Raw genomic sequence first — 107,813 nt, forward strand, 5'->3', positions numbered from 1 at the left:
TGCGATTGAATGAGAAATCAAGCAAACAGCTGAATACCAAGCATCTGAGAGAAAGGCAGCTGGCAGGTCTGCGGTGCGGATCGAACCTTCGAAACGGATGCGTTCAGAACCGGCAACCCAAAAGAACACCGCGCAAGAAAGCGAACTGGAACTGTCGGGGTATTTCTTAGTTGTTTTTTTTTTGCATCCATTGCAATCTTCATCTTCTGGTGGTGGTGCCGCTGCTGCTGCTGCTGCTGCCACCTGCGATCTTTGTCGTCTGCTCTTGCGCTCTGTTATATTCGCCGGTATTATTCAGCCGGTTGCTTTTTCTTTGTTACCAAAGTTACCGGAAAAATGCACGCACACCAGCGAAAGAGCCGCGCCGAAACGGGAAGGACCGCGCGAACAAAGGGTACCCCCGAGATAATTAGTCGCGATGGGAAGCAGCGTGTGGTTGTGTGCCGGGTGGATAGTGGGCTCGGGCTCGGGAGACACAATGAATGAAATGTCAAGAAAACGGCTGGCTGGCCCCGCGACCAGCCAAGATGTTTGCAATACTACTGGAAGAACTTCTTAAAACCGTGTGCTGAAAAACCCAAACCGAACCCCTTCCAGAATAAGACGATTATGGTTGCCACGAGACGGCTCACTGTGCAGCGGTGCACACACGCAAAGGGATGATCCGTGGACGGCAAAAGATGCATTTCGTCCCTCACTAGGTCCTCTTCGAACGTGTTACTTGGGTGTGCATGTATTGTTGCACACGGTTAACAGTATTTTTCACGCCAATGTCCAGCCAGAAAACATTGTTTCGTTAAGTTAAAACTTCATAAAAGTAAAGTAGTTATGTGTGTTTTTGGTACTTGTTCTAAAACAAACCCTTCCACATTTCATTATTTCATTGACGCTCCCAGGTTCTATAACATAAGGGAAAAAATGTGTGTGGTGGACTATAACTTTAGAGTTTAGATTAAATGAAGATAATTTATATCATCATTTATATAATGTATTAACCACATGTTTCCACCTGTGGTTTTATAACTTTAAAATATGTTATGGTCATATACAGACTGCCCTAGGTCGAAGGAACAAGAGAGCTCGAATCTTCGGTTGCCAAAAGTTGCTTTCTAGTCTGTATTTTACTTTTGCAAACGCAATGGCAAAATAAATTTGCTTAATACACTAAAAAGGTACTGATCTAGCTGTAGCAACTTATTCTATTTAAGCGTTTTAACACGTTGACTGTCATGGCTATCATTTTTAATAGCCAGCTGTCATCAGTTCTAAAAAGTTTTTGCGCCATAAGTAGATGAAAATGCAACATAAAAAATACAGTAATATTAAACACAAATTATTTGACCAGTTAAGTTTTTGCTTAGCCTTAGAAAACTGTCGGTTTTAAACATTATATAAACAAATTTAATAAAAAAAAAAGTAAACAAACTTCGGCAGTGTCATATGTAGTCGATAAATGTAAATGGATCAATTTGCTGAACACGACAAGATCGCGCTGTTACACATTGCTCAAGCAGAGGAATAAATCTGCCAGACGAGGCGGAGCGTACAAAAAAACCCTGTGTCAGCGTTCCTTCGAGAATTTGCAGAAACTCGCTTTGAAGGTCGTGGCTGGGAGCAGATATTTCCGAGATACCTGATCGTTGACCTGACGGAACAGATGAGCGGCGGAGCAGTGGAAGTCGCTCCCAGGTAAAACTAACACAAACCGCGGAGGCCGCGGGAACCCAACGCGCTCGGCTTAGTCGGGCGAAACTTTGCCTCAATGTTCGTGGAAGACGCAGTTGTCCCTTTGCGCCACGGACGGGGGAGCATCGTGCTGTGGCGGAAATGCCTGGCATCCGATGCGGTGGTGTGTGGGACTGTTGTCACCTTTGTGAACGTGTAAGATCGGCACCAATATGGCAGCTGTACGATCGTGGATGATCTTCCACCTCTAACTGAAACCTGAAGGACCCCGGAGTGGGTCCTCCGAGGACAGGATCTTCGCTCCGTTCCGAGCACACCCACCCAAGCACACCGACGGCTGGTTCACCAATTATCCGTCCTTGGAATCCCCTCCAGTCCTTCTCGTTCGTCGATCATCTGGACTATTATTGCGCCACGCAATGGACGCAGATGTAGATCGATCGCCTTCCCGCTTCCTGCTCGTGTTGCTATCCCTCTCTCTTTCTCTCTCTCGCTCTCTCTCCCAATCGTTCGAACCGACCGTATGTCGAAACAACTTCACTTTCCAAATCCATTCATTACAAGGATCACGGCAATTGCAGGCGCACTTTCTTCCTTTCGGAGCCGGCAACGCGGGCACCTCGTGAACAACTCCCAGCGCAGGTACGAGCTGCTGCCGCCTGTGGGAATACACCGAAGGCGGTACGTCGGTAAAACGAATGCAAAGAAACGGAGCGAGCAGCTGTTATCCCCCTTTTTTTTTTTTTTTTTGAATGCATCGAAACCGACCGAACCTCCGAGGGCAACTGCTTCTGTTACTGTCAAAGGTTTTCACGTGGCCTTTCGAGTCCTGCTGCCAGGCCGCCGCTACCTTTTCGCCTCCTGAGGAAGTCCGATTCGGTCTCCCTCTAGCACGACCGGAGACCCGGGGCCGGTCGACAGCTGATTCCGCGGTGCCAATGGCCCTCCAGTCCCCTTTTTTTTTTAGTTCGTTCGCCTGCCGTTCGTCCTTTTCAGGTTCGGCGGCCGGCTGCCGAGGAAAGCAGGGGAACAACGAGGCGCCGCGGCAACTGGTCTGAATGTCGTCACGTCAGCCGCTCGGCAGCGAACGACACGAGGTACTGGAAACGGCGATTCGATGGATTTGAAGACCCATGACATCTAATAGAAGAGATTTAATGGCGGGAAAACCGTAATCGATACCTGGACCCCATCCAGGTATTAGGATTCGTTCGTACGATTAAGAAGTATCGTCATCGCTTGATAGCTGCAGAACTTGATGTAGGAGAACGTATTCTTCGCAGAATCCCGAGATATAGAGCGTACCGTAGACTGGGTACAATGTCGGCTTAGAACGGTCTCGTTTGGACCCAACTCCACAGGATGCTCCTATCACCATCCGGTCGTAAAACGGTACCGCGCCAGATGAATATAGTTTGACGCACCACACATTTCGTGTTCCCCCTCCTTCCCCGAAAAGGTGCATGGCACATCTCCCAGCGCATCCGTGCGTCGCCTCGCCAGCAGCATACGGCGCAGAGCCCGGTACGCCTTGAAATAGTTCCGCAAATGCCGAAAAGTAAATTTAACAACGCAATCGCACTGAAAATGGCCAATGCCAACGCGAACGCCGAGTGATTGCCAGCCGCACATGTTGGCCCGCGCTCTCACGGCGACCATCCCAAACACCCTTGTCTGGCGCACATGTTGCTGATCCCTTTTTGCGTGGTGCGTATTGCCGCACGGCTTGCCTGCCGTTTTCACCGCCACCGCCACCTCGCCCCCCCCAGGCTACGACTGTTTGCTGTTGCGTTCTCACACTCATCGAGCCAGCAATTCATCCAAATAAGCGCAAACCTTGCCCGACTATCTCCCGGTCATTCGCAATGGAGAGGCGGACGCGATATCTCGAGATGCCACTAAGGGAGATGATTTTTCCTGTTCGTTTTGCGCGCTAAAAATAAACGGCAAATGTCACACGCATGCAGTGAGGCAGTTGCAGTTGCCTGGTGGCGTGTTCTACCGCCGGCGATGCCCGGTGCATCGCCAGGACGCCCTCACACACTATCGTATGTGTCCGACGCACGTGAGCGAATGATCGTCGCGGGGGTCGGTGGGTACAAAACCCATCCGCTCCATCTTGCAATCCCATGGAGGCGCATCATCAATGTCAAATTCGTACATCAGGCGGTTCTTCAAAACCCCACTTCATGCGTTGCGATCTCTGAAGGAGGTGTTTTGTTTGGAAAAACTATACCAAATTCTCATCAGAAGCAGAAACCACACGCAAACAAGCGACATCAGGCATTTGGAACTCACGCACGAATAAAAACAGGGTGAAAAATCTAGACTATCGGATCAACTTACCCGTGGACAATCCTTCCGGTTGCTTGTGCGGTTGTTCGGTTCGGCCTAGACGAGTCCGTTACATCGCCGATCGTGAGACGGAAACGGGTGGGAAGTGTTTTCTAGAGTTTAATATCCGGAGCGTGAAGTACCGGAGCCTGCTAGTCACGCCTGCTCGACACACTTGGGTTTATTCGTTCACTTCCCGGCGCTATCCTGATGTGGGTGGCCGTTTGCACTGGTGCCAGCGAAAAAGACGTGTACGCTAAATTCTGGCCAGAATGAACACTCGTCCGACCGGCAGACCGAACCGTTCCGGTGCTGCACGCGAATGTGGTGCCGTTGTTTTGACTATATTTCAACCGAACAGTGGAAGTCGAGGGATATGTTTGGAACAGTGTTGCAGGTGCGTTCCTTTTGCCTTGCCTTCACTGGGTAACTCGCGATCGCGCTGGTTTCACATTCAAACAGTCGTCTGCGGTAGTCTCTGCCTCGGTTCTTGCCTCTGGTCCGATTTGCTTTCAAACAGAACACATGCAATTTCCAAATCTAGTCGAAACTGCCTGCCGGATCGTCTCCGTAACGCTGGTGGATGCTTTCTTCACAACAGTTCGTGTGCATCCCACACAAACAGATTGCGCGCACGACGTCCTTTCTCTACCTTGTTCAGCAAAAAAGGCCACGTTAGTTTTCTCCGCTACTACTTTGATTCTACACTCTCGTCTCCCTCAGGGTGGCGTCGTTCGTCCTTCAAGTTTGGAGCCGTAGTCCTAAGGTGGCCGGTGACTGTCGCTGTTGGCTTCCCGCGAGGGGTTGGCAAGGATAATGCCGGTGATCGGAGCCTCCTGATCGGTGCCCCCCCTTTTCCACAACCCGTGTGTATCGCTCAAGGTATAAATATATTGCTCGTCGGTTATCGTAGTATGAGTGTTTCCGTTCTCTTCGCGCACTCAGGTGTGCGATGTAACTGAACTGACACTGGAGGACCCGCACTGCCACTGGAATAACGTGCCGTTATTGCTTTCCTGTTTCTCGCAGGTTCGTTTCTTTCGGCTTTTTCGTTTGTATTTCTCCTGTATTAGACTAGTTACCACTGCAGCTAAACTCGTATCACCTGCGTCTCTGCTGTTGCTGAGCCTGAATATCGCCGCTGGCGTCCACCATACCATGCAGGATCTCGCTCTCGACCACTCGTTGTTCCTCTTGATGAGCTTGAGATATATTTTTCACTTTCCGTACTTGGTTCTTTTCTGGTTTGTTTACAACTCTTGCGCCATCGTCTTCATTTTTAACATCAACCCAAAAGACGCCTACCAGGATCTAGGGCTTCGGTGAAGTTCCAGAGGATTCGGCTGTGTCATAAATTACTTCTCCGTTCAGATCAGCCCCGTCGTCGTATTGCTGTGATCTAGAACCACGCTCATGTACACTGCGTCGTACAGTCGGTTAACATGCACTACTGGTTTGCAGCAGCCCGGTGCAGATTGTAGGGTTATAAATAGATAATCTTTCTTATTCCTGTTCTGCCGCTCCGGACTACTTTGTTTTACCTATTGTTTGTTTGTTTGTTTTTCGTCAGCATTTGCTTGTTTCGGTTTTGTTTACGCTTGTTTACGTTTTGTTTTCTTTGACGTTCGTTACTTAGCTACAATACTTCGCTAGTATTTCGCTGCGATAATTTATATTGCTCAGCGGTTTGGGTTTTAAAATTTTTCTATACAGTTTTTTGTTTGGCTTCAGACTTTCAGTTCTTCAGTGTTTGATGGGTGAATATGAGTGTTGCTGCACGTCGTGTGTTTAGGCGGCTTTCCTGTGCGGTGTAACTGGTGTCGCCGGCAAGCACCCAAGAATCGCCAACGATACGGAAAAGTTTTAGGGAGCAGCTTAGGTTCCGTGTCTATGTATTCCTTTTCCCACCCCCGTATTATTGTCCTTGTTTTACTTACTTTGTGTTGATGGATCAGTTTGTTGGTCGTAATACTTCTTGCCGGGTAGCTTCGCGGCCAAAGTGGGTGCTCCGCAAAGGTTAATGGTAGCGGCACACTATTCGGACAAACAGGGGTCGTTGGCTTTTAAAAAAGCTGTACTAAATCATTTCCGCCTTCCTCACGCCCGCTCGCACATCCGCAGGACACAACGGTTTGATGGGAATGGTGTCACAATTGCGCGATAACGCGTATGCCTTCCGTTTTTTCGTGTGTGTGTTGCCACGGGTTCTGTTATTGCTTTCGGTTGAATACTACGCCTAGTTTTACGATGTTGTCGATGCGACCTGAAGGAAATGCGATCCACTGGCCAGGATCACAGTGGGAGACTGACTGGACGACTGGCGAGATCGACAGATTGCTTTCTTTTCGCGAGTGAGGTCGCTGTTTTCGAAGCTCGGATTGTGATGTGTTGGATTGTTTTTTTTCTGGTTTTTGGTTTCCTGTTCCGCTGCAGGCGTTAACTGCTTCATGCATGTGGACCTATTATAACAACGATCCCTCGGCCGTCGATGGCGGGCTGCTGCAGGGGTCCTGAATGAATCTGGTCTGGATTCAAACGCTACACAATCCTTCACACTCTCGTAGCTGTCCTCCTGCGCCGCTGGAGTGCAATTTGCTTTCGCTGATTTCTGGTCTGGTAATTCAAAGATAAAAGAAAAATATATGAATAAAAAAACCCTCGGATATGTCAATTCAACAAACAGATGTTTTAAAAATGTGTCAGTTAACGAGTTGAACATGTGAACTAAGTTCAGCCAAGGAGGTTTTCGAACGCATTTGACTCCGAAACACAGGATAAAGGAAATTAAAACAGCCGGATGGAAGTGCAAACATATTCTATTGCGACTGTCCAGCAACTATGGAAAAAATATCATACTGATTGTGATAATCTGAAGAGCTCTATGGAAGACTCCTGTCTATCCACCCGAATATTCAAAAAGAGGTTTGGCAAACACGTGTTCGCTTAGTTTTTTATTTGTTTGGATATCATTGAACGAAATTGCCAAGATAATCAGAAGAGTGGCTTTTCGATGTGCGAAATATAGATAAAATTCCTGCAGGATACAATGAACTTCAACTCAGACGATGCGAGGCGTGAACGCCACGTTTCCTCCAAAGCAGTAACGCTCCATCAAAAGCAAGGAAGGCATGTCTGCGTGTAGTTGTGTTCGTGCGCCGGTGCGGCGCATTCGAGGTTGATAGCTTCCGGCAACACCCCGATCGGACGCTGCTGAAACAGCCGATCCTGGCACTGGGTCGACGTCTGCAGGGATCAAAACTCATTGTAGCTTTGCGTGCGTGTTAGTGTATATTACAATATAGCCATTCTGCACTTGTGTGCGCCAGTTTTGGTAATGGACTACAACCACAAAATTGCGTGATGATGAAATGGGGAACAAAAAATTATTATCCGGGCACTATGGGCTCCACGTTGGACAAAGAAATTCATGCAATGTATGTTTAATTTCCAATAGAAACTATGGCTACCCTGAATGATTGTTCAACTATAAGTGCCATCCATGTTTGAATTCTTGAGTTTGACACTACAGCTATTTTATCAACTTAGCCAAGATCAATTTTCTACAAGCGATCTGATTTTCTGTATGTGCAATAAAGTATGTTGCTTAAGAATCATACAACAAACCATTGCATATCGAAATATAGGAATATTTAGAGGATAAATTGATTGATGAACTTGTCAAATATAATTGTTTGAATAGATTTCTCGTTTTGGTCCCCACCGGGTAGCAGAACTGACTCGATTCATATAGACAGGCCAAGTGTTATGGCGACTTTGTTCGCCCCGCAAAAGTTCAGATTAGCTGACTAGCAGAAAAAAAATAACAGGAAAACGTAGCGAAACAGGCTACTTCCAATTCATCCCGGTCAGCGGTTGTATGTGTGTCTGGCGAGTGCACGGCTAAGGAGTATATGATGGTGTATATACGCGAGTGCACATAAAGTGTGCCAGCAGCGCTCCATCGTTCCCGGCTTTTGCGCCCGGCTCAGTGCTCCATCCACATTTTCAGGACTCTATCAGGACTCAGGAGGGGATGGTTGCCGGTGGTTTGGCAAGCATCCTTGTCATTTTTTTTTGGTTTTTCTCTGTGGCAGACAACAAAGCGGTCCGGAATGCACCAGTAATGCAAGGCCCGGGGACACGCAGTTGCAGTCGCAGCAGTAGAATATGGTGGTTTTCGTTCTCTTTCACGCCCGGACATGAAACCATTCTCAGACCGTCTGATCGGGTAGTTGGAAGCGTTGTACCTCGCTCCTTGCTCTCATTTTTCCCACCTGAATTTCCATCCCATTTCCTGGACCTGTGTAAAGCGACCGTGGCATGGTGCTTGCCTTACCTTGGCCGTCAGCTAATTGAAGGCGACGGACTAATGGTAATGGTCAGGCTTGCCGTGACAGTGTATTCTTTCTTGTGCCGGGTGCCGTGTGGACGCTTTCTCATCAACTTCTTGTGGTAGTACACTGTTTACTGCAAACCCAGATACTGCAATGCAATGTTCAAATACATCCCAAATACGTAACAAATTGGGGAAATTTCCTAGAATAGTTCTGATGTGAGATGTCCTTATTGAAGGAGCTCTAAACAGCTTCCAACACGTTTACGATAAATTTCTTTACCGACTAAATCTGTCCCAGAGCAAGCTGGCTGAACGCGGCACGGCGGCTCTATCCCCGCTGTGCGCCAGGTTTGTAGCAGGCCCGGTTGGTAGGCAGATAAAATAAATAAATAAAGAACATTAGCACACCAACAATGAGCAAGCACCGGGCCGGGACGCACACAGGCACACGCGGATACACAATGTCGGCAATCCGTGCCTCCGTGACCCTCTTCCTGACCGGAGTGCGAGAAGGAAGTAGCGGGTGGGGAGGGGAGAGGAAATCTAAGGTTTGTTGTTGGCGCACACGCCTGACGACGCGATAAAGGTACACAGTTGCCCAATTTTTCATACCAAAAATGCAAAAACCAATGGGAGAAAGTAAGAAAACGCACCCCACACTAACGCAAGCACACACACACCCACACACGCAAACACCCAGCCAACCATGGATCCTGGGGGGTGGGCTGCCGCTCCCTTTGGGTTGGGAAATTTGTGGAAAATCGATATGCTCGGAGAGTGGCGCGTACGGCATATTTTCGTTTGGGGTTGTGTTTCTTTTTCCTCTTACGCTAGCGTTTTGCTTATTTTGCTCACTGCCCGGTTGGGCACGCCCGGTTCAAGTAGTACACATTGGGCGACTACAAACACACACACATATACATGCCAGCGCACATTGGAGTTATACCATCGTAAGGAGTAGTGTACCGGTATACCGGCATAGATTTACTCGGAATTTTCTTTTGAAGAGTAGTAACTCAGGCTCTTGCTAATCGGTAGAGATTGGTGTTTTTCTTTGCTAAAAGTATGCAGTTCGTCCTTTTTGAAAGCGGGGGGATGATGAATCTATGGAACTAGCAAGATACCTCCGCACATACACACGCACACACATATAGCCACAGGACACGTCGGACAATCTACTTACGGAGCTCCAAGCAAAGAACCTAAATACAGGATATTCCTAGCTGGAATGATGTCCTTTGTATCGAAACACCAGCAAATAGTAGTTGATAGAGATCGTAGTCCACCCTTGGCTTTCTTTTTTTGCACTCGTTGCCGAACCGTAAACGCCGGACGTTTTCCCAGCGTGCCTTTTGCGGCGAACAATTTGGTTGATTGCAGTTGGCGGTGGCGGAGGCGGTTTCCCGGTAAGTTCCTACAAATTCCGACGCACACGGCGGTGCTTGCTTGGAAAATATTCAACACACAAGCACGCACACACACTCACACTGAGGGTATTACTGAGCCGGGATGGAGCTGGCCCGCAGTGCGAGCGTTCCGAGCCAGTATCCGTGGACGATCACCGTTCCGGGATTCGTTTTTTCTTTTCCTTTTTGGGGGGGGGGATTTCACTCGCTGAAATACAAACTGGCAGGCGAAGGTACCCGCGCGCGTCGTGTTACGTGTCGTTGCGGGGGCCCCGGGGAGAAAAAAAAACAAAAGCAAACAGCGACGTTCGCCTTTTGCCAAGACACGGGGTGTGAAACTCGCGTGCCACTAGCGATATATCCTTCGCGGTTCGACGGAAGCCGGCGTTCTGGCGTAGGCACCCTAGCAAAAGCTCCAACCGTGCGGTTGCTACAGTCGGTGTTCTACACCTGCACCAGGACACGGCACCCTTACCACTACGATTCGTACCAGCCCTGACACTGGTGGCCAGGCCGTGTCGATACCAACACAGACGCCCGACGCCCGCGTGCGCACACGTCACCAGCAAGGAATCGCTTAGCCTCGCTCCTCTGCTGCCTTCGCTCCGACGGGCTTGTCTGCGAATTTCGATGGTAGTTCCGACTGCGGCCGGGTTTATTATTGCTTCCGGTTTTTGGGGCGATGAGTCTGGGCAGGTGGGCAAACCTAACTTCCTCAAAGCCGGTGAAGCACCACCAAAGGATCGGAAAATCCGGAACTCACCGAAATATGAAACATACTACACACAAAACAATCGTTTGCCGGGAAATGATTATTTAGCTGTGTGCAAGCTACAGAATCGTGTGTGGCTCCACTTCTGTATAGGTCCGTATAGGTCCTGAGTAAACCTATCGAGCTCTTCCTCGAGCTAGAACGGAAGAGACTTTTCCAAACTCCCAAACCTTTGGGACGTCGGCTATGGTGGATCCTCTGGAGGTTGGCGATCACAGGATCAATAGGAACTAGCAGGAACTGCAACCTCTCCGAAACTAGCCTTACTACGCCCAACTCAAAACTTACACTTCCGGTTTGGTGTCCGTCGATATCCGGCACACGTGGTGATGCACGTCCCCCGTGGCTCCAAGGTATTTCCGGACCGGTGCCCAGCAGTACAGAGCGAGGGCTGTTAGGATTGTCGTCGGTTGGCCGTGGTCCGTCTGACGTCGTCCTTCGCCTAGGCTACTCCGCGCGAGAAGAAACACACACGCTGCAGGTGATCTCAGCACCGCCAGCGAAGCGAACGAAACCAAAATGCAAACCACCGTCACCGGGACCGGGAACACATGCGCACACGAGCACAACACATCCATACAACCCGGGGGTGGGGTGGGGTGGTGGGGTGGGGGGTGGGGGATGTCGCGCGTACAACGGTATTGGTAGCTGGCGCGAGATGCTGTGGTGTCCTGCGGCTCCCAAAGTTAGTCCCAACCCAAACATCACACACACACACACCCACCAACGAGGGGGCGCTTTGTGGGGATGTCTGTTGGTCTCTGGGTGGTTCGGCGAAACTTTCGGAAGACCTCTGTCGAGCGTCCACGCATACAGCGAGCCCCACACCACCCTGTGTGTTTATGCCTAAAAACAATTGAACTTAAAGCACAACACGGGCCGGCCGACCGAGGTTTTTCGCGGTCAAATTGTCAATTATCAAACTTCTACTAACGTGACGTCGACCCGATCCCCGTACGGGGGTCTACAGCCAGCTTTCCGGGGGATTGTTGTAGGTTCTAGAATGAAAAAGTACACCCGCGGCTCCGACTCCACTTTATACCAGAAATCTGGTCATATATAGCCATCAGGTCTTCGGACCTTAAATGAGCCTGTTGGACGGTCCACATCTTCAGACATCGCTTCGTCATGCTAGAACTACTTCAACAGAACTGCTCTAAGCAGGAATCAGTTCTAATTATCGAAACGGTTTAGGTAAGAGAAGTCCATTGAAATTCACCAAAATCTTAGGACTATCGTAGGCTACCTAAGCTCAGGAAGCTGTGTATATGGCCTGCTCGGCAAACCCCGTTTTTTTGCGCGATACGATGCTGCATCATTTTGATTTCCCACTTCTATGACCCGGCTTCCTGCGCACGCCGGAAAATACACACACACATACCCAGAAGCAGTCGCGTTTCGAAATTCTGGTACACATTTGGAGGCGCGACACAGATCCTCCCATGCCATGTGGTGAGCAGCATTGTGCCCTGCTTACTTTGCTAATTTTCCTATAATCATTTCAGCATCGAATTGATACAATAAATTGTGATCCTCATATCGAACTGCGAAATTTTTCAATTTTTCTTCTCCTAATAAGTTCCTTAAATAATTGTTGATTCGTTTTGACATGTAGTCGTTCTTTCTCAAAATCGATTAGAGTTGAGAATATTTAAGTATATATGTTATTAGTTGTTATTTCCGATACTCAACATTCATTTGGAGAAACGTTTCAAACACGTGAGTAATTAATTTTCAATAAGTTAACTCCTTCCCTTTTTCATGTCTTTGGAAATCTAGGTGGGTAAGGTTGATAAAATTCTTTACAACATTCTTTATTCCTTTTCCCGATAAAAGAATTGTGTTGATTGCTATTGGGGTATTTTGCAACCCTTATTTCGTTGAGTACACTGAAACATAGAAAGTTACACATGTTAAAGTGATATAATGTTAAGACACATCGTGTTCTTGATATTAAAATACGTTCATACTTTAAAAACTTGCACACTTCAAACAAGGCGTAACCTACTAGAAATGGACAAAGAGGCGAAAGGTGACTAGTTGTACGAAAAAATGTGTTTCCTGAGTCGCTGGACTACCGAAGACATAGTAGAAATAATTTAATAACTCGCATTGATCGGAAGGGGAGAGTAAAAACTAAATTGTATAAAATTCCTTACATTTTCATTTTTACCTAAGCTTATTATGTAAATTATCGAAGTGACAACAAATTTGAAAATACATTTCTACATTTGTAAAAGCTTGAACGATAGTTCTCATTTAAGTGGTCGATTTGAGCAATACTGTTAACCATTGTGTTCAATTTAGTTTAAAACCTATGTGGTTTCATATAAAATGGGTACAAGTACACCCAAAACTCCTTGTTAATGTTTTCCTTACAGGGATCAATGTAAGCCTTTGCTTAAATGGCATTCTCGGATAACATGACGTGTTACGTAAAGCAGTCTCATTGTGACCAGATACCATTATTTTTTGTTTATAGAAATGTAAAAGTAAAATGTTCTCAGTTTTGTTTCTTCTTACAGATATAGATGGGAAGAAAATTTCAGATTCAAATATGCTCTTCATATTTCAAGCATATTTTCGATATTCCGGAGGTAAAAGTTTGTTTTCCGGCAAATTAATTTGCTTTAGATGCTCTTTTAAAAGGGATTGAAATACAAAACACAAAAAGAGTTTTAAATGATTGTATTTTTATACGGTAATGAAAAATATCTTAATTGCCGACGTCGATCGTGTGTCTGACGGAGTCTGGGCCGGTCGCACAATTCTCAGGAAATCTCTATCGCACCCCGTCTGGAGTCTGGTTGCATGAGCTGATGCAAACGGTGCATATATGCAGCGCGGGGAAGGGAGGGGCGAATGTTGCACCCGACCGTTGGCACTATATCCTACTATAGGTAGTGGGCGAACAGTCCAGAAAAAAGTGTCTGCCACCGTGTGGTGTGGCATAACGCACGTCCAACCTGCGCCTGTGTGCACTTCTGTTCGGCGTCCAAAAACCCGATGGTGGGCGATGTGCTTGCTGTCGGTGTGCGAGCTGGGAAAACATAGCCGAGCGGGAGGGAGGGAGGGAGGAAAAACCCCCAGTCCCAGACGGACACACCACTAGCCCAGACATAAACAAAAGCATCCGAAGGCGTTTCCGTGCGGGTTTTATGCGAACACTGGCACACATATGGCGGCGGCGCGTCGATGTCCTATCCTGGTGTGGAGCTCCAGCCTCTCTGATAAGACCACTCGGGAAGAAACGGGAAACGATCCACTAACACCAGTACCGAAGCTCGAGCTAGAGTGTTTATTATTCCGTGATTTGTTTTTTCATTGGCATTTACTAAATTATCTCTTTCATTTGACACCAAACATCGAGTCAAAACAACACAAAATGACCAAACATTGCTGTTTGTGTTTAAAGTTTAAATCCTGCAAGGATTCACTTCCAGGATTGGGCCTATAAGGTATGCAATGGACAATTCACAATAGGGAGAAATTCACCTGCCTGGGGCAGGAGAAACGGACGGGGAATCTCCATACACTCGGACGGTGCCCAGGTTGGCGGATTTCCTCAAGGAGTCGAGTTTGCGCACAGCCACACGAGCTTGATCGGGCTCGAGAGCGAACAACAACACCCGGCTCGATGCCAACTCCCGGAGGTGTTTTTTTTCCCCGGTCCGCTGGAACGTGGCACCGCGCACGTTCCACTTCCTTCGTTCGCTGGTTCGCTCGGTTCGCTCCGGAACGTCGAGGCACCGCTGGGTCATTGAACATATAGCACATAGGACGTTCTTACCCAAACACACACACACACAGAATCACAGTAAGCCGACTGCAAGGAGCACGATTTTCAAAATGTCGTCCTTTGCCAATCGAAGCGAAACGCACACTCCGGTACGAGCCGGGCAAACCCCCCCCCCCCCCCATTCCTCGACACCAGCTAGTATTTATTTATTTTTGGTTTACTCTACTACGTGCAGCTAGTGCGTAGTAGTAGTCTGTTCTTGATGACGTCTAGCGGCGGCCCCACAAACGAGAGCTTCCGGGGTGATGCATCCACTTCGAATGCAATGATGCCACTGGAAATTAATTTGATTGATAAATAACATTAACATTTCCTCAATGCTTTTAAATTACCTTTTTTTTTTATTAATGTAACATTATTTAAATTAACGTACGAATAGCCTAGTAACGTTAGTGTAGTAATAAATTAAAAGAATCGTCTTCCCAACGCATCCCATTAATACCTTGAGGTCAGTATTTCTGCGGTTGAACTGTACTATGACTTTTGTAATGCGTTCAATCGGTTTGGTTAATTTAGTTTTCTTTTTTGAAATCAGAAAAAACATCCAACGAAATTTTCTTCCTACATCCAGGAAAGAAAGCAAAGTACTACAGAATCCATTTCAACAACTGCAGCACGAGAGCGCAACAATTTTACGTGCTTTCAAACAGCGTCCACACGACTACAGTGTTACAAACACGCTCTTATATTCGTGTTATTTAAAAAATAAATCAAAATTCATTTAAATCATCGTAGTCGTTATGAGTTAGTCGTCTTAAAGCATTTCTTAACGGGTTTCACACAATTATGTCTATGGAGCGTATTCTTGTTTGCTACCGAACCCAACACGTACTCCGTTTTATTAGCTCCACTTAACATTCTTCGATTTTCTTACTAGCCGTCTAAGAGATTATTGCTTGGTCCCATTTGTTTTTTTTTTATTTCGGGAACTGTGGACGATGTGTTTCAATCAGCAGGTCGCAAGTGTGGCCGTCGGATTCGCATCGAAATGCGTGCAGTTTCAACCCTTCGCTACCGGGAGCACAGAGTGAGCTGTTCTTGTGCCTTCTTCTTTGGTTATGTTAGAGCTGCTAGTCTTGTTAGTTATGTACTTGTGTGCATTTGCTTGTTGCATTGCTAGACGTTCGACAATCTAGATGACGTTGTATGCTAGTCGCCATTCAATCTACCGAAATGTAACGAGATGAAGTGTTCGTGAGTAGCTATTGAGTAGTTGATACGAATTGTGTATTAAGAAATTAACATCTGCATATTCGCGTTTCTTATTTTAATGATCGCCTCTCCTCTTGTACATATAATTTTAACAGCATACAACAAATTGTTTTAGAGATTAAGGATACGGTAAACGAAACGTAATCAATAGTGTAATAATGCATTACGGTTGTGTACATAAATGAATTTCGAAAGGAGAAATTAGACAGTATCTAAAGACATTGCATATAAAAGTATAAAAAAAAGTTTTTCATCAATATCTGACTAAGCGTTATTTTTTATAATCGTAGAAAAAATCAAATTTGTTTCACTATAAACATTACAGATACGATAAATGTATATGTAATGTATTCGCCATGTTTTTAACACATTGAGCAGCGGAATTACACGAACTAGCGATTACGCTTCCTTTCCCGTACCCTGTAGGGTTGCCTTTTTCTAACTGCCAGTTTTGCTTACTCTCTTTCCTGACTGCCATTCGCTGAAGAATGTTTCCGTTTCGGTTTATGTGTTCGACAGTCTTGTGCGGCCCTAATACTTGTAATTGCCGACAAGAAACTGCTTCAACAGGAACAGCACCAGCACGCGGAAGAGTATCTTCGACAGGTTCGACCAATATCAGTCACCCTTGCTGGTAGTCGGTAGGACTTCCAGCACCAGATCACTGCCGTACGACCAGACGAGCGGCTCGTTGAACTTGCTCTCGTGGACGAGGTTCTTGTACGGATGCAGCGCCGGATGGTCAATGTAGGCGTCGCACCCGTAGCACCAGACGGAGAGATCGGCGAAGCTTAGGGTAAGCGGATGGTTCTCCGTTTCGGTGCCGTGGCGCAACATATGCTCCTGCACGTACCGGCCGCAGTAGACGCCGAAGCAGATGAGACAGACCCAGTTCTCACCCTCGGCTGAGCAGTCGCTGCAAGGCGCGCGGTAATCGATCGCTGTGAAAAAAAGAATGTCAGTAGCAGGTTAACTTGTGCTCGAGACACTTAAGTACGCGTCGTGTTTTGGTACCTACCGGACGGGGCCGTTTCCGGTTGCAACAGCTTCAGGTGTGGACAGTTTCGCCGCGGGACGACGGCAAACATTTCCTCATTTTGAAGAGCCTGTGGGTGAGGAAAAAGAATCAGCAAAAGAAATTGAAAGCTAATTAATAAATAATACTGTGGTTGTGTACATACATAAATTAAGAAAGGGGAAATTAGACACAGCATCTAAAGACATTGCATTTCATTGTTTCTAAAGACATTGCATTTTCACATGATTTGAAAGATGTTGGGAAGTTTACAGAAACAACTGTTTTAATAATAACATCACAACCCAATTGATGACTACAGAGTACATATGATACGAACTCTATCTCTGTATTATCGTATACAGTGTAAACAATGTTGTTCATCAATATCTGATTGAGCGTTTTTTACAAAGTAGAAACAAAATTTTCATTTCAAATATGACAGATACGATAAATTTATATTATCCGAAAATGTCAGTGTCCATTTATTCAAACATACGAATCACGACAGGAAACGGGAATATTTTCAATAAAAAATGTTAATCAGCATTGGTTGACTGGAAGATCGCAGGATTGTTTTAAGTTTTAAACCATCTGCTGGTAGAATGAAACCCCAATATCACATCAACAAGCTTAAATAAAGGTGCATATGCAGCGCAAATAGCACAACAACTCTGTAAGATGTATTGGGAACCCGTATAGTCTAAGAAACGAGTTCTCTTACGTTTCCACTTAGGAAAACTATAGTTACAAATTATACAAATCAGTTTAGTGCTAGCAGTGTTAAGATAGGAGAATGACAGTTTGTAGATTTTATACATATAAATTTCTTTTTTTCCATTCAAGGTGGTTTTTCTCGAACACATTTTTTCCGTTTTTATTAAAATTCATCGTAAGGATACGAGGATAAAAAGATAAAGATTGCAAAGCTTGCATAAAATTCAGAAGCAATGAGGAGAAGGAATACCATACCCATGAATGGCTAAATATAACATTTTAATTGTACAAATGTGCATTCTAAATATAAAATAAAAATATACAACACAATAAGCACTGTATAAGTAGTTCTCAACTTCAACAATCGCACTGGTTGAAAGTAATAGAACATTGAATCCAATTTTGAAGAGAAAAGTACTACTAAATCGATTTTAAAGAAAACTTAAAAACGACAAAGTAAGATGCGTGTGTGTTTTTGTGCGTGTGTGTATATTCTGCTGAATACCGTAAGAACAAGGACTTTTTTTTATTCCGAAAAATTCAATTGTTGGGAATTCTTTCATATATGTTTTGTTTTTCAAACAAACTATCGGATGTTCTTTCTTGTCAATGGCATTTCAATTATGCGCCGTGGTATAGTGTTGGCCAATAGAAATATAATCATTTGTTGCCGCTTACCTCAAGATTCGCTTTCAAGTAATCATTTAGTGTCTGTGCCGGGTTTTGGCTTGACGATCCGGATGAACCCGCTGCTGCGTTGGTACTCGATTCTCCGGCTTCGGAAAGTGGGCTTAGGCCAGCAGACGTCGAGGTTGATGGAAGGGTTGCTTCGTCCAGGCCCGGTAGTTTTGATTCACCAATGTTGAGCCCTTCGAGAGCGTCCACCAAAGAGGCCGAGCTCAGTACCTGCTGCTGGTTGCTCGGGAGCTTCTTGTTCGAGCAGAGCGATTGCCAGTACTTGCGCTGCACCTCAAGCACACTCCGGATCGTCTCCATGCAGGAGGCATTTGGAGCATTCGAACTGCGAGCATTAACCGGTTGGAGTACCGGTAGGGGATCGCCTAGAAGCGCCTTGCCGCACATGGCCATGGCGTGCGAGATCGAGTTCACGTTGTAGCCGCCCTCGAGGCAGACGATCAAGCGGCCGCATGCCAGCGCCGACAGCCAGTGTGTGAAGTGCCCGTACGCTTCGGGCGTCACGCGACAACCGCCCAGCGGGTCGCCGATGGCCGCGTCGAACCCGGCCGACACCAGCACCAGTTCCGGCTCGAACTCGTACGCTATCGGCAGCACGATGGAGTGGAAGGCGGCCACGTACTCGGCGTCACCCATGCCCTTGCGGTTCCACGGAATGTTGACGTTGAAACCCTCGCCCTCACCACTTCCGACGGCGTCGAAGTTGGCGTCAGTACTCTTCGGGAAGAACGAGCCATTGTCGTAGCGATGTACGGAGATGTACAGGACGCGCGGATCGTTTTCAAAGATGTGCTGGGTTCCATTGCCGTGGTGCACATCCCAGTCGACGATCAGGACGCGCTTGAGCCCGTGGTGCTCGATGGCGGCCCGTGCCGCCACGGCTATGTTGTTGAAGATGCAAAATCCGTGCGGCGCATCCGACTCGGCGTGGTGGCCTGGTGGACGCACAATGCACAGCCCGGACCGGGCGCTCCCGCTCAGCACTTCGTCCACCACCTGGAGCACCGATCCGGCCGCCATTCGGGCGCTAGCTTCCGTGCGAGGGTGGAAGTAGACCGAGTTGAACTGATCGGCATCTTGCTTCAGCGTGGTCGATGCTCCCACCTGCGCGATCTGCTTGACGTGCTTCGGGTCGTGCACCAGGCACAGTTCCTCCGTAGTGGCGGGCCGTCCGGACAGGCGCTTCATGCGCTTCACCAGTTGGTAGTCCGCCGAAAGACGCTGATGTATCTTCGCGATGCGCTCCGGCTGCTCCGGGTGCCACTGCTCGTGCTCGTTGCGGTGCTCGAGCATCACCTCGTCGTACACGTAGCAGACGCGCGTCGCCGGGACGGTGAGATCCGTCAGCAGCTGCAGGCGCTGCAAGCGCTCGAGGATGCGTGCACGTTCGTCCGCCGACTGGACCGGGTAGCAGTTGCGAGTTGCATATCGCACCGGACCCGGTCCGGGTGGCTCGGGCGCCACGTAACACTGCACCACCTTGTGGAAGTTATTGGGTGGGTTGATGTTGTTGTAGTCCTCCAGACTAAAGCGTATAAGGAAATTGCAAATAACAGGGTTACTGGCGTACGTTACAAACAACATGCATTCAGTCACACACGGAAGATACCTACTCATACAGTTCGTGGCGCTGCAGACATTTCCAATAGCTCCGGTGGCTGCTGATACAGTTGAGGATGGAGCTACGCATGCTTTTTGTAGGCGGTTGTAGCTTCTCCACCAGCGCCGGGCACGGGTCGCCCAGCAGAGTTCGCAACGTTAGGGCACAACCTTCTGCAAGCGACTCCAGGCAGTAACCACCTTCCAAGACAACCGCAACTCGTCCCTGAGCCAGCGACAGTAACGGACTCAGCAGGTGCGCATAGAACGCTGGCGTGATCTCCATCATGCCCTGCAATCATTAGCATTTGGTTCAAATGTTTTCTTAATAAAAGCCAAAACCTATTAAGAAGTAAATGATGAAGATTGATGTTTCATGACGTGAGAGAAAATGAAATTAATTGTTTATGTTTATTGCCGTTAGTGTATTACTATGTATTATTGCCGTTAGTGAGCTTTTGATTTGATTCGTAATATTCTTTGGTTAGCCCAAAACACGTAACAAATTGTTTTTGTGAAATAAATATTCTCCTTTTCCGAAGAATTATGGTTTATGAATGAAGTTTAAGGAAAGACGTTTTTGTTTTAATGTCAATAAAACACCAATCTTATCACTTTAGCTAATGAGTGAACTTTTGATAGCGTGCGAACAATAAAACAATGTCCGGATAGTTGTTAAAGGATGGGTTAAAGATGAAGGAATTAGGAGTATTCATTCATAATGTCGACCAGCATATGGCATATGAACCCGTGTTCGAGTGGGCCCTAAACGCATGAAAATGCTGACAATAAACGACTTGCACGAAAGAAGAAGCTCCGAATCGTTATCGGCCACCACTCCAACTCTACCTTTTCGTCGCCCAAGGCGGAATCATAACCGGCCGACAAAATGATAAGTTCGGGGTTGAACTGAAAACAAACCAAGGATTCGGTGGTGGTGGTGGTGGTGGGGAAAGGAGGGGCATGGGAGGGGAAAAGCAGAAAGAGAAGATTAGCGAAAATACATGTCGTAAACACACCTCGGGACAGCCGAAGGCAGCATCGTAGCCCGCTGATATTATTATCAGCTCCGGTTGGTACTAGAAAAGAGTAGGAAATGTTTACAAAAAAGTAGAATAGGCACAAATAGAATAAAAAATATAAAGTTGTCACGCCGAGATGGGCTGTTGTTGCGTAGCGATTACGTTACGACCGGGGAGCTAAATTATTTGATAGCATTTTTTCGCTGCCAGGAGATACTGTTGTAATAAACCTTATTTGGTTTGCACAATAGAAACCCCCATGTTTTCCTCTCCCCAGGGCAAAGCAAGCAGCTATTGCGGTGAGGAAAAAAGGTTGCTTGAGAAGTGGGAAACCAACCTCGGCGGCCACCGGTAGCAGGAGCTGATGCCAAATCGCCAGGTAGTCACCGTTGGTCATACCGGTCGCGTTCAGTGGCACGTTGAAATTATACCCACGGCCTTCATCTTCGCCGATGTAATCGAAGTCGGATTCGCGCAGGTTCGGCCAAAAGGTGCCATGCTCGTAGCGGTGGATGGAGAAGTAGAGAACTCTATGAAATTTAAAAAAACATAATGAGAAATAGATGCAAATCGTGGTGAGTGGGGTTACAAACCTCGGGTCGGAGTAGAACATCCGCTGCGTACCCTGACCGTGGTGAATGTCCCAGTCGACGATGAGGATCTTCTTCAGGCCGCGTTTGAGCGCGTGCTCGGTTGCGATGGCAACGTTGTTGAAGAAGCAGTATCCGTTGTACTCGGCCGTCATGGCGTGATGCCCCGGCGGCCGCAGGATGGCCATGCCGTTCTGGACCGTTCCGTCGAGCACGCTGTCGACCAGCTGGATGGTGCTACCGACCGATAAGAGGCTCGTTTCGTATGAGGTCTGGAAAGAGGCGCAATGTAATAATAAAAACCGCTAACATCAGGCTGGTGGGGTTCATCTTACAGGATGGATGAAGATTGCATCGTAATGGGAGCTCAGCTCCTCCAGGTGCTGTTCGTCCTGCGAACCGTGCGTTTCCTTCAGGATGCGTATCTGCTCGGCGGTGTGCTTCATCAGCACTTCGGCCTCGGTAGCTGCCCGAGGCGGGATGAACGTGCACCGGTCGACCAGCCGCGTCATCTTGCATCGCTCCATGACCCGCTCGTACCGCGCCGGACACTCCGGATAGTTGCTGTCCCAGAGGCAACGGTGCAGCGCGAACCGGTCGTCGTAGAGGATACCGGTCGAGCCCCGCACCTGTCCGCCCACGCTGAGCGCATTGTGGTAGATATCCTTCAGGTGTTGATCGCTGGAGGCCGCATCCCCTCCGTCGCTGTTGCTGCGGCCCCGTTCGGCGCCACCTTGGGCGGACATCTTCAGCTTTCCCTGCTGCTTTGCCTCCGCTAGTGTTACCCGACCCGCCGCCCTGGTTTGGCTGCCGTACAGTTTCTCACGACGTTCCTGCTGTTCCGCCTCGGTCGCTGCCTGCTGGGCACGTGTTCGTACTTTCGATTGCTTTGCACTGCTGCGCGTGACGACGTTCGAGCTCTGTGCGGAGAAGCCAAAAACAAACAACGAACAGAGGTAACGAAACGCAAACACCTTTCTTGGTCGCTGCTCCGGTGGCACTTTGGGGTTATTTTTCACACAGCTGTATAGCAGCCCGTTTGGTTTCAGCAAATAAATTGTTCACCAGAGTGCAATCCTAGTGTTCCAGATCAAAACGCTTCTGACGTGACGGAAAACTCTTCCCTTCGCCGACGTTGAGCCCGTAGACCAGAAAGATTCTCTAATATTGATTCTGCTGCTGGCTTTTATACAGTTGGCAGTGCTGATAATACGGCCAGCACAAGGTCTCTGGACATAAGGTTTAGTCAAAGACGTTTTTCGATGCCATTTTTTATTGGGGAGATTGTTGTTACAACCGATAGTGATTAGATTTGAGTCAAGAGGTGCACAGTGCTGAAAGTTGACTATTAAACATTTCCCAAATTGGACACAAAAGAGTGCAATATAACCAATAGGATTCTGCACGTTTGACGCAAGACACTGCAAATTTGACAGCTGAATATCAGACCAAAAGGATGTCTTTTCTATTATTTTTGTGCGAAAGAAATGTGTTTAATATGAAGAGACCTGCTATTCTAGATTGACGTTGGGACGGAAGCAGACTATTGTTATCTCTCGAACTCTTCTGGTACAACAATCTTCTGACGCCCGCTCTCTTTCGCTGTTTATTTTCTATATTTTTACCTCAGTCTATGCCATCTAGCGCTGCGATAATCTTCGAAACGCATCGAAGTCAGCTACAGCAGTTCTCGTTTTTCGACCCAAAAAAAAAAAAAATTAATTATTTGCGAAAAATTGCGAATACTTCGATGAAAAGGACCGGTTGATGTAATGCAATGGGACCCTTGAAGCATGTCTTTGTTGTAAAGCATTCTCTTCTTGGTCCTTCGTGCTAGCGAAGGAACGTGCACAGAGAGAAGGTGAAGAAAATTCGGGATAGCAATCAATCTGTATAACGACTAGCGAATCCTGAGTGAAAGCAGGTAATGGAAGGAGAAAAGTATTCCAAAGCTACCTTAAACATCTGCAACAAAACTTATTCTTTCCTACTCGATATCATGGTTTAATTGAGGCAAAACGGAAATGTTCAAGATTTGAATGCAAAATCAAAACGGTCCTAAGTTTAACAAACTATTAATAGTAGATTTAAATACAAATTACTTTATAAAGCTAAATTTAATTGCACTTAAGCTATTCTTATGAAACTCTCAGTAAAATTAGCAGAGCTAGGAGGACGAGCGAGTAGTAAACGGATGGTAAACCCCACTTGTATCCTGTTCTGCAGGATTTAAATACAAGCTAGCTGTTTGCGCGGCCAGTACCAGATTGCTATTTCAGCTTTTAGCCCACTTGGCGGCACTTAATGCGATTCGTTTCTTGTCGTTGAATCAATTTAGGGCATTTGCTTGCGGGTGAGGAATTTTAATCCAATCCAAAGTGCCCACTGCGACCCAAAAGCACAGCAACTGACCCAAATTAGGGTTGTTACACGACGGTAGCCAAGGACGACTGCAATCCCCCGGTCAAATTTACTTACCATTGTTGATGATATTCCGCAGGAAGGCCGAAATAAGGTTGAATGGAAATTGTCGGTTGATCGCAGTGCTGTACGCAATGTAGTGGTTTACTTAACGACCGTAGTATCCTTCGGCGGGACCTCCGTTAGGCCCTATTTCTTCGTCGTGACCCTCTTTTGTCGATTAGAACCTGGTTCGAATGCTTAGTATGCGCGGTTTGTTGCAAGGGCAAGTAAAAGTGCCCTAGAACGAGTGTTGAATGATGAACGATTCCGCTGTGACACAATCGGCTGGTCTAAGACACGGTCGTCTCCATGACAACGATCTTTTGCAAGGGTCGCTAAAAGCAGTCGTTACGCTCTGCCGAAATTGTGTGCTTTTGCTTGTCTCGAACGCCTTCCTTCTTTGCTGACACTAGGCCCATACTAGGAAATGGACACGCGGGTTCGATTACTTCATCGAAACCCTTTTATGGCGATTCGAGCGAGCGAAACGTTCCAAAGCAGTTCACATATAACTCACAGTCGTACACATGAAACCGAAAACAGTGGACAACAACCCACACGCAATCTGCCCACGTAAATCACACACTAGTTGCATTTGGACGAGTTAACTTGTCCCCCCAAAAGCCAGCATTTCTATGCCAAACCAAACAATGTGCAGATTAGGTTAACACAAATAAATAAATACTATTCGACTCTTCGCTCCGGTTGAGGGAATACGCATACAAAACACAGAACAATAATTACAGAACGACAGAACATCAAGCAACGACGAAAGGATGCTGCCACTGCTGCTTTCAACAATGAATGTCCGCTGCTTCGAGGAACTGACAAGCACTGAGGCGAATAAACGAGCATTACCAAAGTTACTGGTACGAAGCGGTACCTGTTTTTGAAGCAAATATATGCTTCGTTTGAGTAACCTTGTGGCAGCCAATCGAATCTACAAGCTTACAATGTTTTCCCGCGGTGTGGCGCTACTGTGCGAGCTGTAGTAACAATTGTTGCCGTAGAAACAATTGTTTCACAGTTGCATTTCATACACAAATTTTTATTTGATGCTCTTCAATACAAAACCAACTCCATACAGTGAACAAAGTCATAATACAGAAGACACCAGTGTTGATAGGTTTGTGCTGCATTGTTCGCTATCGACCTTGGTGGGGCGTGTTTTGCTGTCAGTGCTAAACAGCTGACAGTAAAGCAGCAGTCAAACAAACAGATCTGCGTAAATAAGGTTCTCTATCTGCGATGAAATCAAAACAAGATGTGCAAATTATGAAAGAAAACTTACAAATCGCGACAGGTGCGCGTTAGCGGATAAGGCTAAAGGATCAGGAAACATTAAAAACAAAAAACTTTAGTGGAAACATTATCTGCAATCCTGTGTTTGTGTGTTTTAATTCGTGCCTGTGCATGTCGGCGATGCTTGGTGAAACATTAAATGTTCGGCCGTGAGTAACGGTGGCTCTTGAGGCGCAGGCAGCATCGCACGGACTGCGGAAAGCGTACCACAGCGTCAGGGAGCCTCTTACGCCATTCGTCTTTCTGCTTCGTGCCTGCACGGTACCCGGGCGTCTGCGCATTGGCAGGCCAATTATAAAAACAAAAAGAAAAAAAAAACAAACTAATTCGTCCAACTCTCGTTGGTTGCAGCTTCGAAACGGAGGCAGCTACCACCAGAAGCAATCGTAAAAAGAAAGTTTTCGGTCACGGCTTTTTGTTGTTTGTTGTTTTCTTCACCCCGCTGATCGTGCGAAGCACAAGAAGAGGGAGGCATCGTTCCTGTGCGGTACTAAAAAAACCCACCCCCTACAATCCACCAAAACCCACACACAAACAATCGGTTTCGGGGTGCTTGCTGTGCGTGAGAACATTCGACATATTCCTCGGTCTATCATCATGCGCTTCCATTAGCCACAATGTGTGCAGATTAGGGAGCTTATGACCGAGTGAACGGAAGCCCTCTTCCCGAAAGGCGATGGGCTAGCTGCCGAAGGGGGATCCAGACTGAATAACATTCCCTAACCAGTAGCGAGATATTTCGAGTGATTATCCAGAAACGCCTGTTAAAGAATACAACATCGCGGGACGGAGTGGAAGTGACGCCTACACCAAATAATACTCACCAAACCGCCAGTGGGATCTGATGCACAGGCACACGGTGGTCAACCGCAGCATTCGATTCAATGTTGGCCGATAAAACACCGTCGCCCGTCGGGGAGGAGTTCCCCGGACGATTGCTGCACCAGGTAATATCATCCCGTGCGAAGAAGGAGTGGGCTGAGAGAGTGAAGGGTGAACGGGGAGGGTGATTGGATAGTGCCCATTCAGCTGGATCGTTTTTTTATCGATCTACATCCGATTTCGGTTTAGGGCTACTGTTTGGTGCAGTTCTCCCGTTCCGTCAAGGTGGCTTTGCGTAACACACGAAAGTGACAAGAAAGCCTTGCAAGCTACGGCCCCCAGTTAACACTTTCTCCCAACGCGGGGAGCAGCCCCCTCTCCCCCAACGCGTTGTGAAAGAAAGAAAACCAAAAAGAAATTTAGCCGCGAAGAGAAATTATGCCATTCGCCGTCATGAAAATAGCCACCGAAATCGCTTTACCTTGACCCTGAAGCGCAACTTCACCCGCTCGCTGGTTTGAATGGTTTATGGAGCGGCATGGTGGAGAGGACTATGGTGCCCTTGCCAACCCACCTTAATGCAGTACAAGCAGTGTGGCATAGGCAGTGTGGTAGTTGAAGCATTTTGTTAGCACATACCGGAGCGTCTCAATCAATCTAGCAAGACAGCGCGTTTCTGGTGTAACGACCGAACACCAGCTCTTCAATCAGCACACCACAATCAACCGTCGTTCAAAATCCACCCCATGTTGACGATCGGTCACTTGATTGGCAGCCTGAGCTGAACCGATGGGGGAGCTCCGGCAGGAAGTTGCTAACCCAATCTAAAGTGCTGGGCAAACGCGTTCCCATCGCGTTTCGGCTCGTACTTTCATATCATTTTACCGTTTGCTCTTTCATCCCAACCGTAGGAATACGAATGGCACCGCTGGAGACGAAGCGAAGGTGGTCAATCTCCTCCGTCCTTGGAAGAAAAAAGGTCCAGATTTCGGATTGTTCGATCGGACCTGCTTGGAAGTACCATGGTTCGGTTAATTACCTGACGGCATCGCAGGGCTCTCGTTGTCGACGGGCAAACGAAAACTGACCACATGAAACCTGATCGGTCGGCATAAATAAACCGCACCCAGCCTGACTTCCGTACGGTCACGTTCGGTGCAGCTAATGCACGGCTTCCTAAAGGGGCAGTTTTTTGGCTTCCGTGCGGCAAACGGCAGAGCCCGTTTCGTATAATATACGATGATCCAGCCATACGGCAGCTGACCGCAGGAATTACCATAAAACAAGAATAATAAGAATAGCAGTAACTAAGAAACGGGTTGGACGGGAGCATTACCCTCCGAACTACCATATTTGTTACTATGAGAGTCTCAAATATTTATGAAACTTTGTTCATTTATCAGAATGCCATTGATACGTAATCAACTGACGTATTCTTTACTTGTAGGTTTTTATCCTAGATTCCGATTGCCCTACAATAAGAGTTGGTTCGGTAATTTGTGTTCACGCCTCGTGTCACACAAACGCTAATCCGCCGGTGAACCGACCTGGAAGGCTGTCGGCGGCCGGTGGAAGCCGATACAGTTGTGGGAAATACGATCAGCCAACGGGCGCCGTTACGCCGTATAAGTTCGCGAGTTCACTTTTTTTTCGCGCGTTACGTAATGGCCTGCCTGCTCAGAGGAAGCGAACCTGTGGGGTCCTTTTTCCTGGCGTAGAGCATTCTTTCTCTTCTGCCAGCAAGGCAAGCGATGTAGGGACGTTGGAGATTCAGTAAGGTTTGCCTACACTGGCTTTGTGCATGAGTTTTTGTAAGGAGAGTGATCCACTGCATCGTGTAGTTTGCTTCAGCGGGAGCATTTTGCTAATCGCGTTTGGGGTTCCGGCGGTGGGTGTTCTTTTCGTGGAAATGTTATTTCCCACCTGGTTGGCTCTGGGCTCGTACGAGTGTAGTTCGTTTCAGCTGGCTTGACTCAGTAGAATCCAGCCCATCCGAGAGGATGCATGCCGTCCGCGATGGTGAAACGACCGATTTTCCCCGACCGAGGGGCTTATTCGAACGCAAAATACGCGCGCTGCGTGTGGCGGGCCGACTGTATAATTGTTCCGTTCGTCTCTTCAAGGCCGCCTTGTGGGATAATGTGGAACTGCTGGAGGACCTGCTGCAGGAGGAGGTGCACCTGATCGACTGCCTCGACGCGTGGGGCCGGGCGCCGATCCATGCCGCCGCCGTAACGGCCGACTCACGCTGCCTGCCAATGCTCATCAATGCCGGTGCCAACGCTAACGTGACAAGCGGTGCTAGGTGTGACAATAAGGTAATATCCGGCACGTGGTTCGTGTGTTTTGGCCCGGTGTTCGTCAACGCTAAGAGTCTCGTTTCCTTCCAGACTGCCCTCCATCTCAGTGCCGAGCATGGTCATGTGAGCAACATCAAGGTGCTGCTGGACGCGGGCGCCTCCTTCATTGCGAAGGATCGCAACGGACTGACGGCGCTCGATTTGGCAGAACGCAGCGGGCACGAGGCTTGCGTCGAACTGCTCAAGGAGGCGGCCGGTAAGTTTCTCTGTTCCCAGTTAATTAGTACCGTCCGCGTCCCCTTCGTCGCGAGGTCGAACGTCGCATATAAAGTAGGTTGAATAAATTGCAGCTTCTTGCCATTGTTTGCAAAGTTATCTCAAATTAAACCACGACGCGCGCGCTGCGTCGTACGATAAGATAAGCAACAGAGAACATTTCTGTCATGGGAATGAGGTGATAAATAGATCAGTGGTTTGTTTTAGTTCATTGCCTCTTTTTCACGTTCTAGCACATTCTACTATAAGCTATCAACCTTCTTTATCAGACATTGCACAAATGCTTCACACAACGTAAATTGATAGAAATGTGAAACATCATCATCTAAGGACTTGTCTCGTTAAACGGTACAAACGCAATCAACATGCCAATTTCGTGCTTTGCTAGCATGTTTAGGAACTAAAACATGCCCTTATAACAAATCAACAATCAATCATTCGTTATCAGCTTATTAAAATAAGTACTCAGTTTGTTCACACGATTGTGCTCGAATCATTCGGCCAAACTTTTTTTACTAATCTTCAATTATTTTTATTATTAATTTTATTTTAAAAAAACCCGGTAGGATTGTATGAACATTCTGTGTTCTGTCATATGTTAACACTTGGATGTTTTGTATTTCATTTCATTTCAACACATTTTCTTTCTCAACTATCGAGAGAAATGTTGATAAAAAGGGATATGGATAACAAAGCATTTGGTTAGGAATAGTTTTGTCGTTCCGTGTTCATGTGTAAATTCTAGATATTGACTGGTATTTGTAAAATATTTCGGTTACGGGCCAATATCATTTAAAAAAAAGCGAATATGTATTACAAATCTTTCACATTCAACTTGATTGGTTAAATAATGTTAATCTCATAGGTAGTGTATAAGTTGATTTGAAAAACAGTTTACAAACTCAGTTGACAAATGAAATTCACAGGACAAATTTAAAACATTGTAAAGGGGGTTTGCGGCATCGTCAAACATGTAACATAATGTGCTTCGAGATAAGGACACTTTTTCTGGCAACCTTTGCGATATTCTTCTCTCCTAGCAGAGGATTATAATTTGATTCCGGGTGATTTTTGTTTCCCTTCCGGGAAAAAATAAAGAGAGCACCTCCTCGGAAAGGACTCGCACTCCAAGCGATGCGCATTCAGCACACGACGTGTATGTGTAGCCTCGTTACCATTGCCTCCATTGCTTCGGCGCTGTACAGTTTTATTTTTAGCGAAGGAGTGAGGGAGTACACCCGGCGGATGTGTGTGCGATTGCGTGGCAGTGGGCATGTCCTGCCGTTCGGAGGCTTTGAGTTTTTTTTCCCCATGCCGGATGTTCTCGTTGTACATTGCTCAGTCGCGGTTAACAGTAGCCGAACGGGGCCCGGTTGGGGGGACAGAAAACAAACTCCCCTAGACACGCGGAAGCTTACAGTTTCTCCGCGCCCGGATGTGGAGCCGACTCGCGTGCACGTGTTCGAGGGCCTTTATAGTGGGGAAACAGAGAGAAAGAGAGGGAGAGATACCGTGTATGGGAGCAACCGGGTAGGTGGGTAGACGTAGGATTGTGTATCGATTTTTCTGCGATTCCCCTCGTCGGTTCGTCTGCGGTTTTCGGAAAAAAGACCCCCTTTCGGTGCGCTTGGAAACGATCGGTCGGCATTGTTGCGAATCGCGTGCATCTCGACTCGGGACAGAACGGTGCGCAACCGGGGCCCTTTTCCCAGTCCCAGTCTGCGGTGTGACATCCTTCGGCTTGCCCCGGACCACCGTGGCCATGTTTCGCCGTCGACAAACGAGCACGTCATAATTAGCGTCTTCGTGCGCTCTTATCTGGATCATACGTCAGGCGACGGATTGTTCCACGGTCGGGTACGGTTTGCGTCCGCGTCACGGCACGGCGACGGGTGTTTGTAGCGTCAGTAAACCGTTCGGAAAGGGCTGGACCGGGTGTGTCTGCCTAAAGCCAGTGACTGAAGCGCAACGGTGCGTGGTTAACGGTTGCGGACGTTGCAGTCGATCGTCGTTGTGGATCTATCTTTGTTTTCTTCTCTCAGTTCCTTATGTGTCGCCGGACTACAGTCGTGCCCGGCTGGCGGATTGTGCAGTAGAAACGGGGTGCCAACCGTTGTTCACTGTAGTGACCCGGCCAACGCTTTGCCTCGTAGTTGGTACATCACTCTCGTCGTTTCCCTCCCTCTGGTGGATACATTCTTACCAAGGTTTCCTTCTAACATCTTGTGTCTCGGTGCGTTGAGTGCGCGTGTTCTAAGTGTTTTTCTCCGGTCAGTAGTCCGTCCGCCCGGCCGCATAGCACCATGTCCTGGAAGTTCCGCGAGGTTCCGAAAACCGGCGCCGAGCGGGCGTTCGATGCATGCGACTACTTCGTCGACGAGGTGATCGAACCGTGGAAAATACCAGGTAATAAAACGAAAACCACCACCACCGCAATCGTTTCCGCAATGGTAATAACCTTCTTTTATGTTTATCAGTCTGTAACCATTGACCCTTTGTGTACTACAGTGCAGTGTGTTGTGCTGATTAAAGTGCAAGCAATAATCATATTCTTAATGCGATCAAGTAATGTAGGCGATGGAGAAATACAGGATGTACTTTGTTCCATCTTCAGACACCACTATGTATGATGGCACAAGTCCTATTGGTTCGGTAATGGACTTCTTCTTCTTCTTCTTTCGCTATGCGAGTCGGGGTATATCCTCCTACGCTAAGTCGAACGTTTGTTCCCTTACTCGTAATCAGAGGCGTACCGACTCTGTCCGAACTCCTATGAAGGGGCTCGTCCTTTAGGACCGGCTAATAATAGCCATATGTCCACCCGCCGGCCACGGGAGGGATAATTCCTTCCGTTGTCAGGACACAAGAACTCGTGGTCCGCTTGATTGACTCAAACAGAACGAGATGTGCGGCAGCTAGGATTTTTCTGACCTGAGCTCCAGCTCGGCGTGACCACGCGGTCGTGCCGTAACCTTACTTTTCCGCTAACCCTTTCAGGAACTGCACTGCTAACCTCCGCTCTGATTCACTGCCGAACTGAAACTGCGGTAATGGACAAATACAGACAGTCGTAAACGTCAAACGCATAAAACCTATGTTTACCATTGATTGGTGAAGGGAAATGTTTAATCGATCTAAATCAATTATGATAAAAATGACTGCATCAAACAGGGCAAAATTAATGTTTTCGGCAATGTCAGTGCAACTGTGTTATCAACACATTCGTTACTTACACATAGAAGATCTTGTTAACACTAGAACAACCAGACCAATCAATTTACCAGACCGGACACATTTTTTTTGTAAATGTACTAATACTGATCAATCATTTGAATTCCCACTAGAAGAAGGTGTACGTCATCATGGTACGTTGGGTTGGCCCTTTTTTTGGCTTGTAATATCACCAAAGCAACGTCAAATCGATGTCAATCAACAGGCAAGCCCATATGTTGTGCACCCCGTTGTGTTGCGAAAAGCGCAATGCGCGGGTTAGGCGCTTTTATTTCTTCGTGTGTCCATGCCGTTTACGTAGGGTTTGGATGTTAGCCCCTTACGTGTTGGGTGTGCTGCTTGCGTCCGGGGGGGTTTTGCATATATCTGAATTTAAATTCAATGGGCACGGTCTGGGTGTGTTGCGGTGTTGAATTTTAAAGCCCAATTACATTATACCCACCACCCGGTACACCCCCGTGCCAACCATCATTGTCCGTTGCACACCGAAACGGCATTAATTCAGCCAGATTGGGCTGCTAGAGAGCCAACGTAGAAATCATGGTCCGCATCTGGTCGCTCTCACTTTCCTTTTGCTGTCATATTTTCGCTTCTTTTCGAAGGCTACCTCCGCGGGCAATCGCTGGCTGCACGTGAACGCACCGATCCGTAACGATCGCAAAGAAAACCACGCGACGCACACGTGAAGATGTGAATGAATCACGATAAATGTTCAAGCGTTAATTAAAAAACTTCGCTGCTGTTAGCTCGTTTGTTTTTCTTCTGTATTGCATCGGGAGTGAATCAATCAAGTTGGGTGAAATCCGGCGGGGGAGAAAACTGATTTGATTCATCAACACTAGTCGTTCCGGAGGGTGTAGTTTTAACCATTTTTTCTTACTGAAATTAAGGCTGCAGGATATTTTTGCCTTACAATTGCGTAGAAGCATGAGGCATTTCTCGACGCACATAATTTTTATTCCAAAGCTCTGCAATTCACACTTTTTGACGGCTACGAATGAGGAAGGAAGAAGGGGTGGTACTAAAATTTGGAAAATTTGCGCTCTAATTGCTCCAGAACTTATGTTCTAAAATGAGTGATAAATACCTGCTCCGATGATGCTATCATAAGTATATGTACGTCAGTGTTAATTCGAAGCGACTGCGATGCCACTCAATCAACCGCAGCAGGCGAAACCACAAAAAGGTTAAACTGAACAAAGAACAGATTCGATCTGATGTACGACAAATTAATAACGACGCCATCGATTTCATTACTTTGGTTGCTTTGTGGCGAACCGGAAGATCTATTTTGCTCGCACGGTGTTCGGTTTTTCTTTCATAAACGGGTTCAACACACCCTTTTAAAAGTAATACATATTCATAACCCGTTTTCAATCTATAACTTTAGTTCGATGTTATGTCAGACAACTTGATTATCGTACTGTAAAAAAGATCGATGTATAATCTCTTCGTTATATATGGACGAACGCACAACACTAATTTGCAGAATGTTATTCGACGGAGCTGCAAAAAGGGCCAGATGATCAAAAAGATACCGAAAGCGCGGGTTGGATACCTTTAATGATGATTTGATGTTTCCAAAGCATTACTAAACCCTTTTGAATAGAGTTGTAAATAGTAAAGTTACATTAAAAAGTGGTGTAAGAAAGAATATAACAAATTTCATCATTACATTTTTTATACATTTTCATACTTCTTTTCCTTGAGTTTTGATCTTTTTTGAGAAATAAATTTTGGTTCGTTGTATTGTTCATTAATTTCTTTGATTGTACTTGGAATTAACGATGACTCAGGAAATTTTAGCATGAGCAAAAATATAAAAAAAAAATATATATAAGATAGAAAAGGTCTATAAAAACGATAGAAAAAGTCTATCAAAAAGTAAAGGAAGAATGCACCTGGGACACCTCGTTCAACAGTTTTAATTTTCATTTTTGGGGAAAAACAAACCTGACATCGTGAACGAATCCGATTAAAATTGAAATTGGTTTTTGTTATAAAGCGTTAAAAATTGTTTACTGGTCGGAAAGCCGACCTCTGCGTTATATCAAATGGGGATTGAACTTAGAACAACAGATTGAAAGACTGATCGCTGTACCATATACGCTGAAAAATTCTGTTCCCTCAATATGGGTCCATCTAACCAGGATACCTAGTTGATTGAAAAAGAGGAGCTAGTTTTGAAATAAATAACAGCTTCCCAGGTTCGAATTAGCTATGAGGCTTTGCGTAGAATATGCGAAATTTAGTAGAAGAAACAAAAACTGCGTTGTAGAAGATCAAGGACTCGTTGATTCAATATACTTGACAAACTAAATGTATCCTAAGTTGAAATAATTTTGATGTAAAATATAACCGACCTCATTGTTGTTCTTTTCTCTTTTCTCTTCGTGCAGACACCCGCGAACAGATTCGTACCCAGAAGCACAGGGCGCTACGTGAAGCGGTCACGGCGACAGATGAGGGTGCTGTGCAGCTGCTTCTGGAGGGCATCGGTGCCGAGCGGGAGATCATCGTCAACATGGCACCGGGCGGGGCAAACACGCTTCTCTTTATGTGAGTCTCTAGTCAAATTCAACACTTTGACAGTTCCGTTTAATTGTTCATTCCTCTTTCGCTTTCCAGCGCGGCACAGGCCGGTTCGGAGCGAATCGTGCAGATGCTGCTTTCGGCCGGAGCGGACGGGCGGGCCCACGCCGTCACGAGATACTCACCGCTGTACACGGCGGTCCACAATGGACACGCCAAGGTGGCCGCAATGCTGCTCGAGCGCTTTCCGCAGCTGGTGCAGCAGGTGACGGTCGAGCGCTGGTTGCCGTTCCACGCCGCGTGCATCAACGGCCACAGTACGGTGGTGGAGATGCTGATACGGCACCCGTACGCCGAGGAGCTGCTCAGCACGTACCGTAGCCCGAACGGGGAGCTCGAGTGGCGGCTCGCGTTCGACCCGAACGCGCAGGATGTGGCCGGCCAGACGGCACTGTACGTCGGCTGCCTGCTCGGCAACCCGCAGCTCGTGCAAACGCTGCTCTCGTGGCGCGTGAAGTGTGTCCGCCGTTCGGGCCCGACCAGTTCCTCCTCCGCAGCTGGCCTGCCCGGTGCAGCGCCGTTAGACGGAGAATCATCGGAAAACGCCAGCAGCAATACCACCACCAATCCGCTCAGTCCCACCAGTCGGAAGATTTCTTTCGGCATCCAGTCGATTATGTCTCGGCTAAGTCTCAGCGGTCGCTCCGACCCGTCGATGGACGCCGAGGGTGATGACTGCGAGATGCGCTGCCCCCTCGATCTGGACATACTGTGTGGGGCGGCTCGGGAAACTGCACTGCTGGCGGCGGTGCGCGGTGGCTTTCTAGACGTCGTTACGATACTGCTAGAAAACGGGGCCGACCCGAACGTGATAGCGCGCGCCGTGGAGGACCAAAACGATCCCAAGTGAGTCTTCGTTCATCGCAAGTTTAGCCTTTGAGTTAACAGATTCCTATTGAACATGTCATATGTGACGCTGAGAAACGCAACCAGATCCCTTCATGTATTCATCACAATTTGACATGATCAATGCTTCAAATATTTCGTAAACTCTTCTGGCAGTATGACAACAAAAAGCTTTTCTCTTTTCTCTTACGTAGTACTACTATTTTTTAATCATAAGTGTTCTAGTTAAGAGTAGTTAAATCTGGATAAAGGTTTGTTTTGCTTTGCACTACGTTGTCAACATGTGTTGGCGAGCGTTCTAACAAATAAGGTCCCGCTAAGGTAGACTTTCTAGCTGATTTCCTAGCTCTTAGCTTAATTGGAAGTTTAAGAATTGCTGGTTCTCTACCGGGTAGTTGTCTAAGTATCGTTTTTTATGTTTTATTATAGCTAGTTGCCTCTGCTTTTGTTAGAGGCGTCATGAGGGAAAAATCGATCGCTTGGATGTCGCGGTGTATTCTGCCCCATATATCCCAGTGCATATTACTCCTGATGAGGATGCTTTGTTCATGTCTCCAGTAATCGATGTTGCTGTTGTTATTTTTTTATTCTAAAGCTGGCCTTTATGATATTTGAGATGACTACCAGAGATTATATTGATGTGCTAAACGTGCGTTTGCTGTCATCAATTTGGAAATTTCGAAAGGAACATTTATGATCCATCTGCTTGTTAATACCATGGCAACCAACCATTCAATAGTTGAAGAAAAAAGGAGATTTTTTTTGGATTGGAAAGGCATTTCATTGGGGATATTTGATTATCTGTATTTATTCAAAAATAAATGGTACGCAATCCTATTCGAGCTAGTGCGGCCAATACCGACACGTTGGACAATCTTTGCTAGTTAACTCCAATAAGTGTATACCAAATCGAACTATTCAGATCATTTAAATGATTTAAAAGTGTATCTACATTTATCAAACTCTTAAATGTATTATACTTTCACGTTAGTTAGGGATGAAGCCTTTAAAACCCGATTGTATTTTAGTGGTCTTATAGCAACATGGCAATCATTAAATGGACTTTCAACGCTCTATCTTATTATTTTCGGTAGACTATGTGTACTATCAATTTCCGTATTTGTTTAGGCAAATTTGGCAGGTTTTTATCATAAAATTATTGACAGTAAGAAATCGTAAAAACCGAGGTGGTCTTATGGCAACTTTACAGAGGGTATTCAACAACAAAGCAGGTCATGTAACAAATATGATTGTGATTGGAAGCGATGTTGACGTTACTGAGTCAATGAAAAAGAGTAACATTTATTTTCTTTTGCTGTTTATTGATGTTCTCTCCCACACTCTAGATCGTCGGACGAAATCTACGGCTTTTCGAACGTCCCGCTCGCCGAAGCGACCCGTCAAAAGTCGCTGCCGATGGTGGAGCTGCTGCTGAAGCACGGAGCGCGGGACGATCAGTCGGTGGCGCTCGGCATCGCGGTGCAGAACGCCGACGAGCCGATCATATGCCGGCTGCTGTCGATCAAGGCGCACCCCGACCCGGACTACAAGATCAACAAGAAGGCGTTCGCCGGCCAGGAACCGTCGGCGGCCGAGTACAGTGCGTCGCCGCTCGCGTTCGTCAAGCTGGGCAGCAACTGCACCTACAGCACGCTGTTCCCCAGCACGGCCACGATGATCAACTGGCACAGCAACAACTGCCGGCTCGGGCTGATCCGGATGAGCTGGCTGAGCGAGGCGGTGCTGCAATGCAATCGCAAGCTGCGAGCGCACCCGCAGTGCCACCGGCTGGCACTGGCCGCGCTGACGCGCATTGACATCTCGCACAACACGCTCACGACCCTGCCGGCGGAGCTGTTCACGCTGGGCAGCCTGCGCTATCTGAACGCGGCCCAAAACAAGATCGAGCGGGTTCCGCTGCCGGACGAGCTGGTCGAGCCACCGGAGGCGGGTGCCCGAGGGCGGCGGGGCTCGGGCAAGCTGCCCGACTACCACTGTCCGGTGCTGGAGGAGCTCTACCTGCAGGACAATCGGCTCGAGTGTGTGCCGGCCACGCTGTTCCGCCTGCCCAGCCTCACCATCCTGGACGTGTCGAACAACAAGCTGCAGGAGCTGCCGTTCGAGATGTGGAAGGCGCCGAAGCTGAAGGAGCTGAACGTGGCGTTTAACTTTCTAAAAGACCTACCCTCGTTGCCGCTGGCCGAAGCGGTGCCGATCGGGGCCGACTGCGCCCGACTCGATCTGCCTTCGCCCGGCCCGCCCGACGGTGTGCCCGGCGTGGCGGCCGGTTCGGTGGCGGCCCTGTTCAATCCCTACACCGGCGCCTCGTTCGACGATGGCACCGAGGCGCTGTCTCGCAACCGGCACGTCACCAGCCTCGAGCTCGTTAAGCACCACATCTGGGCACGCTCGCTCGAGGTGACCGAGCAGGAGCTGCGGCTGGTGGACGCACGGGCCGACAGTGCCCTGTCGCAGCTGAGCAGTCTCAACTTGGCGAACAATTTGTTCACCAGCATCCCGCTGGCGTTGCCCTGCCTGGCGGTCAACCTGACGCGGCTCAACATGTCCTACAACAACCTGCGCTCGATGGGCCACGTCACGAGCTACCCGGCGTCGCTGAAACAGCTCGATCTCGGTCACAACGACATCAGCTGCTGGCCGAGCCTGCCGCGTCTGACGGCGTCCGATCCGCACCTCATGTGCTACAACCCGCAGGAGTCGAAGAAGCAGCACACGGGCGCTGGGGACGGTGGGTCCGGCAGGCCAGCGGTCGGCAGCAGTGGAAGCAGCGGCGGCGGCAAGGGTAGCATATCGGCAGCTACCACCGGTTCGGGCAGTAGCATCGACGGAAGCGGAGACGTAGCGTCACCGTCGGCGTATGTCGGTGGCAACGAGGTGACGATGGTGGTGAAATCGTCTACCAGCTCGAACAGCATTACCTCGTTGCGGACGGCGGTACTGAAGAGTGTCTGCTGTCACCGGCGCCATCTACGGCTCGAGTCGCTTCGAACGCTCGTACTGGCGAACAACCTGCTCACGCGCATCCAACTTTCGACCGACGACGTGACGACGCTCGGCGAGTCGGAGGACGCCGAGTGGAGCCTGATCGGACTGGCCAAGTCACGGCTCATCTTTCCCAACCTATCGATGCTCGACATCAGCAACAACTGCCTGAAGGAGATCCCGCCCGCCATCCACGAGCTGACCAACCTGAGCGTGCTGAACGTCAGTGGCAACGTGGACGTGACCGAGCTGCCGCCACACATGGGGCTGCTTTCGCGGCTCTGGAACCTGAACACACGTGGCTGCCCGCTGCAGGATCCGCTGCGCTCCATGATCGAGAGCAAGAAGTACAAGACGATGGACATAGTCGGGTACCTCAAGTCGGTGTACGAGGATGCGCGCCCGTACGCGCGCATGAAGTTGATGGTGGTTGGCGTACAGGGCATCGGCAAGACTAGCCTGCTGGAGCAGCTGCGCAGCGAGGGGTCGGCCCGGGGCAAGAAGCCCGTCGACCACTGGGCGAAGCGGATGGGCCACCGGCACATCAACCAGAAGACGTCGCGCGGTGCTAACATGTCGACCGTCGGCGTAGACATCGGCGACTGGGTGTGCGAGAAGAAGGTCCGCGGCCAGTCCAACCACGGTCCGGTGGTGTTCCGCACGTGGGACTTTGGCGGACAGCGTGAGTACTACGCCACGCACCAGTACTTCCTGTCCAAGCGCAGCCTCTACCTGGTGCTGTGGCGCATCATCGATGGGCGGCGCGGGCTGGCCGAGGTGCTCCAGTGGCTCGGCAACATCCAGGCGCGTGCCCCCAACTCGCCCGTCATCATCGTCGGGACGCACTACGACGCGGTCGGTGAAACGCTGCCGGCGAAGAAGGCCGAGGAGTTGCAGCAGCTCATCCGTGACCGGTTCATCGCCGTGTCGGACGCGGAGAAGATTGGGCTGCCGCGCGTGCTGGACTCGATCGAGGTGAGCTGCCGCACCGGCCACAACATCAAGCTGCTGGCCGGGCTCATCTACGACACGGCGTTCTCGCTGCGGCCGCCCGGCTGCAAGGAACCGCTGCTGTACCAGCGCGTCCCCGCCAGCTACCTGGCGCTCGAGGACGTGGTCGCGCAGATCGCGGCCGCTCAGCGCCAGCAGGGCGCCGACCCGGTGCTGGACGCCGAGCGCTACCGCCAGCTGGTGACGCACGAGATGCAGCAGCGCGGCCTCAAGGGCTTCCGCGACTGGTCCGAGCTGAACCAGGCCACCATGTTCCTGCACGACAACGGTGTCCTGCTGCACTACGATGACGCGACCCTGCGCGACCTCTACTTCCTCGATCCGCAGTGGCTGTGCGATATGCTGGCGCACGTCGTCACGGTGCGCGAGATCAACCCGTTCGCGCGCACCGGCGTCATGAAGATGGACGACCTGCAGCACGTTTTCAAGAGTTCCTGTCTCGGTAGCAACAACCATCGCGGGTAGGTTGTAGCAGGCAGCTACCAAGAAATTGCTGGCATCTCACTAACCTTCTCTTCCACCCTCCCCCCCCCCCCCCCCCTTAGATACATCGTCAGTCTGCTGAACAAGTTTGAGGTAGCGCTTTCGTGGGACGCCCGGACCCTGCTGATACCTTCGCTGTTGCCGACGGAGGAGGACAGCAACTCGGATCGGATGGTCACGGTGAAGGTAAGCGATCTAGATCCGAATCGGCTCATAGCCTTTCCCTACGTTACGTATTCTCTTATGTTATTTGGAGCTTTATTTCCCTTCCACACATTTTAAGGTTTTAGAATTGTGTTCATGTTTAATAAACATAGTTGAATAAAAGAACCAGCAATTAAACAACACTCTTATATGTCAATTCGCCTCGTGTGGGTGAGTCGAAATCGCTTCGAGTAAAATGTTTTTGATAGATGTGTTAAAAACGAAAAGCAATGAGTGACTAAAGCTTCTTCTCAATACTCTTATGTCATTTCATAATTTATCAGATCCAGTTGGAATAGCAAATTATTATTTCATGTCCATATTAAGTTGTAGTTAATGCATCACTTACCATTTGAACGTTCGAAATCTTCAGCACCTCGAATCTTATTTTGCTACTGGTTGTAGTTCCCGACAGAATATCCTTTTTTTTACTGCGAGTTCGTGAGATGATTGATCGAAAATGTGTTGCTATTGCTGTATTCTCATTAGTTATAAGCAAACGTACGGTTTGAAAGTGAAATAGATCGATCTTTTTTGGATGAACATTGAAACATATGTATGCTTCTAGGATGAAATGAAAAAAATGATAATTCTGCTAGTGTGATTTACATTTGATTTCACTAAATTTAGGATTCAATTGTTTTTCTTTATAGTTCTTCAGAGGTTACAAAATAGATCCTGATAGTTGAGAGAGAATTGATCCGGATGGTTGATTCGAATTTCTTGTACTTCACATTTTCAATACACTATTCCAATAATCGTTCCGTGATCCGTGATCTCTGTTCAAGTTAATAAAGGGTTTACTTCTAAAACAAACGTTGCTCACAAACGTAACATTTGCATAAAAAAATAGAGAAATTTTAATGTCTTTTCATGCAAAAACGAAAAACGCTAGCAACTTTCTTTTGAAAGCAAGATAAAAAGTAGCATTTCTTTTGAATTCAGAACAAGTTTGATAACTTTATCATTCAAATTGAATTACTTATTTCTTATTTGTCTATTTTTGTAATGCAAACATTATGTAATCCAAACAATCTTTAAAACGTTTGAGACTAGTTTAGTAAATTTGATTTATTCGGAGGAAGTTGTGTGAAGCATGCACTTAAGGAAGCTAATGTAAATATTTCTTTTAAATTTCTATTATGTACAATTTAATTCGAACTGATATTGATTGAAGACAGTATTTACATTCATTTGATTTATATTCAGTTTATTTGTCTATATGCTGCATTTCAACTCTGCCGTTTGGTAGAGGGTTTAGATTAGAGAAATGTGCAAACTACTACAGCTAATTTATTGCTCCATAGCTGTCATTGATACTGCTGGGTGTATCAACACACGGTATAGCTTGTCAATATTAATAAATGTCTATCTTTCATTTCGTTCGTTAAAGATTGCAACCCGCTCGAAGGGTTGGGTCAGCCGGGCCCGGAGGAATCCGTTGCTAGGGATGACATCCAGCACGTCGCTCCCTTCGTACGACCAACCGCAGCAGTTCGCCTCTGGAACGGATCAGTCGCCGACGCGGATGGAGGCGCCGGAGGTGCAGACGGTCCGACATCCGGACCGCTCGATCTCCCGGCTGCTGCTCATGTCCTACTTCCCGTCCGGTTTCTGGTCGCGGCTCATCACGCGCGTCCTCGCCGACGACCAGGTGGTGGAGGCGGTGCGTGGTCTCTATCCGCTTCCGCGCGAGCTGCTGGATTTTGGCGGAACGGAGGAGCTGCCAGCGTTGGCGGCGCACTGGGCCGTGTGGCAGACGGGGCTGGCGTTGCACTACGGGCCGTCGACGGTGGTGTTCAAGATGCGCGAGATTGCCGTCACCTGCCCGAGCTCGCCGTACCGCAATCCGATGAATCGCTTCAAGCTGAAGCAGGACGGTATCTGGTGCGACATCGACCTGACGACCAGCTCCATCCTGGAGATACATTTTCCCTGTAGCACACTGCGGGTGACGGTACCGGGGGCTGATGGGGCTCCGGCGTGTGAACTCGAGCCGAGTGTGCAGTGCCTGACGCAGCTGTTGGCCCTCACCGTCGACCACATCGATCTGCTGCTGGAGGACTGGTATCCGACGCTCGGCACACGGTTCGTACACACGTCCGAGGGCCGGTTCCTGGTGACGCGTCTCGTGCCCTGTCCACGGTGTTTGCGTGAGTGCGAAGAGCGCCACGCACCCAACCTCCCGTCACAGGTGAAACCCTGCTCGGCGGCGCACAACCAGCGTGCACCGTTCGCCAACGGAGGCACGGACCGGAACGGCATCCACCGGCATCGGTTGAGCATCGGCGAACGGCCGGCCGGCGGATCGCTGGTCGGGGGCGAATCGAGCGGTGGCGGACTGAACGAACTACCTGGCATTCTGCACGATACGAATCCGGCCGCCGGCCGCAAGTCGCAGGACTCGCTCGGCTGGTCCGACTGTGACTCGGGCGTGGGCCAGGAGACGGCGGACAGCTCGAGCGAAACGTCCATCGAGGGCTATCCGCTGGTGCTGACGGGCGAGGGCTCCCCAAGCTACTCGTGGATGGTGGAGGAGTGCATCCTTGCGGCTTACGATCGGAAGCTGGTCTCCTGTCCGGTGCACGGCGAAATCGAACTCAGTCGCATCACGCCTGATGTGGTAAGCAACATGATACGTTCACTTTTATGGAAGGTGTCATTACCGGGATACCTCTAAATCAATCTGCGATAAGTATCCCATCACTGTCACCATATGAGGAGCGTGGCCAGTCCTGTACCGACCTTACTTAGCGACCTAAATACTGAGAACTCCCGAGACTTCGGATGAATGACGGACGCTGTTAGCTTTGTATCTGGCACTTCCAGATTAAAAATGCTAGCCTCTATTTTACAAATTTGTTGAAAAAACTGTCTTAAAAATATCTCCTTCGGTTTTCGTGTGGAGTCCAACGGAGTGAGTTCTGGCTTTTCTGCTTTAAAATTGTGGACAAAGTGAAAGGACTTATCATCCGTGGCATGTTAGCGACTTCAAGCAGGCTCAAGGTTGCATAGAATTTTTCCATGCAACATGATATTGCACAACTTTCTTCCATGCAACAGTACATGCTAAATTTTATATATTACAGAAATAAAATAGATTTTCTCTCGAACTATATCTAATTTCAACCTCGAACGAGACTTATCGACAATTCGTATGAATTTCATATCGATCTCGTTTTGTTCGTTTGCAGAACTTTATGGACCTGCCGGAGCGGTACCTGATCCGCTCGAGTGACATCAGCCGTGGGCCGCTGCTCGGGCGCGGTGCGTTCGGGTTCGTGTTCAAGGCGACGTGCAAGACCCGTTTCGCTCCGACCCGCCCCGGTGGCACCTCGCCCGGGCCCGCTACGACGATCAACGTCGCCATGAAGATGCTGCAGCCCGTCGCTCCGGGGCCACGCGCTCGCCAGAGCGCCATCATCGCGTACAAGGCGGCGCTGGGCAAGTGGGAACGCGATCCGCTTCAGCATGCCTGCAAAGCGTACTGTACGGCCCGGCAGGAGCTGGCCGTGCTGCTGACCCTTCGCCATCCACACATCGTGCCGCTGGTCGGTGTCTGCACGCAACCCCTGGCGCTCGTGCTCGACCTGGCGCCGAAGGGGGCGCTCGATGCGGTACTGCGACACTACCGGCGCAGCGGGGCCCGCATCGGGCCGTACTGCTTCCAGGCGCTCGTGCTACAGGCAGCCAAAGCGATGGAGTACCTGCACCAACGTCGCGTCATCTACCGCGACCTGAAGGCGGAGAACATTCTCGTCTGGGAGTTCCCGGAACCTCACGGGTAAGCATGTGATATTTTATCTACTTTTGCTTGTTTTCTACTCAAAGCAACTGCTATCACTTTACTGCTATGTTTATTTCACAATTTGTTTGTACACTCTATTTATCTATTAGTTGCTCCTATCCTAGAAGTTTTGAATGCCTAAGACATTACTTATGTTTTTTTTTTAAATATTTTTATCAATTGTTGCGATGTTATCATGAATATTTAAACTTTTTATTTTGGTTTGTTTTTTTTTGAATCACATTCTCTCTTTTAGCATATCGCTGATTTGATGCATTTAATGTGCTCACTTGCTTATTGCGCAGCATTAACTGAGCACTCTTTTCAATGATTATTCAGCGATGTGAATTATGTCACTCAATTCAATGAAATTATGTCTCACCTTTGCGGTCTAAAATTCATAAAAAAAAACTTACTTCATATTACGGCGGCGTATTATATTGGCCTTACTTTCGATCTTTGAACCCAATTTATGGGTTTAATTTTCAACGTAAAATAATAAACCTGTTTTTTTAACATGTGGTTTTGTATTTGTTTTCTAGTACACTAGTTTTTCTTCAAAAAATATAAAAGATTGAAAAATCTGTGGAGTAATGGTACCAATAGTTGTGCATTTAGTCATGCATCTAAAAATATGATGTAATTTATAAATGTAAAGAACACAATATTTTACTTATTTAAACCAATTGTGATCGAAACATCATTATGGTTCTGAAAAAAAGTAGGTAACATATTTTGACCAATGCCTTGTTTAGGTAATTTTGCAATTTTCAGGGAACTCAAGACATCAATTGATAAATTCTTATGGAATCTAGCATGTTAGTACAAAAATAATTTTTATTGATTACGGAGTGAAGAGTGTTTTTTCGAACACTCCGCAGAAGATCAAAGAACAATTCATACGAGAATAAATAAAGCTTTTGTATTTATTTCTTCATAAAGCTAGGATTTTATTCCACAACTACAACCACTATGGAAGCACTTATCCTAATACCGTTTGGGAATCAGAAACATCTTCAAAAATGATGAAGTTGTTCGGTGTTAAAGAGAGATCTGATGAAAATTGGTTCTTTGAACTGGTCAAGCAGACAAATCTTAAATGTGTCTCTGTTAGATGTAGCTTTGTATTTTAAGAAAAGCCTTTTTTTGTTTTGAAAAAGTATTCATCCGTTTGCGAGATATTGAACACGAAAATGGTTGACTGTTTGGATTCTGGTGTTAATTATCCGCTTCTTTGGTTGTTTGCAGCGCGGACCATCCCGCCAACGCGGTGCACATCAAGGTGGCAGACTATGGCATCAGCCGCATCACGCTGCCGTCCGGCTCGAAAGGTTTCGGCGGCACCGAGGGCTTCATGGCGCCGGAGATCATGCGGCACAACGGCGAGGAGGAGTACACCGAGAAGGTGGACTGCTTCTCGTTCGGCATGTTCCTGTACGAGCTGATCTCACTCCGGCAGCCGTTCGAGGGGCACGAGGCGGTGAAGGAGTGCATCCTCGAGGGGGGCCGGCCAGTGCTGACGCACCGCGAGACGCACTTCCCGTCCTACTGCCTCGACCTGATGGTGCTGTGCTGGGACCAGCAGCCGAAGGTGCGCCCGTCGGCCAGCCAGATCGTGTCGATTGCGACCGCGCCGGAGTTCACGCACCTGCTGGATGTGATCTCGCTGTCGCACGGTGGCAGCGTGCTCGATGGCATCGCCTGTATGATAGCGAGCGCGGACGAGGAGACGACGGTGGCGTCCGGGTACGAGCTGTGGCTGCCGTGCTCCAACTCGCGCATCGACATCCTCGGTGGGACGGCCAAGGGCTGGCAGCAGTACCACCGCATCCTGTGCCCGCAGGTGAAGACGGGCCCGGCGGGATCGAGCGGCGGAGGGTCCGCCTCGAACGCGAACATTGCGGCAGCGGGCGAAAACCAGAACCAGCAGCAGCATCAGCACGGAGGCAGCCAGGGTGGTGGGAGCGGGTCGTCGCAGCCCACCACGCCGCATCTGCTGAAGACGATCAAGCTGACGACGGCGTGCGCTGTCGAGTCGGCCGTCTGGATCGGCGACGCCGAGGGTAACATCTACGCGTTCCACGCAGCCGACTGCGCGCACCAGTTCTCGTACGCACTCGAGCCGTCGACACCGTCGCCCGTGGTGGCGCTCGTCTACCTGAAGAAGTTCCACCGCGTGGCGGCCGGGCTCGAGAACGGGCGCCTGTTCCTGCTCGACTCGACGCTCATCCCGAGCACGTGCGTGTCGGCCGAGGGCAGCTTCGTGCTGTCGGAGCTCGGTTCCGGCGAGCGGCTGTGCTCGGTGACCGCGCTCTGGCTGTCGGAGGACGAGTGCGAGCTGTGGTGCGGGGAGCGCGACGACGCCATCAGCGTGTTCTCGCTGCGCCACTCGCACGTGTCCGGCCAGCACCACCTCACGCACTTCCCGGCGCCCGTCCCGGTGCGCGGATTGAGCGTGGCGCTGCTGTACGCGTCGGCCGACGACTACGTGTTCTCCTATCTCGCGCCGAGCTACATCCTCTACCAGTGGCGATCGTCCAGCAAGCGCGTCGAGAACAAGCTGGACTGCACCAAGCTGGTACCGTGCTCGGAGAGCCTCAAGAGCATGCCGATCGACGAGCGGCTCAGCCCGGGCAAGTCGCAAATCAGCGCCCTGGCCGTGCTGGGCAACGAGCTGTACATCGGCACCGCCTGGGGCTGCATTATTGTGGTGGAGCGGGGCAGCCTGCGGCCCACCACCGTCTTCCGCCCGTTCGAGGAGGACGTACGGTGCATCGTGCCGGTGGTACCGGCCATCACCGGGGGCGGCGGTATCACCGCACCCCTGGTCGTCACCATCGGACGCGGCTACCGGTCGCTGATCGAGCGCTACACGGACGCGACGACAAGCGGGACCGCCTCGATGCGCCAGCTGGCAACGACGCCGACGAGCCAGGACAAGCGCCTCAAGGAGTCGCTGCTGCGCGACCGCTCCAACCACATACACGCGCTCATCTGGTCCGCCGAACACTGGGCTCCTATCTAAGGCGACGGCGTGCCCGGGAGGGTGGATCGTGGATCTGTGATTTGATTTAACTAACTGTTTTAACTCACCGTTTTCGCTTTCGCAGCAAAACCCGAGCATGCGAACGGCGCGAACATTGTAGGATAGGGGAGCGAGAGAGAGAGAGAGAGAGACAGAGAGAGGCCGTATAAACGATTAGTAAAACAAATGCAAAATAGCTATTTTATCATCATCTTCATTTTTGGTTTTTAGTACGTGGCAGAACCAGGCAGCGATCATGGAACAGGCTAGGGGGGGGGGGGGGGGGGGGAGGTCTCTCTGGGGACGGTGCTAGCATTATTTTGCGAAGCTTTGTAACGCAGGAAATGTGGGAAAAGCGACAGATGCGGAGATTTGTTTAAGAGAGAATAAAGTATTTCAACAAGTTGAAACAACATACATGAAATTGTTCGCCGTAATATCTTAGGTTACAGTATAAGTATGGTAAGTGGTTCGTTAACTAGGAGTAAATTACGTGCAAGTTGCATTAAAGACGCATACGAAAGCTAAACACGATAATGCATCAGAACAAGGAATAACTACTCACTTTGTTTGTGTGCTTTCCTTAGGTCAAAGTATATGTTTGTGCTAAAGTAAATCAGGCGATTGACTCAGGAACACACAAAGCGACATTTTCTATTACATGCTTTATGGAATAACTGCTTATACGCCGAGCATTACCAGACTTACCCTATTGCGACCACTCCTTGCATATAAAGGCAGCCTTGCACATTCCGCAACACCGATGCTCTCTCGTGTTTGCTCTCTATTTTCTCCAGCTAAACTCCACTTTTCGAGCTTCTGCACCTCCGATCCCAAAGCTTTTGCAAAGTTATTGGAAAATCTGTACCACTAGGGTGGTGGGTTTTCCCGGCAACGGATGTAAACAATCGACCCCTCCCTGCTCCATTGCCTGCCTCCCGTCCCGAAACCGTCTCCCTAGTGGTATCGAGCAAGCACCATTGTCTCTGGTCGACTGTTATCCCTGCAGCCTAACAAGCGCAGCCCACGGCAGGGGCTTCGTTGCAGAAGCCGATCTACTAACATACTTCAACGTGGCTTTGCTACGGTTCAGTCGAAATCTATCGGTAGACGAAGGTTGTTCGTTGTTCCCGGAGTGCTCATCTGGAGTGCTGTACGCGCCAGAGGTACCAGATTCCGTGCGTGATATCTCCGTGCGTCTGATGTAGATCACGTGTGCACACGGTTGCAGTTCCGGCCAATCGCGGAAATGGAACACTGACCAAGCGGTGCCGTTAGAGCTGGTTGGTGGCCTGTTCAAGTCCTGGTGCTATCAGCAAGCAAACTGAATTTTCGACACCGATCACCATTCAACCGACCGTCGTCGCTGGTCGTTTAAGGCGCTTCCCCAGTTCAACAAAGGAGCCTTTACTGACCCCTAACTACCAGAGCCTCGAATTCCAGCTGCGGAGGGGCTGGACTTCAGTATTTTGTGTCGATTTACAACTGGAACCGAGTCATGCTATCGCCCGCAAACCTGGATGAAATTAAGGAACGCATTAGCAAAAATGAAGAGAGTAAGTTCTTTTGGATTTTAATGTCTTATTCATGCATGAATTTATTTTTTTCGTTTTGTATGCAAAGTAGTTTATTTCTCTTGTATGATAGTCCCTCTTTTATCAGTTTGTTTGTAATCAACAGTATATTATATTGAATAGATCATTTTCAATAGCTCTAGCTAACTGCATAGAGTTTCATCTACAGAACATTGTACCTTGTTGTCGTTACATGAATCCATTAATTCTTCAGTTGTCGGATCAGTAATAAAAGTCCTCCAAGCGTAGACAGAGTATGCCTAACTAACTCTTTCACAGACTGCGAAAAATGTTACAAAACCGAAACCATTACGAGTCGCAATTCACAGCAGGACAAGTGATGAGTAAATTGCCCAACTTTGTGACCCGATTTTGGGGACTTCCAAGCTCCAACCCAAACATAGGCTCCATTTATCCGTCGTGGTGTCTGCTGTCTAGCGCGGTAGATTGAGCTGATGTGAACGATGATGTACGGATTGTTTGCACAGAGCAAGTTGGTCTTAACCAGAAGGCGCCTCAGACCAGTGGCATTTTGTGTTAAGCATTAGCGTTTTGTCATTGATCCAACAAACAACAACTCCCTTTCCCCATTTCCCAGCGTCGGTGGATGGGAATAAGGTAAAAGGTGAGGGGTGGAGTGCAACCACTAGAAATAAGGAAATATACTGCACAACATTGAGCTTAAAACAGGTCCCACACACGCCCGGTTACTCGCTGTCGCGTGCTGTAGACTGTGACTGCCGGAATGTTGCTTGTTTATACGGTCTAGCGTTTCCTACCTCCCGAAACTACAGACCTGCCTGTCGACCGCAGGGTTATGGATAGGGTAAAAAGTTAACCGCAGGGGAACAATCGTACTCCTGTTCTGGGCTTCCCATACTCCAGGATCCAAAAACAGGACTCCTTTCGGTTTTTGTTTCGGTAATAAACTATTACTAGGCCTATTCGTTGCTGCGTCTCTAGTTCTGGGACCATCCCTGTCAAATAGATTGTTTTTTCGTTCTCTATTGCCGATGGCAAGCGAAGGGATTAGGGGTTTTGCTTTGCCGACAGGAGGTTAGGTTAGGAGGGTGGTATCCAAAATAAGGTTAGGAGGTCAACATGACGTGGAAGAAAGTTGGTGTGGCAAGGGTGTTGGGCACTGGAGTGGGTGTAGCGTTTCTGCTGGAGGTTCGGGGGACTCCTGTGTCATACGGCAACCACCGATGTGAAGCGCCACTTTCGCGCTACATGTACATCCTGATAAGAGTAACAGAAGAGATGTTTCTTCGAGGGCGTTGAAAGACAAGAAGAACCACCTCAGTAAATGTTTGCAGGGTCTTTTTGAAAAGTCTGTAGAAGTATAAGCGCAACCTCATCCACCATAGAGTGGGGGAGGTAGGTAGGTTGGGGAGGGTTGAATTTAGGCCGTCGGTGTCATCGAACTGGGTTACTATCATCGCGATTGCTATAGGTCAATGACAATCGATAGGCCATTTTGTGCTCTCTGCAAGACGCCTGGACTAGCGATTCTTTTTTGAGCGCTCTAAATATTGCCTGTGTACTAAATACTATGGAAATTTTGATTTGGTATTTACCTACCAAAAGCTAGGTTCGTTTACTTTATTTATTTATTCAGGATTAAATACTACGAAAAACATTGGCCATGGTTCACAGGATGTTTCAAAGGTGTACACATATTAAGCTAGTCGTGGAATCATTCGTTAAACTCCCCTAAATCCGATAGATGAAACAATTTTAGTCTCGGATGGCATTATGTTAACTTAAAATTAATCCATTGAATGTTACGAAAACTTTTCCGACATTCTCATCTAAATATAGGAAATGTATGTGAAATATACACATAAAACACAAGGAGTTCTAAGACTCCCTACCTCTCTGAACTATGTCCTATCAAAAAATCTATCTAGATAATTTGCCCGTTACTACGATCTTTTTACGTGGCTTCTTGGTTTCCTGTTTATAAGGTTCCATGCAAAAAAACAAATCGAACCCGAAACGGTTGCCTTGCCGAGAATCGTCGATACATGGCCTTCGGCCGCTTCCTACGACTCATTAGACAAAGTTAGCTTTGTGATAGTAATCACATGAACTGTAGCTAAAAAAAAACGATGGGAAAAGGTTACTTATTATCGGAAGAATCAGAGCCATTAGTGGTTATCGTACACTGTCCTTCTTTCGCGTTCGCAGAAATCAACGTCCTGCAGGCAATCAACAACGTGCTGAAGGAGCGCCACGAAATCGAATCGAACTACAAAAACCTGGCGCACAAGTTCAAGGAAATGCAGGACGAGGAGGCGCTCCGCCGGGCGAAGGTATGTAGTGTATGTGATTTCCTGATACTCCAACCCCGCTGGGCCCGGGCTTCCCGGTGTTGCCTTTCGCTGGAGCAAAGGTTTTGGTAAAGTTTGTGGTACTTTCGATCTGGATTTTGCACAGTTCGATGAGGCGCGCAAGAAGCAATTGGCGGAGCTGCAGGCGAAGGGAGAGGCACTCTGCCGGGAGAAGGCGAAGTTGCAGCACCAGATCGAGCACGTTACCTGGCACCTGGAGGGATGCCGGCGACGTCGACCCTGCCTAGCACGGCTGCCCGAGAACTGTCCGCTGAAGGGTGATGCACCGAGCTGCCTGCCCCACTCACCGGAGAAGCTGAAAATAATGGTAAGCTGGTTGTTATCCTGCCGATGATTTGATCCCAGACTAAACGGCATTCATCAGTGGAATGTAATAACTGTAATTCTTTAGGCGTGGATTAGACATCTGGGTATTATTTTATGGTATGCATATCTGGAAATTTGGATCTGATCCAAAGTATCCCACAAAGGACATGTTCCTTCTTATCGTGAATGGGGAGATGTTTGGGGACCTTCAAAACATTCATTCAACTTCAAGGAGTTGCATTATCGAGTTCGCCTCAAAGAGCTCCCAAACACTAAGCTCCAAAAGACTATACTAAAAAGGATACCTAAAAGAGATACCTGGCGCGATTGTTCTGAAGTCCATCTGATTGGCATGCCTGGTTGTCCTTTCCACTTTTCAGGCGAACATGAAAAGCACTGCGGACCATCTCGTGCGCGGTATCATGGATCTGAGGAAGAAAATCCACATTGTTCAAGACAAGCTGGAGCACGAAGTCGCCGTAAGTAACCCTGGTGATGTACGTAGATCGTCGATTCGATGATATAAGACTTCCATCTCTTATCTGCGCAGCGCAAGAAGGAAATGGAGAAGAAGCTGGCGGAGCTGCGTAAGGAGATCTGTCGCCACAACAAGTGCATGCAGCAGCAGCAGCAGCATCAGCAGCATCAGCAACACCATCACCATCATCAGCAGCACGGGCATCACCATCATCACCACCACCATCACACGGTGCCGGGTGGTGGAGGTGGCGGGGGCGGCGGGGGTGGTGGCCACGGGACCACTTCGCTGCCACCGATCGCGAAGAACTGCATCGCGACCAAATAGCAGCGAGTGAATTCCGAAAGCGTTAAAACCGACCGACACCAGTGTCCGCACCGGAAGTACGTCAAGCTGCCGAGAGCCACCTCCACCACGATTTCTTGAGCGCCTAGCCGTAGGGCTCTAGCTTCGTTTGCGCGTTAAAAAGGGAGATTTCGGGTTCGGTTCCGTCTTCAATTCCCTTTGGCGGCGCCTCTGGTTCTTACATTTGTTTGCTGCTCGTTGCACCATCGTTGAAAATGCTTCTCGGAATTCACAACTCATGCATATATCAAGTATGTTGATATTTAGTTTATAACTGCGAACCTTCGGTGAAATCCTTCGCTGGTTTCCGCAGCAAGAGCAAGAGACGTTGTTTGTTGTTCATTATTACATTGGCTTTAGCTTTAGCAAGATAAGTGTTTTTCATTTCATTTTTTCGCTAACGTTCAAAGGATATTAAAGTTTAAACTGTTCATCTACATTAAGCTTCAAGAGAGTATATTCATGATTGATATTGAAACTAACATGTTAAATATAGTGGCTGATTGCCGTAAGCAATCCTACTGGTAACGATTATTAAAATGCATGAAATGCAATTGCTACACCCCACAAGGATGGATAAACAGATCATGAAAACGCTAAGTCATGAATCGTACTATTATTCGTTCATGCTACACATTGGGGATCATCTCCTTACTGTAGTCGTATAGTTCTTCTAGAGGCTTTACTAGCGGATTCATCAATCGCTTTCTTGGGAGGTGTTGGATGAGAGCTCGGTATCCTCGGTAGCTTCGCACATCTTACTGTTTCCATGTTTCAACATTATTTAAAGTACCATTTTTATTCGGTAGCTGATATTACTTTTATCAATCTATGTACCTATTCACGATTCGGAGTATGTAAATAAAAGGTAATACAATTTGCCGATATTATAAGGTGTTTGATAATTTTATCCGATTTACCTTTTCCCCAAAATTCAATGTAAAATATTGTATTCGGTTCCATTCAAAATTCAATGTAAAATATTGTATATGGCTTACCAATTGCCCCGACTGCTATTATAATATACAATACTCTGGTGAATATTTAACATAATGTTAACACAAAGAATTAGTTTAGTTTTGCGTGCAATTGTGACCGGAAGGAGATGTAACGACCTTCTCCCTGGACATGCGACTTAATCAATTAACACATAAGGTCGCTAACCAATGAGCAAATATTCGAAAAATATAAAACAAACTAACAAAACATAACAAATAACATTCGATTTATTCTATTTCATAACAATTGAGGTTTAGCTGCAGCATGCTTTCGTACCACGTGCTCAAATTTAAATTATATCGTTGAGTTGGCAGTCACGTTCTTTCAGTTTTTTTGTTTCAGCTTTCGTGTGCTTTCTAATTTGGAATTCGTGTGACTCAGTTTGAATAGAGCATTTGACTTGAGGAAGACAGATTAACCTTTATAGGGTTAGGGTGGAAGATATGAAGACGCAATTGCAGCATTCCATTTTTTACAAAAAAATCGAACTGTTGATTCGTTGATGTTTTGTTCCTAGAGTACGTCTACAGGACTAACGCTGTCAGTTACACACTCCGTCAACGTGAAGCTGTCAGCAATATGGTTGTAAACACAAAATCGCTTTTTCCTGTGTGATTAATTGATGCACTGAATTTAATTGAGCCAAAATCTACCGAAAAAAATATCTGAAATCTCGTTGGGAGCCGGTGGCATTGCTTTTCACGCGTTGAGAGTCACATTTTCCGAATCAATCATCAAGCACCGTGGTATCTATATACCTTGGCATACAGCGCCTTTGTATCGCAGCTGTCATTGCGGCTGTTCGCATTTGGCGCAGCAGCTGTTGCGAGGAATTTCCTTTTCCATTAGTTTCTCCCTGTGGCTAAACGGTGTTTACCAAAACAAACGGTACGAAGGATTGTGAAGTGCGCCGGACCTGCCGTACGCCTGTCGATAAGCAAATATCCTGAGGAAGCGGAGTGCATTTCATAGCCGCTTTCTGGTGGAGGTATCGCTAAATTCGCTTAGTCACCAGCGTTTGTAGTGTGCGGATAGTGGACGCTGCTGGCCGGCAGAAATCGACAGCTTTAGATAAACATTAAGCAGTGTTGAAGTGCTGCCCTGAAATGTGATTCCCCGCGGGCACGAGATGCGGCAGTAATTTCATCTGCACGAGTATTCCAGCGGCGATGAGTCATCCTGCGCCGCAGCTTTATCCCGTCAGTCCACCCGAATGCACACGAAATACCGCAGTTTGCTAAGGACAGGCTACAACTGCGCAGCGTAGTAGCACGGGCCAACGTAGCGGCCTTGCGAGGTTACTTTTTCTTTGGTTGAGTTTCGATTTGTTTTCGGTTTCCCCGCTCTACTGTTTTGTTTCCACCATCGCCACGAGCGCACACACATCGAGCACGCACCATGTCGAACCTGTATTTGCTTCCCATCTCGGTGTTTCTCCTGTTCAACTTTACTTTTATCGGAACGTAAGTTACGCAGCGATCGCACCGTGGTTTGAGGGGCAATTTGCAACTGGTATTGATTTGATTTGGTTCTTTTTTGTCTCCCCCGCAGCTACATTGCCGCAGTGCTGCAGGGCCATGTCGTACCGACCGTGCCATACATCAGCGACGCGGCCACCTACTCCCCCGAAAGCTGCGTCTTTGGCCAGTTTATCAACATAGGATGTGTACTGCGTAAGTCGAATCGGGCACCGTGCACTACACGTGCGAATGACTAATCGAAAATGGCACATTACTCAACAATCGTGGCCAAATAGAACTGAACACACATATGTACAAGCTGATACGATTCGCTTCACTGACTCCCGAGCAACAATTCATTAGAAAGCCAGATAGAACAGCCTGTAAATTTTGAGTTCTGTTGCATCATGGATCGTTGGATTACATTGATAAGGAAAATAATCAAAAACATACCCATTATCAAGGCTAGTACGTGTGTTAGTTAGGAATTACGAAAGCTTTTCGGTTTGCCCGTATGGAATGCACATTGAATACTGGGAGGCATCGCATGAAACATAGACGAAGAGAAGGAAAAGTCTAAAGGATTCCTAAAGTCCATCAATTATTTTTCGTTTTAAATTTTTCATAAATAATTTATTTTTGTCGCTAGAGTTGAACTGTGATTTCGATAAGTTTTTCGCTTGATGATTAATTTATGTATCGAATAGTTAAAATTTAAATTAATCCTGTATGCTCCCTTTTTCCATTGCAGTTGGTATCACGATCTACGTGCGATATCGACAGATACAGGAAATATCCTACCGGCACAGTGACGTGCGTCAGGCACTTGGTCGCTGCAGCGGGGCTGCCTTCTGGATTGGCATCGGTTCCTGCCTCGGCATCAGCATCGTCGGCAACTTCCAGGAAACGAATGTGCGCATCGTCCACTATGTTGGCGCGTTTTTGAGCTTCGGGCTCGGCACGGTGTACTTCTGGATTCAGTCGTACATATCCTACTATATCCAGCCGTACATGGGCTCGATGCAGAAGGCGAACCTGCGCCTGGTGCTGTCGGTGATCTGCACCATTTTCTTCATCATGGTCGCCGTAACGGGCGTCATTTCGCACGTGCTGTTCAACGGAACCGATCCGCGCAAGTGGTACCCGTCGGACGGCGGCTGGGAGTACCACGTGGCCAGCTCGATCTCGGAGTGGATCGTTGCCACCACCTTCTGCTTCTACGTGCTCACGTTTACCGACGAATTTCGTACGATGCGCTTCGACCATCCGCCGGTAAGTCTTTACCTTTACCTACCGACTAGTTATCAGTGTTCTGTGTTATCGTTCGATTTTGTCCTCTACTAACGGCCTTCTTTGCCTCATACAGCTCATACTGCTCGAAATCGAATCATCACGCTCGTACGAACCGATCATCAACGAGCCGTCGGTTGCTGTTATCTCGTGATTTGAATCGCCTTGCGATGGATATGGTGACGGTGACAAAAGGCAAGATACTGACAACGAGCAACCCATAGCACCATTACGTAGCAGCATTAGCAGCAGCAGCATCAGCAGCAGCAACAGCGAAAGGCAACAAGAACTCGACGGCCCCCAGCGGAAGCGAACGCTCAGTGAAACTGATCTCAACTCTCACCGGCCACCGGGGGGCAGTGTCGTGCCGACCGCGTCCTTGGCCCGATCGCGACCGACCGGACGTCCCGGAGTCATCGCCGGCCCTCCGGTGGTTCTGTTGCGTGCACTCACGGAACCGCGTGTCCAGCAGCGACCGACCGAGAACGTGTCCAGACAGCGTTCCGATGGCCAGAAGTTGGCCTCCCTGTCGCTCTCGCTGATGCTCGTTGCCCTGCTGGAGGCGTTGCACTCACTGACCGCCTACCTTAGTGACAGCTTGCGCCAAAGCTACATCTGATCCCGCCATTTTTCCCCGCATATCATATTCGGTGCGTTTCTATTCTCGTCCATTTCGGACGAGCCGTTTGTTTTCTTTTCCCCCCTTTCTGGAGACAAATTCTATTTATCGGGTCAGATTATTTAAGGCTTTATTTCCTATAGGTATATATCATTGCACTTTACACCGATCGGTTATCGATCATTTCTTTTTCGGTACCTTTCGTTTACTTTCTTAGGAATTAAAACTAATCTTCTAGGTGGAAGAAAAAAAAGACACACAAACATACCCTTACATCGCGTGATAGGAAGGTAAAAGTAGTTGCCCGGAATGGATGGTAAGGAACGATCATTTGGGGGTATTAACTGTTTAGGTAATGAATTAATGAACAAAGGGGGCGAGGGATGTTGTGCCGGAAACAACCGGTAGCCGGAATAACAAATTGAATGAATTAGCATACGAAGAGAAAACATCCTTAGTGAACTTCTAACTGTAAAGATTTTTGGTTCTAAAAATATTATACCGTAAAAGAAAACAAATAACCCGCTCCTTGTTTGTGCAGTTCATTTTCCTTACGTTCGTTGGGACGGATTTTTCTTTCGCTGTTTTCAGAGTCTAATTATAAAATGTACGTCACATACGCGCTGGCACAACAGAGATTCTCAAAGGATCGTAGCGACCTACCCCAATAGGAATATGCCAATCCATCCAATACGTTAAATTAGTTCGTTAAAATTCAACAATTGTGCTTTAATACAATTGCAGTAAGAAAGTAATTTTAATGATGAAGAATAGGGGGTGAGAATCTCTGCCTCAGCGTATCGTATCGTATGTGATGTTCCCGCGTCGAAATCAGCTGATAGCTACCACGATGTTCGCTGGTCATATGATCAACGACGGATGTCGTGTGTCGTGTCGGTGTATGTTTTACCAACGTCTTATGTTTGCCGACTGCGTGCTGTCTTTGGTTGGTTTCTACTTTTGCTTGGTCGTTGGTAGGGTTTCTAATGTTAACCACGACTCTATGTGGGGGTCCAAACAGGCCGGTACTTGTCTGCTAAGCTCATATAGTTTTCAACACTTAATGCTCGTTTACGGCTGCGTGCGGCGAGTCGTAAGAAGAATTAGAAAAGCAGCGTCGTCCGTCACGAGTGAAACCACCACATCCATCGCGGTGGACCACACTCGAGCGATCTCTGATTCCCCGCGGGCCCCGCGTTCTCTCTCCCCTTGTGGCGTATATCGTGCTTTTTGCTTTTATTTGGCGTCGGACAGGTTCCTCAGTTCGATACTGACCGACGGCCGGGTAGGCTGTGTTTGTACGCGAGGTTCAGCTCTGCCTTATTTTGGTTGCCATCTTCGGCTTGTTGTTTCGTGTGACGGTTGCAACGTTGGTTTTTCGTTGCGTTTTCAATTTCCCGATCAACCTTTGGAGGCTGCTGCTGTTGCGGTGAAAACAAGGCAGACACGAGCTACTTCGAAACCGGTGAGTCAGTGCCCTTTTTGCCTTTCCGATTAGCAGCCGATAAGGTCGGACTGTACACATGTAAGCGTTTGCCGGTAATCTGTCAATAGACCGGCGTACGTTTCTGACGCAAGGTGTACGTGGTCTCTGCGGCTTTACACATATATTAGTACAAAATGCCCTTTCATTTTTAAAAATTCCCGGGGTCAAGGTCGGGATGCTGTGGGATACTCTACGCAGTTTTAGCTCATCTGCCACACCGTGCTATGTGTGCTCCGATGGCAGCCGCATAATGTGTGCGTGTCCGTTTTACAGATAGCATGCGCGAGATTTAACATCGGCTGTTTCTTACAGCACACACGCGTCGATACACGCGATGTTGCGCAAGCAAAACTGATGAGCTCAGTGGAGGAGGTTGTTTTGACTTGTTTTTTTCGTTATCTTCTACTTCCGTCTTTCTTTCCAAGCATCCCGCAATCCGCCTTAGGTTCTTATCTGCGCGTCGCCACCTATGGCATAAACCAGCGGTCGGCATACGTTTACAAAAAAGAGCCAGATGATGAAAAAAACCTACAACCGCGGGCCAAATATGTGTTGTGAAATTAAATCCTTTTTGAATGAAATCTCCGAGAAGAAACATAAACATAGTATAAAATATTTTAAAGATTTACATCTCCTCGTTGATACATTTTTCGTTGAATTTAGTACTTTTCCAAAATACTGTTCGTTCGTTGTACTTTGTATAAATATTTTTGACGAATCATTTACTCACATTATATTACCGTATCAAACGTAGTTACCGTTTTCTGGCTTACTTTAAGTTCCTATAATTCAGCTTCAAGAAGTTTAGTATAGTGTAAACCGTACTTTGTTTCGTAATGGTACCGAAAAACGTTTTTCATGAAGTTTCCTTGCATCTTTGTGTATGCAAGATAAACATATTATTTTGCCTCTCGACGGGATTCGCTAAACAGGGTGATTTAAGAACGATTAATAGTAAAATGTGATCGTAAAATCTAATAAAAATATAACCCGTATATTTTTTCATAGTTGCCTGGTATTGAACATCACGTTCAACTGTTTCAATATACATTTTTGGGAGAAAATAAGCGTGATATCCTAAACTAATTCGAAAAGAAATCAGATATTTTGTTGTTTGTATGTCGGCTAAAATGTTCTTACGAGCCGAATAAAATCTGCTTTCGGGCCGGACTTTGCCGAGCCCTGGTATAAACTGTTTACCACATTCTAGGCAACAGATGTAAACCTGTTTTTTTTTCGTACGATTGGAGCTTCACCAATCCTGGTCTTTGAGATTCGCACCGCCAGTGTCACACTCGGCTTGTGTAGGTTTGTTTTCCGCTCTCGCAGGAATTTGTTTGTTAAGATTGATTAACGATGGCATCAGCAGGCTGGACGACGGTGCTCGTTGCGGTTTATTTATCCCGAGCGAAATCTGACCCACTGAATTGGTTTTAATTCTTGTTAATTAGTCTAACTTCACTCTCTTGGAGGTTGCTTACTTAAAAGCAAATTGTGTAGGAACAACAAGATACGCTTTATCTAACTGTTTGCTATTTAATGTTTTATCTGATTGTTTTTTGTTACATGTTAAACATAATTACATTTGTTTTCTATTTATTTTTCTACTAACTTCTGTTAGGAACAGGTTTGTTTAGGAATAGTGAAAAGCGATATTTGTCCATACCTTGAATTCTGTAAATATGCCTACACTTTTAGATACTTTAAGTCAATTGACTGGTAAACATTATTCTCCTTCTTTTGGGCCGTTATATGAAGACGTAAAAGAACAATCTAGGCAACAAAATCAAAGTACGATAAAATGGTCCCCTTGGGAGGAGCGATCCCCTCCAGGGACGTAGGGTTCGTTTATGGTTGATTATTTGATTTGTTCAGATTCGGTAAAACGCTTGGGCTCTTCATCATCCCCCGAAATTGCCAGCCGTGTAGGTTATGGCAAAGTTTGGTAATGAGACCTCCCCAAGGAAAAAGGGCCCGATCTCCAAGAACGTATGCGACGTAAGACCTTCCTAGCGGCCGCTTGTATTGCGCAATGTTGCGAACTCCGGCGAAAACCGAATTTACTGTGCAAATTCCGCGCTCCTCTTTTGAGACTCTTGAGGCTAGATTTCTTATTTCTAATTTGGAAGGCAGCTCACATGAATTGACACAATCACAAAAATGTGGGAGAAAAGTTTCACGCACGGGATATTTCAAGGAGAAATTAATTGCCGATTGAAATCAATTTTCATCCTTTCATGGCCCCCTCCCTTGAGCGTTTTCCCTCGTTTTCCCCCCCTGTAGTTAATCCGTCACCGTTTGGGATCGTGTTTGAGTGAAACCTCTTTTTTCTTGTTGTGTATGCCTTAACGTTATTGAATGGTGCTAATTTGCGTTCAGTTCACATCAAAGTTGTGTCATCGAAAATAGATGACTATAAAGGGGAGGGGTAATGGGGTTTAGCCTCGAAGCGGGGCTCGCATAAATTCGAGCTTCACGCATTTATTTACGTAAAAGCGAGCCTTTGATCACCGGAACGAGTAAAAAGGTCTTTTTTTGTTTGTTTGTGATGGTTGGAGGGCTGGAACCTTCCGGTAGGAACGGCTCTCCGGGTAGAGAGATGAGTTGTATTTTAGTTCGCACCTGCGACCCATTTTCCCACATCCTACCCCCCTCCCCACCGTGTTGGAGGATCCGAGGGGTTGATGAAAATGGCAATAAAATGTCAATTTCATGCTCCACTTCGCCGCTTTGTGGAACCGAGCCGAAAAGAAGGCGAGCTTCGTTTCGAATAAAAATGAATACCACCCCGCCATTCCGGGGGGGTATCCGTGCGGGGTGGGATGGCGGATAGCGGGAGGAGCATAATTTAAACATCATGTTGAAGCTTAGCGCTTCGGGGGCTCGTATGGCAACGCCCGAAGAGGGAGCGTTGAGGCGGTAGTGTGACAATAATGGACTCATTTGCTGCGATAAGCGTGGGCATGTACAGCGTTTCCGCTCCAGTCAGCATGTTCGTTGTTAGCCCAGGCTCCATTTTATGCCTCCCCGATACAGAACGTCAGGCTGGCGCGAAATGAAAAGCGCGCACCAGGCTGAGTGGGTGGCAATGTAGTGTTTGCCACCCACCCCCAGAAGGGCGTAAATGGTTGCAAATGAACGAAGTGATTCGTGCCAACATCGGCACCCTCACTGTCCGACAGCAAGTAAACAAAGGCAACCGGTGTCAACCTAATTGTCAGGCCCCGTGAAAAATTTACCTTTTTCATATGCTTGGGAAATGTCAAAGAAATGCAAGTAGTAATACGTTCCTTTTTAATTATCATTTCTAACTTATTCCACTATTTTTAAGACTCTCAAATGAAAAGTGGGAAAGAAGCTGTGCGCTATCCGAGTTGTGGTGACCAAATAAGGGAACCTGTGGCAAAATGCCCCGGTGGGGTTGAATGTACCAGCCTTTTTTATGCTCCGCGTTACGCCATTTGAAACAAAATTAAATAATTGAATATGTTTGTTGGCGTCTCTCATACATCTGAGGTTCACGGTTCTACATTAACATGAGAGAAAACAGAATACAGTGAATTATGCCTGAAGTCATTTAAGATTCTCCAATGATGGTTTAAGCTATTAAAAGCATGAAAAAAAATATTGCAATCAAGATGAGATTCATAAAGTACAAGACCGGGTTACATGTCGTGCAATGTAATTCTGTAAATGTAAGGCAAAAAGGCCCCGAGGTGAAAATCTAGGAACGAAGTTACGAAGAAAGGAAGTTACCAGCAGAATTAATTATCAATTATATTTCTCTCTCTGGTATTCGTTGATTTTGCTGTAAATGTTTTTGGCATTCTTTGATTTTGCTTCATCAGTTTTAATTTTCATAGTCAAAGTTTGGAATGATTTTCCTCATCGTATTACAAATTGATCAAAGTATTATTTAATGATTGGTGGATGATTTTAAATGCACCGTGCGACCATAGCACATCAAAATGTCGCAAGCTAATTCACTTCATAAAAAGAGTCTCTCTTAACAACAGATTAGATTTGAATGTGTTTAAAAAAGAAAAAGGATTAAACGAAGAAAAGAGTAGTTTCCTATTCTCCCTTCCGTTTAGGAATTTTGATACCCTAATGAACAGAAAGAGGTGATATTTTTTAATTTGTTTGAATTTGTATTTGGTCAAACTGATTCAATATGGCACTTTCCCTATTGAATTACCACCCCTAATAAGTTTAATCTATTCTACATCTATAAACCTATTCTATCACCTGTTCTATCATCTTATATGCAATTTTTTGCAACTTTATTCGTTTTATCTTTGATCTGGTGGTGTAGTGAGAGGTGTTCCAAAATTAATTGCTTTCGGTCTAATCTTCAATAGAAACATGATGTTCTTCTGTTGGACTTATGTCGGATTTCGTGAAAAAGAGTAATCTCAAAAATGGTTTTAATCACAGTCTGAAAGTTTTAATGTCGTTTTGTTTATTTTGGCTAGTAGAAGAAAGGATTTATAAACAATCTGTGTAAATTTGGGGTGTTTATCTTGCCCCACATAACCTTACCTGCCATTTCAACGCTGCTATAGAATAGCCGCACTATAGTCGCAATCTGTCTTTAGTACAATCAATCAAAGCCAAAACTAAGCTGCTCAAAGGATACATGCTTGGTTTTCTACCGCAGAAGTGTCGATGCCTGATGCGGATTAATGCTGTCACCCGCTAAATCTGTGACAAGGCAGCTCACGGGTTAAGGATCATCCTTTCCTTTCATCAGGCGATGTTTTTATGGTTAATAAACGCTCCTTCCTAAAGCAAACCAGTTTCGCACACTCTGCAAGTGAATAATGTTTACCTTTAACCGTTTAATCTTTCACTCGAACCCGAAAGGATAGTTTAGACGCATTAAATCTGGCGTTATTGTTTATGATTCACGGGTTTTTTTTTGCCTCACGAGCCTTTAAGGGATAAGGGTCAATTTACTCTTTTAAGCCATCGTTCAGAGGGTGTCAGAGCCAGACGGTTGGCCAACGCGAACCGCTGGAGAAAGAAGAAAAACTCATCAGGCACGGGAGAGAGTTTTGGCGTGACCTGAGGGTTTGCCCAGAAGGGAGGTGGCGTTCCGCACCGCACATTCCTTACCTTCGCATGCAAGGCAGCATGGATAATTTATGCCCCATACCGTACGCGCTCCCCGTACCGGGCAACCACAACCGCCAGCAATGTTCATTTCCCGGCCCGCCGTTGACTTATGGCTCGGTTTTCTCTTGTGGAGACTCCCAATGAGTGGAAAAATGCGCCCGGTACAAAAGGTGGGTTGTAGCCGGGGATTGTCAGAAGCGAGAAATACTCGCCTTGGTGGTGGTGGTGGTGGAACCGTACGGGTTCCGTTGTCCATTTCGCTGGCGCGGAGATGTCGTACCCTTCGCTAGCGCTGCTGGTTTGAGGTTAGGGTCTGTTTGGGCGGCTCGGTCCGGCTTACGTGTGGTCGTACGAGAGTGTGGATACGCTACCATCACATCATACGAGAACTTTCGGTGGTGTTTTCCTGAAATCTTGCATCTGAAGTGGAACGCTGAAAGGAAGTTCTAAGCCATATGACCACTTTAACCGACACAACAGCTGGTACCAGAAGAGGTTTGCCATTCTGTCAGCTTTAAGGATCAGTTCTGTCAGCTTTTCAGAAACTGCTGCAAGTGTTCGCGTTAAGTACGTTTTTCTCTTGCACCTGAATTTCATAAGGCCTTAGAACTATTAACACCTTGTCGTCCGGGCGATTCCCAACTTTTATATCGTTCTCCTGGCGTATCTTCTGTTCTGTCATAAGTATAATAAGTGTGGTTTAGTGAACAAAACACAGTTATTAAACTTATCGAATGAACTTATTAAAGTCAAGAATTTATAACAGTTTAAACATTTGCAATTAAAACGCATGAAAAATGAATATTTCTGTTTACATAGAACTGTAATCACCCCAATCCATGGTAGTCAACCAGCACGTCTCCACTGTTGAACCTCCGGATGACAAGGTGTTTGTTGTTGGTTTTCAACATGAAAGCTATTTTTACTTGGCGATTCTTTTACTGTGGGTATATGAGACTACCGTCATTGCATATGAGTACCATAGGTTGTTCTTTAGCACGTTGACTGCCATGTCACCCAAAAGTGGGTGATAGCTGCAATTAGTTCTAAAAAGTTTTTGACCCATAAATAAATGAAAATGCAACAAAAAAACACTATATGGATATTAAAAACAAGTTCCTTTGGAAGCTAAGTCTTTGCTTGGAAATCGAAAACTGTCGGTTTAACAAATGTTACAAACAAATTTTATTTAAAAAGCTTGAACTAAAGAAGTGTTCTAAAAACGCTTCGTGTTAAATCTATGTTTCTTTTCTGTTTCTTTGTTTTTAATTGTATTTTGTTATTTTAAGTTTCACAAGGTTTTGTTTTTAAATTTCTTACTCGGTATCCTAAAGGTTCCTTTATTTTATTTAACTATCGTTTTTAATGGTTTTATACAGTTCTCTTCTTCTAAAGCTGTCAGTTGAGTAAACTGTCAGTCAAAATTTCAATGTTGTGAGATACCTTTCTAGCCTGAATACGCTAAGTGAAATGTTAGTTCCGCAAATGAAATAACCACTAATATAGCGCTGACGTGTGAGGAATGAGGTTTTGTTGCAATCGTTTAAAACACCTTTAAGTTAATGTTGCCCTATGAACAGTGGCGGATTAACAAATTAGGAGGTCCCACGCGGGAAATCAAACGGGGCCCCTTTGATCAATCTTTAGGTTTTGATTTTTACAAATATTATATGTAAGCGATGCATCTGCCGTTTAGTCCTTGTAAGTTTTTTTTAAATTTTTTTGTTAATTTATTCAAGATTGAGTGTATGCAGGAATTAACTACGTTATATTGTTTCTTTTACTCAAAAAATTATGTGTTTTTTACAATTCGAAGAATAATTGAGATTATCAAATTATTTTTAAAAGATTTATTGATTTACAAATAATGCAAACATAAAATTGAAATTATGGTACAGGCAGGATGAAAATTCAGATATTATTCTATTCAAATAAACGAAATATTACTCGCTTGTAAATCCTAAAGTAAGTGTAAGTTCAAAATAACTTTTTTTCGACATTTCTTCCAGGCAAAGTCATTTATGATGTCTGTTGCATCAATATTATCTAAAAATTCCTGTTCGATATAAAGTATTGCTAAACTTTTCAATTTTGTTTCACCTATCGAATTATGCAAATAGTTTTTTTCATCTTTTCAAGACAGAAAACGATCATTCTCCTGAGGAATTCGAAATTGGTATTGTTAATAGAATTTTTAGAATTACCTCAATGTTTGGTAAAGTGCAGGACATTTCTTCGCTCACACGGTATACATTTGTTAAATTTATATTATTTTGAGGAAGAAGCTCGTTTAATTTTTCTTGTACATTTTGCAAACCAACTGCTATATTATTTTCTTTAATAAACAATAAAAATTGTTCGATTTTATCCTCCTAACAATTTACATCAATTTTTTACATCAAACAATTTACATCAAAATTGTGGTTTTTGTTCTTTTGATAAATTCAAGTCAACAAATATTTTAATCGGATCAATGGTTTGTTCGTATTTGTCTGCTCTTTGAGCTATTTGGGCAGTTACATTATCGCAAATGCTGTAGAAGGTATTGACTCTGACATCATTCAGATTTTTGTTTGTTCCTTTTCAAATTCGCTCATTCGAATCAAACGATAAGCCAGTTATTCTTGTAGCTTCCCTTTCCCTACTGGTTGTAGTGACTTATTGGTCGCATTCATTCTTTGCAAAATTCTATTGCAGATTATGGTCATTAAATAAATTTCAAATTTAAACATGTTTATTAACAATGATTTTGCTTCGTGAATTCTCTCGTGTTTTTTTATTTCGTCAGTAACTATTTTATTTAACGCTTCCTTGATTTGCTGAAATCCAGCTTTGAATTTGTGTGATCCACATTGCCCTCGGGGCCCCCCGACAGCTCGGGGCCCCCCGCGGCCGCTTAGTCCGCTTACCGTTAGAGCCGCTGCTGCCTATGAATGCAATGGCTGTCACTTTCAGCAGAAGTATCAACTTTTATTTCATTGCAGTATACTTCTTTTAGTACCACAATTAGCTAAATAGAGCTAGGCTTATGATAATGTTTCGTTCTTTAGAAAGCAAATGTTAGATTGTTATCGTTCATCATTTATAAAGTTCTATTTCATAAAATCTTCCGGAAGATTTTCCCATAATTCTTAATTGTTTCGCGCTTTCTCCGATGGCGCACTTGTCGAGTTAAACCGGTGAACTTCATATTCTAGGAACTTTTTCTTGCTAGCTCTAACTTTTCCAACGAACGTAATTTTAGAATTAATTTGCAGAATCATAGAAACAGGCAAAACTTTCTCGCTGCCGCGCAACAAAAACCGGTGGCCCGCCTTGGGATAAAATTTCCTCCAGCAACGGAAAATGGGTACGAGACGTAGCATGTTTCCTGGGTGGGGGGGGGAGGCAGCCCACCCGCCCGCCTTTCGTGGCGAGTGGTTCAAAATTCAATTTACTTGATAAGGTCAGCCGTCGTCGAGCCTGCACGAACCGTTTGTTTTCCATCGCGGTGTTCTAAATCTGAGACTGAGGCATATCGGCTAGCGTGACAAATATGAACATAAACCGAAGCGAATGACTTTCAGGACATTCTTTATTATTATGCTATTGCGCGAACGAACGATAGTCCGGATCTCGCGGGTAAGGTGGCGTGAGTGGTGTTATTTTGGAGGAGTTCTTTTGCACCGAAACGATATCGAAGTCGACCTTGAGTCGCTTTAAAAAGTTAAACGTTTGTTCCGCTCACGACGGGATGAAGCTATTGACAAAAGAGAAGATTCATTCGCTCGCTCTGGCACTTCATCGATTCACGCCACGTCATCGGCAAACTTCTTGCGATCGAGCGCCGTGAAGATTTACAAATCCGCCCCACGTTGGACGAGAGTAACTGAATGGAGAATGTGGTGGAAAATCAATTATCATCCACAGCCTCCCGGTTCGGAAAACTGTGATGAAACACAGGACCCGAGGCGAACGAACGGCCCTAAAAGCAACAGCTTTTCCGCACGCAGTTTCAACAATAACAGCGCAGAACAAGAGGAGAATGAATGAGTGAGTGGAAAAACAAACCCCAAAGACCGAGAGCCAAGGCAGATCTGGTTGGAAGCTTTTCCTAAACAGCCATTTCTTTTCTTCCCGCTTTCTTTTCGCTTCCCGCGAAGAACAACACGCGAAATAAAAAGTTGCTACAAATAAAACTCAAATTATCTAATGGATGGGTGGTGGAAGTCGTTTGGAGGGGTGGGGGGGGGGGGGGGGGGGGGTTTGGAATGGATGGCTGGAAAAGCTGCCAGGGCAATCCACCAAATTTGACTCTTGCTCGGCGAAAGGCAAGGCAAGATGAGAGTTTGTGGGCAAAATATGTCGCCACAAGGGGCTTTTCCACTCGCCTATTTCTCTTGTTCTCTTTTCTTTTACTGCCCGCCTTCTTCGCACCCTCCCCCGTGGCGGGTGTCAGATTGTCCGCGGCGCTTCTTTTTGGGGCCGGGGACGAAAAAAAGGGGTCGCCAAATTTACATGATTAATGAGTGTGCAAATATCGGGCGGCGCGCGCGCTTGGCACGCGGATATTTTTCGCATGCTTTGACATCGGGGGATGGTGGGCGTCCAATACACCCGGCCGAACAATACATCTTTCGGCTTCCGAGTGCCCGCTTTCGCCCTGCGCGACGATCGAAAGCACAACAACGCTGGCGTTTTGGAAGCAGGAAGTGGAAAACCAGAAAACACTCTCGCGTTACGGCGACCGCAAAACAGCCGAACAACCAAGCCACCCACGCCCGGTGGAAAATCCCTCCCCCAGCAGCCATTTTCCTCTGGGAGGTGGGTTGGAGGGGAACGGCGTAGGCGTCGTGGGGGGGGGGGGGGGGGGGGAAACAAAAACCAAAACGCGCGCGGGATGAAAGATTAAAATTGCATTAGGCGAATGAGAACGACACAAAAAAAAAGGCGAGGGAAAGGGGGGGTGGGGGCGATGATGATTTTCATTTTTCTCTAATTTTCCACCCCTCTTTACCCCTTTTTTTGCCCTTTTGCCAAATACCCGACCGTTGTTGTTTGCGATTTGTTGCGCTCGTTTTGGCAACCGGCCCCGGATTCTCAGCAACAGTTTCTGGCACGAAGGGGGAAGAAAAGCAGATTGCTTATTTGCAATCAGCAACAGTCTTCCAGCTGGCCGTTGTTCCTGCAGCGTCTCGCAAAGGGTGGGCGGGATTTTTTTTCCGCGTGTAGACATTTTCAAGCTACATTTACCCAAAGCTTTCCTCTTTGATTTGTACCGTGAAACTGAACTGGGTGGTTCCTGCTTCAAATCAACTTGGTTTTAAATAAATTGGCAAGTATCGTTCGCACTTCAAAGCGTAACTGATTGATTTATTCACTCAATATACTCTGTCTCATTGCTATAAGACCACTTTGTTTTTTACGGTTTTTACTGTATATATCGGTTAATTAATTTTTTCATAAAGCCTGCTAAATTTGCATAAACAAATTCAGAACTTGATAGTACATCATAGAATGGCAAAAATATTATCCCAATGCAATGATTGCATGATTAAATACAATCGGACTTAAACGGCATTATTTTCAACTAATTTACAGGCATAATAGTTTAGAGTAAATATTCTTTTCAATCAGCTTAACGTTCTGCATAGTTCATACATCTGAAATTTTTGGTTTGTGAAAAAGCCTTTTCATTGTAAAAATATTCAGTAATTTTTAGTTATACAAATCGAAAAATGCGTTACGGTGAGTATAACCGTTGTTTGGATTTTAGTTTTAGCTAGCAAAGGCCGTTGTAGCTTAGATAGTTATTTGTTATTTCATTTGTTAAATTAATGGTAGAATCAGCATACGTTATGTATGAATCTTTTCTTTCTCAGACCTCGTCAATATCCTTCTTGCGCAGCTTACTCCCCGGCTTTACAGCAATTTGTCGCTTGTCCGGGTTTGTCAATCATTTGTCAAAAGTCCAAATAACTTACATGGTTTTCCAGTTTATTTCTTTTTTTGTTTGACGAACTTTTATAGTTTGTTTTGCGTTTCTTTGTCAGTATCAACGCTTCGATAATTTGCATGGACTAAAATTTGAAAGATCATCACAAAAAAATCATACTGGATTTTTTTTTATTTCCAGGAAAGTCTAGGCAACTTTAATGAATTCAAAATCATACGTACTGGGTTTTTTTTTTATTTCCAGGAAAGTCTAGGCAACTTTAATGAATTCAAAATCATTTCCAACAGAATATTTCATTTTATAAAATATTTTTACATTTTTTACCGGTCTATCAATTTGAATACATGTATATGGGTAACGGCATGTACATGGGCTGTATCAATATTTATGTACAATCAATTTCTCTCAAATTCAAGTAAATTTAGTAGGTAATTAGAACAAATTTATCAAGAGTGAGCTAATTTTGCTATGTATTAATCGAAAATCACGAAAATCAAGGCGGTATTTGAGCAAATGGAACGTGTGTTTGTATTTGGAAAATAATGCTAAAGTGATTTCGAATCTTATAAAACACTTGATCCTTTCTAGTACCTTTCATCAATCAAATGTGATCATAGTAAATTAATAAAAAAAAACTGCGTGCAATGAATGAAAATGAGATAAAGATCATAAATGTTTGATAAAATACAGTATTACATTAAACAAAATTGTTTCGAGGATGTAACGAACAGTTCGGTGAAAAAAACCCTACCGCAAAAACCGCGCTGAAAAAGGGACGAGATACTCGAATAAAGGTATCGCCATTACAATGCCTTTTCAAGGACGTCTCGCTGGAAATGGCGGATGCCTGAGTTTTATGGAACGTTATCCGGGATGATGTTGATGATGATGATGACGATTTTTCTTCCCGCCGTTTGCTTTTCGCGCCGCAGGAACGTTGACATTGTCCGGGGCTTAGGTTAAGGTATTGCTGCGTAAAACATCATCACCGTGGGAATCTCTACGTACCACTCGTTGTGTGTATGTGCGCTCGTGTGTACAAACTTGCAGACGAAGTGGATCAAGTGCCGGCGCCACGCGAGGGGAGTCCATCAAAATCGTCGCTCGCCCAAAAAATGCACCACCCATCGCAACCGATCGATTCTGTTTGCGGTCATTATTTTCCTGATGGGTTTTTGGGCTGCCCGGGGATTTCCCGGCGACCTTGCACCGCATACCGATGCGCGAGTGGTGAGTTAAAATCGTAAAACGTGGAAAAATTGGGGGTTCTACCGTCCCATTCCCCCCGGCGGGAGTACCGTTCCGGCAGCAATTGGTAGTAAAATGGACACACACTCGCACTAAAAAATGCCCCACCGAAGCTTCCAAACTCCCAGCAGCATCAGCGCTTCGGAACGTCTTGCTTAGTGCGTTGTGTTGTTGCGGAAGGGGAAGGGCGAAGAAGCGAGAAGGGGCGCGTTGCTGGCCATCAACTTGGAGTGATTTGTCATAAAAATTTATGTCAACCCATAAATCTCCCACACTTGCTCACCAGCGCGGGTGGGCCCTTCAGGCTGCATTGACCGGAGCTGATGGCGTTTGGCAAAGGCGAGTACTTCTTAGGAAAAAGAAAACGCGGAAGAGAAAAACAGTCGAACGGAGGCACGAAATATGATAAATTTAACAAATGTGCAATTTATTTCATGCAAAGTTGGGAAAGGGGGCTACAAATGAGTGTCTTTCAAAAGACAAACACTTTTTTAATTCATAATTGTATCATTTTCTTACACTGTGCTGTCTATTATTGTGGAGCACAAAGTTGCAAGTGTTTCTAAAGCGTTTATGTTGTTTGTTACTATATTTCTAAATACAAGTCTCAACCAAACATAGTAGACAAATTCAAAAGACAAACAAATAGAAACAACACACAATCGTGTATGGCCGGCGGACTCCACCCGCGCATCCCACAGTGCACTCGGTGCTATTTTCATCATTCGCGCGCGCTCTTGGGAGACATTCCGCAATTTTATTTATTTTTGTGCCGGGCGATGACGTCCCTCGTCAATGGAGCCGAGAGTTTCCTCCTGGAGTGGATCAGATTTATTAACCGTCGCCGGCGCACTTTATACATAACTAGGCGCGTACTCCGGCCGGATGACAATAAATAATGCCTAATGAAATGGAAACATCTGAAACATCTTCTATTTTAATGGCACGAGATTGGTGCTAGGACGCACGCCAATTGTGATCCTGGCGCTTGGTTTGCGATTTGTTTGCCATCAATGTTTATTCGATTATGACCGGTGGTGTTGTCTCAGTTTCGAAAAAATCATATGGGCATGTTTTGTCCTGTTGTGTTTTATTCTACGAAAACGACTTAGATTTATTTGTTTATTTTTTCCAATGCTTGTTGTGCTGCATTGATTCAATTGTGCTTTTTTCTTTGAAATCGTTTTTGTTATTTTTTCCAATGCTCGTTGTGCTTCATTGATTCGATTGTACTTTTTTCTTTGAAATCGTTTTTGATTGCTTATGTATGCATTTGAATTATACATATTATGTTATGTAAGCCTTTGATGTTTGTTGTTATACAATTTGAACATTATAAAAATAAGACGAGTATTATATACATTTTGCAAAACGGTAAGTGGGAGACATGAAACACACAGTAATTGTCTGGCTTTGTGCTCAATTTTATTCTCAATTTGCTTATTATATCTTGTTTGTTCTTCTTTCCATCAAGTATGTACAAAAAGAGAGAACAAAATGATTCACCAAGCAGCGAAATGATCGAAAAAATGAAAAGCTATAATATTGGCAGGCAAATGTAAAGTTGGACACTTGCTTTCCAGGATTAGTTCATGGTTTGTTCAATTATTTTCAGAAGTTTTTGATATTTAATGTTATTTCTTTAAGCTTCTGTGACAGTTTATTGATGCCTGGCAACAGTTTTTACTAACTGTTTTACACGTCTCTGGTAAAATTTCTTTCGATTGCTGTGTTGTTACCAAATGGTGGTATTTAATGTGTTTTTGTATAAAATAGTGTATACTTTTGATCAAATTCTATATTTAATTTCAAGATGGAGACTCACAAACATTTTTTATATCTTTTAGGATAATTTAGAATAGCAATGTTTGTGTTACATTCTTAGTTTATAGTAAGACAATCGAGTTATCCTGACAGATATCCAAGTCTTATATGCATATTTGAACCTTATCAATATCTTCCATAACTTTCATAATATTCATGTTATTTGTTATTTGTTATTTTCATCTTCATATTTCAAGGATTAGACCAACCAGTTTCTTTTTAAAACGCTTTTGCATCGTTTTGTCACATTTAATCAATGCATTGTAATGAGATAGAAAGAATGCCTTGCAAAATAATTCAAAATCATGGTCTTCATAAGGTTTTAAAAAGTCAAGGCGTCTTTTACGGATTTTATCAATGTTCCTTTAATAGTTTGGAACCGTTTGAGTGCTTTAATTGATTTTGTTACGCGTTCCATTTACTGTTTAGCACAGTGTATATTTATAGAAACAATATTTCTTATGCTCTACCCAGCTGTGTTCCGGTTTCCTGAACCCAACATCAAACCTTTCACAAGAAAACTCGCACCGATTCGTTTTCTAGCCACCCCATTTTCGAGTTTTTGCGTTTTTGTGGAACACAGTTTTTCTGCTCGAGACATTTTTCGTGCCCTGTGTTCTGTTTTTTTTTCTTCCAGTACCCCCTTTTTTAACGCTTCATCGGTCGTTTATTCTCGGTTTTTTTTTTAGCTAAAAGCTCGGGGTTTTTACCTTTTCGGGGAAGGTGTAAAAAAATAGCAACGGCAAATGTAATAAAGGATGCCAGAAATCAAATTTCCTCACTTTTCGTTCTATTATTATCTTGTTTCCTTTCCTTCTCTTTGACGGTTTGTCTGGGCGAGCGTCTTTCGTTTGAGTGTGTACTCCGTTCGTTTTTGAGCTTTCTTCAAAAAACAACCGGTCAAACTCGCGTTGGAATGTATTCGAATGGGGCTTTGTATGCCCCAAGATGATAACGAAGGAATGTACACATTTTCGCCGAGTTCACTCCTACAATTCAACAGTCGGTATTTTTGGTGGATTGGATGACCCAAACATTGTTGAAACAGAGTATAAGCCCGTTGTACAAAATTATTAACCATTTGCTCATTTTAGTAAATAAAATTGAGATGTGTTTGCACTATAACCTCTGAAAAATCGTTGCCGTATCTCGTCTCAAAACAGTACTTCTGTTTAACTCTGTGCTACAGTTATTACTTGTCAAAAATGGCATAGGTTTAGACTAGTTTTTCAAAGGCTTTGAATCAAGTGAAATAACTGAATGAAACCATCGTTTTGTTTGCTTCCCTCACCGGTGTACCGTAAAAATGTGCGGAAAACCCGCATGTCAGAGTTAACAACACGGGCTGGCAGCACACGTACGCATCAAATCAAGCCCTAAAGCCCCCCCAAATGAACGGTACGCGGGTTTTCCGATAGCTCTAGCTTCTTTTCGTGTTTCACCGTCTTCGGCCACCGTCAAATGGGACGTTTCATACCTGATCTTCCACCGGAGAGGTACCGTGTTGGGGTGTGTGTGTGTGCAGTGCCGGGTGTGCAATTTCGTCGGCATAAAAGCTACCGGTAGTTGCGGTGTTGCTCTCTCTTTTTTTTTTGCATCCCGTTCGGAAAATGGCCGGTAGCACTCACAAACGGTGCCGGGATCCGTTAGACATTGCGATCACGTTCGCTCCGGAGACGCTATAGCGACCTCTTTATGTCATGATAGGTAATCGCCCCCCCCTTCCGCCGGTCTCCATTCACGTTCGGTCTATCACCAGGCCCACCCGCCGCGCTTTCCCGCGCCATCGGTTCAGATTTTCACAATTTTCCACCGGCGAAAGATAGATGGGTGGCCTGCATGACGATAAGGAGATTTCATATAATTTTAAGATCGGCAGATGAAATGCACATAACCTGCATTCATATGCCATCGCCATCCCATGCTCCACCTACCTCCCCGTCCCTTGTAACGCCGTGTGTGGCGTTTCACCGATCATCGGTTTTTCCTTCCGAACATTATGGGGATGGAAAAAAGGGTTTACCGACACCGGGAAGCGCCGGGAAAGGTTTTGGGGCGTTGGCGACGGAGTGTTGGGGTGTGGATAGGATTGCAATATTTTCCCGTGCTTTATTTTGCGTACGTGTCCGCCGGAAAAACCGAATTCGGCCGCTAGGCGCAGTTGGGGGAAAGCGGGGGCCCACGAAACAGTAGGAACGTAACGGGCGGGCAGCTGATAATGGAAATATGTTCGCAAATAGTCCCAGTTTGTTCGGAGGTGTGTGTGTGCAGTGGGGGACGGGGGGTAAGGGCACCCGGACGCAGTTTGCTCGTGATTTTTCCACACACACACACACACACACATACAAACTCATATGCACCCTGAAACCCCCCATAATGAAGCGGAGGGAGTTCGCAGGGAAAGGTTGGAGGGAAAACGTTGAACACGTGGGCCATAAAACGACCCGACCGTATATTTTGACACTTTTTTCCCCCGCTCTCTCTCTCTCTCTCTCTCTCGAACGGGCTTTTCCAACCGGAATTGCCTCGAAGATGGAAAACGTATTCGCAGGAGGCTTGGGCGAGCCGAGCGCTGACGAGAGGAGAGGAATGATGACGGGGGAAAAGTAACCGGCGCGAGAAGTTATGAGCGACGATGTTTCGGTCACTTTTGAGCTCCCTTTTTTCCGGTCGCTTCATTTAAAAATTCGGTAGCATTTTATGTTGCCTCTTACTTAATACTTTATTGAAAACTACTAAAGTTATAAAAGAAGGATTTTCATAGAAAGTTTTTAAATTATTAAAATTTTAGTACCCGAATCTTTTGTGAAATTGTGCTTAACACGTTGGCTGCCACATCACCCAAAAGTGGGTGACAGCAGCAATTAGTTCTAAAAAGTTTTTGACTCATAAATACATGAAAATGCAACATGAAAACTATAGTAATATTAAAAACAAGTTCTTTTGGAAGCTAAGTATATGATGGCCTTCGAAAACTGTCGGTTTAACAAATGTTACAAACAATTTTTATTAAAAAAGATTGTACTAAAGAAGTGTTCTTAAAACGCTTGGCATTCAACGTTATAAACAAATTTTATCAAAAAAGATTGTAAAAACGAACGAATTGATTGAAAGATTTAAAAAAAAGTGTGTTAAAAACGCTTGGCAGTTAACGTATTAATTAAGCTGCTGAACTGTTATTGAATAAAATTTTCAAATCCTTTTAACATCATGTTTACGTTTTCGTTTACATTTCTGACGTCAAATTGACGGTTGGATGAAAAAATGAATTCACTGAAAGGATACAACATTTATTCATACTTAGTCTGAAATGCACAATACCAAGCATTACGTAGCAATAAACTATTGCTGGAAGATTTTGCTTAAACTTATCATGGAAATATTAACAGTTTTCCGTCAAATTGTTATCAATTTGAAGAGTTTGTCCATATACTGCTTAGGCCATCTTTAATCCTTCCCTTAAGACCAGTTATAGATAATAATAGAGTATTATAAAGGGTTGGCAGGGGCATCCTTTTGGGAAGTCTTTAGGACCGCTTTAAAAAAATTATTGAAATGTTATGTTAATGGAAAATAAAGCATGTAGCAAAATTATAACGAAAATCACTCGCCGTTGTTTGCTAGTTGCGCTGTTGAATTCGCTGTTGTTTGCTTCTTTCGCTTCTTGTTTACCCCTGTCAATGTTTGTGACATTTCACTTAGACTTTTCGGCCGCGTTAAACCTATTTGCACTTAAAAAGGTATTTGAGTAGTTGCACAAAGTGGTAAAAGTTTTCAATTGGGGTTAAAAAATAATGGTTTGATCTCAATCGATCCTGAAGCGTCGGACCGCAGGATCTTAAGTGCTTTAGCCAATGGAATCAAATTTTATTGACATAATTATTCATTCTTCTTTCAAGTATGTGTCAACCATATTTACATATCAATCAAGTGTTAACCAAATTACATTTCAGCAATGAAATTTTCTTGTAATTGTTATCTGTCCGCCCTTAATTAATTTATGTTATCTAAATCACTTTAATCATTAGGAGACGAAAATAGCTGACATAACCCGATTTTAGAATTGTGGGTATGTCATCATCGTCTCCGAAAACTGTCGATAATAACAAACTGTATCTGGTAAATGTCATGTAAATTTCGTGTTGATGAATGATTTTATTGGAAACTTAAGGAGGTCAAACAGATTCAGTTAGGACGAGGAGAATATTATTTTCTAATCTAGAAATGGTTTTAAAGTTGGTTTTAACAACAATCGGTAAAGTGAGCATGTAAGAATGATTAGGCTTAAGATGAGATTTAATGGTATAACATTAATAATGACGCTAATTAAATGATACTTAGAACTGTACTCAACAGGTTTGGGAGTATAATCGCTTCCAAAAACCAAAGCGAAGTGGTGGAGTTTTCCGAAACCTATTGATTATTACCTCGCTATCGCGCCGGTTGCCCGATCTGGCGAATAAAACGGCCGTCCTTATTAATTAAATAACGCCATAAAGTGGAGGAAAATATTTTCAATCAATGCAACGCCGCGGGCCCTTCCTCTCTCTTTCTATCATTTTAATATCCCAAATCGGAGACGCAGTGGTGGCTTCCATCAGTTTAGCCACTTGCACCCCGGTCGGTTATTAAAAAAAGGGCCGCCGACATTTTTGGGTTTTTTTTTCCTTTTTTGGTTGTCGTTAGCTCGGCGGAAGCGAGGAGACAGGCTCCGGCTCAAACCGAGGAAAAGCCGAGTGCGGATGTGCTGGGGTTTGTGGAAGCGTTTTTGCAAGCGATGAAAGTGAAGGGACGCGACCATCATCATTATCTCCGTCAGCATCGCCATCATCAGTCAGCCCCATTAACATCATCAACAGTGTACCATCTTTATCATCAGTGCGGTCGCCTGTAGAAGGCGACCAGGTTCGTGTCCAAAATTAAGACGTTTCTTGATTTTCGTTTTTCGTTTCCGCCTCAAGCCGCTCGGGATTGTGGAAAATATTCCCCTCCGCCCCTCGTCTAATGTATCTCCTTCATAGCTACTCTTCCCCCTGGCTGCCCTTCTCCTTCACCTTATTGTAGGCTCGCCTCGATTGTTTTCCCCTCCGGGGAGCCCAAGAATGGACCGGTCTTCAATTGAGTTTCCACGTGCTCTCGAGGTGAAGTATCGAAGGGAAATGACTTCCCCACAAAAAAAAAACAAAGGAAACGTTCTCCAAATTTTCGTCAGGTGATGTGACATGTTTTCTTGAGCGGATGAGTGTGAGAACAGGAAGAGTAACGGCTAGAAGGAACCGTAATGAGTCATAATTCTCCATAGAAGAAGGCTCGGGAAAGGGGAACGATGTGCGGGGATGATCATCGACATATTCTTGGCCGTATCTTACAAGACGCACACATATTACCTCCCCGGTAACCGGTCGCGTTTTAAACGGTGCGCCTTTAAATGAAGGGAAAGCTCGCTCGGCGAAAGGAAGAACAATGGGAATCAACGATATTAGGAGTGGGGTGGGGCGAAGGGGCAAGGGAAAGCGGAGGTGGTAGCAGGAGGTAGGATTAAGGGATGGACTCGAGATGCCATCCAATCAGGATCGCTTCTTCGGTGCTGCCCAAAACAAGCATCCTTAAGGAATAGGCGAAAGCCCAAGGAGAAAGCAAGGAACTTCTACTTCAGCGTCGTCCTGGTCTTCATAAATTCTTCTTCTTCTTCCCTCCCCTAACTCCCCGATGTTTTCCATCCAACCTGCTCTCGGACCTTGGATGGTTCCACTCGCAGCCAACACACGGCCTGTGACTGCCTGAACACAAAAAATCAATAATCATCAAAAAGCCTCAAAAGGAAGTGGCGCCCGGTCCCGGAGTTTCCTTCGCAGGTTAACCGAAGCACCCTCCCCCCCCCCCCCCCCCGCCTCCCACCTTCCTCCCCCCTCATACTTCCTTTTTTCTCTCGCTCGTGCACTTCAGGTTTTTGGTAGACAATTCTTGAGGTATGTCCCGGATCATTTTCTTGTGGCTTGGTCGGTACGTCGGTACGTGGAGTGTACTTGTGACGGTGCGGGCGCGCGCGCGCGTATTTGTGCTGGGAAAATGAGAGGAAATATACGCGCACGCTGGCAACAGACAGCGGCATACTCCACCTCTTCACTTATTTTTGTGATGTGGAAAAAGAAACCCATCTTTTCCATTTTTCCTGTCGCGGTTGAGGTTGATTTTTTCTCATCGGTCGTCGTTTTGGCCTTTTTCCACAAGATCACAGAAACGTTTACCGTAACTAACATCGCGCTGGACGACCAGCCCTGGGAAGAGCGGGAATCGGTTTTCCCGGGACGGAGGCAAGACGTCGCACAGTGGCTCAGCCAGAGATTTCACACAGGTTGTGTTTGATTTAAAATAAGAGGTTATTTGTTGTTGAATGAATAGAACCAATATTTATAAAATTTGTTACCAGTTTTACTTTTTCATACGCCAAATCTTTGTTTTTAGTCAGAGTTTCAATTCAGTCGGGCTTATTGTTTACTCCATGCACCTAAAAACATTTTTCCATTTCTTTCTATGCGTCCATAAACCACAACAACGATGGTTTGGGAGATACCTACAACTCCTAGGTACCTACGATTCCGATGGTCACAAATTAACTCAGTCAATTTTTCTAGCCTACCTTCTTAAGATGCCGTATGTATGCTCTTATATGATCCCAAATATCTCCCTTTGGTTCCATATACTAAGGTGCTAGCACATGAAACTTAATGAAGCTTAAATATTGTGTGAGTTTTTATTTGTTTTTGATTTTTTTTGTATTTTTGCATAAAAGTTGCTTTTTTATAAATTTACCAGATAGTTACCAAAGTTTTCTTTGCGACGATGTGTGAGAAAATATTTTATCAATCTCCCAAATTTTAGATGGAAAACGAGACAAATATTTCAATAAATGCCTCATTTACAACTCTTAACACGTTGCCTGCCATTGCTATTATTTTTGATAGCCAGCTGTCATTAGTTCTAAAAAGTGTTTGCCCTATAAATAAATAAAAATGCAACATAAAAACTGTAGTAATATTTAAATCTAATTCATTGAGAAGATAAGTCTTCGTTTTGCCTTCAAAAACCGTCAGTTTATCAAATATTATAAACAAATTTTATTAAAAAAGGTTGTACTAAAAAAGAGTGCTAAAAACGCTTGACAGTCAACGTGTTAATGCAGCTTTTAAGAACGATATCTCTCATAACTCTTAATTGAAATAGGCAATTTTCTGGTGAATTGTTATTAAACTATTCTTCCTTTATATACGAGAGAGGTTTTGAAAATTGGTTTTGTCAACTGTCAAATCAAAAGACCGAACTCTGAGCCACTGTGCGTCGTATGGGGAAATTAGTGGATCCACGCGGGACTTCAAGCGTGGAGAATGATTACCAGCCAAGTCAAGTGTAACGGTCGGAGCGAAGGGGATCAGAATCATCATCAGCCATAACCGTTCTATTTTTGGCCTCATCCATCCGTTTTGTGCTAAAAGTTGACGATAAGTTCGAGTGCGATTTCCTTCCAGTCAAGCATTGCCATTTATTTGTGTTCTGCCTCTCGATCCCGTGAAGGGCAAAATAAAACGAATCCGACGTGTATAGTACCTCGGCTAAGAACAAATTGACATTCCATCTCGGCAATGGACGATGCTCGGAAGCATTCGATCGAGGTTTCTGCACTCGTATTACTTGTGCGCGAAACAAATAATCGACCGATTGTTGTACGGTTGACAATAGAGGTTGGCTCGTACTTAGCTGCGACCAGGGTCAGCCACTGCGCCATAAAGCGGGCTCGGAAGTGTAAGTGGTACTCGGCAACAAGAGGCTTCTGGCCTGGCCGTTGCGTTACGCACTTGTTGTAACGAAGAAGGAGAGGGTGGTAGTCGGTGAGCACGACGAAATGACTTTAATGTGCTATCCACTGGAGAGGCGGGAGAGAGAAGGAAAGGCGAGCATAAAAATGAAACGAAGATAAGGAAGGGGGTGGGGGCGAGGCACAATGTAACACAATTGTTTGGTGATAAATTGGCAGAGAGAAAGAGAGATAGACACAGCTAGGTGCGAGGGAAGAAGAATGCCGGTGAATGCGAGCGAAGGGAACAATAGAAGGAGAACAAATAGAAAATAATTGAAACATGGAAAGAATGGATCCCAGGATCCGTACACGAGCGAGGCTTAGGAGAGCGAGAGAGAGAGAGCGAGAGCGAAAGTGGACGAGAAAAGGGAGGGAATCGGTGGAGAAAGAAAAATAAAAAGAGAGAAAACAAGACAAGAGAGAACGAGAGGGAGTTCAACAGAAGGATGCTGTGTTATAGCGCTATATAAAGTTTGAAGGTAGCACGATTGGGTTGGGCGCATTATTTTGTGCGTACGTGCTCACTCTGCCCACTCTGCACACATCCACACACACACACATGTACACACAGGGTGGAAAAGCAGGAGCTTTCAATAAACCCTTCTACTGCGGGGCGTGCGAACACCACAGCCTGCTGTGCTGACGTACCACCGTCGGGAGCAACTGTAGAAAGGCCAACAACGAAAAAAAAAGGAAGAGTCGAAGTAAAACGACATGGCTAGAAAAGGGTGCCCGGATTTTGATACATTTTTCCCGCATCACATCACTTAACGCCCTGCACATGGTGCGATATGGTGCTGCGGTCGTAAGTGTGTCCCATTATTGACCGCCCCGCGGCCTCTGAACCCGGTAGCTTCGTCCGGTTCTTCCGATAAGGCCCTCCCGTCAGCCTTGTTGCACCGGAATGGTACCAGGACAGGTTTAACGAAGGGAAGGAGCGAGCGAAGGCTGGTATTTGGTGAAGGATAGCAACACTGATTGACTACCGCAGACTTCACCAGACTGCGCTCTTGATTGCTACAGCTGTGTGTGAGTACGTGCGTTCATGTAGCGTTACTGTGACGCTTTAAAAGGAGGGTAACCTCACCGACCTTGGAAATATATATGTTGGTCTTTGGCTCATACACCAAATTTTTACGAGCTTCACATAATATGAACTAGTTTTGTGCAATTTATTCAAGCGCCCAACAGGGATCAGTCCTGACAGTAGCATCTGACGACAAAAAAAGAGATTCGTTCACGTACTCCTTACGAAAGATTTGCCTTTCCGTTTGTAGATAGAAAGGAAGTACTAAGGAGTTGCGTCTAACTAATCCGATCAAAATTCGACGAAATACTTTAATCAAATTCTCCAAATTTAGTTGAAACACAAATATCCAGTTTTTCTTTTCTCCTAAGTATATTTAGATTGGACTGGAGCTATGTTCTTGTATTCAGGTTCTCTGGTGTGTAGAATTCTTGGAATATGTATCAATATCCCAGTAGTTGGTATTAGTATTAGTTAGATAGCAGATTAAAACATTCTGAGGAAGCATACTATGTTTAAGACATACATTTTTCCGTTGCACCTTCTCTATGACCTTTTACTAATTGTGTTTAATCCTTCGTACAGGGAAGGTATCAAACTTCTAGAATTCTTGGAGTATGCCTTAATTTGAAGAAAATTAACATTTTAACCTGTAGAATCACAAGACAGAATAAGTCTATGAAATTCTGAGGATGTTTGTTTTGGGTACAACACGGTATATTCTCCTATGGGTCTGGTTCTTGGCATGGGACTATGTTGGGAATTGCGCCTTATCCGTTGACCCTGTTGCTAATTGTGTTCAATCTTTCGTGGATCTGGCGGGGAAGGTATCTGACTTGCGCCGAGCAGCATGGACAACTTCGAGCGAATATTGGTCGACGTCGACTGCAGCCGGTACGAGGAGGATGCGTTTTCGCTGCTGGATAAGTCGCGGGATGTCAACATAGTGCGGGACCTGCGCTCATCGACCGTGTCGGCGTTTGATCAGTAAGTTTCACCCCTTCGGTATGTGTGTTTGTGTGTGTCAAGCTCGTGTAGTGCCTGATTTAACATCGGCCGGTAGTGGCGATGGTGGTGGTTTACGGTGATGGTATCTTGTGGCAGTGGCTTCCTCTAACACGGGGTGAATCGGCAGCCTGCTAGCTAGTTAACACACTAACGCTAACGTTGGGATGTTCGGTATGATGTTCACAAACGGTTTGTTGCCCTCTTCCTGTTGCAAGGACGAGCTTCCCGCAGCTGAATATTTCGTCCCGCACGCAACTCAAGCAGCAGCTGTTCCGCGAGCAGATCAAAAACAGTGAGCCCGGACCGCGCGCCATGGTTACCTCGCCCGGACCGCCCGTGCTATCCGTACGGCTTCCACTCGAGAACATCGACATCGAGCTGCCGAAAAAGGTGCTCCAGGTAGAGACGAAGTTGGAGAACCCGACGCGCTACCACGTGATACAGAAGCAGAAGACGCAGGTGCGTGAGTATGTGACGGCGGCGCTCAAGCTGACCAAGCAGAATCTGGTGCGTGAGTCGTGCCGCCACACACGTCTCATGATTCTCGGCCGGCTGTACGATTCGTTCATCAACACAAAGCCCACGCAAGGTCAGGCAACGCCGGGCGGCCAGGCTGCGATTGGTGCGCCAGGTCCAGGCGGCGGCGGTGGTGGAGGAACTACTGCTAATGGCAGCGGACCTGGTGCCGTCACTCCACTGGGACCCTCGTCAGGGAAGCTGGCGAGTGGTGGTGGAACGCCCGTGGCAGCGATGATGACAGGGACGCCCTCGGCAACACCGACCATTGAGCAGCAGCAGGAGTGGCGGCTGGAGATGAAACTATCCTGCCGCTTCGGCAACAAGCTGTACCAGACGTTCGTGGATGAGTTCGACTATGTGCGAGACCTGCTCGGGCTGATCCGGTTCGAGATCCCCAAGTGGGTGTACGTGGTGTCAGAGTTCGAGGACGAGATTTCATCGTACGAGAGTAGTAGGGCTGCAAGGGCGGCTCAGCAGGCTGCGGCAGCCGCTATCTCCGACCAGGAGTACCTGCTTCGCTCGAGCTTAGGCGGTGAGAAGGGATCAAAGCACGAGAAGTTCATCGAGCCGGAGGTGCGCGACCGGATAAAGAAGGATAACCACAACTGCAGTAGGTATCGGGCGTAGTGGACCTGACGTTTATTGGAACCCTGGTGAACCCTCTGGAGATACGCTGTCTCCTTTTCTGTAGTAAGCTCCAAGTAGCATCGGTATGTAAGGATTCTAAGGTTGTGTCAAAGCCTACAAACGTATGGTTTATCCAAATTTGAAGCTAATATGGTGATGAACACGTAACATCCATCCATCTATTTTGAAGTCCAGTTCATGATGTGGTGTCTGGATTGTATCACATTGTCTATACACTAGAAATGTTCTATTCTGGACAGCCAGTTTGCTGTCTTTGCTTTCTTTGTTTCTCGCTTTCCCTTTTTTCCATCTACAAGAGTCTCTAGTATCTGGGAGTCGGAACGTTCTGCGATATAGAGTGATAGCTGTCTTCCTCTTGGCTGTGCAAAGTGCCCCCAACGCTAGTCTCCGGTGTTTGGAATCAACACTACGAGCGGGCCGTGAGTCGACGGACGCGTGTGACAAACAAACAGCGCCGCTCTGCTAACCAATCGGTGTTTTTCACTCTGCTGCCTACTTGCAGGCAGTCCATTCCGGAGGATATGTTTTCGTCAGCGGCTGCAAATGACAGCGAGGCGGTTGTAAATAAATAAGCAGCACGAATAAAACGCTGAGGTCCGCGGTTCAACACCTCGGCGAAAAGTCGGCCCTACCCCCTGCCAGAGGATACGATGGATATGACCTTCCGAGTTTAGGTCCGGCAGCTCCAGGGATGAATAAAATATAACCATCGAATATGGTTCCAACGAAACCAGAATGTTTTCGAATCAAGCTACCAGAGCTGATCGGGATTCCCGTCGGTCAGTTCCTTGTCTCGTCGTAAAGGCAGGAGAGGTCGGGTTACATCGGTGGAGTCTTCAGCATCGTTCGTATCGATCCACGGAATGATTTTGAGTTTCTATCAGAAGACGACTATTGATTCTTCACCTCTTCCAGTGATACTACGCTCGATGAGATAAAGTGACCTTATGGAAAAAACTACTGCATCGCTAATCGAAGGTCAATAAACCAAAGACATTTCCTCGACGATATCTTGTGCAACTTATTTTGCAAAAGTAAACCGTGGCAGAAAGGATAAGAATCATCCTGGAAGGGAAAGATCTAAACAAAAAGGCTTAAAGTCGTTGAAACCGATGTAAAAGGCAATTCCTATGGCAATAAATTTCAGGCAATGCAACCAAGTGTCTGTACTCCTAACTCAAAAGGTGATAAATTGAAGTAATGGTTTAACGCCGAGGATAAGTCGGGAGTCTGTTGTAGAAGAATATCACGCGATCAATTAATTTTGGAGCAGAATAGGGAATGCGGTCAAGTCACGAAAATTATTGCAAAATCATCGCCTGCTAGGTCCTGCCGTGCAATCTGTCTCGGCAAGAATGAAGATGGACGTCGAGAGCAATCAAACGCTTCTGTCCTCCGGCCCCATTCGCCCCTTTCCGGTCTAGGAAAATGGTTTTTCATTTGTGCCGCACTTCAATCTCGTTCTTCCGCTGCACAGTGAGCTTGGTTTTTATTTGTCCCCTTGCGTAAGGTCACGTAAGGGCGGGCAGAATGGGTCCTACCCTCACACTCACTTTAAAGCGTTGACACTTTTGGGGAAGCAGCAGGACCGTGTTGGCGCTTGACAGATGAGGGAAATTAATATGTCCCTAATGAAAGAGGAGTGTCCGTCGGAACCGGCGGGGGAGTGCTTTTTTGCTCTGATTGTGTTTATTTGCTGGTTTGTTTTGTTTTTCGCTTGCCACGTCGCCGCTCGTTCCATTATCCTTCTTCGTCGTTATTCGTCGTTGTGTATGTGTGTGTGCCGCGGTCAGCGCAGTTAGAATTGCAAAAGGATTTCCAAGTTATACGCGAGGGTTTGCTTCGCCGAGCAGTTTTGCAATTGTTTTATTTTATGGCTTCGGAATGTTTCACGTACTCTTTGCTAGGGTTTCCCTTTCCTTTTCCTCTTGAATGCATCGTATATAACGGACGCAGTTTCATTTGGTCGGTGAGCGGGGTGAAAGGTGAGATCGACCGGCTTCACGTCCACCCAACTCCTTAAAAACAAACTAAAATAAAGAAATAAACAAATAAAAAAGATAATAATCAAAAAAGCAAAGTTGAAGTGGCGAATACGTGTTGTAACTTTTTTGGCATCGCTCTCGTGATTGCGCTGCACGGTGGGATAGGGTGGAACAGTCAAGCGGATGTTTCTAATTTTTTTATGAATTTCTCAACGATTTTAATTGTTTTCATCCAAGACTGAACCAAAACACAGATAAAAGTATATTTTCCCATTGGAAATCCAGATGGCGTCACTGTAGTATGAACAAGGCTTGGTACTCGAGATGTAAGCAGTCAACTAACGAAATGCAACCATGCGTTTTTTCGAAAAACAGCATAGAATTGCTTCGTAAGTTTGTTTTTAGCATCTGTTTTCTATTAGATTGATATGTACCATAGTTTTTGGTCGTGTGGGCATATTCGGGCAGCTGAGTTTTTGATTATATATGAACTGATTTGTAGTATAAATTTCTCAGATAGACATTTTTTTTATTCGTTATCTTAACAACGTTGTTTCTCTTTATTTTCCATCAAAATGTTTTTACTTCAATGGTTGCAGCAGTCCAAATGAGAAAGTTGTATTTAAATTCATAAAATGTATATATTTTAAATTGACTAAACCATATGTATTTAAAAATTGGGTTAACAATATAAAAAATAACACTCTTTTTCACTTTTTTATCTTTTCAAAGTACAGATACAACATTGAGCAATGTATTGAGTGTATCGAGTTTATACTAGGAAAAAAGCTCTCTGGCTATTATTAAAGGTTGCATTAACATACACATATTTGATTGTTTTCGTCTCTTATCCCACCGTGCGCTGGTGCCCGTGCGTTTTTCGCTTCACTCACATGTTCTCTTTCAATGTTGCCCTCCGCCACTTACTTTCTGCCCTTTTTATTTGTGACTTTTATGGGGCTTCCACCGGTTCTCGGCACGGTTTCGACCAGTTTTCCTTTTGTGTTACCGAGTTCTGCTGTCAATATATAAACTGGAAACATTTGACGCACATACCACGGTGCCTTCGTTGAACTGCGCCCAAACCATTGGCTGAGTGGCTGGCTGACAAATTGTAAGTAGATTTTTTTTGGGCGACCACTCTGTCCGCGGATTGGATGGATTTCAATTACGGATTTTTCACGTTCGGTAGTGTGCATCGGCCGGTTCCAGCCGTGTATCGAACGTGCCGTTGGCTGTGGGTTGGTTTCCATCCGAGCGCGTCGAAACGGTTCGGTTTATTTATTTATTTTCTCTCTCTCTGTTCCATTCAGTGAATCACTCGTTCAAGAAAAGAAAAAAAAAAAAAAACTGAAACAACAAAGATGCCGAATTATACGGAAAAACTGAAGGCACAAGCCTCCGAATATATGTGCCGAACCGCGCAAGTAGGCCCGGGGCCTATCCCCCAACGGAGAAATAATTATTTTTAATGATGATCATATTTTATCATTAATTATCTGTAATTCATTTTGCACTGGCGCTCAACGACCAAACCGTAACATCATCGGCATTGTTTCTATTTGTGCACGCGCGTGTGCGTGTATGTTTTTATATTGTGATTGGATGATGTATTCCTTGGCTTTCTTCTTGCTGGCTTAGGTTTATTTGCCGCTCCGGTGCTCAATTTGGTGGATTTTTTCTTCTTTCGCGCGGAGGTGGGAAAGAAATAATTTATGAAGTTCAAGGACAAACGGTAGCACATCGGGGTGCGCGCGCGCGTGTGTGTGTGTGTGCTAGGTGCATGGGTAAAGGGCTGGGACGAAAACGTAAATAATAGGTGAGACAAATGATACATTCGCCCGGAGGCGGCAATAAGTCAGCGCAAGATGGATGGTGCCCGGGACAAACGAGGTGTTGGTCCAATGTTTCCAAACCCACGGCGAATGATAGCCAAGGAGAGAATGGCCTCTTCGATGCGCGACGCCACGGCCTGGCTTGCTTCACGATAAACCGTAGAATAAAGGCCCGTGACACTTGTTGAGAGAAGCTTCGGTGCGGCCTTAACTTTTCACCTCGCAGCACGAAAAGGAAAAATTTGAGTCGTGTGTTGAAAACAACCGGAATCGGTTATGATGGCGCTTCAAATGATTCCATCAATCATTTTGTTGCGCATGTATTACGTTCTTAGCTGGTTTTATTGTTTGCCGGGCAACCTTTAGCTTTTTTTTATAAAGGATAAGGTACAATATTAATGATGTTAGTAACAAAGCCATATAATTGACGCGTTCTCCTATTCTGTGCCTAAGATGGATATGTTTCACAAAGAAAATATGAAACCAAGACATTCTATCCACGAAAACGGTCAACACTTATTTCAAAGATAACATTCACGTTATATTGTTTAGGATTTTTTCGAGTTTTCGGAGAACCTATTCCGTAGTATGGATAAAAAGCTTGTTAAACTTTCAAAATGAAATAGCGGTAAGCTACATCTAAAACAAAAAATTACGATTTCTCTGTTCGATCAGTTCTGAAAACCAAGTTGACAACCCTGTTTATAGCAATATTGCTTCTAAAGACGCAATAAATTTTCTATTTTTAAAGCACAGAACGAAAAAAACTATGGAAAATTATAAAAATCTTGTTTGAAACATTTTGAGTCAAAAAAAAGGAATTCAAACTTGGTTCAAATCGATCTTTTTTGCCATACACCATGTTAGCGGAATGATGGAGAGGTGAAACAAAAATTTTAAAACGCCAAAATATTGCCTACAAATACACTATAAAGTAGCCGTATGCGAATTAGTAAAATCTTCAACTATAGAGAAGTTATAAAGTCTTAAAAAGAACGGTCACTAGATTCCAAAGCAATGCATTCTAGTGTTAACAAAACTTGGTGGGTGGTGATGGCCTTCATTCGGCACTGACAGTAGATTCGACTCCTTAAAGAGGGAAAGAGTAAATAAATTAATTACTAGTACAGCGATCCCAAGGAAGGTATCGAATCTGAAGCAGGTATTTCCGAGCCCCGTACAAGGAATCAAATAAAATTACAGATTCAAATCGAGTGAGGTAGGAAAATAGAAATAGGTACTAGAATACTTTAAGTGTAGTTAAAAGAGTAAATAAATTACAGAGAAAGTGTGTTAATGATGTTTATTATATCTTATTCGATTCGTTGTTAAGGAGTCGAATAAGTTTGGTGACGAGCAACTCTTTTACTTACTCACTCACTTTTTTGAGACTCGAACAGTAGTGTACTCTGTACAGGGTTTAAATGTCTCATTAAAACTCATTTTTGTATATTGAATAGCAAGAGAGTAACTGCAAGATTCAAATCATCATGATGATTGTTCAATCTGGTTCCAATCTCTCGAAAGAGTTGTTGTTCTTACCACTAGTATTTTTCATGTCGCTTTATTCTCTGATTTATTAAAATCGTGTATCCTCTCTGGCAAAACTGTTGAACTTGTTGCTTCAGTTTGATAAGCAATTGTATTGCTGTGGGAACCGGTTCTTTTAATTATTCTGTGCGGGAACCCGTTTGCATTGAGGAATTGCACTACCGACGACCGAAAATTGAGGTGGTAATTATTGGTAAAGAGGGTAAAACGACGAGCGAGAAAGATAATCAACATGGCGGATAACTCCCATTGAGCGCCGGTGGATAAAATTCGGTATTTATAAACGCTGCCATTGCGATTCCATTCTGTCGATTTTTCTTCAATTTCCATCAGACTCGTTTTGTGTTTCACCGTTCCCTTCACTTGTTCGGTGGAGCTAGCAACTGTACGTTGCACGGTTTGGCGGGGTTTCGAGATATTTTATTTGCCTCGCTAATTTGCATTTCAATCCCTCCACTTTTCACTGCCTTCGCTTTTCCGCCGTGCTACCCTTGGTTTTGCTGGAGCGTTGTTTGCGTCCGGAGGGGGATTCTTTCCACGGGCGACAAATTGCAAAACAATAAAGCCCGTTGATATGAGTTGACTGATTAGCTGCGTTTCATTTGATTCGGGCTGCTTATGGCGATAGACTGCCGCTGTCAACCCGGTACGCGGGATGGAAGTTGTTATCGTCTTTCCCTATTTTCGAAATGGTTCGTACCGTTTTCTCGTCCACGACAAAAGAGCTGGTAAATGTTTTCAGCTGTGTAGGGTTTCTATAGCATTTCGATTTGTAGCTGTAGGTTTTCTGGTAAACAGTTGCGTTATTTCAGTAACTTTTCAATTTAGAAGCATCCACAAAGAGTTCAAGGGGTACATTTTGTAATAGATTCTACTAATGCTCACATTTAGTTGCCACTCCAAGATATGTTCTATGTATATAAACGCGTTTAGCAAAGTTGAAACATCTAATAATCTCTGTTTTATGTGCAAAGTGTACAATGTTCACATGGAACATGGACATGGAAATATTCTACACACCACGATGTACGGAACCGTTCCCTCGAGCAAGCGCTCGATCCGTCCACATCTGGTCTTCTTAAATCTTAAATCATCGCTCGCACGTTGTCACACTTTAGCATAATTGAATGTATCAGCCCGGAAGCAATTAGACGGACCACTTGACACATTGCTTATCGATGGTGCCTTGGTGCTTGGGTTGAGAATTTTGAGCGGTAAAAGCGGTGGGAAAGAACCGAAGCAGAAAAGAGAAAGTGAGAGCAATTAAATAAGGACAAAATGCACGGAACTTAAAAGAGATAGATAGATAGAGAAATCAAAAGAGAAAGCTAGAGTGAGAGAGAGAAATGAGAGAGAGAGTGAGAAGAGATGAAAAACGAATGCGCTGCGAGTTATATTCTCAATTTTCTCTATTTCGTTTCCTTTCTCTTTCTCGTTCGTCACACCGTAACATACTTTCTCCCACCATCTCTATCTTTCTTTCTCTTATTTTTCCCTTCCCTCTCACTCTTCCTCTACTTTATACCCCTGAAAAAGTCCTTAACCGGAACCATTATTTATAGTTTTTCCACGCAACTAGGTGCATTCTTTCGCGGGTGGAACGTTTGGAAAATTGATGATTTCTCATCTTTGCCGTCGTTTTTCTCATCTTTCAGCATGATTCGTTCGTGAGTCGGGGTGCATCCGGTTACATGGCGAGTCACCAAGCGGAAGTGTTTTGAAGCGTTTCGCAAAAATAACGATTTAAATTTGTTTTAAATAATTTCTTCTAAATAGTTAGTTCTCAGTAAACACTTTGGAAGTGTTGTTTGTTTAACACTGCCACGCTGTTTTAGTAGATTTTTTTTAGTAAATTAAGTTTTGTTAGCATTTGTTAATACAATTTATTGCCTCGACGGTTTTCGACTACTAAGCAAAAGTTAGGCTTTCCAACGAATCCATTTTACTAAATTTTAAAGCTAACTACTATGTTTGTGTAAAGTTTGTGTTGATGAGCATTGCAGCTGTTTTTCGTAAAGTAGCTGACATCATCGTGTAACTGTAGTTGTATAGCATTCAATTCAATCCTTTTTACTCCTTTTTACCTTTTATAAAACTGTTTTTCCTTTCTTTTTCACAGATGTTAATACGTTTTACACCAGTTGGTTTGTTATTCATCTAGCTGAAACTAATTGACTAGGGTTAAGGCTTTGCATGTCCCTGCACCCTCCCGGGGCGGTGTGTTGTGCATTTGTGGCCTTTCAACGCCCGGTGTCTCTAGGCGTTTTGTGCTGTTGCTTTGTTTCCTGCGACGTGCAGATGGCGTCGATTAAGGATTTTTTCTTACACTTGTACCATATCGCAATTAAAGCATATCGCTCGCGGTGTCTCCCGAGCTGACCGATGACAACTGGTTCGACTTTTAGCGGCTAGAGGCTGCCGGGTCGGAGCGTTGTTGGGCTGCCTCCAGCGTGCCTTGCGGCCAGTGTTGCAGAGGGCGACCCTTGCGACCCGGAGGGTTTACTTAGGATGAGAAAAGCTGGAAAGCGAACGACCCCCGGGGCAGTGTTAGTGTCCAAGCTGCGGGCTTCCAGCTGGTTGCAGGAGGATGGGAGGGGGAAGGGGAGTGGGAGGTAACGATGTACTGACCAGGGACGGGCGTTACTACAGTGGACCGGCGTTACTCGACTCAATATACGGCGGAGTTGTGTTTTTATTTTGCATCTGTGTTTTGTCATTTAGTTTGCTCAAACCGCCGCCCGCCACTGTTTCTGCGTAAGTTGCAAATGGGGTAAGGAGGGGTGGGAATGTGGGAGGAGGGCTAAGGGGAGACGTTTTTTTTTATGTTGGTGTTTCGTTAAACTCCAAGGGAAAACTGCTGCGAAACGCTTGTGGGTGATGGTTGTTGAGTAGATGTAAATTTTGGGTTCCTGCCTTAAACGAAATGTAAATTGGGAAAACCTCCCTCCCACCTCTCCTCCCATACGTGCCCCTTTCTCCATGCGTACGTACCCCGGATTTCCCAGGAAACCCGCTAGCCTTTTCATGCCCTCTATTTTGCTCCGGCCACAGCCTAGCTCAACATTTTTGGGCTCTTTGTCATCACTGGCAGAAACACACACAAACACACATATATACATACTCACATATTTTTACATGCATGATGATGGAGGGAGGGCGATGGGAGTTGCAAAAAGCGTGTAAAAGATGAAACGGGTGGGCAGGTATCTCTAATGTATACATATTTATGCGTCACGCTGGGGTGCTTTCAGTTTTTGTGTTTGCTTTTGTGTGTACGTTTTTTTCAATTATTGTTGCTTCGTGTTTTTTTTGCTGGTTCCTTTTTCAGCCTGTAGCTTCTCATTTGCTGCCGGTGTGGTAACGTATCGGCTTTGCTCGTTTTCATTCCTTTTTTCTTATTTTCGCTTCCCGTTGTTTTCTCTTGTTTACCACACTCCGAACGCGACGAAACGAAATGATAAAGTAGATGACGGGCTGCTGGATGCCCTCCAATGCTGCAGGGTAGGTAAGGAGCCCGAAAGTGGATGTCCGTGTTCGTAACGGTCGGTAAGGGACTCTCGTTTCGCCGCTGAAACAAAAATGAGGCTAGGGTTGTTGTGTTAGTTTCACTTATCTACCCACTGTTTAAAGCTACGATTTTAGCTTCGCGCACAATTTCATACACTCTACAGTACAATGTTCTTTTTTAACATTTCTATTTTCCAAAGAACAAATGTAGACTCATTTAAAAAAGTGCACGATAGGTAGAAAACATATTTATTGACCTTAAAAGCATAATACCATATTTTAATATGACAAATACGTAACAGATTTGCCTAAAAGTTTCTTGACTCAATAGATTTTTCATTTTTCAATAATTTATTTCCGTTCTCTGTTTTGTGTCATGATTCCGTACACGAGGGGGATTTTTATTAAACATGGTTTTTACCACACTATAATAGAATTTCTTTGTCAATATTTTATTATTTTTATCTATTTATTTTTGTTTTTTTTTTTTAATGTGGCACGACATCCCCTAGTGGGACAAGGCCTCTCTCCGTAGAGAGTTTGTGTGACCGAAAGACGGTATATTATAGATCGGTGGTCAGCCGTTCGTAATACCGGAGGGTGCCAGACTCGAGATTCGATCCCACACCTGTGGTGTGGTGTTTCCTTGCGCTACCGCTGCGCCATGGACACCCCCACTTTTATTTATTTTTGTTTATGTAAGTAAATAATTAATAATAAGTAATAAAATTTAGTCATAAATAAATAAATAAATTCCAGTGTTTGACACTGTCTCGTAGTTTGCGACGCTGCAACGTTGTTTGATATCTTTCTCCGTTGGCTTAAGATGCCGCAGCAAGTCAAAAGGCAATAATTTTAGGGACGCGTTGAATGCCTGTTGAAGGCGGTTGTTGGGCCGGCAAGGCTTACCGCACCAACGAATGCTGCCCTGGAATGCCGCCCGTGAATGCGCGTTGTCGATGCATGGTTGTGTGCGCGGGCAAATTCTTATTCGCCAGAATTCGCACCTTTCTCTCGTGCTTGGTGTGGGCCTCATTTGGCAGTGTTGGTACGCTCAAGGATTCGGTGACGAGCTGCACGAAAGCAACATGCTGGTGGACGACCAGGCGTCTCCATTTTCTCGACCTTCTAGGGTTTGTCCAACGAATCATTATGATTTCTATAGTTAACAGAAATCTATCAGCAGAACATGTTAAGATGTTGAGATATTAATAATCAAATGCACGAAAATAACAGTCGAAGACGTTTGTTACGCCAATAAAAAGAAAAGTACTAGGCGTCTCCATTGATGGTAATAATTTTGAAGTTTTTGTTTCTGAACATTTTAACTCAGCAAGTTTTCGATAAAATGTAAGAATTTGAATCGAGTTGATGCAACTGTAAATTAATGCTGAAATATTCAGCAGAAAGGGACCGAAAGGTACTATAATTGCGCATTGTTTACGAGCAACCAGGCGCCTCCATTGAGGCTTGAAAAAATATCGTCAAACCCTTTAATATTACTGAACATGTATATTTAGTTCGCTCTATTCAAAACTACTTCCTTATATTGCTTCTTCCTAGTTTTTCGTCAAAGAGGCTCATAAAATGGTATCAATCGAGTTCGAAAACATTGGTAGATCTGCGAAAGATGTCGGGCACACAAACACACTTTGAGCAACGGAGTATTCAATTATGAACCCCTACTGACAGGTGCGTCGGAACGATGTGTTTTTGCGACCACCTTGGATTGTCAGAGGCTGCACCATGGACGGAAGTAAGTTGAGCCGTGCCGAGATGAACGAGCGGGTATGCGAAAATCATTTCGGAACCTTCGGAGCCTGCGATCGATGCGCCTTCGCGTGGCTTTAAGGGGCTTTCGGTAAACGGATCGATTGAAGTTGTACGCTTTGAAGTGGGTCAAACGTGGATGGAGGGGGATCGGGTAGCTGAAGTGTTTAATTATTTCCAGCAGGCTCTAACGGCGCATGGATGATCCACCGGTGATATATAGATGTATGTGTGCACATGCATACATTTATTTCCTCTAGAACGGGTCCCGGTGTTTTACCTCATCCTGCCATTGCACGCGCGTCTCCGGCAGCATTAACTTCCCAACGGGCCGTGACGTGGAGGTCAGGCCGGGTTGTGGGGGGAGGGGCCGAGGGTTCAGCATATCGGCTCACCGGCTGTTGTTTCAAGCGCGACGACGATGAAAGACGATATCGATTTTAGCTCTCTCCGGCTCCTCCAGCTAAGAGGATTACGATTTCATCCTTCGCTGCACATCTCGCATCGAGCTCGTCGTTCGGCGTCTTGGAAAACACGGTCTCGAGATGAAGCAGCGTTTGCACGACAGCTCTCGCCTCCGATTTCCGATACGGTAACGTTTCAAACGGGGGTGCAAAGATAACCAAACCGCGCACTGGTGTTACATTTCACGGTGCGCCAGAAGGTATGCAACTAACGCCAAACCGTTACGAAAGGTGACGTTCGCTCATCGGCATCCTACTGTCACCCGCCATTACTTTATTTTCCTCTCGCACTGAAGTAGGCTTAGATTGCACGCGTTAAAACGTCCCTTAAGCTCACTTTCCGCTTCGGAAGATTTCCCGCGCCAGACGACACGAAGGGCTGATTGCTGGAATTCCCTTTCCTGTCGGAGGGATTAACAAAAAAAAAAAGGGGGGGGCAAATCGTCCATTCGCAGCGTGTGCCTGACACCTGCCTGGCTCGATATGGCGAAGGGAAGGTCCGTTTTTTTTTTCTCGCCCCGTTCCACGACGCGCATTTTCTGGAACATATCGATTTTTTTCCCGCTTACGTCCCGCAACGACACTTCGACCGCTTAGATTGAAGTGTTGTCCCCACCCTTCTACCTGTTAGCAGCATGCGAGCGTGTGTGTGTGTGTGTGTATTTCTATGCTCGCCGAACCAGCCACCTTGAATTTTACAAACCCACCCGATTGCCCCGAATGCGACAGAAGAGGATAATCCTTCCAGTCCGCGCGCCAAAGTGGTCATAGGGGAAAGGGGGGGGTGGAAGGGGGAGCGTACGGATGAAGCTAATCGGGACCAATTTTGCCGCCATTTCGGTCAACGGTCGTGCCCAATCGTACCCGGCCATTGCTTGCTAAATGGACCCGGAAATGGAGTCGGAAATGGACATTCGCCATGGGGCTCGCCATCCCTTTAAGGCCGTCCTACCCCGGGAAAATGTGCTGTTGTTGAGCTGTGTGTGTGTGCAGCCGGTTGTCTTTGGCCCGGGGAAAATACTTCGACAGGATAATCCCACGCCAAGGCTGACCGAACGTGTATGGGGCCGTTCTTATGGCACGGATGATGTTTGGTTTTACTTTCTCCTCCATAAGAACGAACGACGGCACAGCTTCCGGAGCCGGAGTGGACGAGGAGACGTAAGAGGACGATTAAAGGCAAATAGAGCGAAAGCAAAAGCACGAGAGAGAGAGAGAAGAAAAAAAACACGCAACGACGTGATCGTGAAATCAAATTAAGATTTCGCTCATGTTTTGCCGCTTCATTTCGACTTAATGATGGTGCAAATTAACAGCGAAGGTCTGAGTGCTGTACGGTACGGAAGGATGCAAAAAAGGGGGCGACAAGATTGAACAAAACAGTGAAAAATATTTTAAAGAAAGTGTGTCAGTCTGTATGGTAAACTAAACGTTACAAATGGGCGGCGATTTTGAAAGTATTATTGTATTTGTTCTAATCTTCTTTTGTGCAGATGAAATGCTGGTCATTTGCAGTTTGTATCGTTTATGTATAGAAATTCATTCAACTGGTCTTTTAAAGAGAGACAACAAGTTTTATGCAGATTGCATTGTTTAAAAGCTGCGAAAGCAATTCCAATCTTGTCCCAAACTAATTTGTTTTATCACGTTGGCTACTAAAGTGTTGAACTCTATTTTTAAATACATTCTTGTTTTATAACAATGGCTTATAAAATTTTTAGTTTTCGGAAACAAGCAAAGATCAAGCATGAATTTTTAGGAATACTGTAATTTTTATGTTGCTTTTTTATTTATTTATGAGACACCAAGTTTTTAGAACAAATAACAGTTAGTTATCCAAACTAATAGAGAAAAGATTCAACGTCGGCAATTCTTATCTTGTAAATCTCGAAACTAATACAGTATTGCATGAGTATCGGCCAGGGTAGTTGTTCAAATATAAGCTATGGGAAGCTTACTCCACTTGTTATTCCATTAAAATTTAAGTCTTAGAATTTGTTTTATCACGTTGACTAAAACCCGTTTTTGCACGTTTTAGTAACACTTTGCTTGACACGTTGACTGATAAGCGTTTTTAGCACCCTTGTTTAGTGCAATCTTTTTCAACAAAATTTGTTTATACCATTTATTCAACCAATTTTTAAGGCTAAGCAAAACATTAGCTTCCCAAAAGACCTTGTTTTTAACATTACTATAGTTTGTTTCATTTTCGTTTCAAAAAAATGTTCGAACTAATTGTTGCTGTCACCCACTTTTTGGTGACGTAGCAGTCAGCGTGTTAATAAAAACTGATTATTAATTTTATTAACCCGTTGACTGTCAAACGTTTTTACAACATTTGTTCAGTACAATCATTTTTGGTGACATTTGGTTGTAAAACAAAGCTAAGACTTGTTTATTATCCAATTTCAAATAGACTTAGCTTTTCTTAGCATTGTTTTTACAACTTCAACAGGTTACTACGATATTTGTGCAATACTTGATGAGTTTTGTGAAGGTTTAGAATTGCCTGTCATCCACTATGTAAGTCATTGGCAGTCATCGTGTTAAACCACTGGTTTTCGAAATCAAGAACAAAATTCTCAAAGAATGATGTTTTTAAATACTATAACTTTGTTGTTGGTTTTTTATTTATTTATGGGATACACATTTTTTAGAACTAACGGCTACTAAAACTAACAAAAAGTACACCCTTTTTGCTTCTTTTAATTATTAAAACCAACACTTCCAAGTGTTTTGCATATTTATCTAGGACGCTTCCGTTTCTCCCTTCAAGTTGCTCGATCCATCACGGCGCACTTTCGTCGCGCTGTCAGTTCGCCGTCGGGCTCAAGGACGCGTGAATTATTCGCACTTATCGTACGCTATCGAGCGGCTGCCGGCAGCAGCGATTGAAAAATTACCATCGATAAGGGCATCCGGGCCGTACAACTCCTGAGGTGTCCTTAAATCAACCCCTAGATCCCCGGGATCTTCATTCGGAAAAGCAATTTGAGCCCTGGGACCGTATGTGTGTGTGTGTGTGTATGTGGTTTATGTTTGCCTCTTTCGTTTGTCATCTAACTCTTTCGGTTCCAGTTCCTTCACCATCGTCAGCTTCGTTTCCGTTTTTTCCTTGGGGGTTTTCCTCGCGAAAGTGCCGGCCTCCGTTGGTGCGGTTTGCTTCACATGGAGGCTGGGTAATTTGGGAGTTATTTTTCTTTTTTACGGTTTATTTTTCCATTCGATTCGGTTGCTGCTCCGGAGCGACACCTATGCCGGCGTCTTTGAAACTTTCTCACTTTTTCAGCAGGTCACGAGTAGTAGGACGGCGGGAAAAACAAACTTCAAAACATCGCGAATGTCTGAGAAATGGTTGGGAAGCGGTTGGACACACCGAAATCAAACGCCTAACACCAAGTGAGAAGGGAAAAATTGAGAGGAAAATCCCGTTGAAGGATGGCTGAGGAGCGTCGTAAGTCTTATTTATGAGGCGAGAAAAAGTTATTTACATCTACTCCATCCCAAAACCCGGGCCGTCGTTGTTGCCCCAGGGTCTGGGAGAGGCGGAGGGTGGGGAGGCGTACATTTTCTTGGCGTAAAAAGGCAAAAAGTTGCCGGACGTGGCACGCAACATTTTTCTCGCTTTTCACCATGAAAGAAGTAAATGCAATGCCGAAAGCAGCAGCAGCAGCAGGCACGGGGCCAAGCACCATTTATGTCACTTCGTGCCACCCCGAAAGTGGGGTGGTGGCAGCGGGGTGCGATGGTATTTACCGTGGAGGTTTCAGCCCCCTTGTTTGCCATTGGGTCAACATTATTTATGTCGATCCCATTTCCGATTTCGGAATCGGACAGTTTCGGCCTGGAGGTTTGGTTATTTCTCGTATCTTCTTATCTGCCTCATCTTCAATCTTCCATCACCCGGTACGTCACAGTCACACACACACACACACACACACACATACTCGACAACACACACCTACCAACACTTGGATGTACGCGCGTTGATGCGTAAGAGACATTGAGTGCAAACGAACCGAGTGCCGAATGGAAAGCGAAATGAAGAAAAAAGGAATGGAATGGAATGGAATTATCTTTCCCGTTGGTCGCCAAATCGAAAAACCCCGTGCAAGTGACAACCCCTGAAGAATTTAGGCGCACAATGAGGAAGTGAGGCTTTCTCAATCTATACCTGTTATGTTATCGAGTAGATAAGTTACCTTCAAACCATACACACTTTGCTGATTAAATTAAATCGAAAAATAAAGGATAACAAAACGCATCGATTAGTAACTTGCACCTATTTTAGTTGCGCTGGGCTTAAAGTTGCTTAAAAATGTTTTACTGTTCTTGCTGGTTACAGCTAGTTTAACTAATTTTACGGAGAGTTAACTCAAACACACTAGAATATAATCAAAGTTAATGATAAATGTCAGAATACCTTTTACAAAACCCAACACTTCAGCAAAACAATCGAGATTACAAATACAAATTACTAGAATTGCAAATAAGATCAGTAGAAAAAGAGGTCGCAGCGTACCATGCTAACGGGCCAGAAATTAGCGGAACTATTCTTTGCGCAAAAAACTATTCCATGTGTTTTCACAGCTGACAGCTGATTGTCACAGACTTTCTAGGCGAAAATGCAATTATCGTTCAAAAAAGTGCATATTAAAAAGGTAAACTAAGTATTTTATCCAGATTATTTAACAATGGTAAAGATAAACAACAGTTTCTAAATAATTTTAAAGATTGTTTTAATTACAAAATACATAAAATAAGTAAAACTGGTACACTGCAGGGCCAAATTACAAACAATGTGGGCCAAAATAGCGATAAAAAGTGTGTTAAAAAGTTGAAAAGTTTTCAATGCAAACAACTAATATACTAAACAATTTGAATTTTATTACATGCTTAGAATGCGACTCTACATTACCATATCAAGTTTATCGTTATATTATCGATGTAATGCATGCAACCATTTCTTTTATGATTACAAGTGGTGGGTTGAGGTTCAGAATTCGTGTTCTAAACATAAAAGGGAAAAGGCATGAATAATACAACGCAGTTCGCATAAAGTTGTATAAATCATCGAAACGTTCATCACGATATTAAACGATATTATAATATCGATAATAATATATTTTGAATACATAAAGATACAAAATTTGAAACAAATTAACCTATAAGAGGTATAATGTAAAACCAATATAATGTGAATTATAATATGGTTTACTTTCGGAATAGTTTTAGTTAATACTAATCGCTTCCACTTGTCTGAATCAAATTTCCCGTTGTACAATATGGCTTCTATAGGCCTGTTCGAAATAGGAAAACTGTCCCATAGTCCTAGCCCCCGGGGGGAAGCGCACGGAGCGGTCGGAAAAGGAAAGCGGTGGAGGTGGCATGGATCCTGGCGATTCAACAAATTGGATCCATTTCGTTTTCGTTCGGATAAATATTTAATTTCCTATTAACTGCGTATTGGTTGCCTATCGCTACCACCGCCCCCCCCGTTATGTCCTTGCGTGACCTCGTTGACCCCCACACAATGATTCCAGCGCACTTCTCCCAACCCCTTCATCCATCCACCTCCTCCCGCCCGGGATATCGTTGTGAAAATCGCTCCACTCTATCTCAGCGCCAGCCGTGGGGGGAGGGAGGGGAAAAAAGTGTGCGGCATGGTGATGTGGTTTATCTTTACAATCCGTTCGCACGAATCGAAAGGAAAATCTTCTCTTATCCCCCCTCGGGAGACTACAACAACAAAAAAAAAAAAAGGAAAAAGAAACGGGGAGTGTCACGACACGAACCCCGAGCAGGCGCTCGGTTGAGAGACTGCAAATTGAAGATAACAACACAGTTTATGGGCTTTTCGAGCTGGAGCTCCGCCCGAGGCAATCGATTGCCGTTGATAATCGTAGGGTGAATTATCGCGCACCGTTCTATTGCCCACCGTTAGGTGCTATTTGATAAATTAATTAAACCGTCTGCTATGAGCTGTTGGTGTGTTTAAATATTCTTACCAACGACTTTAAGTCCCCTTTCCATGGCTGTACGGAAGTCGATACAATGTAAGTTCCACAATCGTACCTCTTTGAACACGTCCTCCGGGAGAAGAGAAGCCTCACCGTTGCTTGAAAAGGCAAGTCGAGGCAACCGAACAAATTGATTCGTTCAAAAGATACCCATAAGAATCGAAATTTGAGCTGTTGGGTGAGGGCTACGTTTGAATTGAAATTGAAGTTTATCACTTTGGAATTTAAATTAAGATCTTGTGAAATTAGTTCACACTTAATCATTTGAATGGTGAATGATTGGAATAGTTAACGGAATGTTTCTGATTGTGGCCGTGCTTAGTTGTGGACCATCATTAATAACTGTTGAATCTCAACATATAGTGAACTGATCTAAATAGTGTCATTCGACTTTGCGCTCAATCAGACTCTTAAAACCACAAATAAATAAATAATCGATAAAAAGGTTTTATGTTCCTAAATTTGATTAATTTCACAACTGACATAATCGAAAGGAAAACACTCAACAGCGGTATATGCACTCATTATCATTTGCACATCATGTGTATCGGGATGTCTAGGTCAAAACTGATGTTTGTGTCGTGAAATTCACCTGAACAAAAGAAAAATGGCTACCACTTCCAATCTCTCGTGTATTTGACTACGAAACGAAAAACATGAGGTTTCAAATATCAAAAACCCTTTCTTTTAGTGAGTTTGACACTTTTTTGCTTCTATGTGCTATTAGAATTTTATATTAAAATAATATTTAATAGCTCAGAATTCTAATAATCCTTGTCAAATTCTAATGTAATCATCTAAAATTCTTCTGATATTAAGTATACTTTCTTTTTTTGGCGTTTTTAAAGGTAGCCTAGAACTTAATACATTTTTTTTGTAGTAAAACCCCTTTATATTATATAGCATACATTCCCATACTTTATAAAAATATAACTTTTTTTGTTGGTATGTGCTTTAAGAACTTTTCTCTGGTGAATATATATTTTTTGCCAACAGTTTTCATTTGGAAAATGTCAAGGATGGCATAACAAATAAAAGCATGTCCCATTTGATCCGTTTTTCATTACAATCGAGCTAGCGGAGTGGTATTATGAATATCAAATATTTAAAAGCGAAAACGGTTGTTAAAAATGTGTTTGAACACAGATGGATTGACGGATCAAAAAGAATAAACAAAATTGACGAAGTTCTGGTATTTCATAAATGGTAAATTGCTCTCACCAAAGCGTGGAATATGGTTTCAAAAGCGTTTCACTCCTGTTTTACACTGTTTTCAGGGCCTGTTCGTCCGTGTCAAACTGTTCTTTGTCGGTACTATTCAGTAAATTGTTTGAACTTCCAACTGTTCCGGGATTGTTTTGAGTAAGCCGTTGTTATGTTTTAACGCTTTGACTGCCAAGCGTTTTTAGCACAATTTTTTAGTACAATCTTTTTTAACCCGTTGACTGCCAAGCGTTTTTAGCACACTATTTTAGTACAATCCTTTTTAACACGTTCCGTACCAAGCGTTTTAGCACAATTTTTAGTACAATTTTTCATATTACAATTTGTTTATAATATTTGTTAAACCGATTGTTTTCGAAGGCCAAGCAAAAGCTTACCTTCCTAAAAATTTATATAAAATATTATAATAATTTTTATGTTGCATTTTCATATATTATGGGTTAAAAACTTTTTTGTACTAAACGAGCTGTCACCCATATTTGGGTGATGCGGTACGGAACGTGTTAATAAAATTTGTTTATATTATTTATTAAACTAAAATTTTTTTAAGGTTAGACAAAAACTTAGCTTTCCAAAGAATTGATACTAATTATCACTATAATTTTTATGTTTCATTTCAGTTTCATTTATTTATGGGTCAAAAACCTTTTAGAACTGATTGCTGCTGTCACCCACTTTTGGGTGACATGGCTGTGAAAGTGTTAATAAAATGAGTTTGTAACGTTTATCAAACCGACGAGTTTTGAAGGTTATGCAAAGATTGACCTTTTCAAAGAATTGATGTTAAATATTTGTGTAATTTTCATGTTGCATTTTCTTTCATGCATGGGACAAAAACTTTTTAGAACTAATGAGCTAGCTATCAAAACAAATAAATGTTTGGAAAAATACATTTTAGAAGCTGTCCAAGCGTTTTTTGAAGCGACTACTTTATTTTTGTCACTATTTTTGAAGTTGAACTGTGATATTTTACTCTGATTCAGGACTGATTTATTTCGAAAACAGGAGAAAGTATTTAGTAAAAATCAAGAAAACTCGCGGTTGGCATTTTATCATGCCGGTCACTGTAAGCCAACATTAGACTCAATAATAGCGACGTAAAGTAACATGTCGTTTCGATGGCATTTAATTGAGTGAAATGGATAAAATCGCGTGTCCCGCGGTGGCGGAAGGGCCGGAGCATGGGGATGTGCCACTTCCCCCGCGTGGCCCTTCGTGGGATGTTTGCGGTTGACGTGCGTCGAGATTATCAATCTCATTAGCCTATCGATGTCTCAAGTAGCTGGCCGGGGCATCCGTCCGTGGGTGTTTATTTGTATGACGCTTGGGTGTGCGTGTGCGTGTGTGTGTGTTGGTTGATGAACGGCTATCGTCAGCGTTTTCCACCCCCCCCATCCACCCGTCAGCATGGAGGCGGAGGCGCATCTGTAAATCGATCGATTTCCGTTTGCGTCTCCACTTGCGGGGGGTTTTTTGGGATGGTGTCGGCGCTATGTTTGATAAGCTAGCAATAAATAAAGCCTGCTGTGCGTGTGGTGAATGGACTGTGGTCAGTGACGATGGTGGGAGGGGTAGGTTTAGAGAGGGAGAAGCAGGGGGTTGTATGGCAGACGACCGGAATAAATCTATATCCATCAATCGATCGTTTCGGCTCGGTTTGGTTCGAGCACGTAGAAAAGGACGTCCCGCAATGAGGCTCCCAACTCCGCTGGTGGAGAGGACGGGGGGGAGTAGGGTGCTAGGATGGAACATTTGCCACGGGAAGGGGCACCGGAACATTGTAAATGGCCGACAGCGACCGGCGTTCGGTTCGGGTCGTTTGTCGAATTTGCTCTGTGCGAAATAATTAGCTTTCGATCGGGCCCGGGGAAAATGTTTTCCCATTCGCCCGGAGCGCACTTGGCGCACACGAACCCCCCACCAGCCTGTCCCTTGCAGGCGCTCCCACCCACCTTCGCCTGTGGCACGTGTGTCAGCGTCAGCGTGTTGAGTTTGCTGAAGTGATTTATTGTGAGTGCATTAGCAAAGTCCTTGTTGAAAGTTGGTCGCCGCTGGCCACAGCTTTATTGTTGCTACACAAGGGGGCGGGGTGTGCGGGGGGAGGGTTAATGGAGGTGTGAAGGACGAGGAAGGAACGCTTGGTGAGTGCCTTTTCTCTCCATATCGTCCGCTTATCGTCGAAGGTCAGCTAAACAGATCAAATTAATCCCGAGTCAGGCGTCGCGCCAGAGCTGATGATCTCTGGATCGATCGATATGTTGATGTACCTACGCACATACACACGCAATCATTTACCCTCTCTCTCACACATACACGCGTGCTGGCAAATGCTTCCAGTTTCCTGCTCGGATAAACCTTTTCCCCGGGATGGACTTTCACTTATCAACGGCGATGTTTCGTCCCTACCCTTTTTTATTTGCACCCTCTCCCATTGTATGTCACTCTCTCTCTCTCTCTCTCTCTCTCTCTGATTTGTATGCTACATTTTCCCACGCTTCCTGCTGGTGGGAAATCAGCCCTGCCCTGCCCCGCCTCGTCGCTGTGTGATTTCTGGCGGTTTCAGCCGTACTACTATTTTGTTATAATTATTACCTCTAAGGGGAGGGGGGGAAACCACGGGGTGTTTTAGCTCCTATCAACCCACACACACATACACACACGCTGTCACCCATTTTCTCACCGAACATGTACGCCGTTGTCATCGCCATTGTAATGCTTCCCGGGAGTTGCAAGGGCTCTTCGTTGGAAAATGTTGTGTTGTGTCGGAAAGCGGAAATTTTTGCTGTAAAATTATGGAAAGGATATTAATACAAGGGTCTTAGGGGTAACAGGTGTAGTTTTAAGCACATTTTTAAATATTTCGATTAAATAAAATGCTACCCCAGAAAAAAGCTTCCTCTTTGTTAATTTAAATTGACTGCAAACTGAGTCAAAGTGAGCGAATGAGTGAACTCTTGGCAACATGTGAGTAATTGTAATTAGCCAAGATGGTTTATTTTGACTCTTTGGAGGTTTAATACATTGCAAATGATTTGGCTCATTTAGAACAATTTAACTCTTTCTTGGCTTGAAAAATTCATTCAAGAATCGAATCACGCAGAGTGAGTAGGAATAATTTAAATCATTCGGAGTTGTTTTTAAGTTAACTCACCACGAATGTGAGGTAACTATGCACAGTGGTTCAATTCTTAAATGAATTTTGTTACACACGAAGGAGTTAAACCATGCAGAAAAACAAAATAAAAACATCACACTGAGTTAGGCTGCGTAAGAATGAACGATGAGTCTAATTTAACTGTTGTCGAGACTGTTGTATCTCTCTTTTTTTTTTAATCCTTAACATCGATTCGAAATCCAAACGAAAGAATGAGTTAGCAAAAACTTTCGAATTCTCCGCAGCAATTTTAATTCCAAAGAGGGATTCGAGTCCGAGGTAGAGATTTGAATCCCACAAGAGTAAGTAAAAGAGTAATTCACTTGAAGAAGAGGTAGAAAAAGTTTAATAAATTATCCTTTTACAAGGCATGGATTTTACGTTCATATAGATTGTTTTAAAATGCCTGATTAAGATTTGGGATTTAAATCTTTGATTGAGATTCCAATCCCAATTTAACTTTCGATTTATTCCAACGGATTCAAATTTCGGTTTTAACTAGTAGCTCTTTTGTTCACTCTTGGGAATCGAATTTCTCCTTGGGAATCAAATCTTTTTGGAACTAGTGACTCATTCACTCTTTTGGGAGTAGAATCCCTATTAAGGATTCAAATCTCCTCGACGACTTATAACTCATTTTGTACGTTTCAAATCACAAAAGAGTAACTTAATGATTCGAATCATCGTGATCAATATGATTAAAATCTCTTAAATGAGTTGTTACTCTCATCACTACTCTGAGTCAACTCACGTTACTGAAGCGTTTTCATCAATCACTGACTTTCGACGAAACTTGATGTACGAAAACATGAAAAGGATACTGTACTAGGATCTTTATAACTAGTTTAATTTGGAGTGAATTTTTCGTTTAAAATAATACTCACCCATAAAACAAAGCTTCCCATATTGCGCCTGGCCGATGTTGGTTTGGTTGGACCTCCCGCATGCCTGCATCTGTCGTTAGGTTGTTCGGCCACTTCACCCACACCTTTCCACACCGCCTTGTCACCAAACCGAGCGTGATGGTGGTGCATTTGCATTTTACATGCGTTATTCAATCTGTCTGCCAGCCGGCGCTGCTTTCCAGGGCTGGCAAGTAGAGGCTCTGGCTCGGCATGTACGACCCGGTCGAGAGCCAGAAACCTGAGCACGCATGTGTGTGTGTGTGTATGCAGCGCTAACAAGCAAAACACTCGCACTCTCGCACTCGAAAGGACAAGGCAGAAAAGCAGACTGGATGCTTTTGTGCATCCGATGCTGTGGAAAAGTACCGTGCGCCCCCATGGTGAAATTGTTGCAGAGCTGTTGACGAGGAGGAGGGGGAGGACGAGGAAGAGGGTGGCCGAGGAGCAGGCAGTAATCAAGCAGGGAAAGGGCGTGTGCTGCCCGTTCCACGTAGTTGATGGGCAAATAAACGATAGCTTCTCGCGCTTTCGCTCCACAACAGGCGAACTATGGCGCGTTAAGGTATGCAAAGTATGGAAACGGACTTCGGTCGCATGATTTACTATGTGGAGCATGCATTTCCGTGCAGTAGATTCCGAAATTTTCCAATTTTGAATAGTTCAATAAGCTAACTAGAGTTTATTTAGTATGACTCACTTCATAGCTTTTAGTTATCAATGGTTATAAGAGGTTATTACTCGTTTAGATATATTTAAGGTTCTTAAATGTAGTTTTTCATTTCAACCAGCATGTTATTTCCCAAGTCATTCTTTTCTTTCGGTGGAAAGTTTTGTGTGTTTTAAGGACATACTCAGTTTTTAAACAAAGTACAATGAAACAAGTACGATATTATTTGATCTAGTTTTTTGGTTTATCCCAGTTGTACAATGTTTTGTTGTAAATTCTGGCCTAATACATGTAATTAAATCAGTTGAGTCGAAAGGGGAAAACACTGTCAAAATAAGTAACGAACATTCAGAGCCCTTTACCCTGGTAGCAGGAGTCCTACAAGGTAATTTACTTTTATATTCCTAGAATGCAAACTTGAACAATTGAGCAATTAGTTGATGACGTGACTATAACTTCTCCAAAAAAGCAGTTAAATCGCTTACCGCTGAAAACAAAACACAAAATGTTTACAATAGGAAATCCAAACAATAGTCGAAAACCAAAAACAAACAGTTTAAAATATTTAAGCTATTTTCTTCATAAGAAACTACTGCACACGGAAACTGATGAATAATAGTATCATTTCTAACAATGAGCGAATTCCGTGCAGAACTAAAGTCAAATATCTAGAACCATACTTTCAAAATGCACATTGATAAAGAATAATTTTGAAAGTGAAAAATTCCGATATTATTGAAACGTATACCTTGGAACAAAATCAATGTAAGTAAAAGCGTACGAAAAATAATAACAAAAAACTCCTGAATGATAAATCATACCACAGCGTAAAACAGTTGTAGATCAGGTGCGGACGCATACATTGTACAAGACCTATAAAACAAATATTAAACTAGTAGATGCTGGAAACGTTTATAATTTTCACAATTTGTAATAAAAACTTAATCTACATTATAAGGAAATGATAGTTTTTACTATGTTTCAAGAACAAAATATTTATAGAACGACATCATTTATGAACCTTTTGTAATTTGTAAGGCTGTCACCGAACATCGTAGCATTGGGTGTTCCTGTTTTTTCGTCTGACGAACATCCGGTTTGCAGCAGTAACGTTTGTTTTCCAAATGTTTTGTTTACTCCGAAGTGTTTTGGGGAAGTAGAAGACTATTAATATTTACTATGAACTTTGTTCAGCCGGAAAACTAACTAGAATAGGACACCCTTCGACCTTTCTTTCATCTGTAAACAGTAATTTTTCACTTTCTTATTGGTTTAATTTAGTTATTGAGTTTTTGTTGGTACAACTGTTTGAAAAGAACTGTAGGTTGTTGTCTTCTGCTTGTCACTTGTATGGCGGTTCGATTGATTGCTTACCAAAAGGCTTACACGCTGGACGTAATTTGCCCGCCAGCATCGTCATCTTGCGCCGCAAAACACGCCTGAGAGCTCGACATCTGATTTCCCGGCCCGTTGTGGTCGTGCTTGCGTTTTGTTTTAAACAAAAGTTTCCAATTACAATAAAAATTAAGTTTGCATGAGCTGCCGGCACGTTAGCGTGTCGAGAGAGGGCGAAGAAGTAAATGTGACAGCGCGCGTGTGCCTCTCTTGCCGAACGGTGCTGATAATCAACGTAATGCCCGAGTCAGGTCGGTGCTGATGATGTTTCCAACACCGGGTAGTGCAGCTTTCGGTCCGCTGGAAGTTCGTCTAGTGTAGTGTTGCGAGAGATAAGGGAGGGGCAGGTCGGAGTGACAGCAACAACACAAAAAAAAAAAGGAAACCCCAACACAAAAGAGAACATTCACAGATCTCATTTGGTTTTACGCCTGCTGTGCAGTCCCTTTGTGAATTCTTATGTAGAACAAATACACAGTCCACAGTCTTAGTAATGGAGGACGGCAGTAGAGTACTATGGGGTTGGGCACATACAGACACACACACACACACACATGCACACACAATACACAGGGTAGTTCTTGACAATCCCGACGATGGCGAGGCGCGGAAAATAATTGGAGCATAACAAATATGATAGCTCTATTTTTGCTGGCTTGCGGTTGTTCCATTTCACACGTGGTTTCCTATGGCTAGGGACATGTTTGGATGCTC

The 107,813-nt window shown here is 45.0% G+C and overlaps 5 protein-coding genes across 5 annotated transcripts; 4 read left to right on the forward strand and 1 right to left on the reverse strand.

Moving 5' to 3' along the window:
- Nucleotides 1-15,962: 15,962 nt before the first annotated feature.
- Nucleotides 15,963-23,799, reverse strand: LOC131291300 (histone deacetylase 6). Its single transcript, XM_058320497.1, has 9 exons — nucleotides 23,663-23,799; nucleotides 21,520-22,104; nucleotides 21,188-21,456; nucleotides 20,932-21,124; nucleotides 20,592-20,651; nucleotides 19,587-19,864; nucleotides 17,956-19,498; nucleotides 16,564-16,651; nucleotides 15,963-16,486 (listed from the first exon to the last, which is right to left on the reverse strand). Exons 1-9 carry the CDS (start codon nucleotides 23,663-23,665, stop codon nucleotides 16,164-16,166), a joined length of 3,342 nt encoding a protein of 1,113 aa, XP_058176480.1. The 5' UTR covers nucleotides 23,666-23,799; the 3' UTR covers nucleotides 15,963-16,163.
- Nucleotides 23,800-27,962: 4,163 nt separating this feature from the next.
- Nucleotides 27,963-46,775, forward strand: LOC131291299 (leucine-rich repeat serine/threonine-protein kinase 1). The gene is made up of 16 exons (XM_058320496.1): nucleotides 27,963-28,089; nucleotides 28,162-28,327; nucleotides 33,978-34,137; nucleotides 34,207-34,637; nucleotides 34,701-35,016; nucleotides 36,363-36,948; nucleotides 36,997-37,293; nucleotides 37,363-37,769; nucleotides 37,941-39,491; nucleotides 39,576-39,758; nucleotides 40,774-40,804; nucleotides 41,252-41,949; nucleotides 42,001-42,340; nucleotides 42,912-43,501; nucleotides 44,753-45,382; nucleotides 45,470-46,775. The coding sequence occupies exons 1-16, from the start codon at nucleotides 28,030-28,032 to the stop codon at nucleotides 46,527-46,529; spliced, it is 7,506 nt and encodes a 2,501-aa protein (XP_058176479.1). The 5' UTR covers nucleotides 27,963-28,029; the 3' UTR covers nucleotides 46,530-46,775.
- Nucleotides 46,776-48,027: 1,252 nt separating this feature from the next.
- On the forward strand, nucleotides 48,028-51,568 carry LOC131291306 (putative mediator of RNA polymerase II transcription subunit 26). The gene is made up of 5 exons (XM_058320504.1): nucleotides 48,028-48,085; nucleotides 50,294-50,427; nucleotides 50,543-50,764; nucleotides 51,144-51,242; nucleotides 51,314-51,568. Exons 1-5 carry the CDS (start codon nucleotides 48,028-48,030, stop codon nucleotides 51,566-51,568), a joined length of 768 nt encoding a protein of 255 aa, XP_058176487.1.
- A 2,004-nt stretch (nucleotides 51,569-53,572) lies between these two features.
- On the forward strand, nucleotides 53,573-55,706 carry LOC131291304 (DNA damage-regulated autophagy modulator protein 1). The gene is made up of 4 exons (XM_058320502.1): nucleotides 53,573-54,048; nucleotides 54,137-54,258; nucleotides 54,797-55,317; nucleotides 55,412-55,706. Exons 1-4 carry the CDS (start codon nucleotides 53,984-53,986, stop codon nucleotides 55,487-55,489), a joined length of 786 nt encoding a protein of 261 aa, XP_058176485.1. The 5' UTR covers nucleotides 53,573-53,983; the 3' UTR covers nucleotides 55,490-55,706.
- A 1,544-nt stretch (nucleotides 55,707-57,250) lies between these two features.
- On the forward strand, nucleotides 57,251-82,939 carry LOC131291303 (uncharacterized). The gene is made up of 3 exons (XM_058320501.1): nucleotides 57,251-57,419; nucleotides 81,275-81,434; nucleotides 81,671-82,939. Exons 2-3 carry the CDS (start codon nucleotides 81,298-81,300, stop codon nucleotides 82,599-82,601), a joined length of 1,068 nt encoding a protein of 355 aa, XP_058176484.1. The 5' UTR covers nucleotides 57,251-57,419; nucleotides 81,275-81,297; the 3' UTR covers nucleotides 82,602-82,939.
- The last annotated feature ends 24,874 nt before the right edge of the window (nucleotides 82,940-107,813 follow it).

Source organism: Anopheles ziemanni, chromosome X (assembly GCF_943734765.1).
Source record: "Anopheles ziemanni chromosome X, idAnoZiCoDA_A2_x.2, whole genome shotgun sequence".
Lineage (NCBI taxonomy): Eukaryota > Metazoa > Arthropoda > Insecta > Diptera > Culicidae > Anopheles > Anopheles ziemanni.

What these genes read in the sequence shown, in the direction of transcription:
- LOC131291300 (XM_058320497.1), bottom strand. An exon ending in ATGCAATCTTCATCCATCCT is followed by an intron (nt 21,457 to 21,519) that starts GTAAGATGAACC and finishes GCCTCTTTCCAG; the next exon opens with ACCTCATACGAAACGAGCCT. An exon ending in ATGTTCTACTCCGACCCGAG is followed by an intron (nt 21,125 to 21,187) that starts GTTTGTAACCCC and finishes TAAATTTCATAG; the next exon opens with AGTTCTCTACTTCTCCATCC.
- LOC131291299 (XM_058320496.1), top strand. Translation starts at nt 28,030, where the DNA reads ATGCTCATCAATGCCGGTGCCAACGCTAACGTGACAAGCGGTGCTAGG. An exon ending in TTCCGCTGCCGGACGAGCTG is followed by an intron (nt 36,949 to 36,996) that starts GTCGAGCCACCG and finishes GGCTCGGGCAAG; the next exon opens with CTGCCCGACTACCACTGTCC. An exon ending in TGATTTATTCGGAGGAAGTT is followed by an intron (nt 40,805 to 41,251) that starts GTGTGAAGCATG and finishes ACGCGGATGGAG; the next exon opens with GCGCCGGAGGTGCAGACGGT.
- LOC131291306 (XM_058320504.1), top strand. Translation starts at nt 48,028, where the DNA reads ATGCTATCGCCCGCAAACCTGGATGAAATTAAGGAACGCATTAGCAAA. An exon ending in GCCGGGCGAAGGTATGTAGT is followed by an intron (nt 50,428 to 50,542) that starts GTATGTGATTTC and finishes GATTTTGCACAG; the next exon opens with TTCGATGAGGCGCGCAAGAA. An exon ending in CGGAGAAGCTGAAAATAATG is followed by an intron (nt 50,765 to 51,143) that starts GTAAGCTGGTTG and finishes TCCACTTTTCAG; the next exon opens with GCGAACATGAAAAGCACTGC.
- LOC131291304 (XM_058320502.1), top strand. Translation starts at nt 53,984, where the DNA reads ATGTCGAACCTGTATTTGCTTCCCATCTCGGTGTTTCTCCTGTTCAAC. An exon ending in AACTTTACTTTTATCGGAAC is followed by an intron (nt 54,049 to 54,136) that starts GTAAGTTACGCA and finishes TCTCCCCCGCAG; the next exon opens with CTACATTGCCGCAGTGCTGC. An exon ending in CAACATAGGATGTGTACTGC is followed by an intron (nt 54,259 to 54,796) that starts GTAAGTCGAATC and finishes TTTCCATTGCAG; the next exon opens with TTGGTATCACGATCTACGTG.
- LOC131291303 (XM_058320501.1), top strand. Translation starts at nt 81,298, where the DNA reads ATGGACAACTTCGAGCGAATATTGGTCGACGTCGACTGCAGCCGGTAC. An exon ending in ACCGTGTCGGCGTTTGATCA is followed by an intron (nt 81,435 to 81,670) that starts GTAAGTTTCACC and finishes TCCTGTTGCAAG; the next exon opens with GACGAGCTTCCCGCAGCTGA.